Genomic DNA, 110,514 nt, shown 5'->3' with positions numbered 1-110,514 from the left:
CAGGGTCCTGGAATGTTATTGTGTCTGAGTTGGGTTGGGGTTACATGAAGGGAGGGCTTTAATGAGTGGTGGAGAGCAATATAGGAATCAGCAGGTCAGAGTCTTATCAGTGATGGCGTCTCCTGACGAGGCCATATTTGGAGCTCCATGCAGTGTGGTGATTAATCATAGGTATCCTCAAGCAGCCAGGGGACCACAACTCAATCTTTAAATAGACACAGGGAGGAATTCCTTTCTCATCATCCCTTACAGTTAGTGTCTTTCTGTTACAGGGACAATAATTATACAGATTAAGAAAAAAATATTGAAATGTAATTGAAATAGTTCGATTATATCTATATATATATGTATATGTATATTTACACATACAGACATATATATATATATGTGTGTGTGTTTGTGTGTATGGGGGGAGGGGAGCTGATTGTAAAGTCGCACATGCAACAGCAATGTTTTGCAAAAAACATGTATAAAAACATGTGAATTTGTGTTACTTTTGACCAGATTTACAGCAATATTTGTGGACTTTGTGATATTTACTTCTCTTGTAAAAATAAAATTTCAATATTTAATCTGAATAAAAAATCTAAATATAAATGTTAAATATAAATGTTGAATTTAAATATAAATGTTAAATATAAATATAAATGTTGAATATAAATGGTAAATATAAATATGAATGTTAAATGTTAAATCAAAATGCTAAATGCTAAATGTTAAATCTTAATGTTAAATTTAGCTAAATGCTGAATGTGTGTGTTTATATGTGTGTGTATATATACACAGAGAGTATATACAGTATACACATATATTCACAGTCCCTAAGCCACTCCTGTGTCGCTGTGTGCTTAGGGTCATTGTCCTTTTGGAAGGTGAACCTTCAGCCCAGTCTGAGGTTGTGAGTGCTCTGTTTTTTTTAGGTTTTCATTAAGGATCTCTATGTACTATGCTCCATTCAGCTTTCCCTCCATCCTGACCAGTCGCCCATTCCCTGCAGCTGAAAAACACTCCCAAAGCATGATGCTTTCACCACCATGCTTCACCGTTCGGATGGTATTGGAAAAGGTGATGAGCAGTGCCTGGTGTCCTCCAAACATGACGCTTAGAATTGAGGCCAAATGGTTCAATCTTAGTTCAACAGACCAGAGAATCTTGTTTCTCACAGTCTGAGTGCTTTTTTGCAAACTTTCACTGAGGAGAGGCTTCCGACAGGCCACTCTGCCATAAAGCTCAGATCAGTGTTTCAGTGATGATTGTCCTTCTGGAGGTTTTCCCATCTCCACACAGGATCTCTGGAGCTCAGCCACAGCAACTATCAGGTTCTTGGTCACCACTCCTACCATGGCTCTTCAACCCAAATTGCTCAATTTGGCCCCGCAGCCAGCTCTAGGAAGAATCCTGGTTGTTCCAAACTTGTTCCATTTAAGAATGGAGACCACTGTGCTCTTGGGAACATTCAGTGCAAGCAGACATGTTTTGTAGCCTTCCTCAGATCTGTGCCTTGACACAGTCCTGTCTCTGAGCTCTTCAGGCACTTCCTTCGACAAGAATTTACACAAAATAATGCCAATTAGTTAGAAATATATAATGTAATATAAAATAAGTGATTGCATAAGTATTCATCCCCTGTCAGTCCGTATTAAGTAGATGAGTCTTTAGCCGCAATCCTGAGGACCCCCTCGAAAACGAGATGGTTCATCTCAAGGGGTTTATCCTATTTAATAAACTTGTATCATCCCAGCACCAAGTCTGTGTGGACAGGTCTTCACTCCATTCTTCTTTGCAAAACTGCTCAAACTCTGTCCGGTTGCACATGGATCAGGCGTAACAGCCCTTTTCAAGTCCAGCCACAACTTCTCTATTGGATTGAGGTCTGGGCTTTGCCTCGGACACTCCAGAACATTCACCTTGTTGTCTTTAAGCCATTTCTGTGAAGCTTTCACTGTATACTTCGGGTCATTGTCTTGCTTGAAAATAAATCTCTCCAAAGTCGTAGTTCTCTTGCATACTGAATCAGCTTGTCCTCCAGCATTTTCATATATTTTGCTTAATTTATTTTACCCTCTACCTTTACAAGTCTTCCAGGGCCTGCTGCTGAGAAGCATCCCCACAGCATGATGCTGCCACCACCATGCTTTACAATGGAAATGGTGTGTTTGTGGTGGTGTACAGTGTTTGGTGTCCGTCAAACAAAACTTCTAGTCTGCTAGACTGAGTCTAGTCTCTTAGCCTTGGTTTTGGTCTCATCCAACCAAACAACCTTCTTCCAGTTGACCTGGGAGTCTCCCACATGCTTTTGGGTGAACTCTAGTTTGAGATTTAATGACCTTTCTTCTGTGGCTTTCTCTTTGCCACTCTCCCATAAAGTTTTTAATAGTTGTTGTATGCATGCAGAGTCTCTTCCATCTCAGCTGCTGAAGCTGAAGCTTTTTCAGAGTAGTCATAGTTGTCTTGGTGGCCTCCCTTACTAGTCATCTTTTTGCACAGTCACTCAGTTTGTGAGGACGGAGGATGAAGATTTACACATTTGCCATGTTCTTTCCATTTCTTAATGATGGACTTATCTTAACTCAGGGGGAGGTTCAGTGACTTGGAAATGTTTTTGTATCCATCTCCTGACTTATACTTTTCAATAACCTTTTCACAGAGGTGCTTGGAGTGATCTTTTGTCTTCCACCTATGCTGGATTAAGTCAGTCACTTTAAAGGGGTTGCATATTTACGCAATACATTATATATTTTCAATTAATTGACATTACTTTGTAGAAATCTTTTTTTCACTATGGCATTAAAGGGTTTTTTTGTAGTTGTTTGTCAAAACTCCAAATATATTGACCATGATTCTATTTATAGAAGCAGTAGAAGAGGAAAACATCAAAGGGTATGAATACTTTTTATAGGCACTGTACATGGGATGTAACGATACCGAAAAGTCACTGTATGATATCATCAAGATAAATGGTCCACAATATTTATCACAGAAAAAAAGAAAGAAAAAGACTTGAACAATGTCCTTTAACAGTAAATGTGAAGTGTACAGCATTTATAATTCATATACAATTTGTTTTTACTTTTTACTGGAGGTACTTTTGCTTTTCTTCTATAGCAAAACAAAAGTAGCCGACCATGACCTGCCTTTGTATAAAAACTGCAGCTGCAGTGTCTCTGGACTGGTAGATGATGGAGACACATTGGGTAGTTGAGCAGCAACAGCAGACAGCTGGCCTGTTTGCTCCACCTAGCAAGCCTTTAATTATTTCAAATATAATCACATTACATTCCAGCATTCTAAGTTAGTATATTTTTGCGTAACGTTAAACAATAAATGTGTTGGAGATCGAGAAAGATATAAGAAACCATCATTGATGCTTTTTTTAAACAGCAGCAGACAAAATAAAACAAAAATCAAAAGGATCATTTACATTCTTAACATGACAGAGGATTGTGTAGATGCCAACCACTGGTATTGTTTTCTAAACACAAAGGAGGATGCAGAAAATATCTGGGAAGATATTTTAGAGAAGCATGTCATGTATGAGTTTCAATTACCCAGGGGGCTTAAGTGGAGTTGCAGTGATTCATTGGTAACATATTGTGTTTAGTTATCATAGAATGGACTTTGCAGTAACATAAACAGCCGTCAGATTCTGAGCGGGCTGGTCTAAATAAAGAACATTAGTCTGTGCGATTAACCAGGCGACAAGTGTGAGGCACACAAGAGGCACAGACAGAGAACTGCCACAGGTGACATGCATGACATTCACTAAAAGGCAGTAATGATGAGACATAATAGAGGGCTATGCCATCATGACATGCACCTATGTGATGCCAAGGTCACTCCAGAAGCCTTCTATCATTATCAGACTGCAGCCAGCAAAAGCTGTCCCTTCAGTTACAGTCTGTAGATATGGCATTGTGCCTTTGAGGACAAAGATAACTGTGTGAAATTCCTGCTGAGAACCCAGCAATGATTGCGGGGAGCAGCCATAGAGGCTTTCGGGATCCTGCCTTTGCCTGGATCCAGGATCAGTTGGAGCAGAGGAATGGCCTTACACTTGGCTCTGTCTCACATAAATATACTGAGAGTGACAGGAATCTTCCACAGCCCATCACATTTTTATGTTTCATTTAAAATGCCACTCTTGTGTGGAGTCTGAGTTTACTGAGCTGTTCCACTCATATTTCTAATATCATTGAAATGTACTCCATCAACAGATGTGTTAAAAATCTGTTTCTACCAAAGGAAATAAACACCTACCATCTACTGCTCATTAACTGTACTGATTTATACCCCAAAATACATATTTGTTTAGATGTTATTGGCTTTACCTGCTATTTTACAACACTTAACAATTCTCGATTAATAAAACTATGCTTACTTTTATAGCATGTATTATATACATAAAAAGCAACTATAATGTCAAGCCAGTCAATAGCACCAGTAATCACAACCCCTTCACAGGTCAAGAGATAAAATGAGGGTCAACAGCTGCTGACAAGTGCTGAGATTATTTCCATTCTGATAACTTCCCCCGGCCCTGTTACTGACAGCTGGCGTCAGGGCGCCAAATGGAAGTGAGAGATTCCATGCCCCTGCTAAAGACCAAGTGAAGATAACACTGACCTTACAGGTCAAACTTCTGTTCATCAAATGGGACATGATTTAAATGCTTTGTTTATGTCACAACAAATAAACATTTAATGAAATACAAATTGGGGAGGACAATTGGAGGGAGAAATTTGCTCTCCATGGTCCTGGAGGACACCATCTTAGAGACCTACTCATTATATCAATATCGATATCATATTTTTCTGATTTAACCTGTCATTTCTACTTTTTTACTAATGTTGTTGGTGTTGTTGTTGTTTTAGTCACTATGTTATTGATAAAATGTGTTAGTTTTATGTTTTTCAAATTAGTCAAACAACTGATTGTTTTAAGTAAGTTTTGATGGTCCTTTTGTTCAGTTATGCCATTAACTGTTTGATTAATAATTCACTATGGAATAACGCTAGTCTTTACAAATATATTAAACTAAAATTATGAATTACTAATAGGGATTTTATTGGATCCAAATTTAATTTGTAAGCTGTACATTTTTCTTTATTTAATCTTTATTCCTCGCTTTTTTGCGGAAGAATAGATTACATCAAATGGCCTGGGTTTTCTGTTGATGAGGTTTCGTTTCTGTATGCGGTGCAGTTTTCTATCTTCGTGGTGATCAGTGCTCTTCATGATAATTAAACACTTTTTCCATACAATTACTTTTGCTGCTGATGCAAAGGGAAATGATTTTGCGTGTAGCAGAGAATTTCCTCCCCCTGTAGAGACCTGGGTAAAACCTTACTGGCCTAACTGGCTATAAACTAAATGACCATTGTGGTTCGACCAGTTAGTAAGAGTAGCAAGTATTGATTTGATTAAAATGACATAACAGAGTGAAGGTGACTGCTTTTAACTCTTGGGATAAGACCACCAGCATCATATACTATGATAAAGGTGGTCTAATTATAGAGGCAGTGAATTGTTCCATCTTTGGTCAGTCCTCTTATTCATGCTGATAATACTCAGCACATACTGTGCTGTATGTGGTGCACCTCTTTAACCAGAGGTGTGAATGAGCTTTCATTAGCTAATAAATACCTGCTTCTCCTCCAGGGAGTTCAGGACATGACATGTAATAAGAGAAGACACAGGGCTCCCTGTATTTCACACAAAGGGAGTCTGAGGCCTCCCTGACTCCCGCCTCCTGGCACAAATCATTATTTAGTCACTAGCAGTAGCAACAATGACCAAGAGCTGACACCAGCTCCAGCACAAAGCTCTAGACAAACAGGTAAGGACAGCACTCTCTTAGTTCAGGTTCAAGGAACATGAGATTAGAACATAGATTTCTCAATAGCCCTGAACACTGCTCAGCATGCCCAGTTTACGCTGCAGAACAGCTCCTCATTGATTTGTCATGCAGATATGCCTTGGACAACCCAATATACAAAGGAGCTACATGTAAACCTTTAACTCAGTTTAACATGCCATATTATATGACAATGGAGGACAGACATCCCAATGTAATCTGCTGTTGTTCTTTGTTTGTTGACTTATTTTGGTATATGAATGTTTGATTCTTTGAAATCCTGCCCAACCCTTTGTGGGAACACCCAGATTTGAGCAGGGATTTACTGAGCAGCTGCATGTGATTATGCATGGTATTATGGTAGGCCTGAGTGTGAGCACTGGTTTAATGATGACCTTGAGGCCCAGACTTTTGGGCTGTTTTTGACTCTATTTTCAGAACAAGGGATTTGTTTTATCGCTCTCAGTTGAGTAATCACCTCACCTAAACCCTCTGCCACCACGCTGTTATGGTCTCCAGAGTTTTCCTGCTAAGACCTAACTCTGGTTAGTCACTAAGTTTCAATTTCATGTACAGTAAATATTATCATATAACAAATTTCGTTGTATCGCCCCAAAAAATAAAATGCTCCGATACCATAGTGGGACTGTGATGATGCCTATCACCTTTCAAGGGAGATCAGTATGAATGCATTCTACTCCCTCTCCTTGTCATTGTATTGTTCTATTTGAACAGCAGTGGGCGCAATCATACTGCTCAGAAGACAGACTTGTTCGCATAAGACCCACAATACTCCGCCTCTGATTGGTTGGCTTTGTTTCTCAATGCTTGACTCAAGTTGTTAACTCACACAGTCAGTAGGCTTATTTGAGAGGAGCTGCGCCTCAGCCGGACAGGGGGATGAGACCAGGCGGCAGCAGCAGGGGCAGAGCAGAAAAGCTGCGATCAAGTGACAGTTGTCCAGCAGCCTTCAGTCTGTTCAGTTTAACATGTCCGGTAAATGTGATCAGACACATTGATCAGTCTGTACACAGTCTTCAGTTGTTGTTAATTATGACACCTGATTTATTTTTATGGATCTATATTATGGATCTCCTCATATTAGTTTGCTGCTGTTTATGAATCATCGGAGCAGACCTGTCCTTCTCAGACTACATTAATAACTGGAGTACATTAAAAGTCACACACAAAGGAAAAAATTACAACAAAATAGTTCTCATTTTTTATCTGTTATCTGATATTTATGCTATTTATACTTATCACCTCAATCCTCACATCCAACTTACCACTTTTTTGTTTTGTTATATATATTACAGGCCATATTGACAAAAAATATGTATTTCAGTAATAAGTAAAATGACTTGTTTACAAATAATAGATGCTGTATACATCACATTTTTTTATTCAGGCAAATTTTTCCAGTCATCTCTTTCTTTCCTTTTTTTTTGATATTGTGATAAATATCGTATCATGACTTTTGGGTATCGTTACATCCCTTCATAATTATGTTTACATACATAATTACGATTAAGAATATGAGTAATATAGTATTCTACAGTTATATCAAATGCAACATTTCCATGTCGTATGAACCCACTTATAACATTTTTAAAAAAGAAATGAAGGAATGCAATGTCGTGCAACAGCATGATCAGATTTTATTAAGCACTACAGGTTGTGAATAGTGATAATGAGTTGAGGGGATCTATGGCAGACAGCAGGCAAAAGGAGTTCTGCAGGCTCCAAAGCATCACTCCTCATCAAACCCTTTCTGTTGTAGCCGGGGAAGTTGAAAAGAAAGAAAAAGAGAAACAGCATTAAGGTTTTTAAATTAGTATTGCTTTAGTGCCACAAAGCAATGTATTCATTAGCAGACCATTTTCAACTAAAGCACTTCTATTGACCCATATTTGTGCTAATATTTGAAGAGCAGAGCAGCATACGAGTTAAATGCAGCCAACAGTCGGCAGCATGTGTTAACGTCAGATGCTGTGCACCTGCTACACAGTGCATGCTTCAGACCTTGGGGCCAGCCTCGCGGGTCTTGACACGCAGCTTGTTGACCTGAGACTCAGCAATGTCAGCTCGCTCTTCAGCTTCGTCCAGCTCGTGCTGCAACTTGCGGAACTTGCCAAGATGAACATTAGCCTGTTCCTCCTGTTCAGGTTAAATAAAATAAGCATAGTTACACAATGACAAGGCAAGAAGCCAAATTACGACCTTTCCACACTTACAGCTTCCTCAGCAGATCTTTTGTAGGATTTCACTTTCAGCTGCAGCTTATCTACCAGATCTTGGAGTCTTGCGATATTCTTGCGGTCCTCCTCAGTCTGTGAACATAACAGACGAGGTTACTTAATTTTCTGAAGAACCACCCATGCAAAATAATGAAACTAGCTACATTCCACAAACCTGATAGGTAAGTTCCTTGATACGTCTCTCATATTTACGGATGCCCTTCACAGCTTCACTGCTTTTCTTCTGCTCCATTTCCAGCTCATTTTCCAGCTCCCTCACCTGGTCAAGGACAATGTTTTATAGCTAACTTTCCAGATAACTCCAACATCACTGCTGTCTAAAAATATACAAATCACACATTTTAAAGAGATACCCACCCTGGCCTCGAGCTTCTGCAGCTGCTTCTTGCCTCCCTTCATGGCGATCTGTTCAGCTTCATCCAGGCGGTGCTGCAGATCTTTAATGGTTTGCTCCATGTTCTTCTTCATACGCTCCAGGTGAGCGCTGGTGTCCTGCTCTTTCTTCAGCTCCTCTGCCATCATGGCAGCATCAGTAATGGCCTTCTTGGCCTTTTCCTCAGCATTTCTGCATTCCTGCACTGCTTCCTCCACTTCAGTCTGAAGCTGGGAAGCATCAGCCTCCAGCTTCTTCTTGTGATTTATCAGGCTGGTGTTCTTTTATTGGACAACCAAGGCAAATAACATTATACAATGTACTATAGAGCAACATTTTTAAAAAGAATAAAACAAATTTGAGGTCTATCATCTTTCATACCTGTGAGTGCAGTAGCTGCACCCTCTCAGTAACATCCAGCAGCTCTTGCTCAGCAAGTTTGCGAGTTCTCTCAGTTTGCTCCAGAGCTGTCCTAAGCTCCTCCACTTCAGCCTGAAGCAAGTTGTTGCGCCTTTCAACAATGGCAATGTTTTCCTTCATATCATCATTGGCTCGCAGGGAGTCATCAAGCTGGAGCTGAGCATCCTGCATCATTTACAATACCACCAGTTACAAAGATACCATAGTAATAAGGATGCCAGCAAAAAAATAAGTAAAGTAAGTCCCCCTTTTTACCTTCAGATGTGCATGGACAGCCTTAAGTTGTTTCTGGGCCTCAGCTGCCTGCCTGTTGGCCTGGCTGAGCTGGATCTCCATCTCATTGAGGTCTCCCTCCATCTTCTTCTTCAGACGCATGGCCTCATTCCTGCTGCGACACTCCGCCTCAAGAGAGCTCTGCAGGGTTTCAATCATCCTCTGCAGGTTCCTCTTGTTTTGCTCCATCTCTTCATCTTTCTCAGCTAATTTGCGCTCCATTTCTGCTTTAATCTGGGTGAACTCAAGCTGGGCTCTCAGAATCTTGCCCTCCTCATGCTCAAGAGATGCCTAAGAAAGACATCAGGGATTTTGTCAAACTATATGGATTTCAGACTTTTCTACAAATTACATCTATACATAGAAGCAACACTTAATATATGAGAAACTGAGGATTTGAGGTTTTAGTTTTACCTCTGCTTCTTCAAGGGCAGACTGAATCTCACTCTTTTCCTGCTCCAGCTGCTTACGGACCTTCTCCAACTCATGAATAGTTTTTCCTCCCTCACCAATTTGCTCAGTGAGGTCAGAAATTTCCTCTGTGGATACAAGTAGTTGTATTCAATTCACCTTTTTGGCACTTGCAATATGCGTGTTGTGCCTGCTAAGATAGTCACTCATATTTTACCCTGCAGATTCTTGTTCTCCCTCTTCATGGTCTCCAGTTGGTCTAGAGTTTCTTCATAGGAGTTCTTCAGTTTGAAGAGCTCAGTGCTCAGAGACCTGGCCTCCTTCTGAGAACTCTCCAACTCACACTGAGACTCCTCATACTTCTGTTTCCACTCAGACAGGACCTAGACATTGAGATTCAAGTGCAACAAGGTTTAAATCTCAACAAAGAACTCTTTACAGTTTTGCAAAATGTGCATTATTTGAAGAAATAATGATGCATTTTAAGAACCCCTTGAAGAAACCCTAGGTTGCACATGAAAATACTGTTTTCTGTGTTATGTATTTACTATTCTATACTGTAATTCTGGGAGGCTGTGGCTCAGGCATAGAGCCAGCGCCTTGCTATCAGAAGGTCACAGGTTCGACTGCCCTGGTCTGCATGTCCAAGTGTCCTTGGGCAAAATACCTAGCCCCAAACTGCTCCTGATGTGCTGGCTGGCAGCTTGCATGGCAGCCACAGCCACCGCCATCAGTGTGTGATGTATGAAGGAATTACTGTATGTTGCTTTGGACAAAAGCATCTACCAAATGCCCTAAAATATAAATGTAAAAACCCTTTGAAACCCTAGGTTTCACATGAAAATACTGTTTGATTTATTATTCTATACTGTAATTCTAATGTGTTTAGGGGTTTCGATAATGATAAAATACAGAAATACTTTGTCAAAGTTTCTTTGCTTCTTGTCCAGAGCAGCAGCAGCAGCATTAGACCTCTCCACATCCACCATGAGATCTTCAATCTCATTCTGCAGCCTGTGTTTGGTCTTTTCCAGAGAGGAACATTTAGCATTCACAGCTTCAACAGCCTCCTCAGCATCCTGCAGACGCTGAGCCAGCTTCTTTCTGGAAATGAATGATAAACAAGTCTTATACACTGGTGCTTTTATTTCTGGGGCATTTTATGCCTGAGAATTAAAGGGGATCGGGAGCAACATGTGACAAAGATGTTGGAGTTCATATAAGACAATGCATGTCGGGTTATGCTGCCTGAGCCCTTTCAAAATAAACATGATTGTTCCATTAATCATTTCAAATGCCTTCCAAATACGTTGGAAGAATAGTGAAAGTCTGACTTCCACTGCAGTTATACTGTCTTCTGATGACATGCAAAAAGCCTAGTGCAATGGCTTATTATCCTGTGGACTATCAAAGATGCTTAATTAGCTTAGATGGGCTGTATTCACAGTATTTATTTGAACGAATGTGTTCTGACAATGAGCTCAATCAAATGGAAAGGAGAAACGAAATGGAGGAAGAAAAGCATCAAGATCATCTTGAAAGACAGTTTATACCACAAAGCTGGTGGTGTTCCTGTGGCAGATCATCTCCCCGTCACAAAAGCTGTCTTTACTCAGTCTGGCCATTTGTTTCAGCCTCCAACCACGCATCACTTCCCTCCGGCCCACGCATTTCTGAGGAGCTTTCACGACCTGTTCACCAAGTGTCCTCTGTCTTTCCTGCCAATTCATGTTACCTGACTCCCACATCCACCTGCTTATTTTTTGTCATTCCCAATACTCCGACCTGATAACACAAACCTGCCTCACCTCATCATTCCAGTTTTGCCTGATATCTGCTACCTTTGCAAAGCATTGCCAAATAGATTTGCTGTATATCCCTTGGCAGATTACCCGTTTGGCCATTCTAGGCTGCTACTATGTTGTGTTAAGTGTTAAAACCATGATTATTTGAAAAGCTGTAGGAGGTTGGTGCAGCTTGCACAAACAACAATGTCATTTGTTTCTTTTGTAAAAAAATTTCTGAAATCTTTATCTTACCTCATATTTTAGATTCATGCTCTCTATATTGGACTTACTTTGCCTCCTCCAGTTCCTCGGTTCTCTGAATGGCATCAGTCTCGTACTTAGTTCTCCACTGAGCAACCTCAGAGTTGGCCTTGGACATGCTGCGCTGCAGATCAGTCTTTGCCTCCTGCTCCTCCTCATACTGCTCCCTGAGCAGGTCACAGTCATGTCTGGCAGACTGCACTGCATGGGCTAATGCATTCTTGGCCTGGATTAATATTGATAACGTGGGTACATTCTTGAACATTTAGCTCGTCTTTGGATGTTGAAATAAATGTATCCATTTTGCCATCTTAATACCTTAATTTCCTCCTCTAGTTGTCTTTTAAGATCTTCCAGTTGTTGATTGTAGGAATTCTTTCCTCTGGTCAGCTGAGAAATGAGTGATTCTTTCTCCTCCATCTGCCTTGAAAGCTCATCTAAAGGGGCAAAATGAGGTCATGTTGTAGTATTGGATCACGCTACATTAAAGAAGTTTATTATTTGAATCAAAAGGAGTACAACACTGACCATTCTCTGCTTGAAGCTTGGATTTCTGGGTGGTGAAGTCATGAAGGGATCTCTGATATTCATCACACTTCGTCCTGTATTCATTCATTTGATCCTCTAAAGTTCTGCAGGTCTTCTCCAGGTTAGTCTTCATAAGAAATATTCCATAGTGCACAGGCATTATTTACTTTTGTTCTCATGGGAAGTATGAGTATGTAACACAGTGTGCCCCCCCATCTCTTTATATGTGTTGACTACTCTGCATTCATAGTGCTATATAATGTAATATAATTCCACTTTAGAGGGACTGAAGATTTGATGTTAGATTTAGCTTGTCTCATTCAGCTTGTCAAATAAGAACAAGGAATTCAAGTTGGAGGTGTACATACCTTAGACTTAACAATTTGTTCCATATTGGAGACAACATCATCCAGCTCCAGTCTGAGCTCACTCTTCTCCTTCTCCAGTTTCTGCTTAACTCTCTGCAGGTTGTCAATCTGCTCTCCCAGGTCAGCAACACTGTCAGCTTGTTTCTTCCTGAGTGTTGCAGCGGTGGCTTCATGCTGCAGAGTTGCCTCTTCAAGGTCTCTGCGGAGTTTCAGAAACTCAGCCTCCCTCTTCTTGTTCATCTCGATCTGAGCAGATGTTGCTCCGCCAGCCTCCTCCAGCCTCTCACTGATCTCCTCCAGCTCTCTGGCTAGGTCTGCTCTCTGCTTCTCCACCTTGGCTCGGGCAGTTCGCTCTGCTTCCAGCTCTTCCTCCAGCTCCTCCACACGAGCCTTGTTTTTGAAAGAACAAGTTTAAATGACGCAATACTTTGGGAACATTTTAGCATATGATCAAGACCAACCAGTGCACATTTTTTACCTGCAGCTCTTTTAGCTTCTTCTGCAGTTGAACAATTATGGCCTGCTCATCTTCAATTTTGCCATTCAGCTGGCTGATCTCAAAGTCTTTCCTGCAGCATTTTATTTAATCAGTGTTGGCTGATTGAAACTGTTTACATATTATTTAATGGTCATACAATAATATACTTAATAATATCATGATAAATGTGTACTTTTTCAGGCGCTCCTCCAGCTGTTGCTTGTCATTTTCTAAATCCATTACAGTCTCCTGGGTCAACTTTAAGTCTCCCTCCAGCTTCCGCTTTGCCCTCTCAAGATCCATTCGAATCTTCTTCTCTTGCTCAAGAGATCCTTCAAGCTTAATGCAAATACATATAATTATGTCATTTGTAAAAGGTTTAATTATTCACACTTGTCAATGTCACCTAAGTAGTGCAATTTTGATATTGGTTCTTACATCATCCACTTGCTGCTCCAGCTTCGCCTTGGCCTTGGTCAGAGTGTTGACTTTGTCTTCTTCACTCTGCAGATCATCCAGTGTTTGCTGATGAGCTTCTTGTAAGGCCTTCTTTTCCTTGGTCAGCTTGGCAATGATTTCTTCCAAAGCTGCCAACTCCTCAGTCAGGTTCTTTACCTGTGATCCAAAGGATGAATTACTGAATGCCTTATTAGGTTGAGGATCTGTGTTGAAGCAAATAGTAAAGTTGTTGTCGTACCTTGTTCTCGGTGGCATGCTTCTCTTTCTCCACTTTAGCCAGAGTCAATTCTAAGTCATCAATGTCTTTCTTTAACTCAGAACACTCATCCTCAAGCTTCCTCTTCTTAGCAGTGAGTTCAGCATTCATCTCCTCCTCGTCCTCCAGTCTTTCTGTCAGCTCTTTGGCTTTTGCCTCCATCTGAATTTTGTTTTTGATCAGCCCCTCACATCTTTCCTCTGCATCACAGAGATTATCTTGCTCCTGCCAAACATTTTATCTCATTAGCAAATACCATGATGACATGTTCAAAGGATATTGTCAAAGTGGTGCCATTCTCACCGCTTGAACTTGGAGCTGCAGGTCATTCTTCTCTTGAAGAAGAGTGACCATTTTCTCCTCTAGCTCCTTTCTACGAGCTTCAGATTTTGCATAAGCCTCTTTAAGCTTCAGGAATTCTTCCTTCATGTTGGCCATCTCCTTTTCTGCCTCAGCAGATCTCAGCAGAGGTTTTATCTTGAAGAACAGCTTCATCCAGGGCCAATTCTTGACCCCCATGAAAGAACGGACATTCCATTGGATCACTAATAATGCATCTCTAAAACATTTTTTGAAAAGAAAAGGCCACAGTTAAATATACAAATACAAACCAATAGTCTTTACAAATATCAGATGGACACAAACGATACCTTCGCTCCACCATTTTCTGATACTCAATACGAGATAAAAGCCCACGAGATCTGGCTTGAATGCCAGTGATGATTTTGGAGAGACGTTCGTCTCTCATCTCCTCAAGGAGACCCAGCAAACCAGCCTTGAAGAATACCTAACGACACCAATGGGTATTTTACTTTGTTGCTGTCTTTTTCATTTTCCACTACAATGTTTCACTTTTCCCATTATCAGAACAATTTTAACTTATACCTTGGTATGTCCAAATTTGTACTGGTTATGATCAATATCAAGAGACCCGAGGAGTTTCTCAGCTCCCTTCCTGCTGTCAATAAACTGACCATCAGGGATGGCTGCAGGATTCAGAATGCGATATCTGAAAGACAAAAACATAAATCTCTGAGAATTTTTTTTTTCAAAGTTGGACTTCTATCAAGAATTATACAGTATTATTATAGTATCTGACTTAATTAAATAATACCTTTGTTTGAAATCTCCATAGAGGATCCTGTTGGGGAAGCCCTTCCTGCAGATCCTGATGCCTTCCAGCACACCGTTACAGCGCAGCTGGTGCATCACCAGAGGATTCTCCATGGCCCCAGGAGTCTTGGTCTCATTGGGGATGATACAGCGTACAAAGTGAGGGTGAGTAGACCTCAAGTTGGTCATCAGCTTGTTCAGGTTCTCCTGAACAAGTCAAGCATAGATGAATAATTACTGACTGTAAAGCATTCAGTGAATTACCATATTTTTGTATAAAAACAATACTCAATCATATACAGTACCCTATGAAGAGCAGACACAGTCTGAAACGATGATCCCTTCTTCTTCTTCTCTTTTTTGCCTTCAGCAGCTTCCGCCAAAGCTGTTTAGAAAAACATGTGTAACCATGGAGCTAGACAAAAAACAAAAACATTTTTAAAGTAAAATCAAAAAAGATATTTGTGGCAGGGTACCTGAGTCAGCTCCAGCATAATTTATAAAAAGGACAGATAAGAGCTTGAGAGTAGACTTCTGGTATAGTCCTACAACGGTCTCATTCAGAGGATCCTTGTTCTTCACCAGCCAGTTGACGATATTGTAGTCAACAGTTCCGGCGTAGTGCATCAGGGCAAAATGGGCCTCTGGTTTCCCTTTGACAATCCTGGGCTTTTGAAAGTTGGCAGATTTCCCCAGATGGTTGTCATAGAGCTTAGCTTTAAAGGTGGTATCAGAGGCTTTGGGGAACATGCACTCCTCTTCAAGGATGGACATGATACCCATGGGCTGAGGGGACAAAAATTGTTTAAAGAAACACGTTTTATTTATTCTTATTCTTTAACATGTAAAGAGCGCAGTATCTCACCTTTTCAATCAGGTCAATACAGGCCTGCAAGTCCATACCAAAATCTATAAAAGTCCATTCAATGCCCTCTTTCTTGTACTCTTCCTGTTCCAGCACAAACATGTGGTGGTTGAAAAACTGTTGCAGTTTTTCATTGGTGAAGTTGATGCAAAGCTGCTCAAAGGTGTTGAACTGCAAAGAGAAGAAAAAGTCTGAATGTCTATCCATTTAATATCGAAGGTGCTGTTTTTATTGGGATTTAATAAGACTTCTCACATCAAAGATCTCAAATCCAGCAATATCCAGCACACCAATGAAGTATTGGCGGGGCTGCCTGGTCTCCAGTGATTGGTTGATTCTCACAACCATCCACAGAAACATCCTTTCATAAACAGCCTTGGATAGAGCACCGACAGCATAGTTCACCTGTGGAACAGCATTATAAACAGTATTTAGTTCAAAACATACAAATGATTGAAAATTAACTTTTTTGTAAAAAAAAAAAACAAAAAAAGAAGAAGAAAAAATTTACGCAACCTCACAGCCACTAAGGAAAAAAAATGTTTTTGTTTAAGTTTACTTCTTTTGTTTCTTACCTGGGCTACATTTTGACCCTTGGTGACCCATTCATTTCCTACTTTGACCCTTGGGTGACAGAGACATTTGATGAGGTCAGCAGAGTTTAGGCCCATCAGGTACGCTGCTTTGTCAGCATCTGAAGAGGGAATGTGAATACTGTAACACTTCCTACTTAGGCCATGATTCTCTTTGTCAGTTCTGAGCCAACCTGACATACACTAACCTTCAGTGCCATCAGCCTCTGCTTGCTCCTCTCGCTGTTTCTGCTTGAACTTCATGTTACCATAGTGCATGATGGCACCAGTCAGCTTGTACACAGAGTTTTTTTCCTCTTGGGTAAAGCCTAACACGTCGAAGGCACTCTGTGGAGGAGGACTGATAACTTCATGATTGTTCACACATCAAGCATAGGTACACACAGTAACCCTGATGCTGATCAGTCTTGCCAGCTTGGGCGTCATTGTAGTATTAAAAACAGAAACTGTACGCAATGTAACCTAAGCTGGCATAACAGATACTGCGGAAAGAGTTCTTTTATACTCGAATAAACAAAGTGTTCCTTATGTTTACTTCAGCAGCTACATGTTAACATATATGAATAGATTAAATGCTCAATGCAACACAAACACACAGAGCTGCATGAGAAGCCAATGTTGCTCACTATTTTGTTCCTGTATATGTCATTTTTCTATGAAAAAACAGAGTCCTCTCATTCATTAAAATGGACCAGGTCTGCTGGGGGTGCCAACACAGAGGCTGCCAGCAAAACAGTGCTGGGCTGCTGCTTACTTTTGCTGCAACCTGACACAGTCCAATAAGGTGCTTCATCGTTCAATCAAATACATGTAAACCTTCTTTGTAACCTGAATGCCATATATAAACTGTTTTTCACAATCACTGTTATGACAGATAGAATAGTTGCAGATGTGATGACTTTCCAAAGTCCTAGTAGTATTAGTATTATAAACGTTTTCAGTGTTGCGGCATAAAGTATAATTCTTTAACTTGTTAATCGGTTACTGCAACTGGACTTTTACATAGAGCTGTTTTCAGTCTAAATCTGGTGTAATCCTCTTTCAGCTATTGAGTTCAGCACAATCACAGCATTGCTGTGTCCAGCTGAACCAGTTTAACATTTTGGTGAAACTTTGGGTGCAGGTATACTAGGCTGTAGCTCAGGAGGTAGAGCGGGTAATCAGGTAACTGGTAGTTCTCAAAGTATCCTTGAGCATTGATCCTGATGAGCAGGTCAGCACCTTGCATGGCAACCTCTGCCATTAGTGAATTAATTTGTGTGTGAATGAGCAAATGTGACAATTGTTACAAAATTCTTTGAGAGGTCAGTAGACTGGAAAAAGTGCTGTAGAAATACAAGTCAATTTAGTTAAAGGTAAGGTATTGTTAAATTGTAAAAAAAAAAATTAAAATTAATCAATTTCAGAAAGAGGAAAGAGTAAGAGCCTGACATCTGTTGCCATCAGTTCCTCTGCATCATCAATGGATGTCACTTGGGTTTCCCCTTGAGAGATGAAGGCGTAGTCATAGGGATTATTAGTGATCAACAGCATCTCTGAGGGCACAGAGAGAGTGAAATGGTTAAGACACAATTCTAATGAAAAGCCAACAACATTGCTTGTGTGTGTGTGTGTGTGTGTGTGTGTGTGTGTGTGTGTGTGTGTGTGTGTGTGTGTGTGTGTGTGTGTGTGTGTGTGTGTGATTGTACCACAGCAATATACAAACCCAGGAGTTCAGGCTTCTTGTTGGATAGAATCTGGTAGAAAATGTGGTAATCTCTCTCAGCCTTGAGCTGGAAGGTCACACGAGACTTCTCCAGAAGGTCTGACAAGTGATATATAATGTGTAAAATCAACGTTTTAAACTACAAATAATATATACGATTTTAGTGCTTTAATGTACGAGTTTATTCTTACATGTTTCAATATCAGCAGAGGCTAACTTCCCCCTGGCATCAAAATGAATTCGGATAAATTTACCCTGAAAGCATAAAGGTTGTCTGTATGAAGAAACCTGCTGCTGCTGCTACTGATCTTGTTTGCATGGGAAATCACTACATTTTTTACAATTTAACCACTCAAAAATTAGACACTCACAAATCTGGAGGAGTTGTCATTCCTGATGGTCTTGGCATTACCAAAGGCCTCCAGAGCAGGGTTAGCCTGAATGATTTGATCTTCCAGGGTACCCTGTCAAAGAGAAAATCGGTGTGCTCAATGTGTGATTAATATTTAAAGCTATTCAAAGACATTTTTGCAGCATCTGGTAGCATCAAGTAACATTTTTTCAGTTTTTCAATGTTTGAAAAACCTTCTTGCCTACAAATACTGTCACGCAAATCATTGAAAATCACTTACAGATATTGATCTATATTTCAGTGAATTATACACTTTACACTAGGAATTTAAAAATAAGTATATTCTATTATATTTCGTCCAGTTTAAGATTACCGGTAATCCCTACAGAACTCAACATTTGACAGAGTTGATTACTTACCTTGTCCTTTGCATTGGGGTCTTTCTTTATGCCTCCAGCTGCAATACTTGCAAAATACTGGATGACTCGCTTTGTGTTGACAGTCTTTCCTGCACCAGATTCTCCACTGTAAATTGTAAAGATCAATGTAAATACTTACAAAAGTATAATGACATATTTTTTTTCAGAGATGTAGTGTCACGCTTTTCAAGAAAGGCGTTACATACGTGATCAGAATAGACTGGTTTTCACGGTCTACAGAAACAAATTTGTGGACAGTACAGTTTTATTAGTTTTGGATTAAGCATTATTACATGTTACAAAACATACCCAAAATATTATCCATATTATTAGTTTTTACCTGCCAGCATGTACTGGTAGGCATTGTCAGAGATGGAGAAGATATGAGGTGGAGCTTCACTCCTCTTCTTTCCTCTATAGGCAACGACCACTTCCTGGTTGTAGACTGGCAACCACTTGTAGGGGTTGACAGTCACACAGAACAGCCCCGAGTAGGTCTAAAATTTACAGATAAATCATTAATTTTTAACATCAACCATTGGCCATTTAGATATTAAAATAATTTATATATTGGTGAGTTCAAATTCTAAACACACTCATGTTCACATTCTGATAGAGATTCCTGTGCTTGTGACTTTCAATCTATTATTTATTTATTTATTTTCCAATGTTAAAGTAATAAAAAAAATAATATAGCCAAATCATACTTGAATGAACTGTAGTTTATGTGGTGCACAGTACAATTTATTAACAAATCTTGTTAATTGGATTGTAGGCTACTCACATAGATCATCCATGCTGCATAACGTTCTTTTAGGTTAAACAGCACAGCTGGTTCATGGAGGAAGGTCAACATGGCCATGTCCTCAATTTTGTCAAACTTAGGAGGATTCTGTTGCAGAATCTGGGAGTCTTTGACAGTTGCAGTCTAAGGAAAATAATGCAGTTTTTTAATTAATATGTAATGATGATCACCTTTTCTATGAGTGTAAACATACAGACATTTTTTTTTCTTGTTTCTGTGACCTGCATGTGCTACCCTATTATCACCAACAGTGCTCATGTAACTCAGTATGCCTTCATTGTTATTGCCAGATGGCAGCAATGCCTCGTTTCATCACTCAACTGTTCAGTGTCGTGACTGGAGACACATAGTAGCCAGGCTCTCAATTGAAGTGTATTTACACTCACTCAAGGATAGCTGCTTTAATTCACACACAGATTTACACTGAGATTAACACTTGCTCCTAGAGGACTCCCACGTAGACTTACATCTAAAGTTGTCCTGTACTGCTTTAACGGACCCTGGCGACTGGAATGGTCCACTTAATGAAATGAATAAATGGATTAAATGACATTGCTGGGACATCTTGATTTCAAGTGCACTGAATAATGAATCAGAGCAGTCTCTTGACAGTGCTTGTCTATTGGCATACAAGTTTAAGGAAAAACTTTGTTTGAATTCTTTCATTCAGACAGATTTTTAGGAGTCTGACATACATTAAAAAACTGTGTCTGCCGCCTATCCTATACTTCTGGTTATCCCGACAATTTAAATTGCTGCATATCAGCAATTTGCAAACATTTATTTTTGTACATATTTTTTTTATCTTAGGCTTTAGATACATAGTAATGTTGCCATTGCAATATTACGAGCACCATATGTGTTGTCAATAATATAAGCTACATTTTAAAACTAGTAAAATGTAACCACTGACCTTCCCATTATGCGTTTCTACAGTGACTTTGTCTCCATCTCGACTGGTGATGGTTGCCTTCACAAACTCTTCCACTGGATCCGGGACAAAGCATTCCTTCTTTATGTCGAATTGACGTGTGGATGCCTCCATGCGCTCTTTGTCAGACTTTCTGAGGTACGAGGCAGCTGCCCCAAACACAGACATCTCTGCATCCCCCATGGCTGCACTAATGTTCATACAGGTAACAGTAATTGATAAAAGTTTTGCTCTGCATTGAATGCTTCACCTTAACATCTGTATTATGATGCTTATATACTGTTTGGTTTAATGATTCTGTATAACTATTTCAGTAGAATTTGGAGTTGATCTATGAAAAGTCCATCTTTGTCCTCTACATATTATATCACCCTTTATATAATATGAACCTATATGTAAGCATTAGGAAGTGAAAGAATTTACCAGTAGGTTCAACTCAGATGACAGGTGAGCTCAGACTTCAGATTCAGTCAGTGATCCACCTGAAGTGGGCAGAAAAAACTGCAAGTAGGATATTTCAAGGCTATCAAAAAAATCCAATTACTGTATATATACAACTTACATAAAAATTTGGTCCTTTAACCTTGTTAGTAAAAATCTTAGCTAAGATTATTTAACATAACTTTGAACTATCCCAGTCTTTTTAGTTATGTTTCAGTTTGTGAAGTGAATCTATTTTGTTAAAAGTGATCAGATTTAAATCTTTGTATCTTTAGCTAATAAATGGAAAATACAGCATGAATACAAAATAATTTAAAAAATACAACTAGTTGTGCAGACTTACAGAGGCCAGGTGAAGAGGAAGCAGCTGCTAGACCTGCTGGGAAGGCAGGGATCAAATATATAACCCCAGATGACCCTGCCTTACAAGGCCAAGGGCACTATCCTGACTGGCTAACTAACATGCACACACACACACACACGCACACACACACGCACACACACACACACACACACACACACACACAATGGTGTAATCGCCATCACTTTCATCACTTATGACAGGGCTCTCTGTGGCTCTCATGTTATCTGGCCGCCCTCTCTGCTCACATCCCAATAATGTCATTTTTTGGGAGCAATGCCAGGAATTGTCTCCAGTGTAGCTCATGTGTGACTCACCCAAACATAGCCTCTCTATCTGTAATTCTACTGCACTTTTTTAAATTCTTTTTCCAACTGAGGACTGGTTGTGGACTGAAACCATATTCTATTTATTGCCTGTGGGGAGAAACAAAGCGTGGCAGTGTTTAACACAAAAGGTATGACATGTTACCTAGTAAAAAATACATTTTGAAGTTATATCATACATAAGATGGTGGTAATTTTGTAACAGACACAAACCTATTGTAACAGTTGAGGTATTGAATGTAGCGCCACTAGGTGGCGCCTCCATTTGTTTAGTGGGTAATGTAACCTGTCCCTAGAAGAAGAGCGGGTGTCCTTCTGCTCCATCATGCATAAAGATGCCACCAGCGGAGTGAAGACCCCCTTTTTATTTTATTTTATTTTGATGTGTTGGTGTAGGATCCTCGGCCTCTGTTTGTCAGATCATGTATGCATGTAATAACTAGTGCTGTAGAGACCTGGCTTGGTATGGTCTGTATAGTGGAACAAAAGCATGTGCGGAAAATCCCACATGATGCCTGTCGTGTCTTTAAGCTAACCGGAGCTACCGCCATTGAAAGCAGACCATACCCTCATCCTTCACCACCCACTTTACCCTATTGAGGATTAACTGGGAACATCTGACTGGGACTCTGTCTGCAAGAAATTCAACTTCAAAATGGTCATATATCCTGTTGATTTTTAAAGACAAAGGACACTATTTAAATGATTTGTCTAGTGGATTAAGAGTGAGTCCAACTCCCTTTCGCTTGTTAAAAGACCAATAATCTCAGCGCAAAGTATGGCACACACTGCGAAGAGTATGTCTTTACACTCTTAATCATGGTTGTGTTTGGGGCAGAACATAAATTAAATCAATCTGAGATTCATCTCCCATTCAGTCTAAGAGCCAAGTGTGCCAGGGCCTTGAACATTGATATACACTGATCAGCCATAACATAACAACCACCTGCCTCATATTGTGTAAGTGCCCCTTTTGCCACCAAAACAGCTTTGACCTGTTGAGACATGGACTTCACAAGGTGTCCATGTCCATGTCACCTCAGGTGTGCGGTGGTATCTGGCACAAACTTAAGCAGCACATTCTTTAAGTCTTGTAAATTGCAAGGTAAGGGTGTCCATTGATCAGACTAGTTTGTCTCGATTGGGTTGAGATCTGGGGATTTTGGAGGCAAAGTCAACACCTTGAATATGTTGTTGTGTTTCTCAAACCATTCCTGAACCATTTTTTGCAGTCTGACAGGGTGTGTATTCCTGCTGAAAGGCCACTGTCATCAGGGAATACAGTTTCCATGAAGTTGTGTACTTGGTCTGCAACAATGTTTAGGTTGGTGGTACGTGTCAAAGTAACATCCACATGAATAGCAGGACCCAAGGTTCCCAGCAGAACATTGCCTAAAGGATCACACTGCCTTCTTCCTATATTGCATTCTTCATCTCTTTTCCGGGTAAGCGACGCACATGCACCTAGATATGCACATGATCTAAAAGAAAGCGTGATTCATCAGACCAGGCCACCCTCTTCCATTGCTCTGTGGTCCAGTTGTAATGCCCATTGTAGTCCGGGGCTACGCAGTCCATATGAAGCAAGCCACGATGCTCTGTGTTCTGACACATTTCTATCGGAAACAGCATTACCTTTTCAGCAGTTTATGCTCCATCATCAGACAACATGATCTAGCCTTCACCCCCCACGTGCATCCGGGAACCTTTGGCGCCCATGACCCCTTCATCAGTTCATAGAATGTCCTTCCTTAGATGACTTTAGGCAGGTGCTAACAACTGCAGATGAGGGACACGCAATAAGACCTGTAGTTTCAGAAATGCCATCACACACTTCACATCACTTGCCTTTTTTCCTGCTTCCAACACAGCAACTTAGAGGACAAAATGTTCATTTGCTGCAGAATATATCACAGCCACTGACAGGTGACATGGCGACAAGATAATCAATGTTATTAATTTCACCTGTCCGTGGTTATAATGTTATGGATGATCAGTGTTTACGTGTTTAAATAACTATGCTACCCAACCTGTATTTCTTCATCTCATCTGTATCTCCAATTTGCCCAGGCTGTTGGCAAAACTGACGCAAAAGAACAAGACTGCAAAAATAGCTTCCCTCTAGACGGGTAGTGTGTCATGTATCTAGAAGGAACTGAGGGATGTATTGTGTTCAAAATAGTTACTCATATTGTACATAGTTTATTTATGTGATTCATGTGAGGTGTATTCCCAAGGACCAACATTAATGAAGATTATTTACTCGAGTGCTGTACTTTAATAAGGTAATATTTTGAGTATCTATTTATAAAACACATCTATCGATACAGATTCAAGTCATGGAGTTGTGTAGTTTGTCCACTGTGGTGTGTTCCATGCTATTATACTACACTAAAGCCTCATGGAGCGTACCCAAGAGCAGAGCATTCCTGTCAAGTCAAAACTGTGGTGTCTATATTTCTATTTGCTGAAATGATTTATTAATACAAAAGCAATTCTGGACAAAAATCACAAGTTCAGACAGGAATTTGTTGCGCTTGGCAAAATCGCTACATCAATCACATTTCCTTGGACTAATTAATTAGTCTATTAAACGCTTGGTTGCATTCACTATGCGAACGTCTCCCCACCCCAGCCTTCACCTGTGGTAGTCATTATCTGTTTGTAAGCCTAGATCATCTATTTCCATGTTAAGTGCCGCTGCTTGCTTATGCTAACTGATTTGCAGATCAATCCTCCCGTAATGATAGCAAGATAAAGTGGTTGGATGATACCTGCAAATTAACACTTGTTTCATTACAACATGCTTAGCACAGTCAGGCTTCATGTCTAATTTATATAATAAAGACTGGTTGAGCTACATGTGGTTGGTATCCTGTCACCAACCACTGAGTACAATTCAGTGACAGCTCCTTCATGACTTCCTGCCTGTAGTGATATGGGCTGGTGAAATAAAGCTAACATAGATGGACAGACATCACAGAAATTAATACTGAGTGATGAAAATGTTAAATTTTCTAGAGCCAGATTCTGTTACTCACTGACGTCTACTGTCTGTACTCTCATAACTTGATGCCTCTAGACCTTCTCAAAAATAAATGGGAGACAGATTCAAATGAACAAATCACAGCACCTGGCACAAAATAATACAGGGAATCTTCTCTTCTTCCACTTGTCTTGGACATGCTGTTACTCAGTTCAAAATTGTACACCGTCTGCACTGCTCTAAAACTAGACTTTCTAAGATCAAAGCTGACATAGACCCCACTCCATTGCACTTTTTGGTATGGGATGTGGGAAAGAACTATGTTGGCTTTTTGCTCTCCACTAGCTAGGAGACTGATATAATTAAAAAGGAAAGACCCAGCACCTCCAACATACAGTCATTGGATTAGGGAAACCATGTACCATATGAAGTTGGAACATTTTGTAAGATTTGGCAGCCTTTCTTAATGTTTGTTGAAGACATGGAGGCCGATATAATATAGTAATGTTAACCCCTGATGCTGCCCTCTGTCATTTTTTTATGTCTATGTGAACTCTATGTTTTGAACTTTTTATGCTGTTGACATTGTAAGTCTGGTATTTGGGGAAAGGGGGGATGGGCTGCGGTTGGGGGGGATTTACCGTCCTGTTTTTTGTATTGTTGGACCTGTGTTAAATAGTAATGTGTAAATTGTGAAAACAAAATAAAAAGACCTTGATCAAAAATAAAACAAAGACACAAAGCGCAAATGTGTACTAGAATTATTGAATTATTGTTTTGTTTTTTTTTGCTGTACCAAATTGCTAGATTAATTTCAAGTCTTGACCCCATAAATTCCAGCTGTTAACTCCTTAACAAGTGATTATTCACCAAATGTAACCATCATAGTATTGTACATTTACAAATAAAGAATGCCTGTAACAGCATATACCTCTATACAGAATAGTCTTTTGTACAACCCCAAATGTTGAACAATGCAAGTTTTTTGAATTGCCATCCGCAATTGTAATGTTTTTGATGAATAGCTGATTTACGACAAACATTTGCAAGCAACATTTTCAATATTTGGCCTTAGGGACTGAATTAAGTCATTAAAGGAGGACTTCGGTCGATTTAAACATGCAGCTTCATTGCTCAAGCTACCCTTGACTTGCCAGTACCGAAGACGCGAACAAATTTGGTCCAACCATTACAGAGCTCTGTGAACGGAGACTTAGCATTGAACGTTAACAGCATGGGGTCAGAACTTTGCACTGTGTTTTAAGCATCTTAACATGCTCCACATCTCACACCAAAAGTTATGCAACATCAGCAGACACCTCACAACACAGCACTGTAGCGTGTATGACTCAAAATGAATAAAAAAGTAGTTAAAATAGTGTGTTTGTGCAAGGAGCTACTTACCTGTTTGTTGACATCCGTGTGTTCCGGTAGCTAGACCAAACTAGCATATCCATCGAGTGTGCACTTAACAGGCTTAACAGGCTATTGTAAGGCTCATGGCTCATGACAGGCTGTAACATGGACATGTACATTATGAACATAAACACAAAAATGCTGGATTACGTTTCCGTCTCCGCCAGTGAGGGGGTAAGCGCACGCTCGACGGATTGACTAGTTTGGTCTAGCTACCGGAAGACGCGGATGTCAACAAACAGGTAAGTAGCTCCTTGCACAAACACACTGTTTTAACTACTTTTTTATTCAGTTTGAGTCATACACGCTACAGTGCTGTGTGCTAAGGTGTCTGCTGATGTTGCATAACTTTTGGTGTGAGATGTGGAGCATGTTAAGACGCTTAAAACACAGTGCAAAGTTCTGACCCCATGCTGTTAGCGTTCAATGCTAAGTCTCCGTTCACGGAGCTCTGTAATGGCTGGACCAAATTTGTTCGCGTCTTCGGTACTGGCAAGTCAAGGGTAGCTTGAGCAATGAAGCTGCATGTTTAAATCGACCGAAGTTCTCCTTTAAGTCTAATGCTTATACATATACTGTATTTAACAACATAAATTCACAGTTTTTGTCCTAATATTTTACAATAAATGAATGAACAGTAAATCCTGTTATGTGTGGTCACTTCTGTGCTTCCAGAAAACTGCAAATAGCAACTAAGAAATATGAGTAGCTAGTTTAAATGTCCCATCATAAAGATTAATGCTGGGGGCATACATTAAACCAAAATTTGCAGAAAGGTTAGGGGTAAATTAAAAGTGAAATCTACTCCTAAACAGTAAGTGCTCTATCCACAACAAGCTTCCCTCCCCATTGTTCTGTCATCATGTTGGTATCAATCATGTGTGCAGGTTATTAATACTCTGAGTGTGATGGCTATTAATAAACCTTTTGTTTGCTACCTTGCCAGACCCCACCGCCTCTGGCTGCTGACAGTAAATACGTTTACCAGTCACGCCATCAGTGGCATTTTCAGCCTGATAGCAGCTGAGGGGATAAGAGCTCACTTTGACCAGAACTAAACTGAACCATTCAGAGAAGACACAGTCATGGGGAAAACATTAGCGCCAAGGCTAAACAAAGAGCTTGAACTGATAAAAGTGTGTATTCTCAGCCATAGTTTGGCTCGTATATTTTAAACACTGACTGGTTTATAATGTTGTTTTATTACTGAATATCTCAACATTTGGATGAATATTATTAAAGATATAGCCACAGAAGTTTCCCCATATACTACCAATTTTTCTTTAGCAGTTATCCTTACTTAATGTACAATCTCTCTCCAACAAGTCTTTTATTTGTAAGGATTTTATTGTTACACACAATGTCGATTTCCTCTTGATCACTGAGTCATGGCTAAATCCTCATGACTCATCTCCCCCTGGCTACTCATTTTTCCACCAGCCTAGAATGACATGCAGAGGAGGGGGGCTCGCTGTTATCCATAGAAGTGGGTTTAGGTTCTCCCCCATCACGCTGGGTTCTTTCTCCAGCTTTGAGTGTCTCAGCTTCATTTTAAAGAACAAACTGCCATTTTTATGTGTTTTAATTTACAGGCCCCCTAAATCAACTGCTGTTTTTTTACAGGAATTTTCAGATCTTTTATCTCTCATTATGTCACAATATGACAGAGTTTTGATTTTAGGGGATTTTAATATTCATGTCTGCTGTCCATCTGCCCCCTCGTTTATCTCAAACTTCATTACTCTTATAAACTCTTTCAATCTGTCTCAATCTGTAAAGCAACCCAGCCATGATAAAGGACACACTCTTTACTTGGTCCTGTCCAACGGGATCTGCTTAGAGGATGTGTTTCTGGTTGATTTTATGGCTTCTGATCACAACGCAGTACTTTTCCAGGCCCCTCACCTCTCTCCAGTCCCGACACCAACCTCACAAATCCGCTCTCGTCCTCTTAGCTTGCTCTCTGTTCCAACTTTCTGCAATGCCTTTTCTTCAATGCGTGATGCTATCAGTAACTATCTACAACTCCCTCTCTCAGTAGATGAATTGGTCAGTGACTTCAATAACTCCTGCACTACTATTTTAGACTCTATTGCACCCGTTAGATACAAAAAGAAGACTCTTTCTTCATGTCCATGGTTAAGTGAAGAGCTTAGGGTTTTAAAGAGACAGTGCAGGAAAGCAGAGCGAAATGGAAACAAGACAAGCATCTCATGTCGTCTTATCAGCATGCTGTCAAAGTGGCCAGAAACACTTATTTCGCTAACCTGATTGCTAACCAGGGCCATAATCCAAGAGTACTTTTTAAAACGATTTATTCTGTGACTCGACCTGCACCCAGCCAGGCTGCCTCCAGAGAAATGTGAAGAAATTCTTCTTCATTTAGTAAATAAGATCGTGCAGATCCGGCAGCAGTGTGGCAGTGTTCTTAGAGAAGCCGACACAGTCTCACACCTCCAATTTACCTTATCTAATTTCAGCAAAATTTCCCTGTCCTCATTGGAGCGTATAGTTGCAGCATCAAAATCTTCCACCTGCCTCTCAGATTGCTTGGTTTGATTGCTTGGTCACTTGGTTTTTAAAAACTGTGTTTCAGACGGTTGGTCCTGATGTTTTAGCCATTGTTAACCTCTCTCTGTCCACTGGCACTTTTCCATCCTGTTTTAAACACATCCTGGTCTATCCACTTTTAACCCCACTTTAGATGCCTCAGATTTGAGTAATTTTAGACCGATCTCCAAGTTAACATTTTTATCAAAGGTATTAGAAAAGGTCGTCTCTACTCAGCTGATTGCCTTTTTAGACAACAATGAATTGTTTGAAAAGTTCCAATCAGGCTTTCGCTCCCAGCACAGTACTGAGACTGCTCTTATCAAGGTCACAAATGACTTGCTGCTGGCGGGTGACTCAGGGCTCTGTTCAATTTGAATTTTACTTGATCTCAGCTCAGCCTTTGATACAGTGGACCATGATACCCTAATTAGCCGTCTGGAACACCTTATTGGCATCAGTGGCGTGGCGCTTGAGTGGTTCAAGTCCTATCTTTCAAATAGGTCCTTCTCTGTGTCTCTTGGTGATACCTGTTCCTCTCATCCTCCCCTTTTCTTCGGTGTGCCTCAGGGGTCAATTTTGAGGCCCCTCCTTTTTTCCATTTACATGTTACCCCTGGGGAGAATCATTCAAAGGCACAACATTAATTTTCATTTATATGCAGATGACACCCAGTTATATGTACCGTTGAAACCTGGTTCTTCAGATGTTTCCCATATCCTCGCATGCCTGGCAGATATAAAAACATGGATGTCCAACAATTTTCTCTAACTTAAATGATTCAAAAACAGAGGTTATCCTCTTCCCCCCATCTAGCTCCAGCACCTGCATTCCCAACAGTCTCCCCTCTACCCTTGGTTTCCAGAAAGAAGCTCGCAATCTTGGTGTCTGGTTTGACTCAGAGCTATCTTTTGACTCACAGGTAACCAAGGTAGTGCAATCCTGTTTGGGGCAGCTGAGACAGCTAACAAGAATCCATCCTTTCCTCTCCTCCAGCGACCTGGAGAAGGTTGTCCATGCTTTTATTTCTTCAAGACTAGATTACTGTAATGCTCTGTACTCTGGGATCAGCAAGGGGAACATCCGTAGATTGCAACTGATTCAGAATGCTGCTGCCAGGCTTTTAACAGGTACAAAGAGAAGTGACCATATCTCCCCAACCCTTGCTGCTCTCCACTGGCTGCCTGTGAGTTTTAGAATTGATTTTAAGATTTTACTACTTGTTTTTAAAGCCCTGAACGGTCAGGCTCCTGCCTATATCCGTGACCTGCTTTTACCCTACGAGCCTGAACACTGCCTGAGATCCGCCGGCACAGCTTTACTTATGGTCCCGAGGTCTCGTCTCATTACAAAAGGTGACCGGGCCTTCGCTGTCCGCGCTCCACAGCTTTGGAACTCCCTGCCCGGCGATCTCAGGCAGGCTAGATCAGTAACTTCTTTTAAATCTCTTCTAAAGACTCACTTTTATCGATTGGCCTTCTCTTAATTTTGTTTTTATTCTTCGTTGCATGATTACCTTGTTGAGGATGTGTGATTTTTAATTTCAAATTTTTTATTCCAATTTTATTTCTTGGCGGTTTTACTATGTTTTTATTTTATTTTATTATTTTTTTTATTTTTGGTGTTGTCCCGTTGTAAGGCAATTGTATTTGGTATGTTTTTATTTCTGTTGTTCAGCACCTTGTAACTTGCTTTTGAAAGGTGCTATATAAATAAAGTAATTATTATTATTATAATTATCCTGGGATTAAACTGCCTTACCCAAATGTAATAGCTAACCCTAAGACTTGCAAGCTGTACTATACATAACAGACATCCTCATACATGGAGTATCTCCATTCAAGGACTTAATTAATCCTTTTTCTGTGTTCTGTCTTAGCTGGAAACATTCCAGTTTATTTTTGTCTTATGAAAGGAATCAACATGAGGCCTGTGCATCCATCTTTTTTGGCTTCTTGCTTAGGAACATTTTCTGCAACAGGACAGGGGGGAGCAGATCAGGCAGGCAGCTGTTTGTGTTTTTAGTCAGTGTTTTATGGGGGATTAGAGTTTAGCTCCTACAGCTGACAGCCCCTCTGGCTGCCTGGATGCCACACAGATACCAGGCCCCTCATGGATCTAAACTGGGAGGAGTAGCACAGGGAGGGGTGAGTATGTGCCACATCCACCTTCATTTGACTGATATCACAAATAAAATTAAGAATGCTGAAGCAAAAACAAACGTTGACAGACACTGGCAAAGATGCAATTCAGAACGGTGGACCTTAAATAGTAGCATGTATAATTTCATGGGGATGCTGTGATCAAAACAAATATTGTGTCTAACACTGAGGGTCTTTAGCAGTGGTCGTCAACCTTTTTTAAAGCCAGGACCCCAAACTAGCGCTCATCCAGGTCCCTTCCCTACCCCATCAAATAAAATGCGGGCTAATTGTTTTTACTTGAGTGCTGAGAATTAGTCTGTTTATAATTATGATAAATATTATGATTATAGCTGATGTTATGATTTATATTATTTATTATAGCGTTATCATATATCCTGTTCATGTTTTCCACGACCTGCCTTTCTCTGCCTCTGATTGGTTGGCTTTGTTGGTTGTGCTCTCTATGCTTGATTCAAACTGTTAACTCACGCAGTAGCTCTGGTAACGTCTGTGTTTGGCAGTTTATAAGCCATAGTTTTGCAGGTAAACACACTGATCTCTTCGGCCTCCCTTTCTATCGCTATCGTTGTGGGTCACTCAGCATCCGGAGCTGGTCATCACTGTCTGAGGGAATCAAGCTCGTTGGGTAGAGGGGACAGACAGGCTGCCCTGCCGCTGCTCCACCATACCAGCTGTCGGCCCTACCTAGCAAGCTCAGAGACACTGCAGCTGCTACAGCCACTTCACTGGGGAAACTATCGCTCACAGTCCTCTGCATCAGCTCCGCTGTTGGCTGTTCATTTTAAGGAAGTGCAAGACATAAAGAAACGCATTCCATTAACACCAGACAGCCACTGAACATACAGTTGACATGGCTGCAGTGAACGTAGCAGCGACACTAATAGATCTGTGCTGTCACAGTTTGGCAGTTTGGTTAGGTTTAGCAAAACATCGTGGTTTGGGTTAAAATAAGTGTATGTCAGTTGATGTCCATCAAACCATGAAAACTCCAGCATCATCACTTACAGGTGTAGTTCTGCATGATGGCTCCAACACTCATGTAATTCATATCATGGTTGTGCAGCAACAACACCTGAAAGATTGGGTTCTAGGCTAACATTCTAGGCAGGGCCGTTTTTTTCTATAGGCGGACTATGCGGGTGCATAGGGCCCCCACACCACTAGAGGGCCCCCTCAAGTTGCAAGTCCGGTCTCAATATCTGAGGAGTGACCCGACGGAAAAGGTGTGAAAAGTACCTGTCACCTGGCACCTGGCACCTGGCCCGCTGATTGGTCAGATCTGCTCTCTACAGATTGGTCCGATCTGGTGTCTATTGCGCCCTGTTGCTATGATGACCAGTACAACTAAGCGAGGAGGGGCGAGGCGAGTTGCGCTGAGCCGCCCGTACCGGTCATTTACGGCATGGCGTCAAAACAAAGTATTAATCTGGTTCAGAAAAAAGAAGAAACTAGATGAAGAAAAACACTCACAGGATAAAGGTAAGGTTTGTTTTCATGATGTGGTTGGAGGGGCTAGTTAAATGTCGAATGTATAGCTAGCTTAAAGGAGAACTTCCGCCGTTTTTAACCCATATCCCTGTTGATCAAGGTTATCGAGTGCTGTCATTAGGAAAAATAACGAGACATTTGGCGCAATATTTACCGAGTATCAGAACGGCAGCTAAAGCGAACCTATGGGGGCAGACATAACCGAAAGTGAAACTTAAGGATGTCTGCCCCCATAAGTTCGCTTAAGCTGCCGTCCTGATATCTGGTCAATATTGTGCAAAAAATTCACGTTATTTTTCCTACTGACAGCACTCAGTAACCTTGATCAACAGGGATATGAGTTAAAAACGGCCAAAGTTATCCTTTAAGTGTTTGCTTTAGGAAAGGGCTAATTACAGCAGGTCCAGCACGTTGGCATTACATTTGTGAGGGAGGGTGTGTTGTTAGGCAGAAGTCTGTCATGTCTGCTGGATCCTCGTCCAGTGGAGCTGCTGGTCCATCATAAACCTCCTCTGATGTTAAACATTTGCCACATAACATTACTTTAGGATTATTTTTTATGATTAATGTATCAATTTTTGTGCTCTCAGTTTATAGGTCTCTAATGTGAAAGTGTGCTAAACAACACATATATACATATTAGACCTATTGTGAATTATTATGGACTGTGGTAGTGGATTATTATCATTATTATTATTATTATTATTGTTATTAATTGATTATTGTTATCTCTACTGAGTTAGTTGTGTCTTTCTTTATCACATAGAATATCTATTGTAAAAATATCTTTCAGACAAAATTGCCTACATTTCTATAGTTTAGTTATGTTTTTGATATATTCATTTGTTTTATTTAAAAGAATCATAGTAACAAAAATTGAAGTAAATTTAAAGTAAACTATACTATATAGGACCATTAGTTCAGCCCACATGATATAGGTTAAGATCATATCATCAGTTAGGCACAAGTAGTCCACTTTGTAATACCTGTGAAATATACACAACAATATTCCTTCAGTATCACAAAGTGCTCATCAGTCATTTATCTTGATTTATAACTCTAACAAGTACAATGTGTTGAAAACTGCTTAAAAGTGACACTCTACTGTAAGGTTTAATATAAAAACAGATAATGTTCAGCATTAGTGTAACATAACTCAATTATGTAGTATGAATATTTGCTTAGGATCTATTTTGCTTGCTAACCTGAGGAGTTTTGTCTTTGCAGGAGCAATTCTGAAATATTTTGGAGCCGTGGACCAGGGAGCAGCACGGCCATCTTCAGCGCCACCAGACCAGGATGTTTAAGTTTAAAAATGTTTTACAATTTCAAATAGATATTTATGAGGAACACTGCATCAGTTTCATTTATTGACCTATGGAGGATCCCCATTGTTTACCTTGTATTACCATGTTCTACCATTCTACCATGATCAGTTCAACTTGCTTGGATGGGTCAATTTAAGATGTTTGATTTTAATTTGAGAGAGATTTTCATGACTCTAGGCTGTTTTCTTCTTAAAATGTAATAGATTGTTGCATCACCTAAAAGGGTTAGGAATCTATCCATCATAGTTTGACAAAATAGGGCCCCCAAACAGACAGAAACGGCCCTGATTCTAGGAAAGCAGTTATAGAAACTGAGTTACTGTTACATTAACCTGCTGGTATAGCAAGACATTTAATGCACCATGTGCCCATGTCCATGTGTTTGTTGGTTTTCAGCAGGATTACACAGAAACTACTGAACCGATTTTCACCAAACTCTTTGGTGAAAAACAGGTGTAATAGGTTGCTGGTACAGTTGTGCTCATAAGTTTAAAATAATCTTCATAAAGTAAGTCAACTACTTCTAGGTGCTGTATCATAAGTCACCTTCTATTAGTAAATGGTTATTACTCCATTACCTAATGTTAATAAATGTAAACTTATTATTGTTGTTACTGTAAATAAACTATTGAAACGTGTATGAATTAACACCTTAATAACGTAAACACATCAGTAAATGATAACTCGACACATCAGTTAACAATTAATTGACTGCAAAGTTAATGGTTATTACTCCATGAATAAATGTTAATCAGTATGTCCATTATTGTTGTTTCTTTTAATAAATGTGTAAGTACTGTATGAATAAACACCTAAAACAACATTACAACCATTATTACATTATTACTTGATACCTTAGTTTCACCAATACCAGCAATTTCATTCCAAAAAACACCTCAAAACAATGCAACATGCATCACAACATGCATGAGATCTGTTATATTTTGGGTAGTAATAATTAAAGCAGGAAAGCTTAACAGGATTTGTGATGACAACAGTACCCATGATAACGAACTTGCAAGTCTGTGTTAGAGTGGCAAGGTGACTGACCAGCCACCATAAGTGAGTCACGATAAGCTCATTAAAGCCAGCAGATTTTATAACAAACATATTTCCAAATGTGGAGCCAAGACAAAACTAAACACAGACTTTCTTGTGACTAAAGGAGTGTTTAATGACCAAAGTGACCAACAAAGCTAAACACAGGACACACCTGTCAGGACAGCTTGTTTGGACAGCATTACTGATGCTAAAGTTAGCGTGTGTGTGTGTGTGTGTGTGTGCGCACCGATTATCACACTGGCAACTTATGTAAATACTTCAAAACAACGATCACCATGTAAGCGCACAGGAATTTTTCCAGGTGGGAATGACTGACTTAATATATGCCATTACTCATCACATCAAACTTCAGTTGACTGTGAGCCATCTGCCCTCTGTCAGAGTAAACCTCAGTGTCACAGTTGAACCACACAGTGGCAGTGTTAATTCATGAATACATGAAAGGAACCATTCTCATATTTGGTTCATTCAGTGTTTCAACTAGGGGGGGGGGTAGATATGATAAATAAACTTGTGATCACATTATGTTTGACTGACTCACAGTCAGCGAGTGAATTTAAACATGATGAACACATGCAGCTCCAGGTAACACCACTAAGCATTAGTGAGTATTTTTTGACCCCTAAAGCTTATCAAGGCTTTGTCTGTATCTTGGCTCCAAATCTTCTCAGCATCTTGTCTCCCTTCTTGAGTTTTCTATCATACACTATATTGCCAAAAGTATTCACTCACCTGCCTTGAATCACATATGAATTTAAGTGACATCCCATTCTTAGTCCACAGGGTTTAATATGACGTTGGTCCACCCTTTGCAGCTGTAACAGCTTCAACTCTTCTGGGAAGGCTGTGCACAAGGTTTAGGAGTTCTTATGGGAATTTTTCACCATTCTTCCAGATGCACATTTGTGAGGTCACACACTGATGTTGGACAGGTTGAAGTCAGGACTCTGCGCAGGCCAGTCAAGTTCATCCACACCAAACTCTCTCATCCATGTCTTTATGAACCTTGCTTTGTGCACTGGTGCACAGTCATGTGGGAACAGGAAGGAGCCAACCCTAAAACTGTTCCCACAAAGTTGGGAACATGGAATAGTCCAGCTGAAGCATTCAGAGTTCCTTTCACTGGAACTAAGGGGCCAAGCCCAGCTCCTGACAAACAACCCCACACCATGGGCGGTTGTGGCTCAGTTCGAATCCCGGCTCCCCCTAGTTGCATGTCGAAGTGTCCTTGAGCAAGATACTGAACCCCAAATTGCTCCTGATGAGCAGTTGGCGCCATCAGTGTATGAATGTGTGTGTAAATGGGTGAATGTGGCATGTGTTGTACAGCGCTTTGAGCTGTCGTTATAAAGATATATATATATAAAAATGATATTTACCAAACTTTACACTTGGCACAGTGCAGTCAGACAAGTACTGTTCTCCTGGCCGCCAAACCCAGACTACCATCAGATTGCCAGATGGAGAAGCACGATTCGTCACTCCAGAGAACGCCCTAGAGTCCAGTGGTAGCACCACTGCTCAGCTATGGAAACCCATTCCATGAAGTTCTCTACGCACTGTTCTTGAGCTAATCTGAGGTCTGGAGCGAAGACTCTGCAGAAAGTTGGCGACCTCGTTGCTGTTGTTCCCAGTCACTTCCACTTTGTTATAATACTGACAGTTGACTGTGGATTATTTAGGAGCGAGGAATATTCACGACTGGACTTGTTACACAGGTGGCATCCTACCACAGTACCACGCTGGAATTCACTGAGCTCCTGAGAGCAGAAGCAGTCTTCATGGTAGGTGCTTGATTTTATACACCTGATTTCAATTATTTGGATGTGTGAGTGAATACTTTTGGCAAGATAGTGTATTTTGAAAGGTTGTAATGTGTATTAATTATAAACAGCAAACAAATGCCAGATGTCAGACTTGGTGACATTTTACACTTGGTTAGTAGCAGAAGTTTGTTTCCATCCAACAGCCAACCGAACTTCTCTCTAATTCCTGTAGATGTCAGCCACACACATGTAATGGTGGTAGGCAGTACCACAGTAGTTGGTTGTGCTCTTTGAGATGCTGTTAATATGAGAACCATTTCATTTTATCTTTGTTTAGATCTGTAAAAATGAAGTTAATTACATAATTGTTGTGTGGCAGAAAACGTGTTTACCATCAGACTGAACCATGGCACCTCTGTCTGCAGTGACATCTCACAGCTGCGTAACAAGCCTCTCCCCCTCAAATAAGTGTGTGTTGCAAATCAATACTCAACTCGTGTCTGTGTAGGAAACCTGAGGGAAATACATATTTAAAAGTCAGTGTGTTAAGCTGTTTCAGGAGTCTTCAGTTACTGCTGGTGAACATGTTTCCTGTACTGCTGCTTCATAATAAAAGCTTTGAAATGACTTAACAACAAGTGGATTTTATTGTGAAGAAGTTATAGGTATAACTTGTTTGTAACTGGATTAGATTCAACTTGATATTATATTTTTCATTAAATTATGAATTGTCAGTGTTTAGGTTGGTTTAGTCAAGTCTGCACATGCAGTACCAAGGCAGTTCAGCTTTTCTGCATGCAGTTGGAAAGTAAGAAGGGAGACACTTTACACTTCAAAGCAGGTCAACCTGTATTTCAGGAAGGATGGCAGGCAGGTTCAAAACAGAAACTGACAGACTAACAGGGCAGTTCAGCTCAGACATTACAGAAATACAGTACATCGAGGGAAAGAAGAAGGTTATAATAAGAGATATAAGAAGGTATAGTGGCACCAAATGAGAGGAACCTGCCTGATGTTTAATTACAAACTATTTAATTCAGTTGTGACATGATTAGAAACCGATAAATGTAATGGCAAAAAAGAGTCATTGATTTCTCCAGGGAGGTTTCTTGCTATAAATGATATGAAACTGTTTCATCAGAAAATGAATGGGGAAATCCAGTAAGGAAAATAAAAAGCAAATATACAACAGCAACAAATACACCAGAACACCCAAAGATACATACACTATTTTTTTGTCTCAGGTCCCCATAGCAGGTTAATGCAGCCATGCCTGTCAGTGGGCACAGTACATGATGAATGTGTAGTAATATGGACATGGACTGATTATGGCTTCGATCCAACACATAGACTTAAGATTGGTTTACCATTTTCACAGCATCTAGTTGAGGGGTCCCCAAACTGTGTTGGGATCCACAGATGAAGTCGTTCACTGTGGATTTAAAAATGGACTGAGCTGAATTCCCCATGGTGCGCAAACTCCCCCGAGACCCAGTTTGGAGATGCTAATGGTCAGGGTGACAGCCCCCCTGGGCAGCTCCTGGATCCTCCTCCTGGGCTCAGCAGCTGCAGAGGGCTGCCAGCTGCAGGTCCAGCAGGCCCACAGTTCTTCTTTGTGATGCTAGGTTCTGTTCATACCCCAGCTCAGTTAGCACCAGCATCTGTGACACAAAGCTTGAAAGCTTACTTCACGAGAAAGACGAACAAAAGCAAGTAAGCACCGAGTTGCCACTCCTGCAAAGGAACGGAGCAACCTGTTTCCTCTATCCATCTTCCTTTATTGGGTTCTGCACAGCATGGAGAGCACTGCTCAACATGGAGTTTACAGTGTTCTTGTGCTTGGCTCAGCAGTCAAGGAGCCACCTGCACCTGTTCTTTAAAGACAGGTAACATTGTAGTGGACCTAGATAGCAGACAGTAGCATCGCACCACCAAGCACAGCACTGTTAAACATTGTTTAATGTAAGCACATGTACTTTGATCTGTTCACTGTTTGAGTGTTAATGTCATCTCTGTGTATACGGGTTATTATTAATTGAAGTTATGCTTCACACAGACTCAGGGTCTTTTCATGGAACTAACCATCTCTCTACACCTGGCACCACACTACACATACTCTCATTCCTGCCATCTTGGACCTGATTTGACCGTTTGTCGGCCATGTTGTAGTTCTCTTTGATCAGCCATTTTGTTTGTAATTTCTTTTCGTCCATTTCTTTCGTCCACTCTTTTATTTAAACCCATGTTTGGGTTTAAATAAAAGACCTTTGAACCTACATGCTGAGTGAATGTTGCCAGCCTTCGACCATCACTAGCATAACAGCTAGTGATGGTCAAAGGCTGGCAACATGATTTTGGTTGTAGATTAAGTTACATTATTCATCTGTGTGCCAAACTGACAGTTTAATACCTTTTTATGACAGCAAATATTGAAGTGGCTGCCATTTCCCTTCTTCATGAGAGGTGCTCCCGGGGTGATCTCATGTAAATTAAATCTTATTATTCATTATAATTAATACATTTCCCTGATAATCACTTGTTATATTGATAGCCAAATAAACCCCAAATCCTTTTTAATGTTGCGTAAAACCCCGACAACATGAGCTTAATTGTGTTGAAAAGCAAACTGTATTTTATTGTGAAGGTTTGACATGCTCACATAACGAAAAATACATTTATAGAGTTCATAAAAAGAGAATAAAACAGCTTTTTAAAAGCACCACTGTTTTGGTACAGATTCAATGTAAGTGATTAATAATCAATGAGCTTGAGAGGTGCTGGTAGGTGGCTTTTTATGACCTTTTGAAAGAGCCTGGCTTGCAGTCTTTATGATAAGCTTAGTTAGCATCTTCTCATCTGACTCTTAGCAAGAGAGCATGCTGTATGGGTTACAATGTAGTTTGTATTATTGACCACATGGTTAATCTTACAGATTGCCTCAGTCAAACTCAGTTCAAGGAACTAAATACAACTGGGTGATATGTGAGAGAGAAGAGAAAGCACAGAAGATATGGGCTGTGTGTGTGTGTGTGTGTGTGTGTGTGTGTGTCCAAGCATGTGTGTATTACCATGTATTGATTGACAGACACAGACTGCTGCAGCAGCTGAGTCTCAGCCCAGATACAGCACAAAGGTTACAGCTATTAATACACATGAACGCAAACCTGCACACACACATACACAACAAAACGTTGCACTTAATCTCACGTCATTGTTGACACTTAATTTGGGACTTCTCTGTGACACCGGTTCAGTTGACGCTGCACAACTTACTTTGTTGGTAATAAAGGTTAAATCAGTCAGAAACCGTATGATTCATGTGAACACCAAGAGTTCAGTGTCACTGGTTCAACCTTTCTGTACCCTTCAGTCATCTCAGTAGGAGCAATGTGACACCTTCAAGGCCCAGCAGGCATTTGACAGGACGAGAACATACACTGTATTTTTATGGGTCCGTGTGTGTGTGTGTGTGTGTGTGTGTTGGAGAGGGTGTCACTGACAGAGAAGAGCAGAAAGGCTACAGTTACAGTGGCGATGGTTTGATCAATGAAGATATTCTGAAGCTACAACTCTTTGACATCTCTCGGCATGACACAGCAGTTGCCATCGCTGGGCGGAATACAGTGTCAGCGATTGCATTTCTGCAGAAGTGATCAAGAGACAGCCAGCTGACAATCACTGCACAGAGGAGGGAAACGGGAAGAAGACATATTGGAAACCTGCTCTACAAGGTCAGAAAGTGCTAAAGCTCAACTTGCACTGCTGCAACTGCAAGAAAAACAAGCTAATCAACAGTTATGCGGTCTGGTCGCATTGTTTGAGCCTTCAGTGTGAAAGAAACACTGTGGCTGCTGGCACATACAAGAAGCTCCTGAAGACTGAAGATTCTGGGCGTTGGATTGAGTGTGCACATCTTTGTGGCCTGCTGTCATTTCATTCATGTCACAGAGTACACTCTACAGTGTGAATGGATGCCCCACGCTAGCAGCTAACATCAGTGGACTTTTCTGACTACGCAACCAGCATCTTTATATTTCTGGATCTGGATTAAACTTCCATCAGTGCGCCAAAGGATCTGAACAACCTTTGATAAATATTATTTTGGTTTGTACGGACTGTGTTTTTTCTAAGGTGATTCACAGCGTTGAGCGAGGGTGTTAAGTGCATTCTAGACAGGATTACAGCCATGTCACATTGAACAGCTCATTAGTCTGAGGTGCATGATCTACACAAACATACTGCTGCATTCAGAGCCAGCAGTACTCCACTTTTGTAGAGATATATTAAGGTAAGATCCAGGCAGGAGGTTTGGTTGCAGGGCCAGATGTTCCTCAACACGTTGTTGGTGGTCCTGACGAACCTGGCTGCCCGGTTCCTGGGTAACACGGTGTTCCGGCAGCACTTCCACCTGTGGCTGTCAGCAGTGCTGATGTTTGGCCCTGCACTGAGCTTCTGGGTCTCCCAGCACAGCGTCTTTGCCAAGAGAACCCACTTCCTCTACAGGTGAGTTCCTTCCTGTTTACTTTCCACTCATTTGATAACTTTGACCAAGTAGTATCATTGTACCAATGTGCAATTATGCACTCCATCTAACACTGCAGGCCTCCAATGCAAGCCTGCACCCTGAATGTGTTACTGTTCAAATGACACCTAGCAAATGAAAAGAACTTCTGGAAATTGGAAGACGTGTCTGTGTTTTGATAGAATAAGTTTAAGGGGTCTTCATATGAGATGTTGAACATGAATATAGCAGCAAACTATTCGCTGTGTAAAGAAGTGGAGTGCTGTAATTCAAGCTCTTTGTTCTCTGTGTCGGTAGCAAGTCCGGCCGCTTGATGTTGTTGAATGCATGCGATTCCATCCGAGTGAAACTGCTGACGCTTCCTGTGTTTATAATGCCGAGGTCCAACTTCACTCCACAGTTTTCAAAGACCCGGCAAAAGCCTCAGGTCAACGGCAAATCAGTGCTGGCTCCCTGGAACGACGTTTGCCATGTTTGAATGTTTCACACAATGTTTTAGTTAGCTAACAATAAAATCAAGCTAATAATTATGTTACATGGATTTAGGGCCCTTAGCGGGTTAAGGAAGTATCTACTTGCGAAGCTAAATACATGACTTACTGTGTAGAGCAATGTGTGTGTTCTACTGCAGATGTGCCTTACCCTGTAGCTGTGTCCCAGGGCCATACTGATCTGCATATGTTGTTTTGGCAGAAACCAGAAATGAATCTTCTTTGACTTCTATATACTGACATTCAGTGTTGGGAAGATTACTTTGGAAATGTAGTTGGTTACAATTACAAGTTACCCTGTTGAAAATGTAATAGTAGTGTAACTATTTCAATTACTTCCTCAAAGTAATGTAACTAATTACATTTGATTACATTTTGATTACTTTTCTTAATTTTGAATGAAATCTCTCAACTGCTAACCATTTTCACATTTTAAGACCTATAGTGTGATAAACCTTTCAGTTCAAAGGTTTAACCATATATTATGAGTCTGACCTTAGGCCTGACCTGCGAAGGAGGCTCACTTCCTCACTAAATGGAGCGACAACGGGCTGATTTCAGCCAAGAGGAGCAGATTGTTTTAATGGAGAGAGTATGAGCGATATAAAAAGCCTGATCACAGCCTGAAGCAACAGTGTTGCTGCAAATATGACAAGAGGAGGCTGATTTTAATTTCTGACAGCTCTACATTGAGCTGCTTTTAAATATGAAGCTTTATAGCAACAACAACTGTTGTTTTAAACTGTTTTATATTGTTTTCATATATTTCACTGATCGCAATTATAAAATGCCAGTGTGTGCTTTATTGAAAGCGAGGCTGGTGTGCGTATGAAAATAGGTTACAGTGGGTTTTTTAGGTGCTGTAGCTACAAGCAAATCTCATGTTGTCTCTGTACAAAGACCTTTTTAAATGTGAGAAAACAGAGAAGACTACTCAAGATTTGCGTTTGGGCAACACATAACAGGCGAAACAAATAATTTATTCATGGCCACATTAAGTTAAATTATCTGTCCTGCTGCGAGCGCACAACTTCTTTCAGTGGTGACTGATGTATATAAAAGTAAATAGGCTATAGCCTAATAAATGACCTCCTGACGTGAGTCGGATCATCAGCTGAGCAGCGTATCCCCTCAGCTGAACATCTGTAGGCGGAGACGCTCAGAGAGAAAGTAAACAGCAGCGGATCAGCGCGATCTCTCCCTCCGTACAAATGCTCCGTTCTGATCCAGCTCCACTGGACTTTCAAAGTAAAGGTGACGCCAGCTGAGTTAAATCGTGAAACAGCGGCGCTTTTATAGCCGATTTTAAGCTGAAAGTCTGAACAGAACCTGGTCGGGACCAGGTTATGAGCTAACCATAAGTTACCATGTTGATCTAGCCGGGTTAAAAGAGAGCCACCTTTGTAATACAGGGATACGATTTTTCATATGTAACTTAAGTTGTAATCATTGAAATTTCCAAAAGCAACTGTAATTTAATTACATATTTTCTCCCAGTAATGTAACGGATTACAATTACGTAAATTTTGTAATTAAATTACGTAACGTCGTAACATGTAATTCGTTACTCCCCAACACTGCTGACATTCATTTGTCAGTTAATGTGGAATTGATGTCCCGTTGTTTAATTAACACGTCTAGTTTTCACCATGACAACACTGAACTGATGTAATTTCCTTCCATCACTTCCTCGACTTTACCGGTCTCCTCTCCTCCTTCCAGGATGTTCTTGCGCTCTGGTTGGGGCTGGACCTGCATCTTTGCTGGCTCCTTTGTCTTCCTCCTCTCCTTCTCCATCCGTCGATCCCTGTCTCTCTCCGTCCGTCACCTCTCCCGGCTCGGGGTGGCTGGCGGGCTGTGGTTTGGTTTCTGCAAACTCCTGTACCTTCTGGAGAACACCACAGGAAGCTGCTACGAGCCTTTACTCGGCGGCCCCGATGTCGCTAATGGGCAGCCTATGTTGGTGCTGCGAGAAGGAGAGAGTAAGTCTGTGTGCCTCAAAGCTGGGATGGTGTGGAGGGGGTATGAAGTCTCAGAAGATGTCTTCCTCCTCTGTCTCTGCTGCTTGCTGTTGGCTGAGGAAACAGCAGTGTTTGGCCCTTATCTGAGCCTGGGCGGGATATCAGATGCCCCTCTGAGGATCCTGTTCCTGTTCTGTGTCCTGCTGCTTGGACTCTGGATCTTTCTGCTGCTCTGTCTCCTAGCTTACTTCCCTCAGTTCCCCACGCAGCTGCTGGGGGGCGCTCTGGGGTGTCTGAGCTGGAGGGGACTGTACCAGGGCTGGTACCGCCAGGGGCCCAGCTGGTGCTGCCCCGGGAGGCCTGGACAGGGACTGCTCAACACTAAGAACAGCAGTGCTGAAGCAGAGGATACAAAACTCAACCACGATCACTGCAATTAACTGAGGAAAACAACAACAACAAAACAGACACAAAGATGAATAAAATCAGTAGCTGGTGGGTGTTTGGCTTAAGATTCGGTTCTGTCCATTTGTTTGTCCTAACAGCAAGAAATCTTGTGCATGCCTTTTTTTTCTAATGTGTTCCAATAAAGCAAGTATATGCTGTAGTTTTCTGTGACATCATAGCAGTGTCACAGTGGCTGACTGGGAATTTTCCACAAGCCAGGACAGGGCCAGTGATTGCTAATAAGATTCAGGCTGGAAATGTTTCAGAGACTTTACTGAACCTAAAGCGCCAATTGTGTTTACAGTACAGAGAAAAACAAGCAACTGACATGATTTGATTGGTATGTGACTTATTAACAGAGGAAATATAACGACATTGGTCGATGATTTGGTTACACAATTTCTCTGTTCAGATGTATCTTTGAAGTTTGCAGTTTGGAACACAAGTGACAATCTCAGTTAACTTCCATTGTATCCTGTTTTTTTATAGCAGGTCTCATCAATTTCCATCCATTGTTGCATTAAAAATAAATTCCGTAGATTGCACTATTCCTCTGGTTAAGGTTCTCAATGTGTTTCTTGTGCCAGCTTATACACTGTGCGAGTATACAGAGGTCAACAACATTGTACAGCCATGCAAACAGCTGTGAGGCTACAGAAGGTTGCATATATTTAAGTTTACCATCTTAATTTAGGTTCTTAGCATACTTACACATTAGCACTAGCCACAAAAAGTACAGCTGTGGATAGTGATAATGTTGCTCATTTGCTTTTTATTAATACTTAGGAATTTCATTAGACTTGCAGGTATTTGCTCTTAATCCTCTCAGCTGTACTTTATTGCTAATTATCATTCATGTTAACTATGCTAATTAGAACCCGAAGATGGTGAGCATGGTAAATATACTTGCACCTGCTAAAAATCAGTAGATTAGACTGCCTATGTTAGACATTTTCTTAGTCTCTTAAGATGGCAACAGTTGATAGAAAAACAATTGGGTGAAAAAAAGACAGGGAATGTAACACAGGCCAGTGAACCGGGGTGTTGCAGTTCATGATTAGCATCCCAACCAATTTGACATTGTAAGGTGACACATCTAGAAGCATGCAAATTGGGAGTTTCTAACATTACAGTGCAAACAATGGGGGAAAGATTTGTGTCTTACTCATGCTGTATTCATAACAAATTTACATATGTCTTAATATTAATGAGCCAACATTTAATGACTAAGCTCCAAAATGCTGACAATATCTAACAGCAGAAACATTTCACTCTTTACCTACCTGTGAAGAAACAAGACAGAGGAGAGTACTTCCTCCTAAATTTCAATTTATTGATAAAATGTCTCCAGACAGAAAATATTTACAAAAGATTAGCCATCAAACAATAGAGGATAATGTTGTCTGGTCATCAGATACAGCAAATCAGCTGTCAACCTCAGTTATTACATGCAGTTTCACAGCGCTCAAACGGTATTCAGAGGTTGTACCATTCATCAATTACATAGAAAAACATGAAGCTTCTGTCTGGAAAGCAGTAATCAATTCATTTGTGGTTGATTGCAGCTGGGTCAACTCAGCATCACCAAACTTTCGCTTCTAATCAGAAAATGTTCATCAAATCTATCAAAAAAAAAAAAAAAAGAAAAATCAGGAAAATCTGTTCTCTAAAAAAAAAATTATTCAGAGGACTGTACTTCCTGATAGACTGTATAAACACAATTATTCTTATGACCATCCAAGTTTGACAGGAAGTACATGGCCAGTAACAGTTAAGGCATAGTTTGAGCTTTTGTCTTTCAAAGACAAATCTCTTCTTTAAAAGTCAGGGCCATATTCAATGAACAACATTGGCTTAGCTGGTGTCACCATTTGAATATGGACCAACAAATGTAAATGACAGTGGACTCAGTGACATCATTAATATCTAAATATTGCCACGCCATTCATTTTGCTATAGCTACTATGTGCCAGTCACCAGCAGGGAAGACTGCTTCTGCACTTCATTCCTTAACTTTATAGATGGTATGTGTGTCAATGGTATGCACTGCACAGCAACATCACTGATGACAATTTTTTTTAACATTACCAACATGGTAAACATTAAAATTAAATTAATATTTGTGTTGATTTGGGACACATCATATGTACTCTTGGCCTTCAGTTGCATAAGCAGTGAGACAGTGAACTAAAGCTAGCGCTTTGAAGGTGTCAATGTGGTGTTAGATCATGGCAGATTTGTGGGGGGCACAAAATCATACACAATGAAATATTGAAGGTTTTGGAGAGGGAACAGAAAATGCAAGAATTATCAAGGGAAGAAGGGGATGGGTGAGTTAACAGAGTTCAGGGGTTCCCAGCTACAGTTCATCATGGCATCATAGAGCTCCTCGCTGCGCTGCATAAAATCTTTGTTCCACTGTTCCACGTCACATTCAGGGATGGCTTCTGTAAAAAAAGAAAAACACCAAGCAATTATTTGTACACATTCACAATGTGATATTTATCTGTGAATTCAACAAAGGCCATGGGCTGTAGCAACTTACATCAAAATTGCTGGACAAGACTGGACACTGTTTTGCTACACAGAAAAGTAATGGCCACAAACCTTTTGTGGCACCAGACAAATCTCAAGTAGCCCTAAAGCAGTCCACTGGTCTACAGCATGGTACTCCTATAACAATGTCTCATTATGGACAGTTTAAAAACAAATGAACAAAAGTGATACTGTAGAACCAGAGAACATCTTTTTCTCCACACATTATTCTTCCTTTCCAAAACATGGTCCCTACATTTCCCGCTACGCAATTAAGCCACTGAGTGACATCACTGGAGGCAATTCATCAGATTACATGCAGCTTCCTCTGAAGCGACAAAATGTTTTATACTACTTTCCTTACACATGCAGTAGTACTCTCCAACACCTGTAAACACACTTTAAAGTATACAACTGATGGGGGTTACCCTTTAACTGATGGTTCTCGTCTTGAGTCAATGATGTTTAAAAAGTCCTTTTTGGCACTGCCTACTCTGGCACTGTACAACAGTGCTATGTAGCTGGCTATTTGTCATTTTAGATTTTCCAGCTGTTACAAACTTGATTGGCATCTGGGATGCAATATTAACTTCCACTGTCCACCTGCAGAATGGCCAGTTAATGTTAACATTTTACCTGCAACTGAATTGATTACCATTGTTATTTTGGCTGCCAAGTGAAGCCAATCTACAGCAACATATTTAACAGCATTTGGCTGGTGCCAATTTTAAACATCTACTAATTAGTGCTTCAAAAAGGATAAATAGATTGAGAATAAAAAGAAAACACCACTATTCGTCTCTGAATGATGACAAAGCCCATCTGACATCACTGCAACACTATTGGAGGTAGTTAGATGCTCCTGGACCAAAATCACAGGCAGCGTGATGGGTGAGACTCGGCGTAATGGAAGTACAGTTCAGTGCGGCATGGTTTGACTGGGTGTGGCCAGACCTGGCAATGAAAAAGCCCTAAATTGTTCACAGCCATGAGGTATTTACTCCTACCACTCCCTTATGAACGACCGGTAAATGTATCGCCTTACAGGTGAAAAATGTGGTTTAAAAGATCCAAACTGGTAATGCATGTTGTGCCATGATGGGCTAACAGCATATCCTGACAACCTGATAATAATGGAACACAAAAGAATATTTTCAATATAATAAAAATAAAAAATATATATGGATGCAGTGGGGGGTGGGGGATCTTACCTTCTACATTGTCCTCCTCCAAACCCACAGACTCCTCGTGGCTCTGCTGGGGAGAGACATTAAACAATGTGAATCATTTCTTAAATGAAAAATATACTTGTTTCTCTTGTATGAAAAACTCTTACCTCTACAGCTCCTGATACGTCTGTAGTCATGGGTGGCATCCCCATGGGAGGAGGTGGCATCACATGGCCTGGTGGGGGGTATCCATAGGGCCCATAGTTATAGTTATAACCACTGTTGTAGCCACTGTTATAGCCGCTGTTGTAGCCGCTGTTGTAGCCGCTGTACTGGTCATAGCCGCCCCACTGAGAGTAGTAACCCCCCTGACCCCCACTGCTATTGCTGCCGTAGTAACTGGACTGGGACTGGTTGTAGCTGCTGTAATTCTGGCCCTGGCTGCCATGGTAGTTGCTCATCTTCTGGCTGCAAAGCAAGTAAGCCAACAATGTTTGAATATAATCTAGCAAATGTGTTGATTCAAGATCTATCAAATTAGAAGATAATGGAGGTGGTACAGAAATATATAAATCTCATGTCATCGAAATATGCAAATCATTTTTAAACTTTCAAAGTTTTAAATTGTGTTCCAAAATGTAATGTAAATAGATTTAAAATGTGCAAGATGGCTAAGAACATAAAACAAAAGCAATGACATTTGGTTTTCCAAGTCTGACTGAAGATAGGGCCCTCTCTCCAACGTACAGTATTACAGTATCTGAGACTTCAATGACCACATACACTATTTTCAAGTACAATCTGAGGTACTTTTCGCTTAGTATTTCATACTTTTCTCCCATTGTTTCCTTGTCAGCATCTTACCTTTTTGCCACAGCAATACTGAGCCTGAGCGGCTTCCCTCCCAGCATCGTACCCTGGCACTCCTCAATCGCCTTCTTCTGCTCGCTCTCCTCCCCAAACTTGACGAAGCCGTAACCTCTGCAAGTCAACCAGCAGTTAGACGTCCTCCCCACATCACTAAACACTCCATACTTGGTAATTAATAGCCATTTTATAATGAGAAACAGAATATAATGGGTATTATTATGGTAGAACTGAAACTTGTTGTTTTACTTTTAACATGAGGTAGCATCACTTGAATTGTGAGTTGCTCTTGCTTAGCCTATATGGGGAAAACAATAGTTTTAGCATACGACGTTAAGCAAACATTTCTTCAGCCTTTTTTCGAGTTGTACTGCTGGTCAACATCCACAGTACTGCTATCTAAACAATCATTACACCACAGAAACAAGGGCTCACTTTCATATTATTGTACATTTCTTACAATAATATTCAAACTAGAAATTTATACACCAAAAAAAATTAACACATAAAACGTAGTTCAAGAAATCTCCTGATTAACATTTGTGAATCCAAATGGCTGTTCGGTCCACCTCTGAGAACTGACATACCTGGAGTATCCATACTGGTCAGTGACCACTTTGGCTCCCTTGCAGGAGAGGTACTTCTTGAAAACTTGGTGCAGTTGGAAGTCGTCCACCTCAGAGGCCAAGTCACCCACAAACACTGAGAACTCTGGCCTATGACAAGTAAAACATCTGGTCAAATAAGCTGTGGTAAGCAAATTACATCACTTGAGATTTATGCAGATTTCACACAGCTCCCCTGGAGAAACAAAAGACTTTATACAACTATTTCACATATTACTCCTGGTACTCCCACACCTGGGTATAGCTATGTATGTACTGTGTGTATTTTTGTCTTGCATTTACCATGCTGTGATATCAGAAAAGTTCTTATAAGTAATGTTTTCAGCCACATTGTGAAGTGTTGGCCTCGTATTAGAGCACATCTGAGCTGATTCAAACATTTACACACAAAAAGTCAAAATGATGTTAGAAACAAACTACATCTGTACTGTAAAATAATCCCACCTGATCTTTAAATTTTCAATAATCAAAAGATTTGAAGCAATATTTCAGGGGAAAAGTACTTGAGTAAGGGTTAATTTAAATACATTTAATACCACCGCTGGTTCAAGACAAATGGTTTATTCTGACTTCAAATTACAAGAAAATCTGACTTGTATTAGTGGGTGCAGTAGTTCTCAACTTAAAATAGTAATCGTAACATGCAAAATGGACATGTGAATCATAGCTTACCCTGCTTCTGGCCGTTTGCCGTAGGTGGCATAGTTTAGCTTAAATTTCCGGGGCTGCACAGGGGAGAGAAAACACACACACTCAGCCAACATCAAAAAGCAAAGACGTGTAGTATAGCACTGATATTGCTGGAAATAAAGAGTGGAGTTAATTATGGTTGTTATTTGGGTTTACATACCTCCACCACCCAGACCAGCCTTTAGCCCATTCCTCAGTTAGTTCCTACCAGAGACTCTATTCAACAGCTTCAAACAAAGTACACTCATGTACAAGCAGCCTTCAGCAGCAGGTACAGGCTGGTGGACAGGGGAGCCCAGCAGCTTGGCCAGCTCACATAGCCAGCAGCCTTTCAAATTAATTAGTAAGCAGTTTGGGCTCACAACTTTACACACTATGGAAGTGTTCAAGCTAGCTGGATTTTTTACTACAGCCAATAAAAAAAAAAAATTGTATAGAGTACCTTAACAGTGTCTGTAACTGCTATTCGTTTTTGCTTCTTTGTAATCGCCTTGGTTAAACTGATATGGCAGTATAGTGGCAGCCAGAGTAACACAAATGGTAAATCTAACAGATTTGGCACATAAGGATAACCTTGTATTATATTTACTTATAAACATTCAATACTTTTGATTACAAAGTGGACCAAGACCAGTTGAGCTCCACTATCCACAGTGAAATCAACAATTAAAAACTGCTTCACAGCATAACTCATATACTGGGAAAAAAAGGAGTAAAAAAGGCAGTATTAAATTGTCAATAATAAATATAAATATATATATTCATGGAGAAACAATAGTTATGTATTGCAGTAAGGACTGTATGAAATATATATGAGGAAGTATTTTGCAATTTCTCCATAGAACTGACCGGGTTTGATCCAGGAACCAGTTTCCCGTTGAGTCTTTGGACACAGCGGTCAACACTTGCTTCATCTGCCAGCTCCACAAAGCAGTATCCTGCTGAGCCGCTGCACAGGGGGAGACAAATGTTAAGGACACATAGATTGCTCTTCCAAAATACAATCTCTTTCTAACAGCAATTACATTCACATTATAAAAGCCAGCAAACCTGCTGTCACATTTTGGTCAAAGGTAAGCAGTAGCCTAGTCCTCAAGCAACACTTAGTGTAACCACTTTCCTGGTTTTCCTGTAGCAGTTTATGGTAGAGGTGAGTCAAAACTTGTCAAAGCGGTCCACCTCTACTACACATTTGTATGTTATGTGGGAAAACCTACAAGCACGTCTACTGTATCAGCTGTCTTCAAGGCTACAACACAAAGACTGATGTATGGCATGAGGTGCTCTGTACCCACCCTGTTATTCTGTGAGTGATGATCTTGACTCCAAACGGTGATTCTCCCATAGCACTAAAGGCCTGCTTGATGAAGTTCTCATCCATGTATGGGTCCAACTAGACACACGTGAAAACAATGTTTAAATGTATTAGATTCACTTTGAGTCAAAAACAAAACTTCATGATAGCACAGAAGATTGTGTGCAACTTTATGAACTTAAAACTATTGAATCTGTATAAATGAGGCAAAAACAAGCGTGGTTAAGGTTCCTTTCCAACACTGGTGGATTCATACACCAGAAGCTCCAGTGTTTTTACTTTTATTAATCATTTTCTTTCCAGAATTTAATTCAAACAGTCCGATTTTCATATAAACTATATTCATTACAGTTAAAAGTGAAATATTTCAAGTCTTTTTTTTTTGTTTTCATTTTGATGTTAACAGATTACAGCTCATAAAAAGTCTAAAATCCAGTATCTCAAAATATTAGAATATCAACTGAGACCAATTAGATTTATTTTTTAAAACAGAAATGTCGATCTTCTGAAAAGGATGTTCATTTGTGCACTTCGTCTCGGCTCCTTTGGTAGAATCAGTGCGCTGTGGCGCGGAGCTGGCAGCCACTACTGAGGTGTTACTGAAGCCCAGGTTGCTTTGATAGCGGCCTTCAGCTCTTCTGTATTGTTGGGCCAACTGTCTCTCATCTTCCTCTTGATAAAGCCCATATATTCTCTATGGGGTTCAGGTCAACCTAGGTCAGTAAACCAGTCACTAGCAGTTCTGGCACTGTGGGCAGGTGCAAAGTCCTGCCCGGATATGAACTCAACATCTCCGCACTGTCGGGAGATGTTGGTTCCGTTTCCAGCAGGACTAGTGACTGGTTTGGATAGTATTGGTGTTAATGAAAGGCGTTAAGCCAAGTTGTACCAGCGACGAACCTTACAACAGAGTTCAACCTAACCTTTTATGATAGGGGTCACTTATCCGGGCTAACTTTATGTAACCGAGCTAGCAACCAGCGTGCGTAGCTGAGCTAAGCTAAGCTAAGCTAAGCTAAGGTTCCCATACTGAAAGAAAGACGCTTCAAACTTACATCACCCATCCACAGGCTCGTCTGTCTGTTAAACATCTTTACGTCTGGAACAGAGATTAAACTTGAGAGGGGTTCGCTGGTGTTGATGTGGGGCGCAAAAAGCCTGATTTAGCGACGCTAAAAGTTCTCCATACGTCCAAGCTACGTTCATGCAAGCCTGGTTCTTCTTCTTCTTGGTGTCTAATGGCGGTTGACAAACAACTTTTTGGTGCATTACCGCCACCTACTGGTATGGAGAGTGGATCGGGCCTTTATACATTCTATTACTATATGAAAATAAATAATAATAAACAAAGAGACCAAAATATAAATAAATAATAATAAACAAAATTATATTCTCTCTATCCCTTTTGTTCTCCATAGAAACTGAAACAAAAAAGGGATAACACTTTTCCCCAGAACTTCTCTGTAAAAGATCCCGTAAATCAGAATTCAACTTAAACTTCTTTGAGATTCAATATCAGTTCCCTTCTGTCAGCATTATATTTTTGACAGCAAAGCATAACAGAGTCTTCTGTCAGCATTATATTTTTGACAGCAAAGCATAACAGTAACGCATTAATGGTGGTTTTGTCAGCAAGAAGAAACTGAGAGTGGTACTGTTGGACAGATATTTATTTCATTATCCGGGGCCGGGTGGCGGGGGCAGCTGCCTGAGCAGGGACACCCAGACTTCCCTCTCCCCGGACACTTCCTCCAGCTCTTCCGGGAGGATTCCAAGGCGTTCCCAGGCCAGCGACATCACTCCAGAGTGTCCGTTGCTGCAAAGTTTATTACAGATTGCGTTCAAGAATCTTATTACAAAATGTGGCGTTATTACATAATGAATTGAAAATGTATCACAATATTACTTAATGGGGCGTTATTACTACATAATATGGCGCTACAGGGGGTAAAAATCCTTCAAGTGTAACCGGCACTTCTGTCCCTTTATATGCAAACCAGGTCATTTGGAGCCATTTATTTATAGCTAGGATGGTCAGACAGCTTGTGCACACAAATCCAGGATGATTGATATGCATGAGGAAAGGGCATGTGGGAACAGACACACGTGGAATTTGATACATCTGACAAAAGACTGTGAATGCATATTTCCCGTATTGTGTGTACACAGATTTCTACACCTGAATATACACAGAGTTGAATACATCTGGGCCCTGGTGTGGTAAATCACACCAAAGTTTAAATCAAGACGTTGTTCAAGACAATCCTGACACTGTTGCATGCTGCATGTTAGGCTTTGGTTTTGTGGGCAAGCCTCTCTTTTGTTAGGCCTCCAGAGGTCACTGTGTCCAGGGTGGACACTATATGAGGTACAGTGCAGTGAGGAGACTTTCAATGAATTGATCTGTCTCATTGAGAAAAGAAGTGAATCAGAATATCGGATCGCAGCAGAAAACTGAAGTGAGTCGAGGGAAAGAGCCTGAGAAGCAGCAGCAGCAGCAGATTACTAACAACTACACATCACTGTCACATCGGAGTGAATCTGAACACAAACCTAGCATTGATACCCATCATCTTTGCTCATCTGAGGCTGTGACGGCTGCTGTGTCAGAGGTCAGAGACAAACTGCAGCCTGCTCTGTTCAGGCTGTGAGGAGTGGAGAGCTCATTGGCAGTGACTTAAGTAAAGGTTTCACCACCTCAAACAGAACCCGGAACCAGAGCTGAATTTCTTACATATTCTTGTCACTGAATGGCAGAAACAGCACAGCAACATAAATGGCAGTATATCATTTGTGTCATACAGCAAGATTTCTTGCATGGTGGCAGGTCCTGAGTAGAGAGGGTCTGACTGGAAATTGCAACTGGGAGGTGAAGAGGGGCAGGAGCATTCATAGAGCTGTTGGGTACGAGGCTTTTAGCAGAGTAGACCATACATGAATAAAGACTTGGTTTTGATAACAAGTCTGATTACATTAGAATAGTAACAGCACTGGTTATACATTCAAATCACTATACTTTCCATCTCAGACACTCAGACCTGTAGAATATGATATTGATGAAGGTTCTCACTCATCCAGTTCATTCTGTGCTGTATGGTGTGTCTATCTGTGTGGGAGTGTTGAGGACACGAGTGAGCTCTGAGTTTCAGAGTCGTTAGGACCACTTGTGGGTCGTTGACCCAACCGGCCTTCATATGGGCTGCCAGGGCTGGATGAGCCCAGGTGTGAAAGGTTGTTAAGCTGTCTGGGAGAGAACTCAGTACACTTACTAGGTGTGTCCTTCAAAGATGGTCATCGCAGTTTGAATTAGGGGATTCCTTTACTTTTCTTTTATTTTCTCCAGTAAAGATGTTCACACTGTTGTCCTCAAAGTGATGATTTTTCTCCTTCAGATGTAAGTGGACAGCAGAGTCTGTGAGTGACCTGTGGAGTAGGTCCTCCTGTGTTGTGCCATCCGTTTATGGAGAGGTTGTACCATGTACAGATCTGTGCAGTCCTGGCTGCACTGAACAGCATACACTACATTACTCTGTTTATACCTGGGTGTTTGTCCTTAGGATGGATAAGTTTCAGCCCCAGTGTGTTGCTAGGTCCACATACCTGAACCAGTGGCTAGGAGCAGCTCCTGTGAAGCTAATCGAGGCTCTGCTCTCCACTTGTTCCATGTAGAGGGTTGGCCACTACTGGGGACACAGCTGTGCTTCTGTCTGTAGAAACCATCACTGTACTGGAAGTAGGTGGTTGTCAGACAGGGGTCAATAAGAACATATACAGTCTGGGGTGAAGATGGTTCTGCTGGACGAAGAGCTGTCCAGTAGCAGGCGTTTTCTTCACCATCTTTTTGAGTGGGAATGCATGTGAAAAGTAATGTGACATCATAAGAAACCATTGTTTGGTCTGAGTCCAGTGTTATCTCTCTCACCTTGTTGGCAAAATCCTGTGAGTATTTGAAGTGGTTTTGAGTGTAACTTCTCAAAGGAGTTAGGATACTGGCTCGGTGCTTGGATATGTTATAGGTAACTGAGTTGATGCTGCTGCTGATGGGTCTGAGGAGTGCTTATTCCTTGTGGATCTTGGTGAGTCCATAGATACATGGGATGACTTCCCTGGGCCGTACACTGGGCAGTATAATGACCTGTTAATGGCTTTTTCCTTTTCCAGTTCTTGCAGATATTCTATAACCTTCATTTTGTAGCTACTGGTAGGATCTCGCCTCAGAGTCTCATAGGTGTTAGTATGATGAAGCAGATTGGTGACTTTGGTGTGGTAGTCTGTTGTGTTTAGCACTATAGTGCATCTCCCTTTGTGTGACAATGAGATGGTGATGTTGAGCCTCTCCACAGTGGCGAGGTTGGAGGAGGGTGCTTTAGCAGAGTGGCTGATAACTTCACCCGGCGTTGTTCTGCCTGTGTGTCTGCCAGCGTGTTGTTTCTGATGGCTGACTCTGTTGCTGTGATGAGATATACTGTATCTGTTCTGGAGCAACTGCAAAGTTCAGTCATTTGGCAAGGACATCCTTCTCTGGATAGGTGAGCTTTTCAGTCCAGGTGTGCTGTGCTGTTGATGTCCAGGAGAGAGTTTCTGTTAAGTTTACCTGGATCATATTTCAGGTCCTTTGTCTTTTCACAGCCTCTCCACACCTCAGCAGGGTCCAGACCACATTCACTCAGCCTCTCTATTCTGATTTTGGCTTTGACAAACTGCTGAGGGCACTGCTGGGTTGTGTGAACTCAAGAAGACAAGGTCTTAAGTAAATAGGCTCTCTTTTTTGCCACATAGTAAACAAATGGTATATTTCCAAGGCACTTCACAATTATGAGATGAAAACTCAAAATGATGAGAACAGAATCAGTTATGACATACAGTGATGACATTATGGATACAATTCTATAAATGTGAGCTAAAAGTCATAATTGTAAGAATACATAACATTTTGATTTTGTGAATTATTTTCACCCACTCCATGCATTTCTACTAGATATTGCGAAAGAGGTGGCTGTCATTCAAAGTGTGTCATGGCGTCAGCCTTTTGACTATCGGTTCATCGACTTCACCGTGCATGGATCGATTAGTTCTGCCTTGCTCTCCACAGCCGAGTCGTGGAGTCTTGTAACCATGGCAACGGTAAATTCCAGTGGAGGTTAGCTTAAGATACTGTGCGCAAAATGACATCAATACAGAAAGAAATATTTGATTGTGTACTTTGTGGGGACTTGGACAGCATTAAGGCGCATTTTGAACGGGAAGGTTTCGCAGAGGAGACGCAGGAACAAGATGTGTTCGGACTGAAGGACGAGGGCGGCAGAAATGCTCTGCTAACAGCCTGTATGTTGGAGAGGAGCGACATCCTCCGAGAGCTGGTCAGACACGGAGCACAGGTGGACATGCAGACAGTCAGAGGTGAGAGAGCGACGAGCTGCTGAGCTGTGTGGGCTCAATGTACCACAACTGTCAAGTCAATACGTTTGACCAAGAGTTTTATTTTCTGTATTTTTGCAATAAATTAATTTCATGGTTCAGAGTTCAAGGTATTCCTCAATTCACTTGTTTTTGATCACCATACATCCTTTTTTATTTTTTTTTTTTACTATTTTACCTTTTGTATCACTTCCCTTCTAATGCACAACAAGGGTCAATAATGACCCATATCCATTTTCTATGTTATTTCATGTATGGCTGAGGGTTTATAAGATGTATCTTTGAAATAAATTAGTTTTATCATTTACTATTCCAAGTATGCAGTAAATACTAACCCTAACCCTATTATTAATATTATTATTAATAATATTTACTCCCCAAAAAAACACATTTAAAGATATGGTTGACTTTAATACTGTTCAAATAGTGTACAGAGTAATAAAACACCAATTGCCTCACAGTATCAAGGAGTTGTTCCAGTGTAAAAAGTAAGTATGAACTGAGGGGAACCTGTATGTTCTATATCTACTATTGCTATGACTTATTCAAAATATCACTGCATCACAACTAAAGGTGTTAAATTATGGAACAACTAAAGAAATGCAAACATGTAGGACACTTGTCAAATGCAAAAGGCTCTCAAGTTTTCATGTGTACCTCGCCACCGTTTCATCTTCTTTATTCCGCAGGTTATTCATCGCTGCACCTCGCTGCTTGTTGGGGCCACCTGGAGACCGTGAGGACTCTTCTTGAACTGGGAGCTGACACCAAAGCCAAGACCTTCAGAGGAGAGAGGCCTGTGGACCTGGCCAGGAGGTACTCCAAGACAGACTGCGCTGATTGTCTCCTCCTGGCAGGTCTGATGTTATGTCATTATCTTTGGCAGCTTTGATAAGTAAAGATGTCCATCATGTTAACCTGTATTTGTGTTTTATCTCTGTGCAGAAGCTAAACAGTCCCTGATGTCATATGTTGCCTTTGTTAAAGAATGTATTTCTGACCCAGAGAGGAATCTCACAAAGGAGGAAAGGGTAACCTATTTCTTTCCATCAGGATTCAGACATTTTTTTTGTCACAGGTTAAAAATAATTTATTAAAGGAACAGTTCACCCAAAAATAACATTTAGTCATTTCAGTCATTTCATAACAGCATTAAACTTTTTTACAGTTGTACAGTTTGGGGTGCTGAAAATGTTAAGATATGATAAGGTAGCCCCTAACCCCATTTCACTTATATTGATGTACATAAAGGTGCATTTCTTTACCATGTGTCTTCTGGTCTCTGCGCAGAACATCTGCACACGCGTTTGTTCTGCCAAGTCAGACTGGATTCAGAGTGTGAAAAACCCAACAGTGTCAGACTTCATGGCTCAACAGAAAGACATGGCGGAGACTCTTCAGCCCGTTCTCAGCAAGCTGTCAGCTCAGTGTAATTATCAATATGATTGTTAAGCAGTGAGATTTTTAGAATTATTTTCTGAACACAAGCGTATGTCCCCCCAATGTAGTAACCATTTGGAAATTATAATTACAATGGTGGAAAGGATTAAACCCATCCATAAGTGTGTGATTGCATGTTTTTGTCATTGATGGACTGACTGTTGTATTTGTTTGCAGCAGCTGAGGTGCCTGTTGAACCAGCAAGGAAGGTCTGAAGCAGAAGATCTGTACATCATCGCTGCAATAAATGTTTTCAGTGTTTAGTGTTTGGAAGTGGATATTCATTTGGAATTAAATAACGCACATTCTGATGAAATTGCTTCAAAGGTTGAATAATAGCACTTGTGTATGAAAAATGTAGAATACGCCCAGGTTTGTTGAACAGCTGACACTTAAGTGAATTGCTGGTCTTAATTTATTTGAAGCAGCATCTGAAGAGAGTATAACTAGTTGTAAAAGCAGGGTGAGGATGAAGGATTCAAAAGGCTGCTAGCTAAACTGCACTGCCAGCCTGAATTTGCACAGAGAATCTGCTGAGGGAGTTTGAAGAGTCTTCATAGTGGGAAACAGTCAGTAAGTATAACTAGAACTGAAAAACTGTTTCCTTCAAGTGCTTCTCCTGTCATATGGAACTACAACCTTATTTAGGCATTTTGCAACTGAAAGGTGTTCATGGAATAATTATTACACTTCACTACAAACACAAATACTGAAGTGCAAGTACACGAGTCACACTGCTGGTTTGAATGTTATAATGTGGATCTGTAACTAACGTTTGATATGAAGTGAATGACATGTGACCTGCATCATCAGGTGTAACATAATGCCTCTCATGTTTAATTTCACTTCATTTGATTTTTTTTTTTTTTTTTTTAATGATTCTGTTGAACCACAATTCAAAAGCAATGTCTGATTTTCATTAGTTTATGTTCAGTCATTTTTTAATGTATTATTACTTTTGTCAGTTTCAAGTTATTTCAGTGAACACTGTGGGTTTTTCTTTCTTTTTAAAGGAAGGGTACCAACAATTTTGTCCACGTGTGTGCTAGTGTGAAAATTGCATTGTGGTAATGTGACAAATACCAGCTTCTTTACTGACATAACAGCAGGCCATAAGTATATCATATTTTATAAATTGCAATACCTCATGTGGTTCACAGACTTGAATGTCCACGTGTTTGTTTTCATATCGGGAGAACGAAGCATAAACTTAAAGCAAGACAGGCTGAACATGAACATGCTATAAAACTGATAACCCCCCCAACGCCTCATGGCTTTCTACTACAAAGAGGATAACCACGGCAGTTGAAGTACACTAAATATATCCGGCATAGAGTGTATAGAAATCTCAAGGGGAAGACACAGAATAAAAAGGCTCTTACAAAGAGAATCATTCATGATATATACACTGAAAGCTGCCCAATACCCAGGTTTGAACAGAGAACTAGACTTTTCTTCTTTTTTTAGAACTCCTTTTCTACCAACGTGTCCGAGGCCTACAATGTCATTTTGACTACTCAAGTGTGCATTTGCATTATACTGTACATTTCTACCACAACTCTTCAGAGGCCTAAAAAGGTTATTTTAGGCATTTGAGAAATGACTAATTGATGCGTTTGTGTGTATTGCAATATTCAGATTTTTGAAGATTGTGTGTATGTATACTTTTACATTATCTTGCTTACTGAATGCGATTTTTCTTTTTCTTCCTGCTGAACGTGCCGTTAGACTGAAACTGCCTAATTATGAGAACCAGCTCATACTGATCATGTGACAGTTGACCTAGCAGCATAGTCGGTCCTGTGGTTATCTAGAGACTATACATCATGTTACTGCTCCACCGTCCTCACTGATCATGTGACTAACTGTCTGGGGATTACCGCTCCACGTCCGTGCAGTGACATGAGAGGAGGGAGTGTATTGCTAGCTGTACAAAGCAACAGGACACTTAAGAGCTGCTTTAATGTATCTGTGAGCCTCTAGCTTCACACAAAATAAACAACAGGCTACAGAGGCCTGTTAAGATCACTTATTTCATTCGCCCAAAACATTTTTTTTTTATTTCAAACTTGTAGTCCTTAGCCCCTATCAATGCTGACATCAGTTGAGTCAGTTTATCAGGTTTCACCAAGCTCCCTCTGGTGTCTGCAAAGGCTTCATACACCTTCTTTCACATATTCCATACAAGTCCTAGACACCTCTAAATAGATGGTGTAACATAACTCATCCAATTATAACAATAATTAAATGGTAATCATTACCTCTTACTCAAACTCACATTAAATGTTCCGTCATAGTGTACACAAGGGGCAAAATTTAAAAGGGGGGTGGGGACAGTATTTATATGTCTATCCTAACAATACAAAAGTACCAATGTCATTTCCATATCAGTTATAACATTTACATTTCAGCATTTCCCCTGCATATTAATGATTGTTCCCGTAGTAAAATCTACAGAAGTCATGCTGAGTGCTGTGGCTGACACCGTCATCCTAGCAGAATGTTATCTTGTCAAGATCGAAGGCACTCAAATCCTACGACTGAAGTGTGCCACATGGAGGCCTACCCTTCAAGAGGTGTAAGACACTGACTTCATGTCAGAACCACACCATCCACATCAGGCTTTAAAATTGTACCTTCAGTCTGTAAACACCATCACATGTTGGATGAACAGTTACCCCAAAACCTCTGCACACATTTTTATCTATACAAGGTTACCGGTTATACAAAGGCTACAAAGAAAAACTCAACATTTATCAGCTGTTCAGGTCTCGTTTTGCTGGTGGGTTTTATTTTCACCATTTGACATGGTTTCACAGCAAAAAGTCTGACGTTACTCAGGTCAGTGTTTGTTGATGAACACACAATACAAATGTTGAATGTAAAAGTGTCAGTATAAACCGACTGACACACTTATGGCAGACAGTATAGAAAGACCGACAGTAGTCCGCGGAAAGAGGTTTTCAGTAGGCTGAAATGTGTTCAACACACAAAACCATGCAATAACATGTGTACTCAAACACAATTTACAGTCCAGCCTTCAAAGAAATATGATTTATACCTGGTTGTGCATCAGTCAGTTTGAACAGTGCACAGTACAATATCCAGTAGCAGGGATGGTTTGTAGAAGAAGAAATGTACCAGTCCAGCTCGAGTGGGTTTCCACGGCCTAAATTTTCAATATAATTCTCAGTGACACAAAACTATTGAAACACAAATGCTGTTCTTCTGTTCTGCCCCTTTGGTAGGATGATCTGCTTAAGAGTCATGAATGACACTGCACACAACAGATAGGACTTATTTTTGTACACTGTTCTCAGCAGAGGAGAGACCATACCACCGTCTTACACCTGGTTTCACAATGCAACAGTCCAAACAACACAGTTTGTTATGTGACTTCACTTCAGTTCAATTCATTTTTGTCTATTTACAGAATGTTGAGAAAGATAAAGAATAACTTGAAGCCATTGCAAACCCTGACTGATTTAAACCTCTGTTCATCAAGGTTTGACTTCATCCAACACACCCTGTAGCTATCATATTGTGCAATGTTTGCATATAACCCCTTGAAACAGACACATACCTGGTTGAAGATTCATTCAGTCAAAAATTTGTCTCAGACAAAAGATAGGATGGAAAAACACAACGTTTCCTCCAACGTTCCCACATTTTTACTTAGGACCATTTAATTTTGATTTCACTGATAAAAATTAGTCTCTGTGTATTCGGCTAGAACACAGTTTAGCAACATCTGTAAAATGTGTAAATCTGATCCCCTCAGGGCTATGCTAGGATTATAAACGTTCTTCTTTCACTGTAATGATCTAGAAGAGCTGAAGCCACATGTTGATAGTTTTCATGGTCTTTGCGTCACCTCAGATGACAACTTTGAAGCCGCAGATCATTCTAAGATGGTGAACTGTTGCGGTTTCATGGTGCTGGTTGATGAATCCAGTGATCAGAAGACACACATTACACATTGTTTTTTTAGGTCAATGTGGCTCATTGTTTCTCTCCAGTCTTTAGTAATGATTTGCTCCGTTAGTGAAACAGCCGCCTAAGTGATGTTGACTAGAATGTTGGTACGGTACATGTCTAGAATACAGTTGATCTTTACTGTTGTGTTATCGCCGGCGCATCATGCGATGAAGACGGGACTTAACGGGATGAAAAGACATTTATGTGGGTCACTCGGCGTTGTGCTCCTCAGTCAGGCAGGGCAACTGTTGTCCAGTGTTCACTGCGAGCATGTGTTTGTGTGTATGCATGATGCATCGTTTCTCCAAGCTGCATGTGTATGTGCATGTCAGGGAGTGTGTGTTCAGAGCCATCGTGTCAACCATTGCAGATTCCGTTGGCAGCTATGTTGGTTCCCGTCCATCTGATTGGTAGATGTTTGGTGTCCCACCATGACTAAACTGTGCAGGTCTGGTTACATTTGCAGCCCCACTACTAGTTATAGAAAATAGCCACCACCTGTTGCCTTTACCACAACCTGACCAAATCAGTGGCTCTGTATTTGTGTTTCTCAGTGCTTCTCGGGGTCCCAGTTTGGTAGTCTCTCCAGAATGGCCTTGTGCTCGACACCAATGCTGGCCACTAGACCTCCTTTGTTGAGTGGTTCTCCACTGTAGTCTATGTCCTCTCCAGTCAGGGTTGTCATTTGGCCTCCTACAATCATTGTGATTACATGTTATTGGTGTAGTCCACAACAGCCATTAATTATTCATTTCAGAGATGATGATGATGACACATTTATTAAAAATGTCAAAACAGACCTTAGTATAGTATAATTGCTATCCTGTTGCATTTGAGCCTGTCTGTTCATGTGTGGATAATGTGAGGTACGAGATATCTTATGTTTCTAGGAAGCATTGATGCTGCACAAGAATTTAGCAGCATAATTAAGATTTCAAGGTTGGACCAACATTTATCTTAAGTAGCTTCAGTCTGTGAGTGATGGCATCCCACATGACTAAATTATTTTCAGAACAGCTGTGGTTATTTTGCAGTATTTCTGTATGTGTCTGTGTTTGCAGATGCAAAAGCACTAGTAAAATACACGTACTCTCATGCACCAATTAGGCTTTACCAGGATGTTTGCTCATGTAACTAGCCCACTAACATTAAGATCTGATCAAACCAGACCTCCACAGCCCTGATGAAGAATTCAAATGTGTAACTTTTTCAATGTTCATGATGTACAGAAATGTAGTGTGCCTGCCAATAAGCTTTTTTTTACTTTTAACAAACAGGAAAATCTGAATAGATTTTGAAACTGAAAAGAAAACCAAACAAAAGAACAATAGTTGTTACATTACCTAGTGCATTCAGTATTGCTGCACCAGCACAGATGTCCCATTTCTTAATAAAGGTGATGTGGATGTAAACATCTGCCTGGTCTACAGGACCTGCTTCACTTGGCATCTTCAAAAGTGACATGACCTTATATCCTGAGAGGGAGGGAGGGAGGGAGGGAGGGAAGGAGGGAAGGAGGGAGAGAGAGGGAGAGGGAGAGAGAGAGATTTTAACCAATGTTTGAAAACCACTTTGGTAAAATGACTATGACTCACCCCTTGTAATGGAGATATAAACCCCAACTGCACTGGGTTGGTGCACCAAGTCAGACAGAGTCAAATTTAGATTGCACTGATGCTCTAGAGTGGGGGAGGTGATACAATGGCAGAGTGCAGGAGCAAGGGGGATCACACACAGTAGCAGCACACCTGTGAGGAGGGTTTTCTTTCCTCACCCTTTTGCCCTGTTGTTCTGGACAGGTTTGGTTGAAACCTCCAGGTGCTTGGGTTTTGTGGGCTTAGTTTGTTGCATTCCTTTTTGTGCTGGAGATTGCCAGTAGTTCAATTACTTTGTCTCTTTTGTTTTCTGTTTAGCTTTTCCTTTAGGTAGGTTAGGGGGAGGTGTGGGAACAACGGCTGGTCCTGCATCTTCTCATCTTTTGTCCTTTCTGGCCGGGATCTTCAGCTCTCTTTTGTTTGTTCTTGGGTTTTCTTTTGAGAACTGCACAATAAAATGTGTTTAACTGTTCTCATTGAGTGTGTGTCCTTTAATATGTAGCTTCCTCTGACCCCATTGAGCCCAGTGTTTAGGTTATCATAATGGAGGCTGTAACAAGCAGCAACATAAAACTCAATTGTATGGAGCCCTGGAGGTGACATGGATGGGTTGTTTTTTTTCTTCTCGCGAGTGCGACTTACTATATCTCACCCGCGAGATAGTAAGTAAGATGCAGTAGCACTCTGGCCCAATGATTGAATGATGTGAACATTGTGGTGTTAAGTCAACAGTGATGGGACACTGGAATCATGAACAAGTGCTGTTAACTTCAACAATTGGAAAATAGTTCTCAGTAGCAGCATCGTATCGTACATAGTCGCCATGTTGTTGCACTCTGACCTCTCTACGTACAGCGTGTGAACTATGACCTGTCTTATACAACAGCGCCCCCTTGTGGTATAAAGAGCAATAGTATATCTGTCTATATAATAACAGAACACACTAAACATGTTTAGTGTCACTGTGAAAGCAAAGAGAATGTGGTCTGTGTGAGAATGTCGTGGAAAACTCAGGTATTTTAGTAAAGTGAGGTTTCCTGTCACAACTTTCACATGAATATGATACTCACCTGCATCCATTGTTAATAGTTTGTCCTGATTGCCAATAGTCACTGCTGCAACGTTATTTCCTAAATTAATTATAATCAAACAACTTTTACCTTGACAACTCCTCCATCATGGCTAGCATAATAGCTAATAAAACTTACACCTGGACACTCATCGTGGATCATCAAAATACCTGTTACATGTACCTCTTACCATTACACAATACTACTACTACTACTACTACTACTACTACTACTACTACTACTACTACTACTAATAATAATAATAATAAGACACTTTTATTAATGAATTCATTAATTAAAATTATGAGATGGTCTCTATCCGTGGTAATAAGCCTGCATTTAACCGACTGCACTGTTTGATTACGTCAAAGGGTGCATGAATTACTATCTCACGAGTGTGTCTTACTATCTCACGTGCGCAAGATAGTAAGTCGTGCGTACAAGATAGTAACTGGCGAACGCGAGATAAAAAAAACCCATCCATGTCACCTCCAGGGCTCCGTACATTCTGTTTGATTCTGTCACATAATTTTATTTCAGCAACTGTATTAAATTTCCTCAGTTTATTTAAAAAAGTCTGCCATGTTTAAAGTTAAACCTCCCCAACAGTATGATTTAAGTCAACACTGGGTCACACTGAATTGGAATGAAAATGTTAACTAGGTTAAGAATAAAAACTAAACTGAAGTTTAAATGGAATCTTTCTTAATGTTCAGATAGTTTTGAAGTTTGATGAAGAGAATTTAAACTCAGACGATGATTTAATCAGGTTCAACAGTTCATCCTTGACAGGGAAATCCAGCCTTAGTGATCCTCAGTGAAGAACTGTGTGGGAAGTTAATCATACGAATGTATGCACATTCATTCATCTGGCTAAAAAATGAATGTGTCTAATGCTGACAATCTATCAAATTCACAGTTACGATAGTTAACAGTTTGCTTTGACCAAACCTTTTTTGAACTTCATCTGCACCATGCTATACTTTTACATGTAATGTACCGATGTTCAAAAATTCTCCACTCACCTGCTCCTCCTGCCTCTATTACTGTTGTGCTGTTTCCAAAAGCATCCTGTATGTAACTTTTCACTTTTCCAGAGTGAGAACGTGATACAATCACCTTTGGAGGGTTGACACTGTAGGACGAGCGACTGTGCATATTGGACCCCTGACCTACAAACCCCCAGGCTGGGGGAGAGATGGAGAGATGAAAGGGAGACAGAGAGACAAAGAGAAAAAAGCCCATTTTACAATATGTTTCTTCCCCCTAGGACTTATCATCTTATATTGAGAGACATGAAGAATCTCAAATCTACAGCTTGCTCAAAAAATTAGATGAAAGCATAACATAGCAAGCTAAAGCCCAACAAGCAACAACAGATGGGCATATTGACCTGAATGTAACATTCCTTAGTAATACTTAAACAATGTAGTGTCCAACTTTACACTTGTAAAGGTTAATTAACAATGTTAATCGGCCTGCAAGCTGTAGCCACCTATAAGCAAGGGGAAAGAGGGCTCTCTGTATCAGCTGTGTGCTTGGCCAGCAAGTGCTACTGGAGACGTGTCACACTCCAGTGTTAACCAAATCGACAGTAAATGCAAATAACTTTGTTCTTGTTGAGACAACGATCTGGCAGGGCTTAGAAGCTGAACTTGTCATTCAAAAGGCTTCCTGATTTCAACTACGGGGCGGGTGAATTCTGGGTTCCCATGTCTCTTTTCTTTCTTAGTGTTCCGGTCGTGGCTTGGGGCGGCTGCGGCTGTCAGTTATTAATGATATGGCTAAATACATAACTGCTCTCGGTGTGTATTGTTCTTCGTTTTTTGTTGTGTTTGTTGTTGTCTGTTTCAATGATGCTGGACATCTCTGTGAAAAGACAGATATCTCTTTAAAAACACGTCATGTCTTTATGTATGTAAGAAGCACCGTCTGAATATGCGGAGATGACTATGATTAGAGATGAATAGACTTAAAACCACCAAAAAGACAAAGTTGTAAAAAACGGAATTGTGAAATGTTTAAAATGTATACAGGTGATTTAACGGCTAAATAAACATAACGTTGTAAAAAAGAAAAGAGAATGATTTTACTCTGTAAGGCATGGCGCTTCTTTTCATACCGTGGCAGGAAATGAGCAGTTAGGAACTACACATATTCTGCAGAGGTCATTCTGACACACTAAACGGGCCTATCCGCTCACTTCCCATGATTCCAGCCCAGAACATCACTCCGCCAGCGCCTTGCTGACTTTGCAGCCTTGTTGGGACTTGGTGGCCATCCACCAACCATCCAGAACTCACTCCACCTGGACCTTCCAGTGTAGCACGACATTCGTCAGTAAATAAAACTGTTTTAAAAATGTGTCTTCATGTGTGTCTGAGACCACTGCAGCCGTTTCTCCTTGTGGGCATTGGTGAAGGAAAATACAGCTTTATGCACATCAGCAAGCCTCTGCAGGATCCTGCATCGAGAGGTTCTTCTCCAGAGACACCAGCGGCTTCAAATACCTGTTTGCTACTCATCAGTGGCTTTTTTACAGCTGCTCTCTTAATATGATGAATTTGCCTTACAGAAACTTTCCTTAATACGCCTTTATCTGAACGAACCCGTCTGTGCTTGAATAGCACATAAACCTTTTTCACATTACAACGATTTATCTTAATATTTGTGAAATATACAATGTGTTCATACCTTTTGCAAGATACTGCAATATTGCAGGCTTTTCATCTGCAGTAAGATCTTTCCTTTTCCCCACACTGCAGGAAACCTGTGATGTGTTTAATGATGTGGAACAACGTCCTTAGTTTCTCTATCTCTATGTCTCTCAACGTCTCTCAGCATCTCTCTTAACCTCTCTCTCTTAAGGAACCATAAATATACTTTTTTTATCCACTGCCACATTTGTTAAAAATAATCTAACTGACAACATGGGATGGTGGTTAGCTGATGAGAGAAGCTGCAATTAAGTGGCACCAAATCCTAGACTGGCTGACGGCAGCAAAATGTGTAGCACCAGCCTCCTTGACAGGAGAGACGCTCTGTGTTGCACTGGGATTTCATAACTGAACTATGTGTTCATGATGTTTCTCTCACTGTGTAGAAATCTGATGTTTTCATATCACAGATGACACGAGTCAGAGGCTGCAGGTAAAACATACTAATGCCTATGTAAGCTGATCAAGAAGTGTGATGCTGAACTGTAAAAAGGACGGACAGCTGAATCTTTTTATATAACTGCAAAATCCGATTGAACTGATAGCACCCCATCACATCATCCTGATACACTTCATGCGGCGTGTATCCTGAAGCATCATCCAAATACAAAATCGATCAGAGCCGATTCTTCCTGACAGAAGCCCCGTTAGTTTTCTCACCAATAGCAAGCATGTGGTTTTGATGTTGAAATCTGCGAGTCATGGATTGGTTTTGTTGCAGCAGAAAAGTACCATGTCACGATGTTTGAGATATGCACATAGTGCGAGAATGGTAGGAAATGGTGACCAGCAGATTTTTTTCTGTCTTGCAAGTATGCTTTTATAATTATTTCAATACAGAGTTGTTGTTCACAATGTCGCATTATTAGAGAAAAAATATGGAGCACGCTTGAATTCACGGATGGTGAGTTCACTGAGTCCTTTTGGGTTTTAATGCATCAGAGATGCAGGACATGTACCCATCAACATCCCTGTAAACTTCAAATCTCTTGTCATAGTGTTTTCAACAAAATACAAAACTATGTCACAATCAAAAGTCTAACCATGTAAAGTTCAAAATGTGGAGGCATCTTGTTTAACACACAAGTAAAGCTGTGGAAGCACACACTCACCAGTAAACCCAGTAAATGGCTGGTGGATCACCCCGATGACTGGTTTACCGTCTACAGCCACACATACCATTGTCGTCACATACTTCACCAGATTCTCTAAGGGTAGAGGAAGATGAGCAGATACAGAAGAAGGGAAGAGTTGAGAAGATGGAAAGAGATTGAAGAGACAGTAAGAGAATAAAGATGGAGGGAGGGAGGGAGGGTAAAAACAGAGGTGATGAAGGATATGGGCGGGAAAGGGTATAACAACGAATAAATGGAGAGGAGCAGTGGAGACAACAGAAGAGGCAGAGATCAGTAAATACTTCAGGACAGCACCAGCATGATTAGGCAAAAAAGGATACTAATAATAACACAACTGTATAGACTAACATGGACTATCTGAGCTGTGACTGCCTTCATCTTAAACTACAGTTCAAGTGATCTTAAAGTAATCAGTGTTGTTCTTGTTAAATTATGTGTGTGTTGTTTAATACAAGTACAAGACAAACACATTGAGAGTCGATCCAAAGCAACCAAATGGTGGTTGCTTTGCCTATTGTTGACTTTGTAAAGTCTATTTGTATTGGGGAATGTGGACTCGCTTGATTCTCTACTCATCAGCACCTGATTTTTTAAAGAGGGGGGGGATACTTTTTTTTGGGTCTAATCTAGTGAGGTGTTTCATTTTTATGGGTCTGTTTTCATGTTAAAAAAAAAAAACCCTGCATCCACGCCATCATTTCCAAGTCATTTTAGTGAAGACCTCTACCAAGTGAACTCAAACACCTGAAAGACTGAGAAACTGCTTAATCTCTACAACACAGCCAGAAATGTGACAGACGGCCCAGACAACCGAAACATGTAGTCTGGACGTTGTCTGACATAATCTACACCCACAGGTTAAAGTCAACAGCTGCACAATAGTCTTCATCGATATCTGGAGACGATAGAAAGTTATCTCTCATCTCCTACAGATACAGCTGGGTACTTTGCTGAATAGCAGCCAGTTGGACCTACCTTCAGTCCCCTCCTGCTGAATTCATCAGTTAGTTGCTCTTATATAAATATTTTGCTATTTCTGTTGCCAAAAAACTGAACAAGTACAAAATAGTGATCATGAATATGGCAATAAAACTGGCACTGCTGCTGAAACTAGGGAATAAAATCATTATTTTATGACTGCAACGCTGGATATTAATGATCTGAACAGGTAAAATGACATTGTTTTATGCGTGATTTGCAGCCTAACATACATTATATAAGTGTTTAACTACAATGTTTAAATAATCAAAACGGAGTTATAACAGTAAATCATCTAAAAACGTCTTCTCTGAATGGTATCAATTAGCTTATCTCCATCAAATCATTGTGAAAGTGATCCCAAAGACGCTGTGTGCCACCGTCATTGTGGATGTGGAGTGAAATCTGCCATTCACTAGAGTTAGAACAACTCAAGACCATCTTTTTATAGTCAGTGTTATAGTTAAAGTTGTTGGTGTGTACGATCTTTCATCCAGGATGGACGGCTGAGACCAACAGGAAAATGTGCATTTACAAATGGCTTGATGTGGACGTCCGTCACTGGCTGACAGAGTCAACATGACTATGATCTAACAGGAGGCTCCCGGCTATTTCAGATTATCTGGATGACTGTTAAGAGGGCGTAGCTGCGAAGGGCAGCACATGTTCAGTGAACTTTACACAGGTAATGGCAAAACAAATATACACAAACTTACCTTAGGCAAACAAGTTTGGCCACCAAACCCTTTAAATCCATTTAAGCTTCTTTAAATACGTAATGCTGGACTTAACAACACACACTTCACTTCGAGTCCCACGAGTGGACATTGTGTTGTCCAATATGTTACCCAAAATGACTTCACTTCATTACTGTGCACACCTGTATATTCCTGTGTAGCATCCAGAGGATCGATCCACACAGTGATGCTCTCAGCAGGAACATCCTTGCCCCCCTCAATCTTATCCAGTATGTCGGCAGGAATGTCTCGGCTCCAGGTGATTTTGTCGACCTCGTTGTCATGTTCCTCGCTGTTCACCTGAAAACCAACACATGCTGCTCAGAAACGCAAGTTCTGTACCTCAGGTTTATTTTAAGTTTCAACGGTATGTGAAAGCACATTACAAACCTGCTTTCTGTCTTTCCTTTCTGACTCAAATCAAACTGAAGTCAATACAGGAATAATTCGACCACAGCAGTTTCTAAAGGTCCAGCCACGGTGCTGTGGTCTATAGTTTTGTTGCTAGTTCATGATAGTTTATAGTTAGTGATTTAACTGCCTGAGATCAGTGGAACTGGGCGTGATTGAGTTCCTCCATTCTGCCGCTACCAAATGAGCATGGGTATTCTGTTACATATCTTGAATTTACACGGTCAACACTTATTGACTGAAAAAAAAAGGAAGAACACGTCAATGCGCTGTTCAAAATATTAAAGACTTGCACAACAGTTACTGAGGTGGTACTCACTGTGACATCAGGGAAGGTGTTCTTGATGAGGTTAAACATCCTTCTATGAGACTGCAGGTCGCCCATAGTCAGAGGCTCACTTGCTCCCTCCTTTGTCTTGCCCTTCGACTTCTCCTTCAGGTCATTTCCATCACGCACTGCCTTCACCTACAGAGAAAAAACACAACTCACATTTCACGTGCTGAGAGAGTTTAAGGGCTCCAGATGTACGCAGAGGTACACATTTGGTTTCTTTAGAGACTATACACTCATAGTTAGCAAAGCTAAGGGATAGTTCACTTTAAGTAAACTCCACAACACAACTGTGGTTATAAACTTTAAAAGTATGGAGTCAAATGTAATCTTAGTTACAGGCTAGAACGGAAATGATAAATTGTTGAATTGATTAGTCGATCGAAAGAAAATGTATTTACAGCTATTTTGATACTGCATTAATATTTTCAGTCATGTTGGGAGGTGAAATAATCAAACATTACTGGTTCCAGCTTCTGAAAAGTAAGGATTCGCTTTGTCATTTATGGGAGTTAATAAAAGTTCTTTGCATTTTTGACTGTTGGCTGGAGAACAGAAGCAATTTGAGGACCTCACATTGGGCTCTGGGACATTATGATGAGCATTTGTGGAGTTTTTTTTTCACAATTTGTGGACTAAACAATCGATTAATTATGAAACTAACTTGACGATTGAGAGAGGCAGGTGCAAAGTTAGACGGTCCGGAGGAGTAAAGACCCAGAGTCTCATCACAGTCTACTCTAATCCAGACCCGAGGTTTACTTTTTAACTTTTGGGATTAATAAATGGATTTATTTTCACTCCTGTTGCACAACCAATCCACAGAGGTGCCCTCACACACTGTCACCTGTTTATGTCCTGTAACGATGACTGCTGACTGTAGCTGCGTGAAAAATGTACTAAGCTATTACAGGCTATTAAAAGTGGATTATTTGAAAGTGTTTCTTAAGTACAAGTCTACACTACAGAAGCCTACTTAATATTTGTTCAATGAGCTTTGAAAATAAATGTTTTTACCTCAAGGCCACCCTGAGTTGCAGCCTCTACTGAGACAGCCAGCAGGTCCCTCAGATCCACTGTTCTCCTCTGTCTGCAGAGAGGACGGGACACAACAACAACATGTGAGTGACAGATAGGGGTGTGCCAAAATATCGATATTACGATATATCGCGATATTTCGTCTTGAGGTACATTATTGATATACTGGTGCCAAATATCAATATTTATCACCACCCCTCTTCAGAGGACAGCTTTATCTTTATTCAAACATTGGTATACAACCAAATAAAATCTAAAAAATGGTTTAAGCAGCTCCGAAACCCACACATATCGATATTTAATGATAGTTGTAGTCAGTGTGTGTGTTAAGAAGAGTCACTGTGCAATATACTCTTTGTTTACTTGGCTGTCATTCATGTGAAGTTGATTGACAATGTTTTGTAATTCCTGTGAAATGGATTCAGTGCAGTCAAAGAATTCTGAATTTCTTCAGTGACACAGATATCGTGATGTATCGTGGATGAAATTTCTTGCAATATATCGATTATCGCCGTATCGTGATATTATCGTTATCGTGGGCAAAATATCCTGATAGTATCGTATTGCGAGGTACCTGGTGATACCCAGCCCTAGTGACAGAACATGACTGAATGAAACACAGCGCCATGAAAACACCCTCAACATACAACGTGCCATTTATTTCTGCTCGTTGGCTTATCTGTCTCGTCTAGTTGTCTGCCTTGTTTACGCCGTCTTTTTTGCACACAGTGTCGTTCCTCATCATTTCTCCAGCTGGGTTTGTGCTCCAACGCTTCATTTGAAGAAAAGACTGAGGTTCAATACCGAGCCCTCAAAATCAGCTACATGTCACTCCACACACACATTCAGTAAATGATCGACAACATTTGAGCTCATAAAAAGACCAAAGGTAGACTAATTTACATCTGGATGCATGTAATAATATGAGCCTATAGCAACACCTTCACCTGCAATACCCAGACAGCTAATGACCTACTACAGTACCAGCATGCAGTGTGTTTACATCACTCAGACTTGACACTTCCTGACAGATAACAGTAATCATCTAGCCTTCTCTCAGGCCATTAACATCACCGTCATCTTCACTCTCTGGCCAGCCTCATTAACACTGAGGATGACTTCTGTTATGGGTAACATTATAAGGCAAGCACTGCACCTGCACATGCAATGACGGTAAGCACTATGAGATAACGTCGCCATATATCATATCATCATCACCTGAAAGCAGCCAGGCGGCTGGAGATGACCCCTGCATACAAGTGGTAGATGACACCGACACCGAGGAGGCAGAACACCGCCACACCGAGCGGTGACAGCCGGATACCCATCGGGGCCATTGTTGCTGACAGATCTGCGTTAGGGTGATGCTGGGATACAAAAGCAAACCCACAGAACGAAGAACTCTGGAGAGGTGTTGGTCAGGAGAGGTGTGAGCTAGCGTTAGCTGACGTGGCTGTCAGTCACTGATGGCTCCCAGCAGCTGGCGTCGACTGGCTGCTCCACACCTGGTGTTCAGTCCTCCGATAAATACGTAAACTGTCATGTAGTAAAGAGCAGACGGAAAGGAGGATAAACTTAAGCTGTCAAAGAAGGAACACGCTGGCTAAATTCGCTCGGTAGGCAAGACGGTTAGCATCGTCCCGACGGCTGGCTGATGAAATTCAGCGAATTCCTCCGTCGCTCCTGTTTCTACCGACAGTCCGTCAGTCCGACAGCTCGACCATGTTCCTTATTGTCGCTGTTAACTCGTTGAAGCGAGCCAAGTGTTCACTGGTGTCGAAGGCAAAACGGAACAATCGCACCTCTGTTCAGTCATCTTTCCTTACGTACACAGCGGAGGTCACGAGCTGCTCGCTTCTCTTCCGGGTTATCACCGGCGTCATCACTTTCTGCTCCACTAATGTTCGTCTGCTTAGCAGAAAGAAAATACGAAGATAGTAAAGTTTTTTTTTTTGTTTGTTTTTTTATGCGTAGCTTATTTTTCTACGAACCCTAATTACTATATTTTTGTTTCTAATAATATTTTTCCGGGTAAAGTGAAGTGGTGCCAACAGTGTGACCGGAATAAATCCTGCAGAATAAATAATCAATCTCTGTTGATATTATCTGCATTATAAATGCATACAGTAATGACACACATACTGCTACTGGAGCTTTTTGCATCTGTTCAATAAATGCAGCACAATATATGTCACGTTTGTGCTAGAATACAGGCAGAAAGCTACAATTAATCTGGCCTTAATGTTTTCCCCACACTGAAAGCTGTTTCAGTGGCCTATCCAAGTTACATGTAGTAGTGGAAAAGTATTATGAGCAACTACTTAGTGTGCAGTAAAACAGGTCCTGTCAGTGTTTAACTAGTTTATCTTGTAGATGGATATTACTGCTGCAGTTTATTCTGGTAGATGTTTAAGGTTGAGCTCATTTCAACTACTTCATATACTGTTGGGTTGGTTTCATATTCTACGACGCTATGACATGTTTGTAACATCATATCCTATAAGAACCTCGATTCTCCAAAGAGTCAGCTGTGTACTGTCTACTTTGTGATAATGTCTTCCAATAGCTTTAACTTTAACCCTCCACCCATTAAGGAACACTGAAATGTAGTGGCGTATAAAGTAGTTATTGCCTCTGAGATGTAAATACATGAGTGCATAACATCTAAATACTCAAGTAAAGTTCAAGTGCATCAACAAATGTATCCTTCAGTGAGTAAATGGTAAATGTATTTAGTTAATTCTCCCCTGAATAAATAAGTGGATAAGCGAAATACTTGGTTCGTTTTTGAAACTTATTGAGTCACTTTATATTATATATTTATATTGGTATTTTGTTTGTCACAGGTGTGTAAATGTTTTTTTCAGACCTTGGACATCCAGAATACAGGATGTGTTAGTGAGCGGACCCTCCAGTGTGCTTTAAGTTGTTTGAAGTGGAAAACATTTCGAACACACTGAAGGATTTCTTTTGAGTTTTATTTTTAATAAGGTTCAACAGTCGAAAGCAACATAGAGAACATTATATAACACAAACCAGTACAAAATAAACAGCTGTTTAGAGTCAGTGGAGTCCGTAAAATGAGTTTCATTCCTGATCAAGAGAATTGCTGATCATTTGCAGATTCGTTTCTATAAAAGGATTATTTTAAGCATTGCTCTGGGAGGAACCAAAAGCATGATAGATATTCAGTGTCTACAGAGAGTCTTGGCTGTAAGCTTTTCTTCTTTGTTTAAACAGCCAGTGTTTGAGATTTCCATGTTCCTATTTCTCTTTCATTCAAAGTTCCTGTTCTGAGATGCAGCCACAACATCGCCTCCTCCACATTTTCTCTCCTCCTCCTCATATCTTTTGCCACTTGACAGACATATTTATAGGCTTCAGTCTCTACGCAGCCGGTTGACTGTCTGCTCATCTCCGTCTCCTTGTCCTCACACTCTTTCCTCTGTTGTGTGGGTTACAGATCTGGGAAAACTTCACTCCTTCCTCTGACACCTGTTAATCTCTTCTGCCTTTGCCTCTTTACTTCCCTTCTTCATTTCTTCCACAATCTGCTGGCCATTGAACAGAGATATGGTAAGGCTTCAGGTCCTCCTCAGACACCTGGCTGGGGGCACAGCTCATGAGGTCGGCGCCCCGGGAGGACTTGGGGAAGGCAATAACGTCACGGATGCTAGGAGCTCCAACCATGATGGAGACCAGCCGGTCCAAACCTAAAGTGAGAGTAATTAGATTACTTTATCACCATTTACACCTTTTAGATTATGAATTGTTTTTTTTTTGTTTTAGTAGTGTGTATTAAATATACCATGTAGTTTTCTGTATGCTTCGCTTAATACAACACTGCCACTTTAAACCTGATATCAAATTCCAGTTTTCCGTATCTACTGTAAGTTGCACTATACCCATATGGGATATCACACGTCGTCTGCTGGTTAAGCTAGCAAGCTCCTCAACTGCTACCATATTTAGCCAGTTAGCAAATGTTGGCTTGTGTGACAACAATGTTAAAGTCACTCTGAATCAACTATCTAGCTACTCACAACTCGGTTAAGATACAAAAAAAATATCTCTGAAGCCAATGGGAGCTAGCTTACATTGCTAACACTGTTGCCTCATTCTGATGCTGAATAATAATCCAAGCTAACAAGCTGACCTAGCTAGAAAACCTGATACGGATATAGCATGAGCAGCCATGTTTTGCTGAACCTCAACCTAAAAGCTAAATCTAGCTAGTCAGCCTGTACTTAGGCTGATTCAGAATATCTTCACTCAGTTGTTGTTCTAGCTAACAGGAGCTAACTGGTAAAATTTGGTACCAGGAATTTGAACTTGCTATTTGAAAAGAAGCATATGCTGCTAGGAAGACTGTCTTTTTATCGTGGATAAGTGACAAACAACCCTCTAAAGCAAACTGGCATAAGATAGTCATGTGTTGCTGTGAGTGTTTCTTCCTCTTGTGTGTGTTGAGCTGTTTGTTGTTGTTTGTAGAAAAAGAAACATACATACTTCATAAAAATGTGTCATACGATAAAAGATAGAAAAAAATCTGAATAAGGGCGTTTCTATAAAACTGGGAGCCGAACTGTGTTTGGACTGACAGCCCACGTCCAGCTGAGTGGAAGTGGTGGGGTTCTTGACTGCAAACTTAACTGCTTTGTAGACCTACACTGTACGCATATGGTCTGCAGCTGATTGTGGGATATCACAAATTTGTCAAATATGTCTTTATTGCTGGGGAAAGCATACTGTGTTCAGGTGCAGAGTCAACCTCACCGAGAGCAATGCCTCCATGTGGAGGTGCACCTGACTCCAGAGCCTCCAGCAGGTGAGAAAGAAGACTGGGATCCTCCTGCAGAACACATAGCAAAAACAGTTATGACTGGCAATTGCTTCAATCCATTTCCAAAGGTAGGCTGCACACTGGCAAAATGAACAATGACTGACCTTGAGGATATTCTTTAAAACATGAAGCTGTTCTGAGGCCTTGTGGATGCGGATGGAGCCTCCTCCAATCTCACAACCATTCAACACCAGGTCATAGTGCTGGCCACGCACCTGGGAAGGATGGAACACTCGGCTCTTAAGGATCTCACATGATGTATGATTGTTTCAAAATATCCAAACAAATAGATAAAAAAAGGACAGGATAGAACTGATTTTGAGGAGATTTATGCAGCTACCTTGTGTGGCTCTGTGTATAATAACTGTGTGTCCTCTGGCAGAGGAGCAGTGAACGGATGATGGGCAGACTCCAGCTGCCCTGGCTCCTGTTCACTTGGCAAGAACAGAGGGAAGTCCACAACCCACAGGAAGTGAAATGCTGAAGGGTCGCGGACTGAAATGCCGTGAAACTCCAAGAGCTCTGCACACTGTAATCGGAGATTACCCAGCAGTTGGCGCTGAGAGCAAAGCATGGGTGTAGTAAAAAGGGTAGGGTGGATGGACAGAAGAAGAGAGTTTACATACAGGATATTCACATTATATTCAGTCAGAGGAAACTGCAAAACCCAATGTTGCATGTATAAATGCATACACATTCATAAGCACTTATACACACACAAATACATAGGTGCAAGGGTCGATGAGATGATGTGTGCTTTGCTTCCCATGTTGTAACCTAGTCAAAGTGTTCAGTCAGTGAGTGTCTCACCACAGTGTGCAGTGGACCGGCTGCCACCAGCAGCAGGTCTCCTGGTTTGGCTCCGGTCCTCTGCAGCAGCTCATCTGCGGCTGAGACAGACAGCAGCTTCTTCAGAGGAGACTTCAGCGTCCCGTCTGGTTTGACCAACACCATGCTGACCTCCTTGAGTCAAAGCATTCACACAAAGAAGAGGCACAATAAAAGTACTGCAAAACAATTCTGCACAAAATTCACTCCTGCAGTCACCACAGTTACTTGTTAAAAGTCTTAGTTTGTGCTGTGTCACAGAGATGTTGGTTCCTCTCTCTAGAACTTTTGACATGGTAGCTTGTGGTAGTGATATTGGACTGTATTTTGCATATCATCTTCATGTACAAGATGACTGATGAAGAACACATGGCTCTAAGGACTGCAATATCAGTTTGGTCCGCTTTAGTCCAGACAGAAATATTTCAGTAACTACAGGATGGATGGCCACAAAGTTTTACACAGACATGAATTATTCCCTGAAGATGTACCTTGTAATGTCTTGTGCCACCATCAGCTTTACATTTGTATTTTGGGCCAAAATGTTGCAACAATTACTGGATGGACTGCTATTATATTTGGCACAGGTACCCCTGCTCTCCCCATAATGAATCTGACGGTGTTTGGTGACCCTCTGACTTCATTTAGTGCCACCATCACTGCTACACAACCGTCATTGTATTTAGTGTTCTGCATTTGGAGCTGGTGTTTTGTTTAGTCACTGTCAGTAAATTCTACACATACACAATCTCGCTGAAGCAGAAAACAAGAGTTTTGAGATGTTGAGTCTTAATAAATGACACCTGAAGATGGTTTGTAACTTGACAGATGCTTATTAAGTCATTAATATTCAATATTATAGAGAAATACGTATGGTTTAAAGCCATATGTTCAGGCAATTTGACTGTGAAAGCTTCACAATGTCTTTTTGTGAAGGACTACTACAGTGGATTGCATTACTATATGTTTATATATTTATACAAACCAAAAAAACAGCACGTACCAATTCCAATACAAATATATAGTACAAAACATCAAGAAACTGACCTAATAGGAAATGTCGACTTCATTTTACAATTACAAGACAAAACGAGACGTGAACGTAAGAATACAGTTAATGAGCAAAGATAAACCTACCTGGCCAAAGCAAGTCTTTGCTGTTTGTTTCAGTTTTTCCAGATCTTTCCCAGTGAATAACTTCTGTAGTAAAACACAGACAGAGGATCTTATGTGAGACAGACAGCTCTGCAGGGGTCAACAAAGACTGACACATGTAGATCAGCTGACCGGTTACTTACTAACCATAGTTGAGTATGAAAGTTTTTTTTTTAATCAATATTAACTGGTACATGTTCATGTATGTTCAGTCTGTTACGATGGATTTCTTTCAACAGGAAACAGTTTTGTTCTTACTGCTGCACTGGTGACTTTGATTGCTTGAATGGAGCCTTCTGGTTGGCTGAGAGCTGATCTGAGGAAGTCAATTTCTGTGGACAGGAATACCTCACTGAGGTCGATCAGCTGGAGAGACAGACAGATCAGAGCAAAGACAGAGAGGATAAAAAGAGGATCAAATGTTTTGCCTTTAACAGTCATGATTTTGTAGTTTTGAGTCAACAGTCAATACCAAACAGTCATAACGGTCATAATCATCGTGCTGCTCCGGGTTTTCCTCCAGTAACCCACAACCACCCACCTTCATACTGAACCTGGTGTCAGGCTTGTCCACACCGTAGTCCCTCATGGCCTCTTCATATGTCATGGTTTGGAAAGGAACCGTGATGGGACCTTTCTCTGCAGGCCAGGAGTACTGTAACAAACCCTCCACCAGCAGCATGATACCTGCTGCGTCCACAAAAGACATTTCTATGTCTACCTGCGAGAGATAATGAGAGGACAAAGATCAGGACTGTAGACCAACTGCTTAAATCTATGTTAACACCAGGACAAAGGGGAACTGGTTCAAAACAAGACAAATCAAATAAATCAGGATTTTTTGTTTTTCACCCATAGGTGAATGAATGGGAATATGGGAACAAATGTTTACCTACTCAATCCTTTGAGCAGATTTGATTCATTCACCACTTAAAACAAGAAAGTATGACAGTCTTCAGGGCAGACTGCAGTGGTAACATTAAACCTGTGTGTGTGCACTGTCTGCCTCCTACCTGGGTGAACTCTGGCTGCCTGTCTGGTTTGGAGCCTTCATCTCTGTAGCATCGGGCCATCTGGAAGTACCTGCACCAGCCACAACAACGGACAAAGACAGAGGCTGATGACCATGACATGCTTCTTGGCTGCTGGCTGAAGCTGGTGAATACTCAACAAAACATTGGACCTGTCTCAGTTAGGGGTTATGTACAGTCGGCTGCAGTGTGAACATATTCAAACATAAAGGCTATGTCTAAAATAACTCCTTACTCTGATATGCCAGCAATCTAAATTGACTCTTTCTTCCAAATCTGAATGCCTGATGTGAAGTTAGCTCCTGGTTGACTGCCAGTGCCATATCTGTTGGAAACCCTATCTGTTCTCTGCATGTGTGAGGGGGTTGTGGATTGGTTAGGGTTAGAATGACTCACTGCTACACACACTACTACAGCTCAGGTTTCTGGTACTGACTACAACAAGACACTAACATGCTCACATTGAAGTGCCGCTTGCACATTCAAGCATCAATAATACATGAACGGTTAATTAATAATTGATAAATGGGTCATCAGAAAACAATCAGCACCAAACTTCTGGTTCCAACCTCTTATAAATTCTGTCTGTTTGGTGGAAAATCTTTCATTGTTCAGTTTTGAGTCTGTTTACGTCCACTCAATGAGTTTAGGTCCAGTATTCACCCTCTCTTAGCTTTGATTTCCTCCTGATGTAAAAGTATCTGGCTCTTTAGTTAGCAGATGCTCCACTATGTTTACAAGCTAATCTCTGACTGTGTCTGTGTGGTGTTCCGTGCTGTGCTCTGTGAACAGCTGCCTGCTGTGTCTGATAACCTACACTATGAGAGCCCTCAAAGTGAACCAGAGCAGTATCATTGTGGGACAGACAGCTTAAAGGGATATTCCGGTGTAAGTTTAATCCATGGTCTAACACACCGTGAAACTGTGTTAGACTCCCTCTCCAGAGATAAAGTTTGCGGACCGCTAGCTAACGTAGTTTTAGCATCCTCAGAAACGACCGCACGACAACAATACATTGCAGCAAATGGATCCAAATATAAACCGCCACCAAAAAGCCACAAATAATGCTCAGAACAGCACCAAACTTCAGCAACATTAGAAACAGGGTTCCAGCACATATTTCGAGGCATCAAACATTTGATATCATTGCCGGATTTGTTGGAATAGATAAAAAAAATCTCACTGCACTCGGTAATCGACTCACAGGGCTTCCCCACAACAAGGAAGGCTTCTCAGGTGGTGAGATTCGTTTATATTTTCCGACAAATACGGCAACAATATCAAATGTTTGATGCCTCAAAATATGTGCTGGGACCCTGTTTTTTAATGTTGCTGAAGTTTGGTGCTGTTCTGAGCATTATTTGTGGCTTTTTGATGGCAGTTTTATATTTGGATCCATTTACTGCAGTGTATTGTTGTCCTGCGGTCGTTTCTGAGGATGCTAAAACTACGTTAGCTAGCGGTCTGCAAACTTTATCTCTTGAGAGGGAGTCTAACACAGTTTCACGGTGTGTTAGACCATGGATTAAATTTACACCGGAATATCCCTTTAACACTGAGCTCACTGAAAATGAAACTGATCATTTTCTGTTTGCGAATCACAACACTGTCACATTGTTTTCACTTTGTTATTTGACAAGTTGTTTTAAGACTAGTTAGGTTGAGTCCCTGAGGTTTGCACTGTATATTAGTGTGTGCATGTTAAACACCAACCCCTTTAACTCCTTTCACTTACAATAAAGATAACGTACGTATTAATGTGGGATGAGTTATATGAATGTGAGATCATCAAACACACACACAACACACACACACAGAATCGGGCACTGGTCTTCCTATAACAGTGCAGTTGTCATGTCAGACCACTGATGTAAAAACACACACTATTCCTGTGCTGCAGCCTGTCCCCACCTGTCTACACCAGCCACCATCAGGAGCTGTTTAAACTGCTGTGGGCTCTGAGGTAGAGAGTAAAACCTGCCCGGCTCTCTGGACGGAACCACAAACTCTTTAGCTCCCTGAAACAAGAATGAACAAAGTCATGGCACTACACATGTCTATCCATACAAACAATAATGCTTTTTGACTACTACATTAGAATCTTTCTCGGATAATATCAGATATCATATGTGTTGTGCCTTTGGGAGCATTGAGCTAAATTGAGGTCACCACCATTTTACAGCAATGACATCAACTCTTACAGAGTGACCTTCAGAGTAAGATGGAGGCTACATCTAGTGTGGTTGATTTGGTATTTTTGACAATATATTACTATCAGCAGCTTGGAGACACATTCTTTGTGAGATGATATCATTCACAGATAAAAGACCTCCTTACCCCCGGTGTTCTTTTAAACAAGGTAGGAGTTTCCACATCGACAAAACCTGCAAAGTAGAAAGAACAAAACAGAAACAGGTGAGTTGAGTCACGCTTCATCAATACAGATCCAGATTCAAAATGTTTTCTGTACTGTTTGTGTCTTGTTTGCGTGGTTTTTCCTTAATTTAATCAAATTCCAATCAAATTCAACGAGACTTAACAGTGGCAGTATGCACGGAGGTGTGAATGTGACAGTGTGTGTGTGACGGTGAAAGTGTTTCTCAGCTCAGGACGATCACCACAGTCCTAAAAGATTAACTGAACAGAGTAATTCATCCGTACCGTGCACATTACACAGGTATTCTCTCATCTTCATCACCAGCTGAGACCTCAGTCTGAGGTTCCTCTGCATCTGAGCTGACCTCAGGTCCAGGTAGCGATACTGCATCCGCAAGTTTTCAGATTTCTGCACAATTAAGCAGCAAAATGATTCAGAGTTATTAACAACAGTCTTACTGCTCAACTGCCTGAGCATTTGGACAATACTGCACATACATGTAACATTACGTTTCTTCTTACTCTGACAAAGTCTTTCATTTCAAAGGGCAACTTCCTGCACCGGTTGAAAACCTCCAAACCCTCGGCCAGGATTTCTATTTCTCCTGTCGCCATCTCCTGTTGGTAAGGACACAGCAGGATGAGAACATGGAGCACTCTAAATGACTGCTGCAGAAAAGGTCAGAGGAAGTCTCGCAAAATACCCTTTAACTTCAGCTTTACATCACTGCAGATGGTGATTTGAAACAGGAGAAACTTTGAAATGATCACAAGAATTCAACGATCAGAGCTTTCAGATTGCTGAGATTTGTTCATTTATTCCATGTGGTCTAGTGGTCAGGATGCCTGCTTTTCATCCAGGCGGCTCAGGTTTAACTCCTGGTGTATGAACAGCATTCTTTCTTCCAAGGAATCAGTGACATGTTGTAATTGATCTACAGCCCCTTTAAACGGCTGCTTGAGGGCTGAACTGACTCTGCGCACATAAGAATCTGTAAAAACAGTCCAATCAACCAGATGGTGTTTGCTCTTCAGCACTCTCAGGTTTGGTTGTTTGTTGTATGTTTTCTGTCGGGATGCTATGGTGCAATGCTACGCTACTGTCTTTGAGATACATTTCATATAGAAGAATTACAGTGTCTGAATGAAAACAAATCAATACCCATGGGTATGTGTATCTCCTGTGTATATACATGTTGGTTTTTTGTAAATATCTTATTTCTTTATTTATTTTTCATTCAACTTTATGCATATTTGTCTAATTCTTTTCCCTGTACTTTTTGCATCTTGAGCTGCTGTAACACGTGCATTTCCCCACTGTGTCTGAGTGTTTCTGTATGGTTTAGCAGTGCTGACTGTCCTCATATGAATAAGAAGACTTTTTGACAGCCAGTCACAATCTGATATTACACACTAACCTTGTTCTCCTGTCCCGCTGGCCGCTGTATGACCGTTCCTGTTACCTTGATGACGGACTCCACTGTGAGATTACGCAGCTCTGCTTTCAAATGACTGGCAGACTTCAAACAGAAAGAAATCTGTTAAAATTCAAGTAGAACACAGCTGCCATCTTCTGTAGCTTAACAGACAGAACTGAAGCACAGCCTCCACTCCTTATTTTCCTCATTTTTACTTTAGTAAATTCCCTCTCATCATTATTAAGACATATCACAATTATCATTACTGTCTTTACTATCTGTTGTAATCATATTACAGTATTTGATATTGTCTTCATCCTTACCTCTTCCTGAGGAATCAGAATTTGCGTCAAGCCGCTGAAATCTCGCAGGATGACAAACAGGTCCTGTCTGTGGCACACAGAGACAGTTCTTTATGAGGCCCAGCGGGAGCAAAACCACCAGCTGTGGTAGTTCTGGAGCTCCGCTCGCCAAAACAGGAGACACAGTAAATGTGACTCCACACTTTGTCTTCTCATCTCTTGTTGAATTGTTGCGTTGGAGAGAGAAATGAAAGTTCACATGATGTGATCCTACAGCAGGGAGTTCTCTGACATCACTGGATCTGGCAGTGATGATAGCCACGCCTATCAGTCTGTCAATCACTTTAACCCAGACTCAAATACATCAACAGTATCAGGAAAACTGCAATTTGATGTCCTGTTTTACAAACATTCATCATCGTCCCCTGAGACTATTCAGATTACTTTACTTTATGACCAAATACTTGCAAACTAATGACTTTCCCATCAGCCCCAGCTGTACATTTCCTCTGTTGCTAAATAGCATATTTTAGTTTGCTTACATGCTGAAATAATAAAGTGCGTGGTAAGTACTGTATTACACCTGCTTAACATCAGCATGTTAGCATTGTTATTGGAAGAATATCAGCGTGCTGATGTCAGCATTTAGGTAAAAGCACTGCTGTGTCTATATAGCTGTAGACTGTAGTCTGCTAACTGTTACCTCTCATTGCTATCAGGAGCCAACAGTGGTGGAAGTCAATATGTAACACAGCTTTAGATACTTATTTAGATATTTCAAATGTAGTTATTGTTCTCAGTATGCACACAGCAGTAAGAGTAGAATACCTGAGGTACTGGACCCAGCCACACAAGGTGACCTTCTCTCCCAGATGATGTAATGTCAGCTCACCACAGGTGTGACTCCTGAACGACAGACTGCTGGCACCTGGAACACATACAGAATTAGGATTTATGGCCAGATGATAACTGGAATTGTAACAATTGTACAATCATATGGTGTTTAGGGCTGCAACGAATTATCATTTTTATTATCTATTAATTTGATGATTATTTAATCCATTCATTGTTTGGTATATAGAATATCTCCAAAACAAAGGGAAAGAAGAGTGAAACACGCTCATCATGATAACCCAGAGCGAAGAGTTCTGTTTTAGGATTACTTCTTTTTTTTTTTCAACCTTATCAGACACCTTTAGTTTCACTCCATCACACTTTATAAAACCTTTAGAAATAAAAGTCAGGACTTCCTGTGACAACCACAGTTCATGTGAGCAGTAACACAGTGAAACAGGTCTGCTGTTCACCTCAGTGGCCGAATGACCTCTTATCATTACTGTAATACCACACCTGCAGCCTGCTTTATACAGACATTCATATTGCTGACAAGTAATGATGATATTTTCAGTGGATAATAATGGTGAACACATGGAGCTGTTGGTTGTATATTCACTGTGAATACACTACCAGATAAAGGTTAAAACAGATGAACAATGATTCTCTTCCAGGACTTCTTGAGCGAACTTCAAGGAAACACATGATTCATTTTTACTGGTGCACCTCCTGATGGGAGTCACTGTCCAGAGGCACAGTCAGTGAACACAACCTAACATTCAGTCATGATCAGTGATAGAGCAGGTAACCTGTACAGTACCTGTGGTGGGAGGGTCAGCGTGGCAGAGTGTGTGTGAGCAGCTCAGCAGTCTGACCTGAGGCTTCCACAGAAGGCGTGTGTGCCAGGAGCTGAGTACTGAGCTGTGGTAGCAGACAGAGTGAGCGCTGAGTCCTCTCAACACTCTGTGCAGCACAAACCTGCTGCTGGATGCCATTTTCTCTCAGCACACTGTGACACTCCGGGCTGATGTCACTTTATGTCTTTATGAGCGCTCCTATGCACTCCTTATGGGAGCTCTTCTGACACGGAGAAAGACTAATATTAACAGTTTCCCGGTGTAATGACACCATTATTCAACATGAGTGCTGACACACACACACACACACACACACACACACACAGAGGCAGACTGCAGAGACACAGTGTGTTGTGAATGGTAGACCTCCGCTGACATTCCCTCTCTTCCTACTTCCGCCTTGTCGGTCGTCCTGAGCGGCGGACGCGGCTCTGTGCTCATGTGGATGGCCTCACTGTTCCGTTACACATGAAGTCAACGCGAGTCCAGACATACACACGTCCATCACGTCGGGTAGAAGTCGAGGATGCGTAAGCGGATGTGACGTCAGGTTGTCGTCAGGCCAAAGTACTCGATCTGCTACACAATCGATTTAAATCGACAATCAGTTGACAGTATTTTTTTTGCGCACATATTAACAGTAACCAACGGTTCTAAATAACAGTGACAACCGAAAATAGGAAATTATACGAATAACTAGGAATTAACGAGTGAATAAATAATATTTACTGAGTTTTATTAATTACATTCAAATCAGGGAAACATAAAATAAAAAAGGTTCAATAGATTATATAGTATTAAAACCAGTGTTGGGGAGACTTAAACTACAATTAGTTGAACTACATAGCTTGACTTCAATTTGCTGTAACTTGCTGGTAGTTAAACTACATTCATATTTTGTGCTGTGTCAAGTATTTCAACTACTTTTTGGGTCATTTATGTAGTTTAATTACTCAATTTACAAACTACAATTTTGGCCAATAACATGAGATTTTATATTAAAAAAAAGACCTATGTAATATACATTTTGTTTTATTTTTCTTTGATGACAAAGTGGATGAGGTGGAAGCCTTTGTGAACACCAGATGAGTCCCCACAAAATGCTGTCAAATCTCTACCCGAAGTGTTTGTGCAGTTCAGCACTGGTGTCCCAGCCAGTGCAGCATGTGAGCAGCTTTTTAGTGTTGGTAAAGATGTTTTAGTGCCAAATGGAACTGGCTGTCTGATAAAAACTTTGAGAGACTGCTCATGTGTCGTGTCAACAAGCGATTCTGCCCTGACATCTAGTTCTAGTGCCTCAGTGTTAGTGCCTCTGAAGTTCCTGTTATGTTGACAGAAAATGTCAGCTTTTATTCTTTAAAAAATAAAACTTGAGTTGAGAGGCGTATTTCTGCTGGCATGTGAATTTTTTGTAGGCTATTATATTTTGTTTCATATACACCATATGTTGATTTATTCAACACTGAGTTAAATGAGTATAATGAGTATAAGTTTTAGCATTAGTTTTACACACTACATTTCTCCAGGGGTAGAAATGTAGTTTGTTGTCCAAACTACCGCCAGGCTGAACTACATGTAGTTTTACAAGCTACGCTTGCAAAGTAGCTTCCCCAGCACTAGTTAAAACATAGTATGATGTAGAGCTTTTTTAAGATGCGACGCCTCTTTTTAGATGTCTTTAGCAGTAACGTTAAAGAGACGTAGATATGTTTCATTTGACACGTGCAAAACGAGACTGTTGTTTTCTTATTCAGACAAGGCGAACAGTTAACTCTGGTCCAGCAGGGGGGCTGATTCACAACACACAATTCAAACAGTGTTCCTGACAGTAATGTTTTTATGGATACCAGCTCATATATTAATGTCAGCTGAAATGAGATGGCAGATAAGATTGCAAAGAATGCTACAATAAGACACAAGAGTGATTTAACAGTTAGCTTCAGCAAGACAGACATAAAGAACATTATCAAACAGAAATGGAAGGAAAGCTTGAAAAAAAAACAACCTTCCTGAATACAGACTGCTGGGACCTGGTTAACATACAGAATTAAGATTGTGGCCAGATGATAACTGGACTTGTAGTAATTGTGCGTTTATTAATTTGATAATTATTTAATATATCAATTGTTTGGACTGTAGAATTCCAGGAGGAAAGTAGTGTAACTAACACTAACCCAGAGCTCAGAGTGTTGTTTTAAGATGACTTCTTCTGTCCAAACAGTCCGGATTCAAAGACTCTTCGTTTAATGTCATAAATGACAAAGAAAAGCAGTGGATGTTCACATTTCAGAGGCGGGAATGAAACGTTTGACATTTCTGCTTGACAGAGGACTGAAAGAGGATTATCAACATTGTTTCTACTACCAATACTCATTTTCTTTCAACTGACAAATTGACTGATTCTCACTTTCTGAGACAGGAGGTAGAGAGAAGGCAGTGACAGTAAATTAAGAATACACTTTAACCTCACAGACATTCTACAACATAACTCAAGAAGTGAGTGTTATCAGATCCTGCAGTGCCTCAGAGTAACCCACAGAATTGAGAGAATGTGTTTCTTTTTTTCTTTTTTAGTACACATACCAGACCATCTGATCCAAACTCCAACCCAGTAGGTGGCGGTAATGTGCCAATAAATTGTTTGCCAACCGCCATTAAAGCGCGAAAAAGAAGAGAGGTCATCAGTGTGGATCCCTGTGGCTCAGTCTGTCGCTGACACAGAGTGTGTCCCGGTGCTGCAGAGTCAGACATGTCGGGCAGCAGCAGGCTGATGAGAGCCGTCAGAGTGGCTCAGTTCGGAGGCCCGTCAGTCCTCACACTGTGCTCAGATGTGACTGTCCCGCAGCCTGGACACGGACAGGTGAGACACACACGTCACACTCTCATGTGCTGAAGAGTGTGACGCAGTCTGATGAACACCAACGTCTGTCACTTTACACTGTGCAGTCATGCTAAACTATAAACCTGAGCAAGTTTGCTGCAGATTTCCTGCTGTCAGTGATCTCATGCTTTAAGATACATCGAACAGTGTGTCACCTGTTAACCATGACCATCGACCGGGGTGAAGTTAGTTTCAGGTTGGATATTGAGGTTCACCCGGTGTGAGCAGCAGGAGGGCGGTCAGCTGACCTCCAGAGCCTCGCGCTGAATCACTGGAGACTGATTTAGGGACCGTCATTAAATGACTTAGCATAAATATATGAATACAAAATAATTGCTTATTTTTCAATATCCAGATACATTTGGAGAGGCAGCACACTGTATAACTACACTGGACAAATAAGACACACAGTTTTTTGTTGTACTTTAGTGCTTCCTCTATTTATATGAATATTTATATGCAGAAATTATGATGTTTTTCTCAATAGCTTCCATGTCACGTGACCCAGCGACTCCAAACCAGCATCAGATTATGTTCGTAAGTGGGTCAAATAAGACACACCTCTTTCTATTGTGTGTGTGACTGAAGGATTAGTAGAGCATGTATTTGTCTCTTTTTAGAGATTTGTGTACTGTGTTTTATTTGAAAAGTAACTGAATGTTATATTTCTGTGTCAGTGCATGACTTCCTGTCTGCACGGTGATAAATTGTGTCATAGACGCAGTGCAGAGGACCTGGTGGAAGTTAACACACTTGCTGTGTCTCAACTCAGGGTCTGCAATCTTCGGAGGCCGTATTTTGAAGGCCAATTATGTCACAACGCCGCGTGAAGCCTGTCCCAATCTGATGCTCCTCCAAATGCAGCCTTCTTTTCCCTGTTTTTGGAGGATGCACCGCTACCATCCTTCGTGGCCTCACATATCCCAAGATTCTTTGCGCATCCAAAAAAGAGGAAAGAAAGAGAGAAAATGTCGACATCGTGTGGCAAAGATCGTCACTTTCGTGGGCCTGGGCGGCAGAAATCATGATGTAAGGGTAAAACATCTGGTGTTGCAAACAGGAAATGCTCCAAAGGCTAGACCGTTTAACACGTTTGACGTGGTTAACAAGGTCTCTCCGAAGGACTCGCCTCCAAAGACCTCAAAGGTTGGGTCCTTCAGAGGATGCAGACCCTGAACTGAGACACAGCAATAGACTTCAGTGAAACAGCTCTGCTGGCATGGTGGAGCCGTGACGCAGTGGACATGTATCCGGTGGAATCATGGTTAAGCAAGAGTTAGTTTCGCCATTTTTCCCTGAAAGTAAAACCTTCTCACTTTCACACCACTTTAGGACCCTCCCCCCTCCACACATTAGCCACTTACAGTGCCATTCCCCATTCCCTGTCCCTCTCACACACACTGGCCTGCCACCTGTGATTCCAGATTCTTTGATTAACCCCTTCCACGTACCAGTGAAAAAATTTTTTTAAAATTAGTCGCACTGTTTCAAATTTTGGGCGCAAAATGTGACCATTTGTTTGCAGTCTGGAGCCCTGGGCTTTGTACATGAGGAGGAGGGTTTTAAATTGCATTGTGGATTTTACAGGAAGTCAGTGCAGAGAGGCTAATATGGGAGATATATGATCTCTAATACGAGTTATTTTCACTACACGTGCAGCAGCATTCTGGATCAGCTGGAGAGTCTTTACAGATTTATTGGGGCAGCCTGATAAAACAGAATTACAATAATCCAGCCTTAAGGTAACAAAAGTGTGGACTCATGTCTCTGCATCTTTTTGTGACAGGATGTTTGTGATTTTTGCGATGCTCCGTAGGTGGAAGAAGGCACCGCTTTAAACTTGTTTTATGTGGGAGATAAAGGACAAATCCTGATCAAAGATAACTCTCAGATTCCTCACTGTGGTGGTGGAGGCCAGAGTAATGTCACCAGTATCTCCATTTTAGACCTCCTTTTGCATGTGTATGTTAGATTTTACACGATGGCTTTCAAAGCTGAGTCTGCATCCACGTCTCTGTGTGTTGTAGGTGTTGATACGTGTCCATGCCTGTGGAGTGAACCCTGTTGAAACCTACATCCGGGCTGGTACGTACGCCCGTAAGCCCACCCTGCCATACACACCAGGCACGGACGTAGCTGGAGTGGTGGAAACTATTGGAGAAGGAGTCACTGCAGTAAAGGTCAGACTAATAAACGCTGCATTCAATGCTGCTGAGAGAGCAAATACATGTTTAAAGTGCAACATGAGAGAAGTTGAATGTTATGGTTTCAGTTAATCTTGGATCGGATGAATGGTCTTAAGTTTTGAAACTATGGTTCCAGTAATGCTTCTGGGGATGTAATGTTGCGTTTGAGAGACCTCATAGTGAGTTATGCATTTCCAAATATGCAAATATAGGCTTTTTAAGCCTAAATTTACTCTACAGTTTGGTAAATATGCACAATTAAAAGTATGAATTCGGCATTATCAGTTCCTGTTTGCACTGTACCAATGGATGTACCGACAACTATCACTGTATTCATTTGGTACTAAAGAAACTTGATAAAATATGATAACCCTAACCCAAGGGATCAATGGTAGAAACTGCCTTAAGTAAGCTAGTGGAGACTGTATGTAAGTAATTCATTCAATGTGTAGGTAATTGTGTGTTTTCCAGGCAGGTGACCGTGTGTTCACCACAGCCACAGTCAGTGGAGGTTATGCAGAGTACACTGTGGCAGACGATGACTGTGTCCACAAACTCCCCGCTGCCTTAGGCTACACCCAGGGTGCAGCATTAGGGATCCCCTACTTCACCGCCTACAGAGCTCTGGTTCACAAGTAAGATCCCAACACTGCCACAGTTTGGTGAACTTGATTCAGGAACCACCATGGTGGTGGAGGAGATGTTACAGGTCTGAATCTGGGTCAGAGACTGCATTCGCACTTGCATTGTGCAGTCGGGATCAAAAGTTTAAATTCACTTGTAAAGAAAATGTATATCGTTGCAGTCTTCACTTCCAATGATTTCTACAGCTCTTCTTTTTCTGCAATGGAATGAGAGGAACACGTACAACATTGTCAAAAAAGCCTTCATGAAATTTCGTTCAAATCTGAATTTATTAAAGGTCCTCTGATGATGTGACTAGATCTGCCAAAAATATACAGTTGTGCTCCAGCTAATCACCAAATTGATTGTTCAAGTCACTATATGTACTGTTGTGCTCATAAGTTTACATACCCTGGCAGAATTTGTGATTTTTTTTGGGGGGGGGGAGAATGTGAATGATGATACAAAAACTTTTCTTTCACTCATGGTTAGTGGTTTGGTGAAGCCATTTATCATCAAACAATTGTGTTTGCTCTTCTGAACTCATAATGATAACAGCAACTATCCAAATGACCCCGATCATGTACTGTACTGCCCCCTTTAATATCAATGATGACTTGAAGTCTTTTGTGGTAGTTGTGGATGAGGCACTTTATTTTCTCAGATAGTAAAGCTGCCCATTCTTCCTGCCAAAAAGCCTCCAGTTCCTGTACATTCTTGGGCTGTCTTGCATGAACATTTGAGATCTCCCCAAAGTGGTTCAATGATATTATTTGACCTTATTCCTGCTGTAGCCAATGACAGGTCGACATGGCCTTGTGTGTTGGATCATTGTCATGTTGGAACGTCCAAGCACGTGCAGCTTCCATTCACATGAGTGCAAATATTTTCCTCCAGTAATTTCTGATAACATGCTGCATTCATGTTGCTATCAGTTTTGAACAAGTTCCCTGTGCCTTTGTAGCTCACACATCCCCAAAACATGGTGTACTTTTCATCATAGGCCTTGTTGACTCCTCTCCAAATGTAGCGATTATGGTCGTGGCCAAAAAGATAAATTTTTGAACTCATTACTCCAAATAACTTTGTTCCAGAGGATTTCAGGCTTGTTTCTGTGCTTTTTGGCATATTGTAAGCGGGCTGCTTTGTGGCATTGGCGTAGTAATGGATTTCTTCTGGCATACAGGACAGAGAGTCCTGTATGCCAGCTGAAGTTATTTGTGGGTCTTTCTTTGCATCCCAAACAATTTTCCTGGCAGTTGTGGCTGAAATGTTTGTTGGTCTACCTGACCATGGCCTGGTTTCAACAGAATCCCTCATTTCCCACTTCTTAATTAGAGTTTGAACACTGCTGATTGGCATTCTCAATTCCTTGCATATATTTTTATATCCGTTTCCTGTTTTATAAAGGTCATATCTTCTCCTGCAGATCCTTTTGAACAAAAATGAACTTGTTTGGCCACAATGAGCGGCAGTATGTTTGGAAGAGATAAGGTGAGGCCGTTAACCCCAAGAACACCATACCTACTGTCAAGCATGGAGCCATCAGTATAATGCTGTGGGGCTGTTTTGCTGCCAGTGGATCTGATGCTCTAAAGAAACTAAATGGAATAAGGGAGATTGGGGAGGATTATCTCCAAATTCTTCAGGAAAACATAAATTCATCAGCAGATGTTTGGCTTTTGTGTGCAGTTGGGTGTTCCAACAGGACAACTGTAAGGTGAAGATCCAATAAGCCTCATGTTTTTAAAAAAAGACAAAAAACAGGTCAGGATCACCCCCTCGAGGTGGCAGACCATCTTTTTCAATGCCACAAAATGGTAAGGTGGAAACGTCATGTTTTTCATCATTAAAGTCTACAGCAACAGGATAATCGCCGTATTGTCTACGTGTGGCATACGTATTGGGCACCTGTTGAATAAAAACTGCACTCTCACATCGAAATCACTTTGGGAAGGGATTTCTTTTAGTGCAGGGACACTCATGGGGAAAAAAAAAACTTTTTCAAAGTACATCTGGGTATTTAGAGAATTATTGAACCCTTTATGGAAAAAATTTAATGACAATACATTTATAAACCATTTTTGAATTTTGATTTTTGTAAAAGGTCTCTGGATTTGGTGGGAAATTGTGAAGTATTAAGAGACCGTTTAACGCAAACACTGTTTTCATGAGATTTTGTTGAGAATAAGTAAACTATAAAACAACACAAGACTTAACTTCAAGCATGCCAATTAATCATCGATGTTGTGACTAAATTGTGTTCTAACTGATGTGTCTTGCAGAGCCCACGTCAAGGCTGGACAGACCGTCCTCATCCATGGAGCCAGCGGAGGGGTGCGCTGCTTTTTATCCCTTTCTCTGTCTTTCGTTTTTCTTTGTGATTTACATCTGCAATCTGCAGTCTGCATCTCATGCGTCTGTATGTTTAGGTTGGTGTGGCAGCGTGCCAGTTATCCCGGGCGCTCGGTCTCAAAGTGTTGGGGACTGCAGGGACACCAGAGGGAATGAAGCTGGCTCTCCAAAGTGGAGCTCACCTGGCTTTTAATCACAGAGAGGAGGACTACACCGACAAAATAATGGTATACACACACATGCCACACACATGCCACACACATGCCACAGGAGCAGCAGGTAGAAAGGAAGTCCTGAATGACACCAAGAATTTAAACATCTTTACTCCTTCATTCGTATTTATGGTTTTAGATGTGGTTACAAAGGTGTGTGTGTGTGTGTGTGTGTGTGTGTGTGTGTGTGTGTGTGTGTGTGTGTCTTTTTTCCAGGAAGCCACTGAGGGCAAAGGCGTAGATGTCATAGTGGAGATGCTGTCAAATGTCAACCTCAGTAAAGACCTCCAGATGTTGGCTTACGGAGGATGTGTTGCAGTCAGTATGACCTTCAACACTAAAATGCATTGAGAATATTTTTGTTTAGGAGTCTAACTCAGTCAATAAACAACTATTTTTAGCTTCTGAATATTATGTGAATATGGCCCCACCTTTCTATTGCTCTGTAGTGCAACAACCAGTCACTGCGCTGTGCTACTGACTAACAATAGTACACTTTGTCTCTTAAATTGTTACTTAAAGCTTATAGTTCCATGCAGTAGTTGTACCTCAGTGTAGCTAATACCTGTGGTCTTTTATGTACTTCTCATATATCTGTCTGTGTTTGTAGATCGTAGGCTGTAGAGGCCCTGTAGAGATCAACCCCAGAGACATCATGGTTAAAGAGAGCAGCATCGTTGGAGTGGTCCTCTTCTTCAGTGCACCGGTACAAACATAAGCCATGTTTTACACTCACATAGTATTTAGATCGTTCTGATTTTTAAAAGCCTTCACAGACTTGATGTTTCATGCAATCACTGCATGCACCAAAGCTCTGTGCGACTGAGAAGAACTAGAGTTTTGTTGGTTTTTCCATATATTGCCTGACCAAACACCCCACCAATGCTCACAGTAATCACATCATCATTAATAATAATTAGGAGCAAAGCATTTTTGACAAATCAGTTTCAGTTATTTGAAACACACGTACATCTCTGGCTGTCTTCTCTCAGGAGGAGAAGAAGGAGTGTGCAGCACTGCTCTATGCGGGGATGGAATCTGGTTGGCTACATCCAGTCGTGGGCTCCCAGTACCCACTGGACAAGGCTGCCCAGGCCCACCACGACATCATTGAGTCTCCTGGAGCAGCTGGGAAGATAGTTCTGACCATGTGAAGATGTCATCATATCAAAGGTCAAAGGTCACCATGTAGGACTTTTCAGACTTTTTGCAACAACTGAAGATGATCTTGAATATTTTCACTGTAGTTTATTAGGCATAAAAAACATACAATTCTGGATTAATTAATCTTTTTGGCCAATTTGGAGACAGCATGACATTCTTATTATTCTTATAAGTCGGTATGTTGGAATAATAAAACTGCTTATTTACATCCAGCAGACACGGAGCAACACGAGTTGTGTTTCTGGCTATTTCATGAATGCAAGTCCTATGTTCCCTCTCTTTTAAGCTCTGTTTTGGTCTTCATCAGCTCCTGAGAAAACAATGGCATTTAGCTGCTAAATGCAACACAAATGCCTCTGATATTCAACCAGGTATTCACTCACCAGAGGTTCTGTGGTTGGCTCACCGGGTTTTCTCTCTTCGTTTTCCCTTCACCTCTCTGTAAGGTTATGTTCATGAAGTACATTCCCCCTCCAGCTCCAGTCAGCGACAGCATTACAATACATAAATGTAAATGTACTGTGTATGTATGATGTGTATAGAGATAGCTGCTGCAGTCAGTTTGATAAAAGGGAGTAAAATAAATCCACTTTCTCTGCACCCCACTCTCTCCTCAAGACCTGGTCAGCTCTGAGCGGTTAAGCAGTGGCTTATTCGTTTTCACCAAGAATGACATGAATTCGTATTGCCCGGCATGACTGAAGCACTTTGAGTTGCCTCGTGTTTGAATTGTGCTATACAAATAAACTTGCCTTGCCTGACCATGAGGTGGATTTGCATCTATTTGTTGAAAATACAAAGCTTAGTCTTTGCATTGTTTGTGATCTAGACGGGCAAAATATTTTATTTGGTTTCGGTTGCTACACACCATAACTAGGTCCTCCTTTTCATGGGCAAAAGTTTATATACACTTGTAAAGAACATATCATGGCAGGCTTAAGTTCCAATGATTTTTTTACAACTCTCATTTTTCTGTGATTGAATGAGTGGAACACATACATACATGGGTCTTCTAAAAATGCAACCAGATCTGCTGGTTTAAGAATATACAGTAAACTGACCAATTTTGGTGATATAGACAGTCGTGTGAACCAATCAGCTCTTTTGTTGAGTGATTCTGATTGATGCCAGCTGCTGACTTTTCTGGGCCCATTTCAATAATGCTTATTTGAAACAGCCATTAGACTGAGCCACAAACACTACAATGGGAAAGTCTAAGGAGCTCAGAATTGATCTGAAAGATCACATTATTGATTTGAAAGTCAGTTGGAGGCATTTCAAAGCAGTTACAGCTCCAAAGATCAACTGTGCAACCAATTGTTTGTCAGTATAAAGTGCATGGCACAGTTGTGTCACTGCCATAATCAGGAAGAAAACACAAACTATCATCTGCTGCTGAGAGAAAACTGGTCAGGATGGTCAAGAGTCAGCCTAAAATCACTAAAAGGCAAGTCTGCAATGAATCAGAAGCTGCTAGAAGACTGCTGTCAGTGTCCGAAGTCAAGTGTGTTTTGCATCAACATTAACTGATAGGCTGCTGTGTAAGAAAGACGCCCTTACTCCAGATGCTGCACCCTAAACTCCACTGAAGTTTGCTACTGATCACATAGACAAACTTCTGGAGGAAAACTCTGTGGTCAGGTGAAACAAAAACTGAGTTGTCTGGCCACAAAGAGCAGCAGTATGTTTGGAGGAGAGAAGGTGAGGCCTTTAACGCCAAGAACACCTCACCTACTGTCAAGCATGGTGGGGGAAGTATTATGCTGTGGGGCTGTTTGTATGAAATTACATTTCTGATATTCCTGAAGTAAGTTACAAAACTGTATTACACTGTTACACTCATACTTCAAGGATTACTAATAAAATACCATCCTGCCTTTTGGTAAGTAATTATAACTTCTAAATATGCTTTATATTCTGAGACTCCCAAAAACCAAGAAAGCAAAGTAATTGAATTCCATTTTTATTAGCTGTAAATTATGAATTAAAATAAAACAGATTCATATGAAGTATATCTCTTGATGTTTTTTTTTCCATGGCATTCCTATTTAAGGCTAAAGGGTTGAAGTGAACGAATATAGTTAATGGCTCATTCCTGACTCAGGAAACTGAGTCAGAAACGACACCTGTGCCTCTCAGGTGACAGCCGGCTGTACTGAGCATGCTCCATGGAGCGCCAGGTAACATAAGCTAGACACACATTTACAAAGTATCTGCTACAGCCCTGTAGCAACCAGTTAATGATGCAGCTCCGACCAACGGTAAACAGTAAGCTACAGATCGTTCTTGTGGATTAATATCTGAGTGGAGTGTACCAATCTCCTGCAGGGGTGGCCCTTTGGGTTCTGTTCGAGAGGTAAGCAGTTTGTAATGGGTTCTTTTCTAAAAACTATTTATTTTGTTCAGGTATGGATGTTCAGAAAACTGAAGCCAGAGAGAAAGCATTAAGCAAATCAAAGACATTGCAGGGGAAACAAGTGTAGTGCCCTGAATGCCAATCAGCTGTGGGTAGCTGTGCTCCTCGATTAAACATATGAACTGTCGAGTCACAAGCTTGCAGGATGAAGCAAGAAAATGAGGTGATGCTGGGGATAGGAGTAGGCTGCAATGAACCAGACATATTGGGTGAGGAGTTACTTTTGGATTGGGCCAAAGACAAAAAACAACCTCTCAAATGTTGAGAGTGGCGAAGAAATGTGAAATAAATAAACAAACCAACGATGACAGTCAACACTCCCAAATCTGTCACTGCAGTATTTTTACTCCTGTGGGGCAGAAAAACCCAAACACAGAAATTTACATACTATAGGTTTATCAAGTGCTTTTGGCTAACTTGTAACCAAGCTATTAAGTTGTCTGCCTGACAATTGCAACAGTCAAAAAAATTCACAAGCACGATATTATCACGATATCTGCAGAAATGTGAAGAAAAAAGAGTTAGCAGTGTCTATCAGGTGAGGGTGGAGACCTGTGTGGGAGGTGGAGCAGTACCAACTCCATACATTTGGGCAATGTGATATGGACAGGAGGTTTGCTGTGGCGTCAGCAGTACTGCGTCCATCATGGTGAAGCCGAGCCAAAATGCTCCGTAGGGTGGCTAGGCTCAGCTTCAAAGATAGAGTGATGAGCTCTGACATTTAGAGGGAGCTTGGAGTGTAGCCACTGCTTCTTCGTGTCAACAGGAGCCATTTGAGGTGGTTTGGGCATCTGAACAGGATGCCTCCTGGGCGCCTCCAATTTGCCTTCAAGTTTTCCGGGAACATCCACCTCAGGGCAGACCCAGAACTTTCTGGAAAGATTCCATATCTCATCTGGCTGGGAATGCCTCGGCATCCCCAGGGAGGAGCTGTAAAAGATTTTTTTGAAAATGTAAAAAAATAAAATAAATAGAAGTGCTATCAACTGCTCAATCACTAATGAAAATACAAACAGATGAACTCATTAACAAAAGATGCACAAGGCTGAACATCTTTGCTGGATTTTTCACACGATATCATCATAAAGTATGTGTATTGTTACCACGGTGTCAATATTTCAATATTCAATAGTCAATATTAATATATAATATTTGTAAGATCAGTTATTGTACATGTCGCAATATTGTGACACCCCTAGTATGAACAATCAGAAAATAGAAGTACATTGTAAACATGTATCATAAGAAACATATATTATGATAGAATTTACACTCAACCATAAATTGATGGATTGATAGCTGAAGGGCCTGCCAGGCACAGGCTAAGGCAAAATGTCACGGAAATTAATGAGAGAAAGGAAAAGAGGAGCAACAAGGCTCAAAATGGTCTCAAAGCAATGTAAATGACCACGATAGGCAACAGAATATAAACTGCTCATTAAAGTCCACTAGGAGAAGAGCTTTTGCAGAAACAAAATAGGCTGGATCCTGCTACAATGTCTTACTGTCATCATCAGTCAGCAACCTCTGGGGACTTCCACCTCCCCTAATGATACCACACACACACACACACACACACACACACACACACACACACACACACACACACACAGAGGTTGCCAACACATTTATCATTGTTCTGAACTTAGAACAAACAGTGAACAAACATAAGATAACTTGCTGACTGGTGTTCATTGAGAGGTTCACAAACTTTGGTCCAAGAACATAGGTCTCCGACAGGGCTCAAGAGGGCTCCATGCAAAGTGAAGAAGAGTTCAGTTTCGAGCCGAAGAGATGAGACAGTTAATGACAGTGTGTTTTCAAAGATGTAATATGTGTTTTGATTGGATGAACAGATGATGATCACGTCAGTGATGCAGCTGTATCTGGTTACAGCCCTTTTGAAGAGATCCTCCCTCGTCACCATGTTACCTCTGCTGTAACACAAAATGACCAGTAAGTTATATACACAATGATATCTAGCATAAACAATTAAGACGCTCATTAAAATTAATTGTAGCCATCCCACAGGTACTGGAAGTTGAAACCATAGGAGTCTGTAGATTAATTAAATAATACATTAGGCATCAAAGGTTTTTTGTGTGCGAATTTTTCCAATATATTTCCAATATAAAATGGGAATTTGCCTGCAGGTATCTTGCTGATTTTGCTGCTGTCAGTCATCAGAGCCCAGTTTATCTCCCCCGTCCCATCATGCCCTGCTTCCTGTGTGGTTTGTTCTGAAGAGGCTGTCATCTGTAACAAACTGGCTAACATTATTGGTAACACACACACACACACACACACACACACACACACACACACAGACTTACAGACTTACAGACAGCTTTTGACATCTACATAATGTTGCTGTAATTTTCTCTCACACTGACTGAAATAATATAAAACAAAGTTATCCATTGCAGTACTCTGGTTACATTTTTGCCATAACAAGTAACGTTACGCATTAGTTCTGTAATTTAAGTAGTCTGTTATTTAGTTAAAAATAATCTGATACTGGAAATTATCTGATCTTTTTCTTCCTTTTGTCGCCACAAAAATAAAATAAAATCCCTGAAGCATTTGCTCTGTTTCTGTTTCTCTGGTGGCTATGTGCCAGTGGAAGGTAAACCTCCAGTTACGTACTCTAACGCCAGTTATAAGCAGTGTTGTAACAATTCTTTTAAAAGTAACTCAGTACGTTACAAGATAACTGACGTAAAAATGTAACTTCTAATGGTACTGCGTTATCTAATGAGAAAAGTAGAGGTTAAGGTAACAGTTAGTAGACCTCATGTGCTCAGAGGATTGTGCTGTGTGTGTGTGTGTGTGTGTGTGTGTGAGACCAGATGCTCCAGGCACGACCCAGGCTTTGCTGTTAACAGAGGGCTCCATCTCCGCAGTCCAGCCTGCCTCACTCTCTGATCTCAGCAACATTACAGTTATAGGTCAGTAAGTACTTTTGTTGTGTGTGTGTGTGTGTGTGTGTGTGAGAATTTGTTCATGCCTGATTGTTACATGTTTTTTCTTTGTAAGAGGAGGCCGATAACTAAAAGGTATCTATTTGCAACACCTTTTTATTCAATAGACCCACTGAGGGGTCGAATTCTACTACAAGGCTTATTTGGGTTTAGTAAAATGTTTGAGAACAACTACACTTTTGTTAATTCTTTTGTTGAGTTGTGTGCTTAAATTATCCTAAATGTTTCCAACACGGTTCAAACCTATGGGGCGCTGATTGTAAAGTTGCGCATGCTAAAATATACAGCAACTTTTCATGACATTTAGCAACAAACCGATTTAAAAAACATATATGAATATTTAATGTTACCAGATTTACAGCAATATTTGTGAACTTTGTGATATTTACTTCCCTTATAAAATGTTATGTGAATGTGAAATCTAAATAAAAAAAATCAAAATCAAAATGTTAAATATTAAATCTAAATGTTTAATGTCAAATCTAAATTCAAAGGTTAAATGCTAAATCTACATCTTAATATTGAAAATCAAATATTAAATATTGAATATAAATGTTAAATTTAAATATAAATGTTAAATCTAAATGCTAAATGTTGAATCTAAATGGCACATGTGAAACTAAATATTTAACATTTAAATTTAGATTTAACATTTCGATTGAATATTTAACATTTAGATTTAGATTTTTTATCATGATTTAACATTGACATTATATTATTAGGGGAGGAAATATCACAAAGTTCACAAATATTGCTGTCCATCTTTTTATCCCAAAAATTGGAAAGCAATCTTGAGCATCACCTCCCATTAGTAAAGAGCTCTGGATCACAGCAGAATCTAATGTGACTCTGGGTGTTTATTCCTCCAGAAGGTCTGGCTCTGTACCAGACTCTCTCCTCCAGCTGGCTCTGAGCAGCTGAGCAGCAGCTCTGCCTGGTGTTCCATACACCCCTAGTGGCAGAAATCACACACTGTGCGTTTAAAATGTTGCAACAATAACACATATGTCTATCTGTCTTAAAGTTCTTAGTCACAACCATATCTCAGTGCTGAGTGAACAGTCCTTCAGAACCCTGCCGTTCCTACATACCTTACTGCTGGACCACAACCTCCTGACCAGCCAAGCTCTACAAGGGGGATCTCTGACCAATCTAACCCAGCTAGAAGTCCTTGCCCTAGGCCACAACCTCATCAGCGTGGTGGGTATCTCCCCATAAAAGAAATATATCTGGGAAAATATTTGAAATACACACAATTTCCTTGAGAGATTATTCTATTAACAGTTTCACTGATTGAAAAACAACAAAGTATTTTTTTTCATTTTGAACTTTGCACGTATTTTGTATTGTGAAATAACCACATACATCTGTATAAAGTCTGAAGTTTTTCCTCTGACATTCTCTGTGTTGATGTGCAGATCCGAGGTGGCTGGCTGAAAGGTAGCAGTGCCCTGCGGAGCCTGAAACTGGAGGGAAACCTGCTCACGAGTTTGGACTCTGATTCCTTCTCTCAGAATGATCTCAAACATCTGGAGAGTCTGGATCTGTCAGATAACTTGATAGACCATCTCGATAGAAACAGGTAAGTACATACAATTTTAGCATTTTTAGATTATTATATATTTCTTTCTTATGACCTCTATATTTCTATTTCTTTCTGAAAAGAGTTTCAGTAACCTCCAATGTCATGTGTTCAAGTATGTTCTTATCTTATGATCTTAGCTTCAGTGGGTTGATGAGCCTGCAGAGTGTAGATCTTTCCAGAAACCATCTGAGTTCTGCACCTGCTGAGGCTTTTTCCTATCTCAACTGGCTGACAAACCTCAACCTAGACCGCAACATATGGAACTGTTCCTGTCAGCTGCTGGAGCTGGCTGCCTTCCTGTCCACCTTCATGCAACAACCGGACAAGGTGAAGGATTTCTTCTTCAACCTGTTCACATTTCCAGAGCAGCTTCACTTACATTAAGTTTGATGATATGGATACTATAAGTAATTTGAGTAAATTATACTCAGGGTAGATTTTGAATAAAATGATAATTTCCTTGTAACAGTTTACTAGACCAGCTTGTTCCAAGATTCTGTCGTTTGTCTTATTAAAAAAAAAATCCCAAAAGTAAGAAGAACTGCATTAAAAACATTTGGAACATCATGGGCGGATTACAGAACAGATATTTTTTTGTTGTTTTAAGGAAAAAAAAAACAGTACAAGACTGGTTATCTGAAATCTTTCCACCTGCTGTTCTCAGACTATCTATAATGGTCGTAGGATGGTGTGTGTGAGCGCTGACAACCCGGCTGTAACCACAGTGCTGGAGCTGACTGAGGCCAACTGTATTCCATCGAATCAGAACATTACAGTGCAGATAGAGACGCGAGGCAGTGTGATGCCGCAACTGTATGCCCGAGATCTGGCCATCACAGCAGTCACCTGCTTTATTGGTGAGAATGGTATACAACAAGATGGTTTTATGTTGTGCAGTGCCAGGTTGGCACTAGTGGATTAATCAGACAAAGTTGAACAAAAAAAGATTCAAAACACTTAAAATAATATTATCTCATAATCAGTCTTTCAATATCTATATATATATATATATATATATATATATATATATATATATATATATATATATATATATATATATATATATATTAGGGCTGTCAAACGATTAATTTTTTTAATTGCGATTAATCGCATTTTGTCCATAGTTAACTCGCGATTAATCACAAATTAATCGCATTTTTTTTGGCACATTTTTTTCTGTTCTAAATGTAGCTTAATGTATTTTTTTCATGTTCTTAATACTTTCAACAACATGAGAAAGGGCAAATATGCTTGCTTTAGTAAAATGTTTATTCAACACTTAAAATCATGCAGGAAAATAAAAGGCTCAAAAAATATCCCCTCGCCCTAAACGGGATCAAAACATGGTGATGTCTGCTTTGGACGAGGGGGGGCTCTCTGCATCTGCCATGTGTTTGGCTTGCAAATGATATTTGAGACTCGACGTACTTCAATGTTAACTCATTTCATGTCGACAGTACGTGCAGATAACTATTGTCCTATCGACCGAACCATCTGGCCGTGTTTTGAAAGTAAATTTGCCGTTCATAAGTCCTTTCTCCATTTCCTTTCACTTTCTTTGTTCAGTCCGCTATGTTTTTCCTGAACTCCAACCCTGCTTCTTCTTCTTCTGATTCCCTTTCTTTTTCTTCTGCCGCCCTCTGGATCAAGACTACAGGTGCCATCAACGGCCAACAATGCGCATTTCTCTCTTTTTTTTTTTTTTAAACCGAGTGTTAATCGTGCGTTAAAAAAATTAACAGCGTTAAGAGGATGTTGCGTTATTAACGCGTTAAACGCGTTAACTTTGACAGCCCTAATATATGTATATGCTTGGTTTGAAGAAACTATTACCGAGAAATATTCTGGATTAATTTAACTATCTGATCTAATGTGAAAAATACTACACAGCACTTAAAGGTAGAATTTTAAAGGTCAGTGTGAATACCCATTTACTGTTTCAAATCCTACCTGTCCTGCTGTGCTACAGGTGGGATTTGCTTGACTCTGCTGGTAGTCCTGATCATCTATCAAGTGTCTTTAAGGAAGAAACTGAATGAAGGCAAAATACAGAAAGAGGAAGAAGAGGGAAGCAGCACAATGGAAAATCACCATCACAATCACATAGATATTAGTGAGAAGAGAAAGGACCTATTCTTGCAAGCAAATAGCAGCCAGTCTTGGGAAAAGGAATTCATGACCTTGGATGTAAGGAAAGATGGCCATGGTCGACAGCTTAGGTCCAGAGCTGATGAAAATGGCATCCATTTTTGGTGTCTGGACTGTAGAACCAAAGGACAGAGAAGGATGGGGCCAAACCCAATGAAGTGGACCAACAGGATAAGTGGAGGGATGGATGTAGAGGATGAAATAGGCAAGAGGGGAGTGAGGGTGATGACGGAGGAAGAAAGGAAGAGGCTTGGGACTCAGCAGGAATTCGTGGGCAGGGACTTTCCCAACAAGCTTCTCTCTCATGGCAACAACAACTCCTTCTCTCATCCACAAAAAGAAACCATCAGTCAAAGACCAGAAACCTTGGCTGCTTATGGAGAAATTGAAGAGAGTTACAGGACTGACTTGGAAGTTCAGAGCAATGGACGTGAGACTTTACACTGCGAGAGCTGCCACAGGACATACAGAGCGCAAGAGCAGAAAATGAGACATGGTAGGATTAACACCAACATGAGAGACTCTGCTCTGTTTGATGGACTCCCTCCTCAGTTCAGACAGGTTGACAGGGATAGGTATGTTAACCACAACCAGTTTGACATGGTGAGGGACGCAGACTTGAGGAGAGAAACAAGAAATGTGACATTCGATCTGGAGAGTTTGAGAACTCTGGAGAAAGGAAAAGATCAGGGGAAGGAGAAGAGGGAGGAGAAAGAGACGACCTCTAGAGACAAGGAGAAAGAGAAAAGAATGAGAACACACAAAGCTAAAGTCCAGTCAAGCCGATCACTGAAAGTTAAACTAAACTTGAACCCGCTAAGAAAAAGCAAAGTCCACCCTAAGAGGAAAACTGAGCAGGGCTACTCAGAGAAAAGCAGCTCAAAGAAGAGTACAGATACAAGACAGGATGGAAAAGAAAGGGGAGAGAGGAGAGGGAAGTCTGTTAATAAAACAAAGGGTAGCAGGGATAAAATGAGAAAATCTACCAAGACTAAAAGATCAACTGAGGATAGTGAGGAAGAGAATGAAGAAGACAGAAAAGAAGAAAGTCAGGAAAGTACAAGAACTTCCAAAAAAAAAGGAAAAGGCAGTAAGAAAGACACAGAAGGTGGTGAGGGTGAGACTAAACACCCAGAGAACTCCGAACTTGGTAATACCACCAATACTGCTGGCCATTCAGCCTCTGCTATTGCCACTGGACAGAGACAAAACATGCAAGGTGGGCCTACTCAGTATCAGGGAGCTGGATTGGTTCTGGGGAATGCTAAGCTATCCTTGCAGCCTCCCAACCTTTCCCTGCATGGCTTAGCAGGCTCACAACTGATTGGCAGCAGCCTCTCTCTTCAAGGAAGGAATCTTTCGCGCAACACCATGGCCCCAGAATCTAATGCACTGTTCCCTAGCTATCCAGGTCATTCTGTTCCTCCTAGCATACCATTCATTGGGCCCAACATGGCCCCAAGTGGTGCTCCAGACAGCACCAGCAGACAAGCTGGAATGGGCCAAATTTCTCCTTCTACCTCTATTCTAGCTAACTCTGGATATGCCACCCCTTCAAATTTAATTCATACCTCTGCTCTACATACCTCCCAGCCTCCAGGACTTGCCTCGAGCTTAACAGCAAACCCATCTGTTAATCTTGCATCTGGGCAGCTCCTCCAAAGCAAAAAGCCTCCTTACAACCCTCCTCTTATAGCGAGACTACAGTCTGATCCAACCCAGGGACCAGGCCCTCAAGGAGTACTTCAGCTGCCTCCTGAATTTCAAACACCCCAGACCAAGAATAGCCTCTCTCTCCCTTCTGAGGCATCTCCTAATGCAGATGGTTTCAATGGGGTGGCACCTCAGGCTCCCACACCAGAAACCGCTGTGGAGAATCTGACATACAGTAATAGTCAGACAGAAACTGTACATGTACCTGCTGGCTCGACAGTCAATGTATCAGCTGGGGTTGTGGCTCCAACTGAAGGACTTAAAGTAGGGGTGTCAGGAGACAGCATGCAGGCAGCAGATGTATCTGTATCAAATGTCTCTGCACCCAGTATGTCTATACCAAGTGTGTCCTCGGCAGGTGATGCAGGTGCATCTGCTGCGCTGCTGCAGCAGGAGTGCCTGTCAGAGCAGGGAGAATCATCCCCAAGGAGGAAGCTGAGGCTGGTGCTTCCTGAGAAGACATCCAGCCGGCCACCCACCGCGCTGGAGCGGAAAATACGCTAACTGTTAATATCACAGTTTTTCAGTACATACATGTTATGGACTGATGGTGTTTAAATAAAGGTTAAATGAAGCATGTTTTTTCCTCTTTTTATGGAGGGGGGGGGTTAAAGATGTTTGATGAGTTTTATTTTTATATTTAAAAATGCTGAGAAGAAAACCCTGCAGCTTTTTCTTTGTCTGTTTGCTTTTCTATTTTAAAGTTCAATGTTGACAGCCAAAAGGGAAATTTATTCTGTAATTGTTAACTAATGTTAAACATTAGTGACTTGGACCTCTTTGAACAATGGACGATAACCTTTTCTTTTGAGATCCAAAGAGAGGGATGTCTTCACTTCAGTGTGGTTTAGTGGGGTGCTGTTTGTTAAAATCACGGATGAATTAATAAAAAAATGTTTTGTCGACTACTCACGTTAGCTGCTGCGCTCCTGCGCGTCGCCGTCATGCCAGACAAAAAGTGTCAATCCCCGAGTGCGACCTGACAGGCAGGAGAGTAATGGTGAACCGCTCCTCAAGCGTGCCTGTCAGGTCGCACTCGGGGATCGACACTTTTTGTCTGCCATGACGGCAATGCGCAGGAGGTGCAGCAGCTAATGTGAGTAGTTCAAAAACCTTCTTTTTCATAAACTCTGTGTACACAAACAATGTTCTCAATGCTCTTGTTCATGAGTAGAGACCCTGGTGATGCTACGAGCAAAGTTTCATGTTGTGTCGAGCCTTCTTAGTGTTCTAAAAATAGCGATTTTGATGCTAGCATGTCCTGCCCCATGCACTCCCGTTCAAAATTGACGTGCCCAAAACCGAAACTACGGTAAATCTTAAAAGTGCCTCTTTCGTCGTAATTATGCTTTCACATGAAGGTTTGACTCATATTCAATCCCAAATAAAGCCTTGGTTGCTTTTTGGTGAGAGTTTCGCTTTAAGGCTCAAGAATGACGCTACTTTGTCCCATTGTTTTTCTCTTGTACATAAAACTGCATGTGAAAAGTCTGTGTCCTACCTGGTTGATGATGGTGTGTTAATGCGCCAAATTGTAGTCCCACAGCCATTCCATCCGCAGGTCTTGAGTCTGGCACATGACCACAATATGTCTGGCCATTTAGGTGTCAAAAAAACATATCAGCATATCCTCTGCTATTTCTTCTGGCCTTGACTTGTCATTGTCAATTGTCATTGAATCTGACGTTGTGAAATTCTGTCGTTCGTGCCACACTTGCAGATCTCTGGTCACAATCACACATTCAGGTGATTCTAGCTGCTCCATTAAAACCATAACAGCTGTGTCACACGTGAGTAAAGTTGAGCATGTGTGTTGTCTGAAATAGCTAGGAAGCTGGGTACAAAATTACCTTTCTTTATCCACTCTCAGAAAGGGTAAATTAGTGATTGTTAAGATTGTATCAGTCATTCATAGATTAACAGCATTGTTGTTAATCTATCCAAAATTAGCGCCTAAACACTTAAACAGGCTATTGACCATTTTCCCGCTTCCACTAGACCCGTTTATCTTTCAGTTTTTTTCTGATGTGCGCTGGAAAATAGCATGTTCACCCAGGTGTTGTGTTAACATTACTGCAGAGTCATTTGACCCACGACTGAGAGCCGATGAAACCCTTTCCTACTGAAGAAAAAAGCCGGATGTTCGTGGATTTAAGTGGGTTTTTAGGCCAAATGTGGCTTACATATATCATACTCTATGTAAAATGTACATTTCCAGGGATGTGTTGTCATATAGTTTTGCCCATTATTGTGTTTGGGTAACTGTACTGATATTTCACTTGTGTTCTCTCTATATGTCATTCACTGCTTAATCAAGAACATACAGGAGAGGGGGCTTCTGTTGAACAGAATTTTGCAGATGAGAAAGATTTCGAGGATTTACTGTCCCAGAGCAGTAATAGCAGCAAAATGGAAACTAACACCACACTCAGACATTCCATTGCACAGTGGGCAACCGAATATCACGTGAAACACAATGCAGTTGACATAGACACTCAGAGTTGCCAAGGACAGCAAAAATACTGCTCGACACCTGTGAAAGTGTTGAGTTCAAGTTGAATCCAGAAATGCAGTATATCTACCTCGGCTGCAAAGACCAGCTCCTGAAACATTTGAAAATGTATCCGCAACAGGAAATCTCTGAATTAGATTTCATTGTCATCTCTCTCAATATTGATGGCTTGCCTCTTTTCAAAAGCAGCAAGGAGACACTGTGGCCAGTACTGTGCCAACTGAATGTATCTCCTCCCACAGTTTTCCCACTGGCTCTGTGTTTTGGTTTGTCAAAGCCAACTAACCTTGACTTGATGATGTTGTTGGTGACCTTGGCAGTATAATGGAAAGTGGACTAGAGACAGACAGTGGTTTGATTAGAGTGAAGCTGTGTTGTGTTACATGTGATGCCCTAGCCAAGGTAAAGTCCATGTACCTGTATTTAGGTTATTATGGATGTGACAAATGTACACAGGACTGTGGGACGGCCATCGAGTGATATATCCTGAAAACACCAGTCTAACATGAGGACTGATAAATCATTCCGAGATCAGTCTCAGGAGGAGCATCGCCTGGATTCAGTGGTGTCGGCATTTTGCCAGCATAAACATGATTGAGCACTTTCTGCAGATTATATGCACCAGTGTTGTCTTGGGGGCAGGGGCTGTGTGGCAATCAGGACAATCTGGAGGTTTCCCGGTTGGCCGATGAAATATATTTCATTCAGGAACACTCTCGTCATTGCTTAAAGCCCCCGTACGGAGTTTTTAACTGGATATGCAAAAGTCTCTGGTTTCTGCTGATGTGTCTGTGTTACCTACAACAGCAAATGAGCCCATCAGTTTGGAGATATGCTATTTCTAAGTAGTCTAATTCTATACCTCTGAAAAGCTTTGGTCGGGTCGGACCACTGACGAAACGATTTACGGCAGTCAGACCGGAACTGACGACACTCAGCATATCTGTTTTGTTGCTACGCTAGCCAGTGCTAACCGAGCTAAAACTTTTGTCATGGCTGATAATGAGACAAAGAAAAGAAAAAGAATTCGAACCGAAAACCAACGAAAGGCCAAGAGGGAATCCGATCGAGCTAGGGCTAAACACGGATAAACATTGGCTATTCCTTCCAGAGATGGAGAGAGTTGCGGGGCTTGAAGGGATTCAAGTCGGATCCAGAATTTGCCTGATTCCTCCTCGACAGGTATGTAAATTTTACTTCATTTATGATAATATTGCGGGACGTAGTTTACAGCAATACATGAATTTATGTTGTCACAACAAAGCTGGCTAATGTTACCACTAGATTAGCTCTTGATACTACACTCGTAAAAACGACAACAAACGTCTTAAGAGGCAGCGATGTTTGAGGCTTTACAAGAAAGGTATGCACTGTTTTCACCAGGCGGTAACCCATTGAAACATTTTGTTGTGTAAGTTCTAATCTTACTGATTGTACTACGATTCCAGCATGAGGTCCGTTAGTATCGCGGAATCACAGGATTTTGATGAGGAGCAGGCCAATGACCTGATGAACAGCGTGTAAGTGCCTCTGTTCCTTCCAAAATTGTATTTCCTTGGTATCTTATCAGGTTCATTTTTTGGAATACACATCATGATGTGTTTATCTTCAAAATGTATGTATTTCATTTTATTTGATTTTATTTAGAATTCACTGGGAAGAGGCAGGCGAGTCCTCTGATGAGGACTTTGTCCCATCCATCTACATTAGGTAAGGAGTAAGTGAAAATCTGCCGTCATAGGTTTCCATGTATTTGTTAGGAAAAGGAATGAATTCATTTTGCCATCTTTCTCTGTCTTCCAGTTACGTTCAGGCAATCAAGCATCCCTACATGTTGCATTATGATTCCTCTCAGAAAACTGTCATTTGTGTTAATTTTTGAAATGTTCTTGTCCTCTTCTTGTGTCTAACAGAGCAGGTGGAGCGCTGCCAAAACCTTTTGACATTTCAGAACTAGCTGTCATTGGTGTGGATGAGACCGTGCATGGTGTGATAGAATGTGAGCATCCAGAAACCAACGTACCTGAATTCCCAAACCCCGTAACGGTACAGTGTGAGGATGACCTCATAGGAAAGAAAGCGTGCATCGCCTATGAGGATAGCTTGCAACATCTTGGCACTTTTCTCCAGCTCCCAATCAAAAAGTGCACCTACACAGATCCAGTCACAGGGGCAGAGTGTGGATGTTGTCCACCATTCCTGGCCAAACACACCTCAAGGGGA

At 40.9% G+C, this 110,514-nt stretch overlaps 8 protein-coding genes and 1 long non-coding RNA gene across 13 annotated transcripts; 5 read left to right on the top strand and 4 right to left on the bottom strand.

Annotated features, from left to right (window-relative positions):
* Window positions 1-7,489: 7,489 nt before the first annotated feature.
* Window positions 7,490-20,997, bottom strand: LOC115573396 (myosin-7-like). Of its 2 annotated transcripts, XM_030404177.1 has the most exons (38): window positions 20,933-20,997; window positions 20,492-20,699; window positions 19,558-19,701; window positions 19,114-19,270; window positions 18,980-19,007; window positions 18,774-18,879; window positions 18,374-18,466; window positions 18,194-18,257; window positions 17,979-18,101; window positions 17,729-17,910; window positions 16,486-16,624; window positions 16,280-16,398; window positions 15,960-16,109; window positions 15,705-15,875; window positions 15,316-15,625; window positions 15,145-15,224; window positions 14,841-15,046; window positions 14,612-14,735; window positions 14,377-14,513; window positions 14,030-14,285; window positions 13,709-13,951; window positions 13,450-13,626; window positions 13,205-13,350; window positions 13,012-13,102; window positions 12,534-12,923; window positions 12,166-12,292; window positions 11,956-12,074; window positions 11,667-11,863; window positions 10,510-10,693; window positions 9,807-9,972; window positions 9,593-9,717; window positions 9,161-9,469; window positions 8,867-9,070; window positions 8,470-8,766; window positions 8,267-8,371; window positions 8,089-8,184; window positions 7,877-8,011; window positions 7,490-7,625 (listed from the first exon to the last, which is right to left on the bottom strand). In XM_030404177.1, exons 2-38 carry the CDS (start codon window positions 20,690-20,692, stop codon window positions 7,605-7,607), a joined length of 5,922 nt encoding a protein of 1,973 aa, XP_030260037.1. In that variant the 5' UTR covers window positions 20,693-20,699; window positions 20,933-20,997; the 3' UTR covers window positions 7,490-7,604. The 2 variants fall into 2 exon arrangements, with proteins under 2 accessions (XP_030260037.1, XP_030260038.1); XM_030404178.1 differs by lacking the exon at window positions 20,933-20,997 and having other exon boundaries at window positions 17,729-17,832; window positions 18,003-18,101; window positions 20,492-20,692.
* Window positions 16,970-23,515, top strand: LOC115573403 (uncharacterized). The gene is made up of 2 exons (XR_003982266.1): window positions 16,970-17,081; window positions 20,515-23,515. It is a non-coding gene; the product is annotated as an uncharacterized LOC115573403 (long non-coding RNA).
* A 16,274-nt stretch (window positions 23,516-39,789) lies between these two features.
* Window positions 39,790-44,364, top strand: fitm1l (fat storage inducing transmembrane protein 1, like). The gene is made up of 2 exons (XM_030402996.1): window positions 39,790-40,901; window positions 43,134-44,364. Exons 1-2 carry the CDS (start codon window positions 40,723-40,725, stop codon window positions 43,810-43,812), a joined length of 858 nt encoding a protein of 285 aa, XP_030258856.1. The 5' UTR covers window positions 39,790-40,722; the 3' UTR covers window positions 43,813-44,364.
* Window positions 44,365-45,131: 767 nt separating this feature from the next.
* Window positions 45,132-52,267, bottom strand: trnau1apb (tRNA selenocysteine 1 associated protein 1b). Of its 3 annotated transcripts, none has more exons than XM_030402993.1 (9): window positions 52,077-52,267; window positions 51,002-51,099; window positions 50,556-50,655; window positions 49,689-49,741; window positions 48,978-49,106; window positions 48,388-48,504; window positions 47,691-47,991; window positions 47,566-47,611; window positions 45,132-46,266 (listed from the first exon to the last, which is right to left on the bottom strand). In XM_030402993.1, exons 1-9 carry the CDS (start codon window positions 52,110-52,112, stop codon window positions 46,130-46,132), a joined length of 1,017 nt encoding a protein of 338 aa, XP_030258853.1. In that variant the 5' UTR covers window positions 52,113-52,267; the 3' UTR covers window positions 45,132-46,129. The 3 variants fall into 3 exon arrangements, with proteins under 3 accessions (XP_030258853.1, XP_030258854.1, XP_030258855.1); XM_030402994.1 differs by having other exon boundaries at window positions 47,566-47,608; XM_030402995.1 differs by lacking the exon at window positions 52,077-52,267 and having other exon boundaries at window positions 49,689-49,933; window positions 51,002-51,019.
* A 3,842-nt stretch (window positions 52,268-56,109) lies between these two features.
* On the top strand, window positions 56,110-59,269 carry ankrd45 (ankyrin repeat domain 45). Of its 2 annotated transcripts, none has more exons than XM_030403232.1 (5): window positions 56,110-56,421; window positions 57,129-57,296; window positions 57,385-57,470; window positions 57,730-57,868; window positions 58,060-59,269. In XM_030403232.1, exons 1-5 carry the CDS (start codon window positions 56,187-56,189, stop codon window positions 58,092-58,094), a joined length of 663 nt encoding a protein of 220 aa, XP_030259092.1. In that variant the 5' UTR covers window positions 56,110-56,186; the 3' UTR covers window positions 58,095-59,269. The 2 variants fall into 2 exon arrangements, with proteins under 2 accessions (XP_030259092.1, XP_030259091.1); XM_030403231.1 differs by having other exon boundaries at window positions 56,111-56,421; window positions 58,057-59,041.
* Window positions 59,270-60,642: 1,373 nt separating this feature from the next.
* On the bottom strand, window positions 60,643-73,752 carry bpnt2 (3'(2'), 5'-bisphosphate nucleotidase 2). The gene is made up of 8 exons (XM_030403230.1): window positions 73,089-73,752; window positions 71,850-71,922; window positions 70,821-70,967; window positions 70,234-70,390; window positions 68,352-68,447; window positions 65,548-65,709; window positions 63,201-63,332; window positions 60,643-62,550 (listed from the first exon to the last, which is right to left on the bottom strand). Exons 1-8 carry the CDS (start codon window positions 73,205-73,207, stop codon window positions 62,408-62,410), a joined length of 1,029 nt encoding a protein of 342 aa, XP_030259090.1. The 5' UTR covers window positions 73,208-73,752; the 3' UTR covers window positions 60,643-62,407.
* A 1,081-nt stretch (window positions 73,753-74,833) lies between these two features.
* dars2 (aspartyl-tRNA synthetase 2, mitochondrial) lies at window positions 74,834-86,065 on the bottom strand. Its single transcript, XM_030404029.1, has 17 exons — window positions 85,478-86,065; window positions 84,652-84,751; window positions 83,845-83,911; window positions 83,522-83,623; window positions 82,626-82,721; window positions 82,389-82,512; window positions 82,065-82,111; window positions 81,639-81,745; window positions 79,710-79,779; window positions 79,238-79,417; window positions 78,955-79,062; window positions 78,679-78,741; window positions 77,524-77,676; window positions 77,054-77,272; window positions 76,818-76,928; window positions 76,647-76,722; window positions 74,834-75,583 (listed from the first exon to the last, which is right to left on the bottom strand). The coding sequence occupies exons 1-17, from the start codon at window positions 85,650-85,652 to the stop codon at window positions 75,393-75,395; spliced, it is 1,989 nt and encodes a 662-aa protein (XP_030259889.1). The 5' UTR covers window positions 85,653-86,065; the 3' UTR covers window positions 74,834-75,392.
* A 2,104-nt stretch (window positions 86,066-88,169) lies between these two features.
* On the top strand, window positions 88,170-95,703 carry cryz (crystallin, zeta (quinone reductase)). Its single transcript, XM_030403844.1, has 8 exons — window positions 88,170-88,374; window positions 90,423-90,575; window positions 91,053-91,216; window positions 93,491-93,542; window positions 93,638-93,787; window positions 93,989-94,090; window positions 94,383-94,478; window positions 94,765-95,703. Exons 1-8 carry the CDS (start codon window positions 88,264-88,266, stop codon window positions 94,924-94,926), a joined length of 990 nt encoding a protein of 329 aa, XP_030259704.1. The 5' UTR covers window positions 88,170-88,263; the 3' UTR covers window positions 94,927-95,703.
* Window positions 95,704-97,593: 1,890 nt separating this feature from the next.
* lrrc53 (leucine rich repeat containing 53) lies at window positions 97,594-106,356 on the top strand. Its single transcript, XM_030403843.1, has 8 exons — window positions 97,594-99,308; window positions 99,506-99,634; window positions 100,202-100,300; window positions 101,358-101,533; window positions 101,752-101,915; window positions 102,056-102,245; window positions 102,583-102,775; window positions 103,888-106,356. Exons 1-8 carry the CDS (start codon window positions 99,302-99,304, stop codon window positions 106,281-106,283), a joined length of 3,354 nt encoding a protein of 1,117 aa, XP_030259703.1. The 5' UTR covers window positions 97,594-99,301; the 3' UTR covers window positions 106,284-106,356.
* Window positions 106,357-110,514: the final 4,158 nt, after the last annotated feature.

This window comes from Sparus aurata, chromosome 21 (assembly GCF_900880675.1).
Source record: "Sparus aurata chromosome 21, fSpaAur1.1, whole genome shotgun sequence".
In the NCBI taxonomy this organism is placed as follows: domain Eukaryota; kingdom Metazoa; phylum Chordata; class Actinopteri; order Spariformes; family Sparidae; genus Sparus; species Sparus aurata.
Note: the sequence above shows the minus strand (reverse complement) of the source record. Positions and strands in the feature narration are given on the sequence as shown.

Coding starts and splice junctions, on each gene's coding strand:
- LOC115573396 (XM_030404177.1), bottom strand. CDS start 20,692: ATGGGGGATGCAGAGATGTCTGTGTTTGGGGCAGCTGCCTCGTACCTC. Junction 13,103..13,204: donor CTGGAGGAGCGCCTGAAAAA/GTACACATTTAT, acceptor AAAATGCTGCAG/GAAAGACTTTGAGATCAGCC. Junction 9,470..9,592: donor CTGCCCTTGAAGAAGCAGAG/GTAAAACTAAAA, acceptor TGTCTTTCTTAG/GCATCTCTTGAGCATGAGGA.
- fitm1l (XM_030402996.1), top strand. CDS start 40,723: ATGTTCCTCAACACGTTGTTGGTGGTCCTGACGAACCTGGCTGCCCGG. Junction 40,902..43,133: donor AGAACCCACTTCCTCTACAG/GTGAGTTCCTTC, acceptor TCCTCCTTCCAG/GATGTTCTTGCGCTCTGGTT.
- trnau1apb (XM_030402993.1), bottom strand. CDS start 52,112: ATGTTTAACAGACAGACGAGCCTGTGGATGGGTGAT. Junction 49,107..49,688: donor GGCAAACGGCCAGAAGCAGG/GTAAGCTATGAT, acceptor TACTTGTCATAG/GCCAGAGTTCTCAGTGTTTG. Junction 48,505..48,977: donor GACCAGTATGGATACTCCAG/GTATGTCAGTTC, acceptor GTTGACTTGCAG/AGGTTACGGCTTCGTCAAGT.
- ankrd45 (XM_030403231.1), top strand. CDS start 56,187: ATGACATCAATACAGAAAGAAATATTTGATTGTGTACTTTGTGGGGAC. Junction 56,422..57,128: donor GGACATGCAGACAGTCAGAG/GTGAGAGAGCGA, acceptor TTTATTCCGCAG/GTTATTCATCGCTGCACCTC. Junction 57,869..58,056: donor CAGCAAGCTGTCAGCTCAGT/GTAATTATCAAT, acceptor ATTTGTTTGCAG/CAGCTGAGGTGCCTGTTGAA.
- bpnt2 (XM_030403230.1), bottom strand. CDS start 73,207: ATGGCCCCGATGGGTATCCGGCTGTCACCGCTCGGTGTGGCGGTGTTC. Junction 70,968..71,849: donor CAACTCAGGGTGGCCTTGAG/GTAAAAACATTT, acceptor TTTTCTCTGTAG/GTGAAGGCAGTGCGTGATGG. Junction 70,391..70,820: donor ACACCTTCCCTGATGTCACA/GTGAGTACCACC, acceptor GTTGGTTTTCAG/GTGAACAGCGAGGAACATGA.
- dars2 (XM_030404029.1), bottom strand. CDS start 85,652: ATGGCATCCAGCAGCAGGTTTGTGCTGCACAGAGTGTTGAGAGGACTC. Junction 83,912..84,651: donor GGCTGGGTCCAGTACCTCAG/GTATTCTACTCT, acceptor TGTGTGCCACAG/ACAGGACCTGTTTGTCATCC. Junction 78,742..78,954: donor TCAAAGTCACCAGTGCAGCA/GTAAGAACAAAA, acceptor GTTTTACTACAG/AAGTTATTCACTGGGAAAGA.
- cryz (XM_030403844.1), top strand. CDS start 88,264: ATGTCGGGCAGCAGCAGGCTGATGAGAGCCGTCAGAGTGGCTCAGTTC. Junction 88,375..90,422: donor CGCAGCCTGGACACGGACAG/GTGAGACACACA, acceptor TGTGTGTTGTAG/GTGTTGATACGTGTCCATGC. Junction 93,543..93,637: donor TCCATGGAGCCAGCGGAGGG/GTGCGCTGCTTT, acceptor CTGTATGTTTAG/GTTGGTGTGGCAGCGTGCCA.
- lrrc53 (XM_030403843.1), top strand. Junction 101,534..101,751: donor GCCACAACCTCATCAGCGTG/GTGGGTATCTCC, acceptor GTTGATGTGCAG/ATCCGAGGTGGCTGGCTGAA. Junction 101,916..102,055: donor GACCATCTCGATAGAAACAG/GTAAGTACATAC, acceptor TTATGATCTTAG/CTTCAGTGGGTTGATGAGCC.